This window comes from Neolamprologus brichardi, chromosome 6 (assembly GCF_056152115.1).
Source record: "Neolamprologus brichardi isolate AB-2024 chromosome 6, ASM5615211v1, whole genome shotgun sequence".
NCBI classification, from domain to species: domain Eukaryota; kingdom Metazoa; phylum Chordata; class Actinopteri; order Cichliformes; family Cichlidae; genus Neolamprologus; species Neolamprologus brichardi.
Genome location: NC_142109.1, coordinates 37,795,001 through 37,900,000, shown reverse-complemented (window position 1 = coordinate 37,900,000; position 105,000 = coordinate 37,795,001). Strand labels below are relative to the sequence as shown.

General features: G+C 48.6%; 11 protein-coding genes across 23 annotated transcripts in view; 5 read left to right on the top strand and 6 right to left on the bottom strand.

The window, feature by feature from the left end:
• Positions 1-49, bottom strand: part of tmem178a (transmembrane protein 178a) — an 8,517-nt gene extending 8,468 nt beyond the window's left edge. For all 7 annotated transcript variants that reach the window (XR_015719150.1, XR_015719148.1, XR_015719151.1 and 4 more), the window contains exon 1: positions 1-49. This exon is cut by the window's left edge and continues 532 nt beyond it. The gene's annotated coding sequence lies outside the window, so the exon portion shown is untranslated.
• Positions 50-11,939: 11,890 nt separating this feature from the next.
• Positions 11,940-18,241, bottom strand: soul4 (heme-binding protein soul4). The gene is made up of 6 exons (XM_006806567.3): positions 18,083-18,241; positions 16,379-16,587; positions 14,538-14,623; positions 14,326-14,467; positions 14,037-14,220; positions 11,940-13,091 (listed from the first exon to the last, which is right to left on the bottom strand). Exons 2-6 carry the CDS (start codon positions 16,536-16,538, stop codon positions 12,917-12,919), a joined length of 747 nt encoding a protein of 248 aa, XP_006806630.1. The 5' UTR covers positions 16,539-16,587; positions 18,083-18,241; the 3' UTR covers positions 11,940-12,916.
• Positions 18,242-19,020: 779 nt separating this feature from the next.
• On the bottom strand, positions 19,021-26,114 carry eif4a3 (eukaryotic translation initiation factor 4A3). The gene is made up of 12 exons (XM_006806566.3): positions 25,844-26,114; positions 23,348-23,420; positions 23,169-23,235; positions 23,015-23,077; positions 22,798-22,930; positions 20,508-20,588; positions 20,255-20,396; positions 20,002-20,140; positions 19,811-19,926; positions 19,600-19,707; positions 19,301-19,428; positions 19,021-19,197 (listed from the first exon to the last, which is right to left on the bottom strand). Exons 1-12 carry the CDS (start codon positions 25,995-25,997, stop codon positions 19,181-19,183), a joined length of 1,221 nt encoding a protein of 406 aa, XP_006806629.1. The 5' UTR covers positions 25,998-26,114; the 3' UTR covers positions 19,021-19,180.
• A 5,280-nt stretch (positions 26,115-31,394) lies between these two features.
• LOC102775964 (serum response factor-like) lies at positions 31,395-35,116 on the bottom strand. Of its 5 annotated transcripts, XM_006806564.3 has the most exons (8): positions 34,032-35,096; positions 33,266-33,535; positions 32,997-33,186; positions 32,684-32,848; positions 32,476-32,583; positions 32,219-32,401; positions 32,068-32,147; positions 31,395-31,847 (listed from the first exon to the last, which is right to left on the bottom strand). In XM_006806564.3, the coding sequence occupies exons 1-8, from the start codon at positions 34,467-34,469 to the stop codon at positions 31,764-31,766; spliced, it is 1,518 nt and encodes a 505-aa protein (XP_006806627.2). In that variant the 5' UTR covers positions 34,470-35,096; the 3' UTR covers positions 31,395-31,763. The 5 variants fall into 5 exon arrangements, with proteins under 5 accessions (XP_006806627.2, XP_006806626.2, XP_087698478.1 ...); XM_006806563.3 differs by having other exon boundaries at positions 32,068-32,401; positions 34,032-35,105; XM_087842352.1 differs by lacking the exon at positions 32,684-32,848 and having other exon boundaries at positions 34,032-35,101.
• Positions 35,117-35,462: 346 nt separating this feature from the next.
• Positions 35,463-38,306, top strand: LOC102776451 (opsin-5-like). The gene is made up of 6 exons (XM_006806565.3): positions 35,463-36,030; positions 36,551-36,756; positions 36,830-36,929; positions 37,013-37,117; positions 37,374-37,597; positions 37,675-38,306. The coding sequence occupies exons 1-6, from the start codon at positions 35,730-35,732 to the stop codon at positions 38,152-38,154; spliced, it is 1,416 nt and encodes a 471-aa protein (XP_006806628.3). The 5' UTR covers positions 35,463-35,729; the 3' UTR covers positions 38,155-38,306.
• Positions 38,307-39,019: 713 nt separating this feature from the next.
• Positions 39,020-49,405, top strand: LOC102800037 (actin-binding protein WASF3-like). Of its 2 annotated transcripts, none has more exons than XM_006806562.3 (11): positions 39,020-39,168; positions 42,019-42,158; positions 42,878-43,012; positions 43,101-43,254; positions 43,358-43,475; positions 47,252-47,296; positions 47,403-47,527; positions 47,602-47,862; positions 47,956-48,095; positions 48,185-48,400; positions 48,575-49,405. In XM_006806562.3, the coding sequence occupies exons 2-11, from the start codon at positions 42,026-42,028 to the stop codon at positions 48,736-48,738; spliced, it is 1,491 nt and encodes a 496-aa protein (XP_006806625.2). In that variant the 5' UTR covers positions 39,020-39,168; positions 42,019-42,025; the 3' UTR covers positions 48,739-49,405. The 2 variants fall into 2 exon arrangements, with proteins under 2 accessions (XP_006806625.2, XP_006806623.2); XM_006806560.3 differs by having other exon boundaries at positions 47,602-47,871.
• A 1,724-nt stretch (positions 49,406-51,129) lies between these two features.
• Positions 51,130-53,020, top strand: zgc:110222 (protein EOLA1). Of its 2 annotated transcripts, none has more exons than XM_006806559.3 (3): positions 51,130-51,290; positions 51,982-52,242; positions 52,308-53,020. In XM_006806559.3, the coding sequence occupies exons 2-3, from the start codon at positions 51,984-51,986 to the stop codon at positions 52,514-52,516; spliced, it is 468 nt and encodes a 155-aa protein (XP_006806622.2). In that variant the 5' UTR covers positions 51,130-51,290; positions 51,982-51,983; the 3' UTR covers positions 52,517-53,020. The 2 variants fall into 2 exon arrangements, with proteins under 2 accessions (XP_006806622.2, XP_087698475.1); XM_087842349.1 differs by lacking the exon at positions 51,130-51,290 and adding an exon at positions 51,341-51,540.
• A 1,061-nt stretch (positions 53,021-54,081) lies between these two features.
• On the bottom strand, positions 54,082-68,694 carry alg13 (ALG13 UDP-N-acetylglucosaminyltransferase subunit). The gene is made up of 25 exons (XM_006806600.2): positions 68,575-68,694; positions 67,895-67,978; positions 67,772-67,822; positions 67,652-67,698; positions 63,778-63,850; positions 63,624-63,705; positions 63,349-63,514; positions 63,129-63,192; positions 62,452-62,566; positions 62,282-62,346; positions 61,427-61,527; positions 61,266-61,351; positions 60,909-61,170; positions 60,544-60,651; positions 60,139-60,286; positions 59,488-59,659; positions 59,336-59,371; positions 59,205-59,260; positions 58,976-59,044; positions 56,567-56,693; positions 56,225-56,344; positions 56,096-56,136; positions 55,510-55,627; positions 55,143-55,250; positions 54,082-54,752 (listed from the first exon to the last, which is right to left on the bottom strand). Exons 1-25 carry the CDS (start codon positions 68,692-68,694, stop codon positions 54,379-54,381), a joined length of 2,793 nt encoding a protein of 930 aa, XP_006806663.2. The 3' UTR covers positions 54,082-54,378.
• A 399-nt stretch (positions 68,695-69,093) lies between these two features.
• Positions 69,094-81,324, top strand: aars2 (alanyl-tRNA synthetase 2, mitochondrial (putative)). Its single transcript, XM_087842346.1, has 22 exons — positions 69,094-69,522; positions 69,825-70,013; positions 70,090-70,235; positions 70,305-70,496; positions 74,779-74,923; positions 75,008-75,153; positions 75,230-75,338; positions 75,432-75,470; positions 75,584-75,698; positions 75,855-75,982; positions 76,126-76,264; positions 76,337-76,506; positions 76,585-76,698; positions 76,864-77,004; positions 77,087-77,224; positions 77,368-77,471; positions 79,160-79,268; positions 79,338-79,463; positions 79,574-79,684; positions 79,831-79,914; positions 80,129-80,242; positions 80,526-81,324. Exons 1-22 carry the CDS (start codon positions 69,094-69,096, stop codon positions 80,688-80,690), a joined length of 3,153 nt encoding a protein of 1,050 aa, XP_087698472.1. The 3' UTR covers positions 80,691-81,324.
• Positions 81,325-81,399: 75 nt separating this feature from the next.
• On the bottom strand, positions 81,400-81,840 carry LOC148102671 (calpain-1 catalytic subunit-like). The gene is made up of 3 exons (XM_087842347.1): positions 81,795-81,840; positions 81,593-81,709; positions 81,400-81,515 (listed from the first exon to the last, which is right to left on the bottom strand). The coding sequence occupies exons 1-3, from the start codon at positions 81,832-81,834 to the stop codon at positions 81,415-81,417; spliced, it is 258 nt and encodes an 85-aa protein (XP_087698473.1). The 5' UTR covers positions 81,835-81,840; the 3' UTR covers positions 81,400-81,414.
• A 16,784-nt stretch (positions 81,841-98,624) lies between these two features.
• LOC102799483 (calpain-2 catalytic subunit-like) overlaps positions 98,625-105,000 on the top strand; it is a 14,135-nt gene continuing 7,759 nt past the window's right edge. The window contains exons 1-7 of the mRNA XM_087842345.1: positions 98,625-98,978; positions 99,476-99,545; positions 102,345-102,463; positions 103,326-103,459; positions 103,880-104,048; positions 104,217-104,300; positions 104,375-104,460. Coding sequence (XP_087698471.1) covers positions 98,742-98,978; positions 99,476-99,545; positions 102,345-102,463; positions 103,326-103,459; positions 103,880-104,048; positions 104,217-104,300; positions 104,375-104,460 — 899 coding nt within the window. The 5' untranslated portion in view covers positions 98,625-98,741. The remainder of the gene's footprint in view (positions 98,979-99,475; positions 99,546-102,344; positions 102,464-103,325; positions 103,460-103,879; positions 104,049-104,216; positions 104,301-104,374; positions 104,461-105,000) is intronic.

Sequence of the window (105,000 nt, the reverse complement as noted above, 5' to 3'; positions counted from 1 at the left end):
CGTTTGCCCTCGAGAGCGCGTTGTCATGCCGACTGACCGTCAGAGATGCGTCAAGGTGGAGGCAGGTAACCCCCTCAGAACCGGAAGTCCCCGGAGAGCGCCTTCAGAATAAAACGTTTGTCTCCGCAGGAGGAGGACAATAATAATAATGACGATGAAAATGTTGAAAATAATAACAACAACAACCAGGCTGAAATGTTAAACAGCGGAAAGCTTTGCCTGAGACGGTGAGCTGCTGCAACATGCAGAAATATTCAAAGCGAGATTCATCTGTGCGTGATGCTGCGCTGCTTCAGCGCGCAGACGTTTAGGAGCTTAACGTCCTGCCTTCAAAAGTTCATTTTGTTCGTTTTAGCAGAATGAAAACAGCCGATTCTCGTATTTGCTCCTGCACTTTACGCCAATCACTCACGTCAAACTGTCACCAAAACTTTATTTTGAAAGTACAAGCCGGAAATGCTTAGAGTTGCGGGTTTTGTTGTCCTGCAGCTCAGCGCACACGAACACATGATGAACACATGATGAACACATGAACCTCCTCCCTGATTGGCTCGTTTCTGCGGCTACACCGGTCTTTGCCGCGGAAACGTTGCCATAGAAACAGCATCAGCAGGTTTATGTTTTAGGACGGAGTGAAAAACGATCCGAGCAGAGTTTTACATTGAAATCAGACAGGAAGCATCGTGTGACGTCACGGCAGGGGCCCTGACTGCTGAGCTGGGTGCGGACTGATCAGAGGTATTGATCAGGATGTTTCTCCTGAGGCGTTCACTGACCTCAACTCTGTTGCTGGGCTCCATGCTGCGTTCAGAGTCCGCTCACAGCGTCAGACCGCTCTGAAAGGACGCGAGGTCACATGTACCAGAGATAGCTTCTGTGAACGGTGCTCGGTGACAGTGAGGAGGAAGAACGACCTCTAAACAGGAAGACATGCCCAGCACGACCAGGGAGGAGAGAGAGATGCAAACAAACTCCAGCAGCTTTGTCCTCTTTTTTTTTCTTGCAAATATTTTTATTAAAAAAAGAAAACAACACAATACTTGCACTTACCAAAATACAATTAACCTTTCTTCATTTTCCTGAGTAAATATACTTATATATGAAAAAACAACAAAAACACTCTAAAACAAAGAAGATTCTCAGCATACAGAGAGGTCTCCAAAGTTCATCTGGACGTTTTCAGAGGGAGAAACGTTTCATCATCATCAGGTGACGTCTTCAGTCTCAGCTGACTGCAGGTTTCAACCTTATCAACAGGACATTTGCATAATGACTGAAACCAGCCCACTGAAGGAACAATGGGCTGTGAGTTCAGGTCCTTAATCTTAATTATGCAAATTCTCATGACCATTGATCAGTAACCACTGATCAATAACCATTAGTCCCATTCACAGAGAGTTGGGGAATGGCTGCAATCACAGCATTGTAAGATGGTGACAGATGTACCCTTAGACCCCCTCCTCGATTCAGAGATGGTCTTGACTCCGCCCTCAAACCAGCGCTCCTCCCTGTCCAGGATGTTACATCATCACTGAAAGATGAGGATGTTCAGTGGGCTGGTTTCAGTCTTTGTGCAAATGTCCTGTTGATAAGATTGAAACCTGCAGTCAGCTGAGACTGAAGACGTCACCTGATGATGACGAAACGTTTCTACGTCCAGATGAACAGAATCAACTGTTGGAGATTTACTTACCTGGATGTTGAGCATCCAGACGTTTACAGACAGGGTTTTATGGGTAAAGAGGACTAGAGCAAAGCTGGTATAGAAGTCCCCTTACATGATGATAGCTCCAGTTTACACCACAAGGAACCAGAAGATTTTAGCCAGTAGCAAAGTTCATGGATGCGGGTCCTCTGCCTCTTTAACCACCTGAGTGACGTTCCTTCGCTTGCCTTTGATTGGGAGATTTTCTCCCAGCTCCTCGTAGATCTTCAGGGTTCTCCTCTGGCTTTCTTGTGAGATTTGAGAGCTCCTCGTGGTTTTCCACCATCACGCCTGCTGCCAGCTTCATTCATTGATTATTATTCCACCTGTGATTAGAATACACTTTGAGCGCTCCTTGGCTGCAGTGTGTGATGGTGTCTGCTGATGGGCGTGGCTTCATGGTGTGAAAGTCTGCTCTGACGTATTGATTATAAATGTGATTGATCTTTAAGGCCCAGCCTGTCAGACTCCGAGCAAAGGCAACTTTGAATGTCCTGACTCGTCATTATCAGTGGGCCGGGAGGAGAGCTGGCGTGTCTCCTTGGCGACCTGGTGACTGAGACCTCATGGGAAATCTCAGGTGACTGCGGCTCTCGTCCTCACAGAGTCAAAACGTGACGTGATGCAGAAAAAATGAAAACTTGTCCATTAAGGTGATCAATAATTCATCAGCGTCCCTGCTGGGCTCTGCTGTTTCCTGTAACACGACCCCGCCTCCCACTGAAGCCCCCCCACCTTGCTGTGACATCAGTGATTGGCTGTCACTGACTGTATGTAAGAGACGAACGCTGTCGCCACGACATCACTCGTGCCCTAACCTTAATCAGAATCAGAAACCTTTATCAAGCCCGGAGGAAATGATGTCGTTACAGTTCCTGTTGGAACAGTAACAAAGTAGCAATATTAAAGAACACAAAGTAGCACATCGTGTTGTTCTGACTGCAGAGGCTGGAAACAGCAGGTGTGTCGTGGGCACAGCGATGGGCGTGTTCAGAGTGTTTCCTCAAGTCACATGTGGCGAGGACATGAGGGGAAGGTTCAAATCCTGCAGATGTGTACCTGCTCACAGGCTCCTGGGCAACAGCTCTCTGACAGAGCGAGAACACTCACTGATCAATACCTGCCATTTCCCACGATCCCCAGCTCCGCCCAGCACTCTGTGTGAGTGTGTGGCTCATTAGCATTGTTAGCATCAGTCTTTCCCCCCACCTCCACCGGCCTGCTCCCCGCCATCAGAAGTTATTGATCGAGACGTCTTGAAGCTCCATCAGCTCGTATCGACTGACCGGACGAGCGCTGCCTGCCTCACCTTCAGGGGGGAGGGGGGAGTGAGAGTGGAGGGTTTGCTGGGGGATGTCACGTGGGAGGATTATTGTGAGCAGAAGTTTAATTAACACTCAGGTGGAGCAGCGGTGGCGGTGGTTCACTCTCTGAGGTGTGAATGTCATCGCTGAGGGGAAGTGCTGAAGCTGCGGCATGATGGAGGTCACGGGGAGGGGGGGTGATCGATCGGTATCAGCCCGTCCTCCGTCAGGTCCTCAGATCCTGCAGTTCACTGTCACCTTCCACCCTGCAAACTGACAAAACCACGAGCAGAGAGTCTGACTTCCTGCTTTTCTGTCACAATAAAAGTCTGTATTGATCGTCTTCATTCAAACTGAGTGTTTCAGTAGTTAATCCATGCATCCAGGTCATGGTTGTGGGATGGGGACAGCACCCTGCTCGCGCTGTCATCAGAGGTGGGAAGTATCCAAGTACAAATACTTTGTTACTGTACTTAAGTAGAATTTTCAGACATCTGCACTTGAGTAGTTTGTTTTTCTGACAGCATCTCTGACTTTCACTGCTTCAGATATATGTAAACAAATATCTGAACTTCCTCCTCCTGACGTTTTCAAAACAGCTCATTACTTTTGGTTTAACATGTTTGAGGGGAATTCAATTTTAATTTTATTTATACAGCACCAAATCACAACAGTTGCCTCAAGGTAGACCACACCCCCCCTATGAGCAGCACTTTGGCGACAGCGGGAAGGAAAAACTCCCTTTTAACAGGAAGAAACCTCCAGCAGACTCAGGGAGGGGCGGGGCCATCTGCTGCTACGGGTTGGGGTGATAATATTTACATTTTGTGTTATAAACCTAATGTTTAATAATCCACATTTCACTGTTTTACTCTTTGGTTCAGATGTGGATACTGTATTGTTCTTTCTTTGTAAATGTTTAAGTTGTTTGTTGCTGGTTTTTAGTTTGTTTTTGTTTGTTTGGAAGCTGACACAGTCTCTATGGAGATGGGTTTTTGGGGGGGTAGCAGGAGGAGAGAAGCTGCAGAGAGGCGTGTAAGACTGCAACTCTGCTTCCTGGTCCCAACTCTGGATAGTCATGTTTTGAGGGGTTTAATAAATTTGTCGATATTCCTAGAAATGAGAGCTGCTCCATCCAAAGTGGGATGGATGCCATCTCTCCTAACAAGACCAGGTTTCCTCCAGAAGGTTTGCCAATTATCTATGAAGCCCACATCGTTTCTGGAACACCACTCAGACAGACAGCAGTTTAAGGAGTCTGTCTGTCCTGGTCGTTGTGTCCTTGGGCGAGACACTTCACCTGCCGCCTACTGGTGATGGCCAGAGGGGCCGATGGCGATATATGGCAGCCTCGCTTCTGTCAGTCTGCCCCAGGGCAGCTGCGGGCTCTGTGCTTCCACAGGCCCCGCTGGTTTAGAAACGTATTCTCGTTAACGACAAGCAAGGACACAAGACGATCAGCGATCGATCTGTCGCCCCGGTCAGTGTCTCAGAAAGCCGTCTGAATCAACCGCAGAATGACCCCGGCTGAGGCGCCTTTTATTGAAAACAGTTACACACAAGCAACCACCATTGTAAACCCCCTATGGTTACAAAAGACAAGGCAGTGTGTGTGTATGTGCGTATAAGCACGTGTATGCGTGTGCGATAATGTGTGCGTGTGTTTGGGGGTGCGTTTGTGTGTCATCTCCCCTCCTATGGCTCAACTTTAATGGTTCACCATATGCGAGCACAGGCGAGCCCCCAAATGGCCGGGAGTGACCTCAGAAGATAAAGACGCCAGGATCTCACAGGTGCCTGCAGTTAAACAGCCACAGCTAGTTACTCCCCCCAGCATCAATGATGTGTAGGGGAGGAACAGAAGAACTAACCATGCAGTTTAAGGCACGGTTTACAGATGTAAGTAACACAATGACAACATTTAACAATTTGACTCCAACAGCAGCTGTGGCTACACCTGTAGCTGCCTCCACCAGCGTGTGGATGTGAGAGTGAATGAATAGTGGAATTGTAAAGCGCTTTATAAATGCAATCTGTTATTATTATTATTATCATTATTATCATTATTCGGCTAAACATGTGACTGCTGGTCTGATTGGGGAGGGACCAGAGAAAACTCCAGTCCCACATTGTTTTGGTTGCACACCGATTCAATATTGATTTTAGTGACCTCCGATTGGCGTAACCGGGCGTCATTACTGGAGAGCAGGCGGCACTGAGGGAAATTTAAAACTGCTGGCTAAAGGTAAACGTATCAATCGTTGTCATGGTGATGCTGGGCGGGCACAGCGGACACTGAGGTTGTGAATGCGATCACTTGAGAACGAGGTGATGTAGGAGCTTCACATTGATACCACAGGTGTGTCTACTGGGGGGTGGAGGTGGGGGTGCACTGGCTGCCACCAGCATTTATTCTGGCTCAGAGTGCAGATGTTCATACGATGTGGTCTTGGTGGCTCTTCGTCTAGCTAGCACTACAGAAGAGGAGCGAAGATGAAGGCAGCAACGCTCTGTGAGTGTCAGATCATTTCTTTGAAACCAACATCACAAACACACAAACTGTTGTGTCACAGCGTGTAGCTGCTACAGGTCCAGCTGCTGTCTTTCACAGAGAAAAGCTAACGTCGTTTGCTGTGGCTTCATGCTCACAGCTCACATCAGAGACTCATGCACTGAACTTCATACCAACTTTATATAAAGACAGCATAAACAGTGCTGTCAGTGTGGAGGATGAAATCAACTCAGGAAACATCGCACATCTGGCTGAATCCAGGTGTGCACGTCCACAGAGACGGTACCTTTCCCTCTTTGAATCAGTACTTCAACTTTTACTGCAGTATTTTCAACACTAGTAAGTGTACTTGTACTGCAGTACACAGGATCTGTACTTTTCCCACATCCAGCTGTCACATGGTGAGGAGGGGTCTGCAGGTGAGCAGCCTATGGGCAGGCCAACAGATGATGTCATCTTTGTGCTGAAAACATGATTGTAATTGTTACATTAATGCTCTCTTCTCTTAATGACATTAATGATGCTCTGTTGGACGCGTTTCCCAGTTTAAAGGGAGTCCTGCTCTCCGTCCAGGTGGTCGGTTTTCCGTCTGTAGCTGTGGAGTCGTTACAGCGCTGCGAGGACATGTTTGCTTTCTGTCTCTTTGCTGTTTCACGCTGCCTAACTCTGTGTTACTGTGGTTTTTGACTTCCTGCGAGTCTTTTGTGTGCACAGTGTGCAGGGACACCGCGATGCCTCGGCTGAGCTGTTGTTGTTCCTCGGATGCGTTCGGAGCATCGTCCACTCACAGCGGCGCGTCCATTTTAATGAGACGTTACATAAAGTCTCCATTTTTATTCCGATCAGCAGACTGGAGGCATTAATGAGGCAGGAGCGCTCTTTGTTCTCCATCATGAACATGTTTCAGCGTGCACAGAAAAACAGAGACCCGTACGCCGTCTGCATGCTGAGCAGCTGTCGATGCCGTCGGGCCTCAACCCCAAACGGCGGCAGTGACATCAGTGCAGCCGCTGCTTCACCGAATTCAGAGTCTGCGGGTTCAGGCGGGAGAATCCGGGCCTTTGTGTTGGTATCGGACCTGCAGACCGAGCCGGCCCGTCTGCTCATGCTCAGTAAGGCCGTAATCAGCCAGTCTGAGCAGGTGCCGCTCTCTTTGAAGGTGCGTCGTCTTTATCTGAGCTTAGAGGGGGATGAAGGGGCGGGGCCAGCAGAATCATGATGCCTGACTGAAGACACACAACAGACAGACACACAACAGACACACAACAGACACACAGACACACAACAGACACACACAGACACACAACAGACAGACACACAACAGACACACACACACACAGACACACAACAGACAGACACACAGACACACACACACACACAGACACACAACAGACAGACACACACACACACACAGACACACACACAACAGACACACACACACACACAGACACACACACAACAGACACACACAGACACACAACAGACAGACACACAACAGACACACACACACACACAGACACACACACAACAGACACACACAGACACACAACAGACACACACACACACACACAGACACACAACAGACACAGACACACAACAGACAGACACACACACACAAGGACACACAACAGACAGACACACACACAACAGACACACACAGACACACAACAGACACACAACAGACAGACACACACACAGACACACAACAGACAGACACACACACAGACACACAACAGACAGACACACAACAGACACACAACAGACAGACACACACACACACACAGACACACACACAACAGACACACAACAGACACACACACACACAGACACACAACAGACACACACACACAGACACACAACAGACACAGACACAGACACACAACAGACACACACACAACAGACACACACAGACACACAACAGACACATACACAACAGACACACAGACACACAACAGACAGACACACAACAGACACACACACACAGACACACAACAGACACATACACAACAGACACACAACAGACAGACACACAACAGACACAACAGACACACACACACACACACACAACAGACACATACACAACAGACACACAACAGACAGACACACAACAGACACACACACACACACACAGACACACAACAGACAGACACACACACAACAGACACACACAGACACACAACAGACACATACACAACAGACACACAGACACACAACAGACAGACACACAACAGACACAACAGACACACACACACAGACACACAACAGACAAACACACACACACAGACACAACAGACACACACACACACACACACACACCAGACAAACACACACACACACAGACACAACAGACAGACACACACAGACACACAACAGACACACACACAGACACACAACAGACACACACACAGACACACAACAGACACACACACACAGACACAACAGACAGACACACACACACAGACACACAACAGACAGACACACAACAGACACACACAGACACACAACAGACACACACACACACACACACACACAGACACACAACAAACACACAACAGACAGACACACAACAGACACACACAGACACACACACAGACACACAACAGACAGACACACACACAGACTCAACAGACACACAGACACACACACACAGACACACACACACAGACACACAACAGACAGACACAACAGACACACACACACACACACAGACAGACACACAACAGACAGACACACAAATGTCCAAATGATGCCTCTGTAACGGGGAGTACTCGAGTACTTTTGTAAACTCATGTTTGTTTCCTCTAAACTTTGCTCTTCATCTAAATCGTCGTTGTTCTGCAGAACGAACACGTGCTCGCGCCTGCTCACGCCTGCTCGCGCCTGCTCACGCCGCGCCGCTGCAGACGCAGGCTCGACCTGACGTGCTGCCATTTTCTTTATGGACGGATATTCTGAACGCCCCCGCTCCTGACGGCGTTTCGGTGAAGACGAGTGAAGCTCAGTTTGGTGTCAAAGAGCTAATCGCTCAAACATCACTCAGATCAGCTGCTCGATCGGACGCACGCTCAGCCTGCGGCGCCGGAGCCCGGCCCACGCTTCCTCAGGTGATGCTTGTTGGTCATGTGACCATGCGGAGCCTGTTAGTTACAGCTCATCGGCGTCTTTGACCTCGGCTCAGTAACGAGACTCCATCTCCATCCTCAGCCGTCCCTGTTGCCGTGACAACACCCACGCGCCTTCATGTTCTCCTCGTTAAGGTCGGTTTGTTCTGCCGCTTTAATGAGGCCGGCTGAAACCGGTGCTCGGCTGTCGGCCTCATTAAACCTCAGCGGCGGCCCTCGGGGTGACCTGAGGCCCCTCCACCCCCGTGCCGCCGCCTGCCGGGCCGCCATAACGCTGCCTCCTCCCCACCACCTCCACATAGAGCCGAGTTCAGACTCCCTGCAGGCAGATAACGATGTAAACCGCTTTAAACTGCAGGGTGACTGCACGCCTCTGGTCAGGAAGGAGGGGGCGGGGCACAGTCGCGTGAGCAGCAGGAAGTGGGCCTGCGTGCGTCAGACTGTCCCTTTAATGTGATGAAACTCTGATGAAACGCAGGGAAAGATGCAACGCGGCGGCGTTTAACCCTTTCTCCTTGAGATGCTTCGTGTTTCTGTTTTTAACGTCTTCGCCCGCTGAAGGAGGTCGTTTCAGGTGTCAGCGCCGCTGTGAACACGAGGCCGTCAGTCAGCGCTTCTGCTCACCTTCGACGCTTTGATTGGAGCGCTAAAGGTTGTTCCAGAGGTCACCGACGTGTTTCATCGCTTTCAGGGTGACAAAGACGACCACTTCCTGATGCATCATGGGTAACTAAACCTGCACTTTGCTGGTTACGTAGCGTCACACTGACGATCCTAGAACCGAAAAATGACCTTTGTTTTAATCTTTGACTAATAATCAGCTGACCAATCAGAGCGAGGCATAGACTCTGGACGCCAGGGGAATGAAAACACGCCGAGTGTCTGAACTCTTCGACAGGATGATGAAGATGAGCTGTCTGAGGTGACCTTCAGGTAGATCTTCCTCTGCAGCTGTCGCTTCATGTTTGTCTACCCGAGGCGCTCGGCAACACCTCCACACAAGCAGCAGCCAATAAAAACGCGGCTCTAAACCCGCCACCTCAGACAGACAGCTGACGCTCCGAACGTGGAACCTGGGTGAGGCCGACCAGACGGTTTGTTTACACGGAGCGACATCAGGGATTCAACCACATGTAAATGTGCAGGTGTGTAACATCTCTGAGCAGCAGCTGACTCAGCATCAGCCGACCAATCAGCAGCCTCCGCAGCTGCTGATGAAACCTCGTGCAGCTCACCAACTGAAGGAATCATGTGACACCCCCCCCACACACACACCTCCATCACCTGCTTGAACAGGAGCAGGTGGAGGCTGAACACGCTTCAGGCCCAGGATGAAGACGAGGACGAGGAGGAAGCTGCAGCGCTTCAGGAAGTGAGGTCACAGTGGGTCGTTTGATCCCGGAGGCGAGCTGTGATGATGAAGGTCCAGATGGAGCCGGTTTGAGGGAGTTTTCTGCAGCGTCTCCTCTGCGAGAGTGTCGACCTCAGCGCTGCCTGAATAATTGATCACGCCGCTCGGGCGGGCGGGCGGGGCGCTGATGAAAATTTAAAGACTGTGCGCTTTGCTAACGGTGAAAAAGGTGCAGGCAGCGCTTTAAATGGACACTGACATTTCCTCTGAGTGTCCCGCGCTCAGGTCACATTTCTTCTGCTGACCTCTGACCCCTGCCTGCCTCGGAGGGGGCGGCGGTCATATGACCTCCATCTTAGACTGCAGACATCAAGTTTAGATCAATTTCACTCTGATTGTTACACACACACAGACACACACACAGACACACACACACACACACACACACACACACACACACACACACACAGGTAGGCTCTGCCTGCACAGCAGCAGCTTCGAGCGCCGCACCGGCGGCTGCAGCTTCTCGAGCTCGTGAACAAAGGTGACGACGTCACAGCTACAAACATCACAACATTAGCACAAAGCTAACGCTGTTTATGAAACTGCTGAATCGCATCATAAGTGTGCTGCTCTCAGCAATCCCTGTGTCTGTGAAATTATTATGATACGAGCAGAAAATCTTCACGTTCACTCTGAGCAGCTGCACACGTGTGTTCGGCGCATGAAGATAAACAGCAGCTGGTTACAAAGTTGACAGAGATGTAAATCTGTGCTGCTGAGACTCACTTCCACCTTTTATTTCAATGCAATGAATTAAAAAGTGTTACATCCTGTCATATCACTCTTTACGTAGTGGACACAAATGCAGAACGCAGTCATTTGACCATGAAGTGTGAGAATGTGTATTAAAGCAGAACGGCGGCATGTCGGCGGCTTACGTCTCTGTAAGCAGGTCCTTGTCTGTGGTTGGTTGGAGCTGAAGGTGCAGTATTGGAGGGTGTGGGCGGTGGTAATGTGACGATGCAGCAGCTTTTTGGCATGAAGCGTATTCTTAGGGACTGGAAACGACTCCATCAAACACTCCACCTTTGCTCAGGTGGGTGACGCCCTGTCACCAAGCAACAACCCATCATGATCTCCTCTTTAAACTGAGCGCGCAGCGATGAGTCAAACCCAATAATCTTTAGTGGCCCAAAATGCAACAATATTGGAAAGCTGTAACTGGGGAGCGCACACACCTTGGACATTAATGGAAACCCAGTTGTTGTCATTCCTCAGCATCTGGGGTGGGGGCACGTTTTAAGGGAATCCAGGCTCCGTCCATGCAGCCTGTGGCTCCTCCCATATTCATGTGGTGGGTTGCAGCATCAAACTCAAGTGGCCGTGCACACTCTGGGAACGACGTTCCACACTGTTGCTCACTGACCCCACATTAGTCCCCAATTTCTCAGTTATGTAAAGTTCTGAGCAGCTGAAGACTTACAGGAACGGGTCGCCTGCATTCAAGAACGACCTCAAGAACTGATGTCGTCGAAAATCGCAGCGGGTCACTTCTGTCAACTTCTTACCTGGCTTATCGAGTGACAACAGACAACCAAACAAATCTAACCTGCTGCTCAGGAGCTCCGCCTGGACTCCAAACATCGGCAAAGCCAGCAGCAAGACTCCGCCCCTCAGCCCCTCCCACACACCACAGGATTGAAACTAGAAAAAAAGAAACGATATCTGTAAAAGAAGCTGGTGGCGATAAAGTTTATCCAAAAGAGAAAACACAGGAAAGCGTTTTACTCGGCGTTGCCATCGTTCAGTATCAAAGTGAGCGTTGCTGTTGGGCCCACACAGCGCCCCCTGCAGGCCAATGGGAAACTGAAACATCAAAGCGTAAGAAGCAGAGGTGCCAGCGAGAACTAATCAGAGCTGCCGAGTCAGAGAACAAGTCAAACTTTTTTGAAATCAAACATTTTATTTCAAGATTTTTACACAAAGCAGGAAAAACAACAACACAAAATCTACACAACATTCAAAACCTTTGACATCACAGTGACATCACAGGCCTGCGAGGAACCACATGCGAGACGGCAGGATGTCTGAAGGAGTCATGTGACGCGTGATGTGCTTGAATGATTAGAGCAGGGGTCCTCAATCCCAGGCCTGGAGGGCCGGCGTCCTGCAGGTTTAGACGTGTCCTTGATCATCACAGCTGATGTAAACGTCTAAACGACCTCATCAACATGTCTGAAGTTCTCCTGGTAACGAGCTAATCATGTGACTCAGGCGTGCTGACCCAGGGTGGATCTAACACCTACAGGACGCCGGCCCTCGAGGACTGGGATTGGGGACCCCTGATTTAGAGGAATCATCTGGACGCACTGGTGATGTCAGCGCACAAAAAACATACTGACCCGTGACCCCTCCCCCCTCTGGCGATGACATGTATGAGACCTTCGGGCTCGCCGCACTCGACCACATGTGTTAAGGTTTCAGGCTGCCGCTGATCATGTGATCAATGCCTCAGTCTTTAGACCGGACCGGGGGGAGGGGTTCCTTTTCAGCTGATTGGTTGCTACAATCAGACTAAACTAAGTGCTGGTACCGACACCATGTCACTTCCTGTTTTGCACGCCATGGCAGCGGTCACGATTACATCACCGATGATGATTGCACTACTGGAAAAGATGTGGGCGGAGCCTCCTTTTTGTCTTTGTAAATAAATGTTACATGATGTCAGTAAACCAACAAACCAATCACAATCAGCCGTTATGGCATCATCACCTTGCTCAGCCAATCAGAACAGACCTGTGAAGTGTGAGCTAATAGAAAGGGTGGGGCTTAGTGTCCTCATAACAGATGACTGCTCTGATGTCAGTTTGACAGGAAGCTGTGAGTGGACGTGCTGAAATAGAGCATGATGGGAGGAGCCTAAAGATCACGCCTGATGAACCAGAGCTCGTTCCGGCGTCGCGGCACACCCGGGTTCTCGTACACGGCCACGGCGTACCGATCGCTGTGCAGCTCATCAGTGGCGCCGAGAATCTCCCACAGCAGCAGGATCTGGCGGCCTACCGTCTCCTCCGTGGTCGTCCCGAAGAATGGCCTGCAGCCAATCAGAAAGCAGAGTCGTTAATTTGACGCACACCCACCAGCTGATGACTCGGGACCTGTCTCAATATTCGTACTGGTGACACGTCATTAGTCGGAGACCAGCTACCGTTCCAATTCAAAGCATCAAGCCGAGAAAAAGTGTTCTCGCTCCGCCCGTTTCATCGAACACGCATCGGCGGTGACTTCTGTGTATTTGATACAGCTAAATATCCCAGAATGCATTTCGTCCAAAACTCAAACGCGGCTAAAAAGACCGTCGCTTTCTGGGTCACAAAGTAAACTAGAATGTAGCTGAACTTCAAATATCTGCTCGATTTATCAAGATGTGCATTTGTCCAAACGAGCTCCGACGTTTTCGGAGACGTCTGTGACCCGCCAGCTCCACAGCAGACCGGGAGGTCGAGGGTCACTGTAGCCGGCGAGAACAGCGGACTCGCGGCACATCGTTTTCAACCCCCCGCGGTCTTTCGCTACTCAGGTTAGACATGATATATGAGTCTCTTGGATCAGTGTTTTATTTGTTCCTAAACCGGTTTGCTGAGATTAAAGTTAAGCTTCTTAACATATTACTCACAGTTAAATTAAGGACGGCAGTAAAAATGCCGGACCGGTGACATCATCAAGTACGCTGGCGTTCCAATTGCACGAATCGCGAGTCCGTGCTCGAGTCCTGCTCGCGTCCTCAGCAAGTCTGGACTTGCGTACTTGAGAACTGAGAAAGGGCTTCAGCGTTCGACCATCTGACGGGTCACTTCCTGTCACCTCTTCATGTCTGCTGATGGTTGACCACAACAGCCAATCAGTGCTGAGCTCGCTGCTGCACTTTAACCTCTGCAGCTTCAATCATTTCATTGTCATCATTGTCTGATGTCACATTTCCTGTTCAGGTTGTCTTCTGTGACCCCGCCCACATCACAAACCACAATGAGCTTCTCACCTGGTGACCACTCTGATTGGCTGTCTGTAGACGATGCTGATGTCAGGGTCGCAGGATTGCGGCGGGCTGTGCTGGAGCGCCGCGGGAAGGAAAAACGCCGTCTCCACTTCCTTCTCAAATGTCTTGCCGTCCTTCGCCATACGGATGTAACTGATGACGGGTACGGTCATCCCCAGGTATCTACCTGTACATGAGCAACAACACAATCACGTGACCTGCAGGCATCGATCGCAGCTGAACGGTCCAGCAAGCGTGCGGTGCGGCTGGCGGGTGGCGGGCGTAGCCTGACCTGCAGAATTCTCCTTGCAGATGAAGCGCATCAGCTTCATGAAGGCCGTGGAGATGCTCTGCTCGTACAGGTCGTCTCCTTGTGTCACGGACGCCCAGTGACCCGCCGGGTACAGCCGCTCCTCGTACTGCACCTCACCCATCTGTGGGTGGTACCACACGTCAGCACTGACGGAGAGGGGGCGGGGTTAGGGGTAGGGTCAGGGCATTTACCTTCTCGTGGCTTGAGATGGTTGTGAAGGGGAGGGGCTCCCTCTGCTGGCTGTTGCGTGTCATTTCCTGTATGGGTCCTCTCATTTCTGGAAAACAGAACAGGAAGTTTTCTGTGCAGTAATTAATTACACAGCAGTGAAGAGAAGATGTCATCACAGTAGACGTCTTTCTGAAAGTGCGGTAACTGACTTTAAGGATGTAATCATTTAACCACCTTCTTCACTCACTATGTGTTAACAGACCTCTCTGCATTGAATCATATCTGTTATTAATAGGGATGGGTACCGGTGTCCGGTGCCATGATGGCACCGGTTCTGACATAAACGGTAGTAACCAGACCGAAATGCAGCGCACATTTCGGTGCTTTATTTCGGTGCTTTTTTTTCCTGAGCTGTGACACACTTTAGATTCTAGCCAATCATTTTACGTTTCCGAGGATAGTAGGCGGGTCCAGGTACGTACGTTCTTTTAGAGCAGAGCTACAGATTAAAAATGACCAAGGCGAAGCGGTCAAAGTCTGGCTGTACTTCACAGCAAAAGATGCAAACTCAGCAGCTGCAACAAGTGCTTTAAGCTGATACTGTGATACTGTCAAAGGAGGTAACACCTCGAATCTGATGAAACACCTGGCGACGCATAGCGTTTTTTTTTTAGCCGAGAAATGCGCCGTATTTGATAGCTTGCTGCGAGACCTCACACCGAGCACATCTACTGCGGGTGTGGTGCCTGTTATCGACCCGGAGTTAGCAACATCCCCCAAGAACCCGAAGAGGAGAGTCCTGGCCCCTAGCCCTGCCAGTGTAGCAGAAATGATGATGATGATGATGCAGCAGCAGCCGTTCTTCTCTGCGTGAGTAGCTTAATGTTGTTCGTGTGTAATTTACGTTGAGTAGGCTAACCACGTTATTACATTAATGCATGTAAGGTGAACTAGCAAACATCATCATAGCTACATGCAGCTGTCTTCTTGTTTGATGGCAGATACTCCCTTCACCCTGGACAAAAAGGCTAAAATGACCAAAGAAAAAGAGGGAAACAGTTAAACATGAGAGGTTTTTGGACAAAGTTTGTGTTTTTTCCATTGTTTAAGCTGCTTCCAGCCAAGAATGATACCATATATGCCCCATAGCTGCGGAAAAGGCTAACATTGTTATCTTTTTACAAAAAAACAGCTGAACATGAGAGGTTTTTGGACCAATTTTGTGTTCTCCATTCTTTAAGCACCGGTTTGAGCACCGGCACCATTTCAAAAGTACCGGTTTGGCACCGGTATCGGATAAAACCTAAACGATACCCATCCCTAGTTATTAACCTCTGTCTCTCGTCCACAGCATGTCTTTATCCTGTCTTCCTTCTCTCACCCCAACCAATCACAGCAGATGGCCCCGCCCCTCCCTGAGCCTGGTTCTGCTGGAGGTTTCTTCCTGTTAAAAGGGAGTTTTTCCTTCCCACTGTCACCAAAGTGCTGCTCACAGGGGGTCATATGATTGTTGGGTTTTTCTCTGTATGTATTATTGTAGGGTCGACCTTACAGTATAAAGCACCTTGAGGCGACTGTTGTTGTGATTTGGCGCTGTGTAAATAAAACCAGCTGAGGAGAGGTGGCAGTGGCTACCACGAAGCCTCCATCATGGATCAGAGCACTACGGTGGGGCGGAGCCACTCAGACAGGTAAGTTTTCATTCTGAGTGGCTCCGCCCCTTTTTGGGGCGAAATATGACAGGTGAAAAAAACCACCTGAACATCTCCATGCTGAGCATCAATCAGAGAAATAAGCACATAAACAATCAACCTGATCAATCAGTGCCTGCATCACACAGAAACTGGCCCCACCCCCTGACCTTGAGGAACTGACACCTGGTGTGTGCTGGCGACGGCCTGCCAGTGACTCATCAGGCGCTCCGACTCATCTTCATCCATCGGCTCGGGGTTGTCTGTGATGTCATCGTCCAGCTGCTCGTCATCCAATCCATCGAGATCCTCCAAAGAGATCAGTGCCATGACCTTCGACCTGCAGAAAATCCGCTGAGAGGAGGTGGGGATGCGACTCCTGCAGAAAGATGAGGAATTTGTCAGAAACATGTGACCCGGAAAAGCCTACTGCAGCCAATCAGAGCTAGCCATGATTGGCTCGTGTAATAACCATGTTGTGCACGCACTCAGAACACAATTATGCTATAACAGGAACCCTGTTTTACCCTAAACCATAACCTTTAACCTAAACTCTTTCCGGTGAAGTACCCATCCTTCACATCATCGTGGCCTGACCTGAGGCGGAGCTCCAGGTTAACTGGTTAGAGTTGTTTACATATTCCACACTCCGGGTACCACATGTTGCATCATCGTGATGCGTGCTCAGTCACCCAGGTAAGTAAATCTCCAAAGGTTGATTCTGTTCATCTGGACGTTTTCAGTGGGAGAAACGTTTCGTCATCATCAGGTGACGTCTTCAGTCTCAGCTGACTGCAGGTTTCAACCTTATAAACTTACATTTGCATAATGACTGAAACCAGCCACTGAAGGAACAATGGGCTGGGAGGTCAGTTCCTTAATCTTAATTATGCAAATTCTCATGACCACTGATCAATAACCATGAGTCCCATTCACAGAGAGTTGGGGAATGGCTGCAATCACAGCATGTAAGATGGTGACAGATGTACCCTTAGGCCCCTCCTCGATTCAGAGATGGTCTTTCCCAAAGAGGCCATTTGGAAAGGGAAAGACCATCTCTGAATTATCCAAATGTTCTGTTTATAAGATTGAAACCTGCTGAGACTGAAGAAGTCACCTGATGAGTGACGAAACGTTTCTCCCACTGAAAACGTCCAGATGAACAGAATCAACCTTTGGACACATGTTGGATCCACAGATTCGTCTTTTTCACCGAGCAGCCCTCTCTGTCTGTCAGTCAGTGTGTCCGTCATGCAGTAAGATTAAAGACCTGCCAAACACAGCTCTACGTCTCCAGCTCGTACGTTAAATTATAATAATAATTCAGAACAACAACCTCAGACTTCCTTCCGCCTGGTCTCCCGGTCATCCTTACCGCGGATCCAACAGGTGAACACAGAGATCTAAACAACACACTGCCCGGGTGCCGTTAGCACGGTGCTAAGGCCAGCGCGGAGCCACTATTAGCACAGCTAGTTTAATTAGCAAAAGCTAAGCGCGATGATCAGCTCCCGGTCATCCTTACCGCGGATCCAACAGGTGAACACGGAGATCTAAACAACTGTAACACTGGCCCGGGTGCCGTTAGCACGGTGCTAAAGCTAGCGCGGAGCCACTATTAGCACAGCTAGTTTAATTAGCAAAAGCTAAGCGCGATGATCAGCTCCCGGTCATCCTTACCGCGGATCCAACAGGTGAACACGGAGATCTAAACAACTGTAACACTGGCCCGGGTGCCGTTAGCACGGTGCTAAAGCTAGCGCGGAGCCACTATTAGCACAGCTAGTTTAATTAGCAAAAGCTAAGCGCGATGATCAGCTCCCGGTCAGAGCGCTTAGCTCGATCCGGTTCGTATTACCAGGTTCTGCACTCACCTGTCCGCCAGGTGAGACCACAGATATCGACGCGTCTGTGAAACAGAACAACAAACTGTTTCTTCTTCTCCGCTTTCAGCAGCCTAGCTGCTTCACGACGACGGCACCGGAAATACGTCACCGTCACACTAGGACCAACTACAAAAGAAGAAGAGAACTCCTGATTAGCCAATCAGAGAGCAGCGCAGTGAACGTTTGATACTGCAGCTGCATCGTCATCAATGATTCATGTGAATACACCTGATCAGGTGATCTGTCCTGCTGCTGTAAATAAAAGGTAATAGTTTTATGTTCTACAGCAGCGGTCCGTTTTCTGCGCAATGGACCGGTTTACGACAATATTTTCACAAACCGGCCTTTAAGGTATCGCGGATAAATATAACAAAATAAAACCAGTACCAACAAATCAAGTTAACGATAAATTTAAAAAAAAAAAGAAAAAAGATTACCCTGAAAACCAATAAAAACCCTGAAAACCATAAATTTCACACCCAGGCCTCAACTCTTGCGTCCCAGTGCCAAACGACTCACATACCAGTCCGTGGCTGTGGTTGGGGACCACTACTCTACAGTTGTGACAGTCAGGTAACACCTGTCCACTGTACAAGTGATCAGACATGTTACTGAAGCACAAGGTCAGAAAGAGAACACCTAAATCCTGCAGTTTTTATTTGTGGTTGCTGCTCACAGCAAATACACTCAGGTTTCCCCACATGTACACAGGCTGTGGTGGGAGTGGTAATAACACAGGTGTGTTCAGCAGCACCGATCCTGTGTGGGCGTTTCTCCGCACTGCTGAAGGAGCACTCGTCTGGTTCACCTCCAAAGACAAACCTGAGGTTACCTCGAGGGGTGGAGCCAGCCTGACATAGGCTGTGACTACTTTTAGGAGTTTTGACTGGTCGCTGCAGATGAGCTCATAGTAACGACACGCCACCTTAACATCTGGAACCAAAACTTTATTTACAAAAACAAACCTGCCGTCTTACAGTCATTTAACCTCAACATTAAAAAAAAAAAATTCTAAAACTATTAAAAAACAAACAGGAAGAAAAGAATGAATTGAAGGGGCGGGGCTCTGGTGTGATGTCATCCAGGTTAGATCAAATCAGCAACTGCAGAGAGAAAAACAGTGAACCAATCAGTGAACAGAATCAGACCGACAACAACAACATGCGAACAGTGACATCAGCAGGCCCCTGATTGGCTGCCTCGTACCGTTCATGGGCATCTCATCGATCTGGGTGGAGTAATACTGCTCGATGTCTCGCAGGATGCGGATGTCGTCATTCTTCACAAAGTTGATGGCCACACCCTTACGCCCATAACGCCCCGACCGGCCAATCCTGAAGAAGGTCAGAGGTCATAGCATTAGTCACGAAAAAACACTCCCTGCTCTCCTCAAAGGACCACCGGACCCAAACCTGTCTAAGCCCCTCCCCCAAAGCACTCTGCTCAAGTCTCCTCCTTGACTGGTGCGGAAGGACACGTGGGGACTAGTTTGTGTGGAGGGATACCTGTGGATGTAGAGCTCTCTGTTGTTGGGCAGGTCATAGTTGATGATGAGCGAAACCTGAGGAACATCCAGGCCTCGAGCCCAGACATCGGTGGAGATCAGCACACGACTGAAACACAAAAACCCAGAAGGTCAGTCTCTGGATCAGAGTCTGGTCCTGGCTCTGGCTCTGGTCCTGGACCTGGTCCTGGTCCTGGTCCTGGGCCGCTCACCTGGCTCCTGATCTGAACTCCTTCATGATGGACTCCCTCTCCTTCTGCGGCATGTCTCCGTGCATCGATGACACCGTGAAGTTGGCCTCCCTCATCTTCTCTGTCAGCCAGTCCACCTGAAACACAAACACACTACGTTTCCCATGATGCTCTGATGATGCACCTGCTCACACAGGAGGACGTGCACAGACCTTCCTCTTGGTGTTGCAGAAGATGACGGCCTGCGTGATGGTCAGCGTGTCGTAAAGGTCGCACAGCGTGTCGAACTTCCACTCCTCCCTCTCCACGGCAACAAAGAACTGCTTTATCCCCTCCAAGGTCAGCTCATCACTGCGGCCGAGAGACAACATACAGAGAGAGAGACGTGGTGAGAGTAATGTGGGATCAGGTTTCACTCTGAATAATCTCAGCTCCACGTTTCTGCCAGAAACCCGATCAACTGACCGTTTGACGAGGATGCGGATCGGGTCGGTCATGAACTTGTTGGTCATCTCCAGGATCTCGTGCGGCAGCGTGGCGCTGATCAGGACCACCTGCGTGGCGGGGGGCAGGTAGCGGTACACGTCGTAGATCTGCTCCTTGAAACCTGGACACAGAAAGCCGACAGGAAGTTAGACGCTGGACGGGTGTTTCAGTCTGGTGGTTACGGTGTGACATCACAGAGGGTGCGTTCCTGCTCCAGGTGACACGCGCTCACCTTTGTTGAGCATCTCGTCTGCCTCGTCCAGCACCAGCATCTTGATGGCTCTCGTTCTCAGGCTGCGGCGCCGAATCATGTCTGAAGTAAACAAACAAAGGTGAGCTCCTATTGGCTATTGCAGTCAGAGGCTGGCCAATCAGGAGCCAGCAGCTGAACAACACATGGTGTCCAGACATTTCCTCCAGACACACAGGGGTGATTAATAAAACTCCATACAGCGTAATGTTGTGATGTTTAGTCTGGCAATATCGAGATTTTATCATAAACAAGAGTAATAAAAGCAGTTGCTTTTTCAGGCCAGCAGATGGCGCCATTTGTCACTAGCGTGTCAGCACCTGGGATAAAGTCGGTAAAACAAAGATGGACGAAGAGAAAGAAAACGCTTCAACGCGGCGTCAGAGCCAACGCTGCCTTTCCCGTCTACAGAATCTTAAAAATTTACAGTGACCATCAAAACCATGAACAAATGTTGCCGCAAAGTTTATTTTGCGACACCGTGGAACAAACGATAGCACAATATGAAACGATAAATGTTTTTATTTCGTCATCCGAGATATATCGAACAGCCTTACTTCAATGTAACATCGTCTGTGTGTGTGAGATTATGCGTGCAGGGAACACCCGGAGCAACCGACTGCGTTCTCCTCTCCAGCTCGAGACCTCAGAGCACAAACAGAACGTGTTTCACATCCTGTTTCCAGCAGCGGTATTTCATGGGCTCAAATTGTGCTCATAAATATTTTGAACTTGTAAATCATCAAAAAAAAGAATTTGTGTGGACTTAGTCAAAAAATACGTGTGAAGCTCTTCACTCAAGTTTCAAGTTACAAATTTTGACCCTATTTTTCTTCCTTTCAGCTGATTGGTCAATGTCATGTCAATCACAAATTTAACTATCCAATCAGAGTTTGGCTGTTGGAGCGGTGCTTTATGGAGCTTCAGGTCCTGAGGGAATAAATGCCTTTTACATGCCAGCCCAGCGTTTTCCTTTGTTTGGTGATTTTGGTGTCACAGGTCTACGTGCTTAGACAGAGACCTCCAGAACCTTTCTCTGTGGACCCTGTGGGGCAGTGTTGTGGAAATGACAGTCTTCACTAGTGGGGATGGTTACAAAGCTTTCTGGTTATGAATTAACGATTCATGTTTTTATTAAACATTTGAAAACAACATAAAGTCAGAGACAGAAACGACAGGTGCATCTAGTGCAGGTAGAGCTGCTGCACACAGAGCTCAGCAGCCAGCAACACATTCTGCATCCTTGGCTTTTAGTTAGCAGTTAGCATTAGCAGCACATGCTGCGACTTTTATGCTGCGCACTGTGACTCACAGCCATGGTCCCGGGTCAGCCCTGACTTTGTGTTAAACTAATCCTAAAGTAATGATGTGTTTCTAACCACTGATATAACTTTATCCTTTCAACAGCTGCTCAAAGTTAGGGGACCTCGCTGCTATCAGATATTTACACAGAGATCCTCCAGCTTCAAACTGTATTAGCACCCCTCCGACAGCCAAACCCATCTGTTCTCTGATTGGATAGTTAAATTTGTGATTGACATGACATTGGCCAATCAGCTGACAGGAAGAAAAATCAGGTCAAAATTCTTGTAACTTGAAACTTGAGTGCAGACTTTCACACACAAATTCTTTTTACTCATACAAAACTGATTTACAAGCACAAAATATTGATGACCACATTTTGAGCCCATAGTCTTTCACACTGTTCATGTTTTGTGTGTGATCGTGGAGCAGAGCCGCGGCTGCGTCCAGCGCTGACAGGTGAACAGACAGGTGTGAGTCTGGTGGGTTTGTTCCAGCGTCAGCGTACAGAGACACGTTGGACAATTTCCCGGTCCCAGCCTGTGGGAACAGTTTGGAAAAGCCCCTTCCTGGTGTGGAAGTCCTGACCTCAGCCCCACAGAACAGCACCGGGCTGTGAGCCTCCAACATCGACCTCACGGACGTGCGTCCAGCTGCATCCTGTTAAAGTCTGTGGATTAAGACGGAGGTCGATCGAGTTCACGCGAGCCTGAAGGCAGACGTAGTGAACGACATCACGCCTCTTTCACACCGCCAGGCCACCAGCAGATAATTGTTTTCACTTCCTGTTTCAAGGTGGCGTTGTTAATGGGCTTCTCGCCATCCTGAGTGCCGAGATCATGACCTGGAAACAGGTTTCGTCTGACTGGATCTCGTTTCATCAAATTATGATGTGGGAGCGTCTCCCACCTCGACCGATCGGACGCGACGATGACAGCAGGTGCGGGTCACATGACCTACTCAAACTCACCGAACACTCGTCCTGGCGTGCCCGCCACGACGTGCTGGCCGTAGTCAAGCTTGCGTATGTCCTCGCCCACGTTGGTGCCCCCGATGCAGGCGTGACACTGCACGTTCATGTAGTCTCCCAGAGCGAGCAGCACCTGCGCACACGTGCAAACAGCCAATCAGAAAACAGCACATACGATCACAGGTGATCAGCCAGCTGTGGCGAGGGGCGGGCGTACCTTTTGAATCTGTCCAGCGAGCTCTCGCGTCGGAGCGAGGATCAGAGCCTGCGTCTCCCTCACCTGCAGACAGGAAACGCATCACAGCGTAACAATAACAGTTTAACCCATCTGCTCGAAAAGGCCACGCCCACCGAGGCTGCAACAGACTCACCTGGATGTCGAGACACTGCAGCACAGACACGCAGAAGGTGGCGGTCTTTCCCGTTCCAGACTGAGACCTGCAGACAGCAGCTGTTAGAACATCTGGAGGCACGAGAGCTGCACGGCAACAAGAACAGCGAGGGAAGAGGAAAGGAGGGAAGGACGAGGAAAGAGGAGGGAAACGCTTACTGAGCGATGACATCACGGCCTTTGATGATCTGCTTGATGGCTCGCTGCTGGATCGCTGACGGCTTCTCAAATCCTGCAACACGAACAGAAAACTTTATTTACAACAAGCAAAGCGCACAAAACATCTGTCCTCCAAACAACTTTATTTTAACCCGGCGACAGGTTTCTGAAATCCTCCAGGGTTCCTGAAAGCAGCGAGACGACGCCTCTCAGTGACATCAGGGTCATTACAGTAACCTGACGCACGCAGCAGCCCTGGGAAGGTGACGGCGGCCCCAATTAAAGCTTCCTCCTTTTTTCCACAGATCTGTGCCGTGCGATATGACCCGGTTATCTCCCGATTATCAGTCACTAAATGTGCTTTTTCTCTAACTCGACCTGTGTGCGGCGTTTTCAGCGGCGTGTTCTGACCGATGCGTGAAACCATCTATTTTTAGACAGAAGTTGTAACGGCCGCCATTTTCTTTGTGAGTCTTTCTGCACGGCGTGCTGCGGGGAAACGTCTGAGGTTGGTTTGGAGCAGCTGACGGCTCTTTGTTGCTTCTCTCTGTCACCTGAGAAGAGCTCTGTGCTGTTTCAGTCTGAGGTGGGCGCCGGTTTGTGCCAGAACTTACATTGTGCAGTTTTCCGTGTCAGACGTTTCATAACCAAACCGTGTTGGCAACAGAGGCGGCCCTCGTTTAGGAATGAGGTCCGGACTTGTGTGGACTGGTCCGCCTGTTTGTAGCTACCTGGTTCTGCCTCGTCTAAACTGGTCGTGCTGGGATTCTCTGTCCCATAATCAGTGGATTTTGCGTCACCACAAAACAACCGATAGCATGTCGCACAGCCTGGGCCGGATGTATCCTTTGTACCCCACCCTATCCCAGGATTCATTGCGAGGCGATGGCGGTGATGTTCAAGCGGGTAGAGAGTAAACGCCACATTTATTTGTGTAGAAATGTTCCAACAGTGACCTTGACTTCCTCTTCCTCTGCTCAGAGTCTGCTTTAAGCTCACAGACACCGTGACGATACTTCAAGGTGCAGACAGGCTGCTGCAACCTTCACTCTGACCAACATCGGCCACACTCAGGCCCGCTCAGTGTCTCTGCTCGTTCTGTTCGGAGGCTTTAACGTTTGTTTTCACTAAAAGAAACTAATGCCTGTCGATATTTTTGATTTAGTTGTGCTCTAAGTGCGGATGTAAAACAAACATTTTATTGAAGAATGAGACGGTTATTTCATAGATGCTCTTAAATAAATCAGACGGTCTCACGGCCAATTCGTTTGGAAAGATCTAAGAAGCTTCGAGCTCACAGCAGGTATGTAACCAGGACTAATTACTGCAACTCCTAAACCTGCAGAAGAACATGAACACAGCCGGTTTGCCCAGCACTGGCCTCACACACATCACACCACATTATTAAAACCATGGTGATTCAGGTGACTTTGGATGGAATAGGTTCCCCATCAACAGGTTCTTCTCTACTGGGTTCATAAACACGATTTAGACCAGTAAAAACATCGTTTCATGAAAGCGGTGCTGGTGATGCTGTTGTTTAAACTTCACGAGGTTATAATCAGCTGATAACAGCAATGCTAGTCCCTCTAACATCTACGGTTAGAGAAGATCGCGGCTCTACCACACCACCACCACTTTGAAAATACTGAATTTAGTGACAGAAAAACCTAAAAAGTATTTTAATTATCTTACTGAAAGCATTTTTTTCTAATCAGGTTAAAAGGAAACACATCCTTAAAGACTTTTAACTGGATCAAATGACCAAAATATCAGAAAAATATACATTTCATATCCAATCCTTCCTAAAATAAGAGCTCAGTTTTAACATTTTATATGAGTTTTACCCAACTAATGATTTTATTACACTGAGATTTTAAAGTGGATGTTTTCTGTGATAGGCAGAGAATTTGTAATGCCTGCAGGCCGGTTATCAGCTCACTCAGTGCTAAAGTGGAATTTAATTAACAGTTTAATGGAAAATATTTTATTGACAAATGGGGAGAATTCAGAGCTGATCTCGAGCTGTTTGATGAGGCTCTGAAGGTTGTTCGGATCAGCCCATAAATCACTTATCACTTAAATAATTTGATTGAACATGATCAACAGATGAATGCTTCTTTGTTTGTACACATTTCAAAGTGTTTGTTTCCTACATCACACTGAGCCACTGGACCAAGCCGGGTCACACACCGGTTCAGCAGCCCCAGAGTCCGGTCTAAAGTCAGGTCTATCAGAACATCTGTTTCTCCGCCACTGAAAGTGCGCAGACACGTTAGCAGGTCGGGCTAATGCTAATTGGAGAGCTTCTGGAAAGAACTAAAAGCCGGATAGTCAGTCTAACGGCACCCCTCCGGATACGATGCCCCCGGGGTCGAACCGGGGACAGTGAAATATCTTTAATTCGCCTACTCAAACACACTGCGCCGACATTAGCTTTACAGATGACTAGCTGAGCTAGCTTTCCCCCGGAGGCCGCGCCGAACCCCGGCCTACCGTAGGCGTAGATCCCGCGGAGAAGGTCCTCCCGGAGGCCCATGGTGTCGAAGGTAGGGGTGACGTCCACCTCCTCGCTGGTCTCAAACTCCACCTTGGTCATATCTTCCTCCTTCAGGATCCTCTTCCTACCCTGAGCCCCGGTAGCAGCCATGTTCCTCGGAGCTTTTAATCCTACTGAATGTCGCAGAAGTCCGGATTCACCAGTTCGCGCTTCGCCGCGCTGCTAAGCTAACTGCTAACGAGAGAAAGAAGCACGTGTCGCTACGCCGATGACGTCAGCAGCGGGCGACGAGGATTTTACGTCACAGCAGAAAAAAATAACAAACTTCCGGGTTCTTTATCAGCGTACTCGGAGGCCGACACAGAATAAAATGTAAACCTGATCGAATGATGACAAACTGATCAATACATGAATAAGAAAGTGTCTCAGTGATCGATCAACCCGGAGCAGACGGACTTCTGAAAACAAGGAATAACAGCCTATAACTATATATACAAAACACACTATTTATTTACATATTTGCTTCTTACACCGGATTGTATATTTGTGCATTTGTTTCCTTTCCCCCGTTTTTTCTGGTAATACTGTTCGTATAAATATAGTGCTGCAGAACTGTGCACCCTCCCACACACACGTTTCCACTGAGTTGGAGATGCTCTGTATCTCATTGTACAACTGTAAACACACTAGAGATGGCACGATACCACTTTTTATGTTCGATACCGATATCATAAATTTGGATATCTGCCGATACCGATATGAATCCGATATAGTGTTTTTTAATCAATAAAATGTTTTTTTAATATCTTGCTGCATTTTGTATAAGTTCATACTCAAGTTTAAATAAACAACAACACTAAAACTATTCTGTTATACTTGTATGTAAAAAAAAAAACACTGCACCCAAAATAATTCATAGTTCAGCAAAACTGATCAATCTATTAAACTTAAACCTGCTCCATCCTCCCTATTCTGATATTTTAAAGAGTACTTAGCAGAAATATTAAGCAACCTAACTAAATAGGGTTGCAAGCTCCCAGCAAAAAAAAAAAAAAAAAAAAGGGAACCATCCTCCACCTCATGATGCTTAATCGATGTAATCAACTTTAATTTAATGCACATGTAAAAAAAAAAAAAAATGCACAGAAATAAATTATTTTTCAAGAAAATTAAATAGATTCAACATCTTTCTTCAACAGAACTGCAGACTGCACAGATGGTTCCCAAAGGAAAAAGTACTATAGCTTACTAGGGTATATTAGACTTAACAGTTACTATACACAGTAATGGACTTCTATACATTTTACATCAAATTAAAACTTTGGTTGTAAGATTCAGATAATTATTTATTAAAAGCTCGACATTTTAAATGAGCATAAGAAAGAAAAGTATGTCTTTGTGCCCCCTTTTCCCTGTTCATGCCCTATCGGCCCCCCTGGCTAAACTTTGCTAGATCCGCCCCTGCACAGTTACGTCAGCTGTAGAAAAAGATCCTGGTGTAGAAAGTAATATGAAATAAATTCTAACAGAAAAGCCGATCAGCTGATCATTGATCAGTTTCATGATTGAAGTAGCAGCAGGGGAGAGAGAGAGAGAGGCAGTCGCTCCATATATCTGTTGTTAAGCTTAACGTGGGAATGCTTTACAAACATTCAGAGATGAACTTACACACTTGCTTTACTTCTCTCTGGGAAAACGTCCTCGGAGATGAAATGCTGGTTTGGTAGCGATGCTACAAATACACACAGCCACTCTATCACGTGATATGCACACACACACACACACACACACACACACACACACACACTTTTTACAACAAAATAACTGCAAAGTGGGGTGTGTGTAATTATTCAGCCCCCTGAGTCAATACTTTGTAGAACCAGCTTTTGCTGCAGTTCCAGCTACCAGTCTTTTAGGGTCTGTCTCTACCAGCTTTGCACATCTACAGACTGAAATCTTTGCCCATTCTTCTTTGAAACAGCTCCAGCTCAGTCAGATTAGATGGACAGCGTTTGTGAACAGCAGTTTTCAGATCTTGCCACAGATTCTCGATTGGATTTAGATCTGGACTTTGACTGGGCCGTTCTAACACATGGATATGTTTTGTTTTAAACCATTGTTGCCCTGGCTTTATGTTCAGGGTCGTTGTCCTGCTGGAAGCTGAACCTCCGCCCCAGTCTCAAGTCTTCTGCAGACTCCAAGAGGTTTTCTTCCAACATTGTCCTGTATTTGGCTCCATCCATCTTCCCATCAACTCTGACCAGCTTCCCTGTCCCTGCTGAAGAGAAGCCCCCCCAGAGCACGATGCTGCCACCACCATATCTGACAGTGGGGATGGTGTGTTCAGAGTGATGTGCAGTGTTAGTTTTCCACACAGAGCGTTTTGCATTTTGGTCTCATCTGACCAGAGCAGCTTCTTCCACATGTTTGCTGTGTCCCCCACATGTTTGCTGCGTCCCCCACATGTTTGCTGCGTCCCCCACATGTTTGCTGCGTCCCCCACATGGTTTGTGGCAAACTGCAAACGGGACTTCTTATGGTTTTCTGTTAACAATGGCTTTCTTCTTGCCACTCTTCCATAAAGCCCAACTTTGTGCAGTGCACGACTAATAGTCGTCCTATGGACAGATTCCCCCACCTGAGCTGTAGATCTCTGCAGCTCGTCCAGAGTCACCATGGGCCTGTTGGCTGCATTTCTGATCAGCGCTCTCCTTGTTCGGCCTGTGAGTTTAGGTGGACGGCCTTGTCTTGGTAGGTTTACAGTTGTGCCATACTCCTTCCATTTCTGAATGATGGCTTGAACAGAGCTCCGTGGATGTTCAAGACTTGGGAAATCTTTTTGTAGCCTAAGCCTGCTTTAAATGTCTCAATAACTTTATCCCTGACCTGTCTGCTGTGTTCTTTGGACTTCATGGTGTTGTTGCTCCCAATATTCTCTTAGACAACCTCTGAGGCGTCACAGAGCAGCTGTATTTGTACTGACATTAGATTACACACAGGTGCTCTCTATTTAGTCATTAGCACTCATCAGGCAACGTCTATGTGCAACTGACTGCACTCAGACCAAAGGGGGCTGAATAATTACGCAAACCCCACTTTGCAGTTATTCATTTGTAACAAATGTTTGGAGTCATGTCTGATTTTTGTTCCACGTCTCACGTGTGCACCACTTTGTGTTGGTCTTTCACGTGGAATTACAATAACATTGATTCATGTTTGTGGCTGTAATGTGACAAAATGTGGGAAAGTTCAAGGGGGCCGAATACTTTTGCATCCACTGTATTTTAGCTTCCACCCTTCACTTTGTTGACAGCGCTGCAACCCCTCGGCCTTCTCTCAGTGAGCTTCCTGATGTAACCTGAAATGGTTTCACCTCACAGGTGAGCCTGTCAGGGTTTACTGGGACCATCAGTTGTGTTGTGCAGCAGTCAGGTTGGGACACAGCTCACAGCCTGTTTGACAACTGTTAGAATAAATATTACAACCAATCAGCTAAGTACAGAGAAACAACAGTCCAGCATTACTTTAAGAACTGAAGGTCAGTCAGTCTGGAAAATTGCAAGTGCAGCCACAGAAACCATCAAGACTACGATGAAACTCACATGAGGAGGACAGGAAGACCCAGAGTCCCTCTGCTGCTGAGGAGACATTCATCCCAGTCACCAGCCTCAGAAAGCACAAGTTAGCAGCAGCTGAGATCAGAGCCCAGATAGATGCCACACAGAGCTCCAGCAGCAGACACATCTCTGCATGTTCAGAGCAGACTGTGTGAATCAGGCCTTTATGGTCAAAGAGCCGCTGAGAAACCACGACTAAGGAAAAGCAACAAGAACAGATTTGTTTGGACCAAAACACACGAGGAGTGGACGTTAGACCATCTGTGCTTTGGGCTGATGAGTCCACATCTGAGATCTCTGGTTCCACTGCTGCATGTGATGGTCTCTACATGCATGGTTCCCACTGTGAAGCACGGAGGAGGAGGTGTGATGAGGGCGACATGCCATCCCATCATTTGTTTTTCACCAGGACAATGAGCCCAAACTCACCTCCAGGCTGAGCCAAGGCTGTTTGACCAAGGAGAGTGATGGAGTGCACCAGGCCTGCACAGACACCTGACCCGAGTTATTTCAACGTCTTTGTTTACTACATAATTCCATTTGTGCTCACTCTCATATCTCACAGTGACTGAACAGGTATTCAGGTGTGTGCAGGAGTGTGAAAGAGATGACGGTGCAGGTTCAGTCTGAGCTGCTGGAGACGAGTGTGAGGAAACACTCGAGCTGCAGACTCACTGCTGGAGTCAAACCTGGGGTCCGTTCTTCGTACCTCGCTAAGTAAGTTAGCTGGATTTGATTGTTGACGATTTCGCGTGATCTTGGATCGTTCGGTTCTCCCAAGCTCATCCGGGACTTGCTGTCATAGCAACAGATCCGTAAGCGTGAACCTGCTTGGGAGCAGGCTTACTTTATGCAAACAGGATTAGATCGCGGCCACTCAGGTATGTCCTGTTGTGGCTCTAATGTGAAAGAGGATATAATGTAATATAATATAATATGATATAATGTAATTAATATAATATAATAAATTACTTACGAGTTTGTCAGCAACTTCCTGCCAGCCCTCTCTCCTTGCTTCTGCAGCCTTTGCAGTGTTCCCTTGCGTTTTAATTAAACTCTGAAACTCCTGAAATCCCTCGATCAAGAGTTCTTGCTCTGCTGCCGAAAAATACTGAGCGCGCTCCTTCGACATTTTCGCCGACCAATCAAAGGGTTGCCGATCAATGTTTCTATCTATCGATGCGTAGCCCCTTTTAAGCCACCCAGTGATCTCACATTACTTCATCCAGCTGTACTAATCGTCAACAACAGGTGTGTTCGGAGAACCGGAATAGCGAGCTCAAAGTTGGCGTGATGATTTGATCTTGGATGTAGTGAGCGAGGTACAAAGAACGGACCCCTGGGCTCAGTCTGTGCAGCAGATGTTCGTGCGCATAGAACAACAACACTGCTGCAAACCTGTGTGCTGCCAGTAAAGCTGTTATAATCGATGCTGCTCATCAGGGAAACAGACCTCAAGGTCTAACCTGTTCACATCAGGGGTTACCATGGCAACTTACCTCGGTGAGAAGGGCAGCACCTTTGTGGTACAGAGTGGAGGGTAGCTGGATACTTGGGAGTGCAGGCCGCTGCTCCTGATGATGATGTCAGACAATCCTGGCTTTGCAGGTTCCAGGTCAGCTGACAGTCGTCCACCAATCACTGCTAAATGCAAACTAGCTTACAAATACTGGCGGCATCCTGGATGCACCTGTGGTAAGAACTCCCACATCGCTTCTTTCACAGACTTCAAGGTCCACCCCGCCCCCGTGTGACCTCATCCTTTCACCGCTGACGCGTGAATATGATTGGTTGTTTGTGTAAAAACTATAAATTTGAGCAGAAGCACTTTCTTAACTGCTCTCACTCTTACCCGCCCGTCATTGCTTCTTCTTCGTGTGTCGTATTGGAGCGTCAGCTCGCCATAGAACGAAATGATTATTAATCCTCAGGCGTTCACATGAAACATTTTAATAACAACTGAAATCATTTCCACATTTCTGCAAATCAAAGATGAACGTTCAGAGAATACACATCCAGGTTTTACTTTGAAAAGGTCCATACAGGAAGTGATGCTCCTGGTGTTCCTGCTGTCCGTGTGTCACCGCGCGCGCCACACAAACGAGCGTCCACACACTTTTGGCACTTTCTTCATCTCAAATGAAAGACGCCTGGCAGAGTGACATCATCACTACATTGACCTGGACGTCGGCAACGGATCGGCGTTCCAGGAAGTACCAACTGACGACATGTTTTTGTTTACATGATCAACACAAACACGTAAACAGGAAGTCCATCAAACGAATCATCTGCGTTGATCTCAGTCGTCTTTTGATTGGTGGACGTCCAGACTGACGACCTGCAGCTCGGTCAGGTTGTTGCTGCTCTGTTGACTGATGACCATCTAAACAAACAAACAAACAAAGTGTGACTGCAGCGCCGCCATGTTTACAAACACATACGTGTGTGTATAGAAACGTCTCCCCGTTCAGCTGCCGACACTCGATGTCTTTTAAACGTTCTTTACAAGTAAAACTGACTCGATGTTAACGGCCGCCTGCAGGGCGTGAACGTGTCATTAATGTGTCATGTGCAGTTGGCGTGCAGTTAGCGTGTTGTGGTACCGGGTGCAGCTGGACTGCAGAAACTGGGATCTGAGTGGCGCCTGGAGGAAGAGAGGTGAGGAAGACCTGCGGCACGGCGGCTGAAAGAAGAGAAGAGTTTGTGGTTTTTCTGGAAACGTTTTCATGTCAGCAAATATTAACAGTCGGTCACCTGGGTCATGTGACTGGGTGTGGCCTGCTGGAGAGAAGGTGTTGAGGACCGTGAGGCTGCCGTCGCCCAGCGAGGGCGTTGGTGCTGCATACATCACCGTGTGACCGCCTGGGTACATCATGTGACCTGCTACCGAGGAAGAGGAGGAGGAAGGGGAGGAGACGATGGAGACGGGAAGACTGGCTGCAGAGAGAGGAAGATGGTCAGGTTGGCGGTGCTACGCTAACCCGTTATGGAACGTGTCATTGTGTTCATACCTGTGGAGGAGGCGGGGCTCTGCATGTCAGAGCTGCTGTGATTGGCGGTTGCCTGCTGGCTGCTGGTCTGTACTTGGATTGTCTGCAGCTGCTGAGAGACTCCAGGTCCTGATGACACAAAGAGGGCGGAGCTAACATTCACCTGTTGGTAGGCAAGTTAAGGAAAACGCATCGATTGACAGGAGGACGGGCGTAGCAGTGTGCTGACCTGACAGCGACACGGTGGCAGGAAGCCGCAGCAACGTAGCTGGCTGTGTGGGTGGAGCATGCAGCGTGGGGGTGGGGCCTGGGGCCACGGGGCCCTGGATGGCCAAAGACTGGCCCTGCAGCTGGCTGAGGGGGATGGTGTGTGCGCCCGGAGGCAGCGAGCCACCTGCAGACAGGTGAAGGCGTCCAGAGACAGATCAGCTGAATAAAAGCAGCAGGAAAGCCAAAAGTGTGTGGACAGGTGAAAGACCAGCAGGTGCTCAATATCTACTTTTACCTGTCAGCTGTGTCAGCAGTTGACTCCGCCCACCTACCTGACATCAAGGTAAAGCCTCCAGGAAGCACCACCCCAGCTGATGTCTTCAGCAGCGTCCCGTTGGCAGTCGAGGACGGCGGCTGCCAGGAGGGGGCGCTGGTCTGCACCTGCAGGGATGCTGAGGATGAAGAGGAGCAGGATGTGGAGGAGGAGGAGCTGGCCAGGCTGAAGGCCGGTTTGATCAGATCCTGCAGAGACACGACGTATTTAAGGGGCGGGGCTACAAGCGCTGATCCCGACATTTAAGTAACAGCACCTGGACGCTACCTTGGCGGCCTCGGAGCAGCCGTCAGCTTCTGACACCTGATAGCTGAGGTCGGTCTCCTCGAAGCCCGTGGCGCTCATCCTCTGGTCGGAGGAGGGGTCGGAGCGCGGCGGCGAGTCTGGCGAGTTCAGGCAGGTCTGGATCAGAGCTTTCCCCGTCTCTGACGTGATCATCGGCTGCAGCTTCCTCGTGGCGAAGGTGTACACGTGGCCCGTCTCGCTGGCAACAAGCAGCAACACCTGCGTACCTGTGAGCGTGGACAGCTCGTACGCCTGGGGGGGGGGGGAGCAGGTACAACAGGTGAACACGCGATCAGACTGAACACACCCGAACAGCTGACTGATGCTGTACCAATAACCTCACCTGTCAGGTCAACTGAGCTGAAAGCAGAGACAGTGGCTCATCTGTATTTATTGAGTTTTACTCACTGAGCTCTACTGTATTCTACTGTGATTTTTATTGACTGTTTCTAGCTGCTGCACCCTGCTGGCTCCAGCCAAACTTCACCTGTCTACAGGTGAGACGCTCCTAAAGAACCTCACTGAACGCTCAGACACACCTGCAGACCTGAGCTGATACGTCACCCTTTTTAGCCTCCACCTGCTCCCGAGCCTCCAGGTGAAGCTCTGCAGGTGAGAGCAGGGTGATGACACACCTGTGCTCTGTGGCAGGTGAAGCTTTCATATACTTTTGGATTTTAGAAGCTTAGATTGAGACAAAACGTGAAAATAAACCCACAGCTGACCTCTGACCCCTGCTGCCTCTCACCTTCTTCATGATGCCGGTCTTCCTCTTGCTGAAGGTGGTGTACCTCCGCAGCTTGTTGTCTATGAACTCCATCTTGATCTTCACCCTGCCTCGGGTCTTCTTGCCGGGCTTCACCCCCGCCGCCCCGGGCCTCAGACCACTGTACGCCCCGCTGAGGCCTCCGGAGCTCTGCGCCGCCTGATGCCCGACCTCCCGCTCGCTCCTCTCCCGCTTCACGCCCCTCCGGTCCCCACCCGGGCCCCCCGTGTCATCGTCCTCCGCGGAGTCCGAGTCCTGGTCGGAGCCGCTGAACGCCCCCTCGGCGCTGTAGTCCCGGTCCTCCGGCGCCCCCTCGCCAGTCTCACGGGCCGTGTCCGGTTCCGGTCCGGCTGTGTCTGTGCTGCTCACGCGTCCAGGTAAGGTTCTGGAGCCCATCTCGGCCCCGCTGCCCGCCAGCATCCTTATCAGCGTCCCTCCCACCGGGCCCGGAAGATGGATCCTCCCGGTGCGCCGGAGAGACCCTCGGCGGGGCTCGGAGCTCCGCGCCGGGTCGGGGTCGACTAGCCGCACCGCTAGCTGCGTGGCTAACGGGGCTAGGCTAAGCGCTCAGCGGCTCTTCAGCGACAGGTCGCTCGGTGAGTCCGTTAGGAAGCTCCGGGAGCCCGCGGGCCGTGAGGGGGAGCCGCCGGGCACACTTTCCGCAGGAAATCGATCCGGATCGATCAGAAATTAGAAAAAGTTGTGAAGTTGTTTTCAGAGAGCAGCGAGGCCCGGCCCCCCACGGATCACTCCGCTCCACATAAGGAAATGACGGGCAGCTTCCGCAGATATCCGTCCGCTGTGACAGGTAGTCCGGCACTTCACAGCCACTGCAGCCACCCCGCGGCTCGGAATCGCCGTACCTCTCACCGGAAGTGTCGGGGTAGGGAGTCTTTATGGTCTGGTGCGGACAGGTGCGAACTTACCGAAGCTTGTGCGCAATGATACGCAGTTCTGGGCTGTACGACCGGGACACCTTCCTCCATATAAAGAACGCGTTTCCTTTTATGGCCCCGCCTCTCCTTATATGGTCATCCTTCTTCCTGCACACCTCTAGCCTGAACAGCTGCAGCACGTGGAGATAGGATGACCACTGTGGAAGCCCAGCTGTGCCAATATGACAATAATCAATAAGACAAATAAAAAGTGAAAAGATTTCATAGATTAGATTCGAGTGTCGGGTCGCAGCGTTACACCTGCTGTTATATATGACACGAGGAACATGGAGGGATGACTGCTCCACGGCAGGAAACACTGAAACAACATGCTCAGCAACCTAAACCAAACATCCCGAAAACCTGCAACGCCCCGTGAGAGTGCTCAGGTCCTCATGATGGTGCTCTCTATTCAGACTGAACTTTGACCTTTGACTGTGGGGTCAAACCGTGACCTCAGCAACATGAAATCTGAATGATGTTCTAGAGTAAAATGAAAAGTTATAAAGAAAAAACACAAACTTGGGAAATAATAAAAGATGAAAAAGAACAAATAAAAAGCATCAGATTTCATCAGACTGTTCATGGCTCCGCCCCCGTCACCGGTGAGGGTTTTCACGCAGCGTCCAGATTTCTCAGTGCTAAAGTGAAAGTACCTCAAAGGAGTACTTCACAGTACTAAACGTACTGAGTTACTTTCCAGACTGAAGTCAATACATCAGCAGAGATCAGTCTGAATCCTTTAATGAGTTTATTACATCATCACTCCTTCAGCCAATCAGTGAGCTGGGGTCTGCTGGGTGCTGCTTCGGAGTCACAAGTGCTGAACCAGGATCAGCCTCTAATCTCACCTCAGATTAGCTGCAGAGTCCGGCGGTACCTGCAGAACACACGCCATTTACACGCCACACACGACATGTCGCTCAGCGGCGCTGCAGCCGGCGGCCCCCCCTGGAGGAACCACAGCTTCATCCTGGGAGGGGGGCGAGACCCCCCCCTGACCGACCAGGGGGAGACCATCATAGGAGTCTACCTACTGCTGCTGGGTGAGCGCGCGCACACACACACACACACACACACAGACAAAAACAAACAGACACACACACACACACACACACACAGACAAAAACAAACAGACACACACACACACACACACACACACACAGACAAAAACAAACAGACACTCACAGACACACACACACAGACACACACACAGACACACACACACACACACACACACACACAGACACACACACGAGCTGTGTGATCGTTGTGTCCTGAATCTGTGTGATGTTATTTGGCTTCAGTCTGTCAGCGATCAGCGATCAATACTCTGATGGGCACAGCCTCTCACACGCCGCAGCAGCTTTGATGAGCAGGTGTCACTCTCACCTGTCTGCTGGACCTCAGCTGCACTTTAAGTGTTCTTAGTTGTGACCTGCTGGATTACCCTCAGCTGCTCCCGTGTAGTACTGTGTGTACACTGTGTACTTACTGTACACACTGAAGTACCTGTATGCACCTGTATGCACCTGTATGCACCTGTATGCACCTGTGTGTTTCCAGGATGGATGTCCTGGTTCGGGAACAGCATCGTCCTCTTCGTCCTCTACAGGCAGAGAGCCTCGCTGCTGCCCACCGACTACCTGACCTATAACCTCGCCGTCTCAGACGCCAGCATCTCCGTGTTCGGATACTCCAGAGGAATCATCGAGATCTTCAACGTCTTCCAGGACAGCGGCTACCTCATCTCCTCCATCTGGACCTGCCAGGTACTGACGTGCCAGCTCAGGCTCGGCCTGTGGCGGGACGTGACGGGCTCACCTGTGACGTGTTCTCACGCAGGTGGACGGGTTCTTCACGCTGGTGTTCGGTCTGAGCAGCATCTACACGCTGACCGTGATCAGCATCACACGCTACATCAAAGGATGCCACCCAGGCCGAGGTCAGAGGTCCGCCCATCAGGTGTTCACCATCATAGTGTCAACATGTTATTACCATGTTACCATGTTACCATGTGTGTTTCAGCGCATTACATCACCAGGACCAGTGTGTTCGTGTGTCTGTTGCTCATCTGGATCGCAGCTGGATTCTGGTCCGGGGCGCCGCTGCTCGGCTGGGGCAGCTACACAGGCAAGAATACCCTGACCTCTGACCCCTGGCCCCCTCACAGTACAGGAAGTGGCTGCAGGTGCGTTAGAGTGAATGAGGCTCAGATAAAGCAGGGACCATAAAACACCAGTGTCCTGCTGCCGCGTGCTGATTGGTCTGTCAGGGGTCTGCTGCTCCACAGAGCCTCATTCACTCTGGACGAGGTGAAGAGCGCCCTTATAGGACAGGAAGTGATCAGAAGGCCTTCCTGTAGTGACGGCGTCTGTCGTCTGTGCAGATCGCGGCTATGGGACCTGTGAGATCGACTGGGCCAAGGCGAACTACTCGAGCGTCTACAAGTCCTACATCGTCTCCATCTTTGTGTGCTGCTTCTTCATCCCCGTGCTCGTCATGCTGTTCTGCTACGTGTCCATCATCAACACGGTGAAGCGAGGCAACGCGCTGTCGGCCGAGGGCGACCTGACCGACCGCCAGCGGAAGATCGAGAGAGACGTGACCGTCGTGAGTGTTTGTCGCTGTCGTCTCCTGCCCCCCAGAGTGCTGTTCGATCACTTCGATCACTTTCTCTGTCTCTGCAGGTTTCCATAGTGATCTGCACAGCCTTTATCCTGGCCTGGTCGCCGTACGCCGTGGTGTCCATGTGGTCCGCCTGGGGTTTCCACGTGCCCAACCTCACCAGCATCTTCACCCGCCTCTTTGCCAAATCTGCCAGTTTCTACAACCCGCTCATCTACTTTGGTCTCAGCTCCAAATTCCGCAAAGACGTGGCGGTCCTGCTGCCGTGCACGCGTGACGCCAAAGACACCGTCAAGCTGAAGCGTTTCAAACCCAAGGCTGACGGTCGTCTCGCCACAGGAGGCGGAGCCAGATTCAAGGTTCATCTGAGCCGGCCTGAAAAGAAGTACTCGTTAGTGAACCGTCCCCACGAGGCCCTGACCCAGGACCCGGGGGCAGGGAGTCCGCCATCCACGCCGCCACCCGTCAACAAGGAGGTGTTCTACATCGACATGCCCCGCCCCTCTGAGACAGGTTCTGGCTTTGAATGCGAGAGACTCTGATGGACGACTGAAATGGTCAATCGATCCTCGTTAAGTCTGGTCTATAGAGACTCCGCCCCATCGAGTGCTCACACCGTTCTGTTTGGCGAGCGAGGAGTGGAGGTTAGTGTTAGACGCCCGTGTGCGACCACGAGGAGAGGAAGCGCCCATAAAACCCGATGATGTTTTATATAAAGTCAGTTTTGATAACCACTCAGTGTGAATTTGATTGAGTCACATGTTTCAATAAAGTTTTTTTAGGAGCAAACAAAAGTGTCGTTTTTTGAATGTTGGCCGTTCTCGGTCCAGGCACTGGACAGGAAGTCGTAGAGGACACGCAGGAAATGATTTGAGGCTTGAGTCCTGTGGAGCGTGGGTCTCCAGCTGGAGTCGTCTAACGCTAAAAACACTCAGTGGGGTGGAGTGGTGTGATGACGGGAGCAGAAAGCTGCTCTCACAGAGGCTGAGAGGTCAGCTCAGAGACCCTCCACAGGTGAGAGTCAGTGATGCGATCATCTCCTCTGATGAAGACTCACAGGAGCAGCTGCACACCTGCTGGATGATGGCAGGCAGGTGGGTGTGGGTGGGTGTGGGTCTGCTTCCTGTGGAGTCAAAGAGCACTCAGAGTTTGGACACACGTCTCCCTAAACCGACTGCTGGTCAGAATGAATCGACCAATTAAGGCTGTGTGGGAGGGGGCGAGATGAGGCTGTCACATGATCAGCCTCAGTCTGACCGCTAATCACAGCCCAGCGCTTCAGTGTGAGTCTGCAGCAAAAATCAAACACACACACACAAGCTCGTTACCTCCGTGCGCAGGTGTGCACGTTCACGCGGACTTGTGGTAAACGTGTCACAGCGCTCAGTCAGCAGGCGGCGCTGCAGCTCCGTGACTGCGGACAGAAGCCGGGTCCAGCCCCGCCCCCGCCTCTCCAGCCTTCATCCCGGTCGGAGGAGGATGAGGAGTCCGCCGCGCGCTGCTCTGTGACGAGGCAGCTTCAGTGGAACGAACCGGAGTGGAACCGCCAGAGCCCGGTGAGTCTGATCGATATCCTATCGGTTTGAAAGCGTTACTATGATCGATCCGCGTGGGTGAGGGTCTCTCTGACACACACACTATCCACGCTACTGACGATAGGAGCCAATCAAACACTGTCTGTTTTTGAGGAAGATGATGGTGATAATATCCGACCCTGACGTCATCGGCTATTGATCAGCACACACACGCACCGCGTTTGGTCACGCACTCATTTCTGCAAGTGCACCTGTGAGACATGACGTCATAAGTCTTGAGATATCTGCAGGCAGCAGGGGGTTCTGTGGGTCACGTGGTTCTCCACCAGGAGTTCTGGAGTAGATCAGCTGATGATGAAATTGACATCACTCTCACCTGAGTGGACTCCTGGGAAGTGTAGTCCAGACTGGAGGAACCGCGCGCACACACACGCACACACACGCACACGCACACGAGGATGTTTTTATAACTCAACTGTTAAAATTAAAGCTTCAAGTTTGCATCATTAGGGGCGTGGCCTCTCTGACTGACAGGTGTAGGTGCCAGCTGTCTGATAGCTTCACCTGAACTGGACCTCTGGGCTGTGTCTGTGCTGCTGGAGCAGTGAAATGACGTCAGTCTGTAGTAACAGACGATCCAGGAAGGACTCTGATTGGCTGTCACTGATCAACAGGTATCTATCGTACAGCTTTAGAAACAGCAGATGGTAGTTACAGTAATCTGATTACATTCTATTCATGGCTGTGTGAATGGATGCACGACCTCCCACTGTCTCCTAGCAACAGTAACCATGGTGCTGTCTGTGGGCAGCAGAGCATAATGTGCTGTTTCCATGGCGCTGCCTCTGAGATAGCATTCACACACACACACACAGATTCCTCTGCACCACTGAGGACCGACAGCCAATCAAACACTCTCTGTTACTGAGGAGGATGATGAGGGTGATGAAGGTGTAATCTGAGCAGTTTCCCGGTGAGAACTCAGCACAGCTGGGGGTCAGAGGTCAGGCAGTGATGTCATGCTGCTGTATGACGCTGGGCTCACACGATTTTTGGCTCATTTTGAGCCGATTTTTCAGTCGTGCGACCGTTTTGGTGATCGGCCCGAGTTTGGCCTTCATCGTGCATCGTGTCGTATACGTGGGGTAACGAGAAGCGATCATCACCTCACGACCGTCGTGAGGTTGTCACCGCAGCTTCTCACACTGCGCACACACAAACACACAAACACGTAAACGTCGGTGAAAAAGACGGAGCAGCAGTGCGGCGTGTGATCTGGACACAAGCGATGGAGGCACGTGTAGAACTTTGGCTCATCAGAGCCTTTTCCATGTGGCCTCACAAAATCATCACGACCACAACAACCGTGAAAATAGTTGGATTTACGTTGCTGCTCAATCACAGCTGATCATGTTTTTCATTAGCAATTTAGCAAAGTTGATGGTGGTGTGTGTCTGTGTGAGGAAAGTGTTATGGACGCACAGTGTGAGCACTCAGGTCGCATCAGAGCATTGTGACCTATGAACTTCTAACCCCCGCGAGTCAATCGTGCAGTTTGAGCAGAAGCTGAATAACGCGACTGTTCTCCCAGCTTTAGTAGGAACTCACTGATTTGATCTGATCTCATCGTTTTGATCAGTATTTATCAGCAGAGTCTGAAGTTGATTGAATTCATTTTATTTATGGAGCATTAAATCACCTCAAGCTGCTTCACACTGTAAAGACTCATAGTAAAACCCCACAATCGTACGGCGCCCTGTGTTTGTTACCTTATATGTGTTTTGTGTTATTTTGGTTGGATCAAGCGGTTTTTGAGGCTGCGCTGTTGTGATTTATCTTAAAGGATGTTGGATCCTAAGAGGAACTGTTAAAGTTTATTGTCATTCCAACCATGTGCAGTGGTACAAGAGTGAAACGAGACCCTGGTGTTACATATGACATATAACTGATGAACACAGGACTACTTAAAGACGAGACAGATACAAGACAAGAAATGTGCAAAATACTGATCATTGTGCAAAAAGCAACTTGGTGTCTATAGACGTGTGTGTGAGATACTGCAGATAAGTGCTTGGTAGTAACATGTGCGAAGGTGTGTGTGTCATTCCAGTCACTGAGTGTTCAGGAGTCTGACGACCTGTAAACATGCGATTGGTTGGGGTGAGAGAAGGAAGACAGGATAAAGACATGCTGTGGAAGAGAGACAGAGGTTAATAACAGATATGATTCAATGCAGAGAGGTCTGTTAACACATAGTGAGTGAAGAAGAAACACCCAATGCATCATGGGAATCCCCGGCAGCCTACACCTGTTGCAGCATAACTAAGGGAGGATTCAGGGTCACCTGGTCCAGCCCTAACTATATGCTTTAGCAAAAAGGAAAGTTTGAAGCCTAATCTTGAAAGTAGAGATAGTGTCTGTCTCCTGAATCCAAACTGGAAGCTGGTTCCACAGAAGAGGGGCCTGAAAACTGAAGGCTCTGCCTCCCATTCTACTTTTAAATACTCTAGGAACAACAAGTAGGCCTGCAGTGTGAGAGCGAAGTGCTCTAATAGGGTGATATGGTACTACAAGGTCATTAAGATAAGATGGGGCCTGATTATTTAAGACCTTGTATGTGAGGAGCAGGATTTTGAATTCTGGATTTAACAGGAAGCCAAAACAGGAGAAATCTGCTCTCTCTTTCTAGTCCCTGTCAGGACTCTTGCTGCAGCATTTTGGATTAACTGAAGGCTTTTCAGGGAGTTTTTAGGACTTCCTGATAATAATGAATTACAGTCGTCCAGCCTGGAAGTAATAAATGCATGAACTAGTTTTTCAAAGCGTTTAAATGAGAGAGAAACAGGAAGTGATCCGTCTCTCTGTCTCCAGGTGAGCCATGCCGCTGGTGAAGCGAATCATCGAGCCTCGGTACCTGTGCCGCGGCTCTCTGCCTGATGGGGTCGCCAGTGAGCTGGAGTGCGTCACCAACAGCACGCTGGCTGCTGTCATCAAACAGCTGGGAGGACTCAGTAAGTTTCGGTTATCGATGCTTCAGCTAACCTCCATGCACTCTGCATTTACAGTTTAATAAAGTTTATTCAATGCAAATCATGTGATGAGATCATTCCTGCAGTGAGACTTTCTGTTCATTCTGCTTCTGTTAGTAGCCTAAGCCACAGCTAACCAATCAGCTTAGTGCAGCCAGGTAAAAACAGAGCCCAGTATCACAGACTGTAAATAAAGATGGAAGTAGATCTCTGAGACCCAGTAGGAGAGGACTCCTCTGGTCTCAGTCTGACTGAATAAAACAGGAAGTTTATTTTTGTGGTCATACTGAAGCAGGAATCGCTCTCATCACATGCTAAAAACACGTGGAGTGAAGCTCCGCCTACAGCCCAGGTGTGGGAGTCCAAACACACACAAACACCTCCTCTCAAAAGCTTGACTGTCAGTTGTGTGTGAGCGTTACCTGCGTGCAGGTGTACACATTCATCCTGTCACTGACAGAAGCTCGTGGTGAATGTTTGTGTTCCCAGCAGATTAAAATCAAAGCCGTGATCGTTATGAGTGGCTTAACGGGAGCACGGGTGCAGGAACAGCTCCTGCTCGTTAGAGTTGACCTTTAGGGTCGTTTTCTGTGGACGGAAGCATTTGATCTCATCCACACTGAAGCTCAGTGAGTCTGTGTGAGCTCACTCAGTCCACGGCGTAGTAATAACATGTCTTACTTCCTGATGATGGCATGCAGGTCGCCATGCGGAGGACATTTTTGGCGAGCTGTTCACGGAGGCTAACAGCTTCTACCTGAGAATGAACAGCCTGCAGGAGAGAGTGGACCTGCTGGCTGTGAAGGTCACTCAGCTGGATTCCACCGTGGAGGAAGGTTGGCGAGAATCACTGCCCTCAGATCATGTGACCATCCAGCGCCTCCACCTGTTTATAGACTCTGTATCTCTTCTGTGTGCTTCCAGTCTCGCTGCAGGACATCAATATGCGGAAAGCTTTTAGAAGCAGTACCATTCAGGACCAGCAGGTGGTGTCACGGAGCTCCATCCCTAATCCAGCGCTGGAGATGTACCAACGCTGTGACAAGCCACCACCCCTCAACATCCTGACAGCCTACAGGTTAGTTTAAACTCCGCCCACAATGTCCTGCAGGTTGTAGGCGGAAGAGTTTAAATTACTTGCAGGTAATTTAAACTCAGAGGTTTTGTTGTTGTGTCTGCAGGGACGACAAGAAGGCTGGTCTGAAGTTCTACACCGACCCATCGTACTTCTTCAGCCTGTGGAAGGAAAAGATGCTGCAGGCCACCGAGAACAAACGCAAGGAGAAGAGACGGCAGAAGGTTCATCCATCCATCTGTCCATGCATCCATCCACGCATCCAACCACGATCATCCATCCATCCATCTATTATCTATTATTATCCATCTAATTGAATTCAAAATCCTGCTCCTCACATACAAGGTCTTAAATAATCAGGCCCCATCTTATCTTAATGACCTTGTAGTACCATATCACCCTATTAGAGCACTTCGCTCTCGCTCTGCAGGCCTACTTGTTGTTCCTAGAGTATTTAAAAGTAGAATGGGAGGCAGAGCCTTCAGTTTTCAGGCCCCTCTTCTGTGGAACCAGCTTCCAGTTTGGATTCAGGAGACAGACACTATCTCTACTTTCAAGATTAGGCTTCAAACTTTCCTTTTTGCTAAAGCATATAGTTAGGGCTGGACCAGGTGACCCTGAATCCTCCCTTAGTTATGCTGCAATAGATGTAGGCTGCCGGGGGATTCCCATGATGCATTGAGTTTTTCCTTTCCAGTCACCTTTCTCACTCACTATGTGTTAACAGACCTCTCTGTATTGAATCATATCTGTTATTAATCTCTGTCTCTCTTCCACAGCATGTCTTTTATCCTGTCTTCCTTCTCTCACCCCAACCGGTCGCAGCAGATGGCCGCCCCTCCCTGAGCCTGGTTCTGCCGGAGGTTTCTTCCTGTTAAAAGGGAGTTTTTCCTTCCCACTGTCGCCAAAGTGCTTGCTCATAGGGGGTCATATGATTGTTGGGCTTTTCTCTGTATCTATGAAGCGCCTTGAGGCGACATTTGTTGTGATTTGGCGCTACATAAATAAAATTGAATTGAATTGAATTGAATTGAATGATCGTGGTTGGATGCGTGGATAGATTCAATTCAATTCAATTCAATTTTATTTATGTAGCGCCAAATCACAACAAATGTCGCCTCAAGGCGCTTCATAGATACAGAGAAAAACCCAACAATCATATGACCCCTTATGAGCAAGCACTTTGGCGACAGTGGGAAGGAAAAACTCCCTTTTAACAGGAAGAAACCTGAGGTCTGTTAATACATAGTGAGTGAGAAAGGTGACTGGAAAGGAAAAACTCAATGCATCATGGGAATCCCCCGGCAGCCTACGTCTATTGCAGCATAACTAAGGGAGGATTCAGGGTCACCTGGTCCAGCCCTAACTATATGCTTTAGCAAAAAGGAAAGTTTGAAGCCTAATCTTAAAAGTAGAGATAGTGTCTGTCTCCTGAATCCAAACTGGAAGCTGGTTCCACAGAAGAGGGGCCTGAAAACTGAAGGCTCTGCCTCCCATTCTACTTTTAAATACTCTAGGAACAACAAGTAGGCCTGCAGAGTGGGAGCGAAGTGCTCTAATAGGGTGATATGGTACTACAAGGTCATTAAGATAAGATGGGGCCTGATTATTTAAGACCTTGTATGTGAGGAGCAGGATTTTGAATTCAATTCTGGATTTAACAGGAAGCCAATGAAGGGAAGCCAAAACAGGAGAAATCTGCTCTCTCTTTCTAGTCCCTGTCAGGACTCTTGCTGCAGCATTTTGGATTAGCTGAAGGCTTTTCAGGGAGTTTTTAGGACATCCTGATAATAATGAATTGCAGTCGTCCAGCCTGGAAGTAATAAATGCATGAACTAGTTTTTCAGCGTCACTCTGAGACAGGATATTTCTAACTTTAGAGATGTTGCGCAAATGGAAGAACGCAGTCTTACATATTTGTTTAATATGTGCGTTGAAGGACATGTCCTGGTCAAAAATGACTCCAAGGTTCCTCACAGTGTTACTGGAGGCCAAGGTAATGCCATCCAGAGTAAGAATCTGGTTAGATACCATATTTCTAAGATTTTCAGGGCCGAGTACAATAACCTCAGTTTGATCTGAGTTAAGAAGCAGAAAGTTAGTGGCCATCCAGGTCTTTATGTCTTTAAGACATTCCTGCAGTTTAACTCATTGGTGTGTGTTATCTGGCTTCATGGACAGATAGAGCTGGGTGTCATCTGCATAGCAGTGTAAATGTATGCTATGTCTTCTAATGATGCTGCCTAAGGGAAGCATGTATAATGTAAACAGAATTGGTCCTAGCACTGAACCCTGTGGAACTCCATAATTAACCTCAGTGTGTGAAGAGGACTCTCCATTTACATGCACAAACTGGAGTCTATTAGATAGATATGATACAAACCACTGCAGCACAGTACCTGTAACACCTACAGCATGTTCTAATCGCTCTAATAGGATATTATGGTCGACAGTATCGAACGCTGCACTGAGGTCTAGCAGGACAAGCACAGAGATGAGACCACTGTCAGAGGCCATAAGAAGATCATTTGTAACCTTCACTAAAGCTGTTTCTGTGCTGTGATGAACTCTGAAACCTGACTGAAACTCTTCAAATAAACCATTCCTCTGCAGATGATCTGTTAGCTGTTTGACAACTACTCTTTCAAGGATGTTTGATATAAAGGAAGGTTGGAGATTGGCCTATAATTAGCTAAGACTGCTGGGTCTAGAGATGCTTTTTGAGTAAAGGTTTAACTGCAGCCAGCTTGAAGGCCTGTGGATCATCCATCCATCCATCCATGCATCCAACCACGATCATCCATCCATCTATCCACGCATCCAACCACAATCATCCATCTATCCACGCATCCAACCACGATCATCCATCCATATTCATCCAACCATATTCATCCACGCATCCATGCATCCAACCACGATCATCCATCCATCTATCCACGCATCCAACCACAATCATCCATCTATCCACGCATCCAACCACGATCATCCATCCATATTCATCCAACCATATTCATCCACGCATCCAGGCATCCAACCACGATCATCCATCTATCCATGCATCCAACCACGATCATCCATCCATCATCCACACATCCAACCACGATCATCCATCTATCCACGCATCCAACCACGATCATCCATCCATCTATCCACGCATCCAACCACGATCATCCATCCATCATCCACACATCCAACCACGATCATCCATCCATCTATCCACACATCCAACCACGATCATCCATCTATCCACGCATCCAACCACGATCATCCATCCATCTATCCATGCATCCAACCACGATCATCCATCCATCCATGCATCCAACCACGATCATCCATGCATCCAACCACGATCATCCATGCATCCAACCACGATCATCCATCCATCTATCCACGCATCCAACCACGATCATCCATCCATCATCCACACATCCAACCACGATCATCCATCTATCCATGCATCCAACCACGATCATCCATCCATCATCCACACATCCAACCACGATCATCCATCTATCCATGCATCCAACCACGATCATCCATCCATCTATCCACGCATCCAACCACGATCATCCATCTATCCATGCATCCAACCACGATCATCCATCCATCTATCCACGCATCCAACCACGATCATCCATCCATCATCCACACATCCAACCACGATCATCCATCTATCCACGCATCCAACCACGATCATCCATCCATCTATCCACGCATCCAACCACGATCATCCATCCATCATCCACGCATCCAACCACGATCATCCATCCATCTATCCACGCATCCAACCACGATCATCCATCTATCCATGCATCCAACCACAATCATCCATCTATCCACGCATCCAACCACAATCATCCATCCATCATCCATGCATCCAACCATGGTCATCCATCCATCCATGCATCCAACCATGATCATCCATCCATCCAACCATGATCATCCATCCATCCATGTATGTGAAGATAAGGTGCTGCTTTAACTGCTCATTTATTTCTAGGAGCAGAGACATGTGGAGGAGTCCTCAGGGCGGGAGGTGAAGAAGGTGAAATCATTTGTGTTTGGTTAAAACTTGTTAAGTCGCATGTTTTGATAAGTTTGTGAACTTTCATTAAATCTCATTACTTGTCATTACTGTTTCTCTTGGGAAGGTCCGGAAAGCGCGAAACAGGCGGCAGGAGTGGAACCTGATGGCTTATGACAAGGAGCTCCGCCCAGATGCTCGAGTCACGCCATCACCTCACCATACATCTGACGGCTCAGTGTCACCCGACAGGTAAACACCTACATGTTCACACCTACTTCCCAGTCCAATAAGCTGACATCAGAACTTTAACTCCTCCCCCAAAGGTCAGGGATGTCAGATGACCTCTCCTTCCCGGCCAGTCCTCACAACGATGGGCGTGATAGAAAAGATCATGCTGACATGGCGACCAGTGGGTCTGGGCAAACTCAGTCATTGGACCGTGCCCTCAGACCCACCTCCGCAGTATCCGCGGCAACTGCTCGGCAGCACTCACTGGGCCGCAACCAGCCGCATCAGCATCACCATCGCCCACAGCCGCTCACTGGCCCAGCCAATCAGAACGGAGCACGTTCCAACATGGCAAAGCAAGCCAAGTACACACACACATACGTTCAAATTATAATCGCTATCATTATGCACATATACATGTTTGACCTTTGACCTCCATCCCTCCCCAGTGATCATCAAATCCCTCCGGCCCCTCCACCGCCTCCCCCTCTCATGCCATCAGCAGGACAGGTGGTGTTTCCAAACAGCTCCATCCACACTGCTGCTATGGCAACACCATTGCACCCTGCAGCTGTGCCTGGTAACCAAGGTAACAAGCACCCAGCTATTTTTTGGTTTCTGATGGCGCTTTTGCGTGTCCACGTGAAATCAGGAGCTCCTGCTCTTTTCTATCCACAGGTGGCACTGCTGCCCAGCCCCACCCCTATAGCCCCTCCCCTCCACCACCACCCCCAGCTAACTACATCCCCTCCCCCTCCCGTCCTAGCGGCCAAGCTCCCTCCTCTGCTGCTGCGCCCCCGGTGCCCCCGGCAGCAGATGGCAGGAAGCCAGCCGCTGGACTGAACGTGCCAATGAATGATGCCCGCAGTGACCTCCTCGCCGCTATCCGCAGAGGTCAGTCAGGACGCAGACAGTTCACAGATTATAGAGGTGGTCACTGGGTGATGCTCGTCTGGTGTGGGTGGGTGTGGCCAGGGTGACCTGGTGGGTGTGGTCCGACAGATGTGTGTGTGATCTGGTGTGGATTGGTGTGGTCCTGCGTGTTGATGCAGTGTCTCGTGTCTGCAGGGATCCAGCTGAGGAAGGTTCAGGAGCAGCGCGAGCAGGAAGAGGCCAAGAAACGAGAGCCGACAGGAAACGACGTTGCCACCATCTTGTCACGACGTATTGCCGTGGAATACAGCGAATCAGAGGAGGAGTCTGAGCCTGAGGACCAGGAGTGGTCCGACTAAGGAGGAGGACGAGTGCGCCTGACAGGAAGTGATTCGTCAGAGAGCCGAAGCTTCTTTCTTGTTTTCCTGTTTGATGTTAATGAGTCAGCGTGGCATCCAATGGTGTTTTCTGAACCTGCTGATGGTGACACGCAGAAACTTTATTGACAGCAGCAGGTTTAACAGACGGTCCTCAGAAAATGAACCCTTGGCACAGCGCCCCCCTCAGGACGCCGACCATCTGTGTTCGTGATGAAAGTTTATTTATGTATCACTTTGCTGCTTGGACATCAAATGTCATCATTTTCAATTTATCAGAACTTTTAAAAATACATTTTCAGTTTTTAATATTTTTGTTTTTACATTTTATTTTGTTTATATTTTATTCTTCATATTCTTTATATTTGTTGCTTTAGTTTTTATATTTCTTTTATTTCTTCTGTTATGATGGATCTTGTTCTACAGTGTGAGATGCAATGTGATGACATCATAGTAACTACTGACATCATGCATAATCGTCCCTGCTGCTGTGGAGAGGGGGCGTGTCCTCCCTGTCCTGTACCACATGTGATTGGCTGTTCGTGCCGTGCTTCTGTGACCTGCATGTGGGTGAAAAAAACTGAAAATAGAACAAAAGTTGTAGATAAAATCAAGAGTTGATTTTTGTGATTTATTTCAATCATTAAATATTTAAAGTCTCTTTTTAAAACTTGTTTTATTCGTTTTAATCTTTTAACTTTATGCATCAAGGAAAAATTACATTATATGCAACGGTCTTTGACTTGAAATGTGTTTAACATTTAAACCTATTTCCAGCATATAAAATAACAATATTTGTGTTTACGTTCACTCTTTCAAATATGCAAGTAAAATACAGCAGGAACGCGTTACCTCACCATACCTCTGTCTCCTTTCCTCACCTCCTGCTGAGGACTTAGGAAAAGAGAAGTGGACCTCACACTCTCTCTCCTTGGCGGTGTGAGGATGTCCGCCGTGTTGAAACTACAAACGCGCATCGTCTGTCTCAGCGTGTTCTGTTGTTTGGTGGAGGTCATATGAACGAGAACAGCCTGTGTAAATATCCTGCACCACAGAGGCGGGAATTTTAAAGCCGGAGGAACATTTAGGGTCCGATTTACAGCCGTCACAGAGACAAACAGAGTCTGTGCTGACAGCTGTGAGCAGCAGCACTTTGTGCACGTGTTTGTTTCACTGCCTGGAGAGAATTTTAAACGTCGCCTCAAACACACAGTTTACTGCAAACTGCACGAAATCTGCCAGTGCGTCACATTAATGTCTCAATATTGCACTGTGCTATTCAAACTAAGAAGTGCTGCACACATTCATGCGTGTGCCACAGTAACCATAGTAACAGAGTTCAGTTTGTAATGATGCAGCTCTCCTCGGGATAAATCGGAGCTCCACCCGAGTCCTGATCCTGAGACCTTTGCACAGTGCTCAGAGGTATTTCTTCTATCAGCCTGATTCTCCTGAACATAAGCTCACGTTTGGTTAGTAGGCTCTTCTGTGTTTTTGAGTCACGTATTCTCTCTGCTGATTCTTACTGAAGCCAACTGGCTGCATCTCCGTATATAAATTACAACTATAAAATGAAATCCATACCATGTTCTTATATCTTCCTGCTGTGGAGGTCGTTCCCTGTAAAATTCCTCCATCATCACTGATCCCAGCTGACCTGAAGTAAACAGACTGTAACACAACAAAGGTCATTACTAATGAACGCTCTTCATGCAGGAACAACTCAACAGGAAGTAGTTTGTATTCCAGCAGTGTGACGTTCAGGGTTCAGCTGCTGATAAAACTAGAAATACATCAGCAGCTTATGGCTGAAATGGAAAATGGAACGTTATGATGAACGTTTACATGATCTGCTCTGCTTTGGTCGGATGGTCCGTCGCTGTGAATTATGGGATGGCGTTTTCGCCTCTCCTTTCATCAAGGATGCTTTGGTGTATCCTACTCTAAAGGGAGCACTGAAGCTCCTTTCCTTGGAGTTTGGAGAGGTGGAACAGCTCTGATCATGGTCACGTATCTCAGTGAGGAACACGCCCACAGTTTCTGCTGAAGTCATTGTTACAGCGAGCGACGCTGGTTTCAGCCTGATGATGACATCAGGTGTGTTGTTTAAAACGGGTGCAGTGTACACCTTTTCACACTTTTGATTCTGTTCACCTGGAAGCCGAGTTTTCATTGGTGGATCTGCTTCGTCATTTCAGCCTTACCTGGATCATCGGGCATGCATCGAGACAGAGGAATGTTTTTGTACTGTTAAAGTTTTAATACAAAGCTTTGATAATGAGGAAGAGTCAAATTTACATACATTTATGTACTCGTCTCAGTTCTTCCTGTGGGGGCAGGAGAGTCCAGCACTGCAGTTATTTCCCACAGAGAAAAAGAGCAGCCGCCAGAGCGGAAGTGAGAAAAATCAGCGGGAGCGGAGCGGCATTTCTGTTTGAGTACCGCCGGGTTAAAGGTCACGCCGTCACCGACAAACACACACACAGCCGAGAAGAAGCGACCAACTCTCTGCTAACCAGCGGCTTCCTGCTCGAGTGAGTCTCTGCTGCTGTACGGAGAGACCTTTGTGGTGAAGGCGGAACCAGCGGCTCAGCTCCAGTTACCGCCCGGAACCGCCTCACGTTGCACTGCAGCCCCTTTCCCATTTGTACCTGCTCGGCTTTCAGAGTTTTACATTCGGTCACAGTTCCTGGTACTGTTTTAGTACCTGCTCGGACGGAATCCAGGCGATCCGAGCAGGTATTAAACTATGGCGTCATCGGACTGCATGCCACTGATTGGCTGGTCAGTGGCGTCACTCGATAGGTCATGAGAACATCTACTTCACAAAAAACGAGAGAAATGTGTTCTGGGAATCCATCCGACTTCACAAACCATCCTACCTGTTGTTTCTGCGCATGTGCACAACACAAAATTAAGTGGCGACCCGTCCTTTCTATTTAAATTTATGCTGGAACTATTGTGTGACGGCAGGAATGTACGCTAGGACGGTTTGCTCCAAGAAACAACGCCCCCGCATTCGTGACACATTTTAATTAAGATTACACGTTGCTATAACAACGAGCACCTATATTAGATGGTACTGGTTATAGTGGAAACCCAGTGGAGTCGAGTTGTGGCGAGTCGAGCAGGCACTAATGCAAAAGGGGCTAAAAAAAAAAAAAAACCTGAAAATGTTTCATACGTATTAAAAGTGCGTCCTGTTTGGGTGCGCTTGTGTTGCAGACATGGCGGTGCAGGTGCCGTGCCTGTCGTTCCGGCAGCCGTATGCCGGCCTGGTTCTGGACGGGGTGAAGACGGTGGAGAGCCGCTGGAGGCCGCTGCTCGCTCCACTGGAGAACCAGACGCTGGCGATCCACGTGGCTCAGCGTGACTGGGAGGGGTCGGAGTGGAGGGCGGTGCTAAGCGGCCTGCTGGGGATGGACGGAGCTCAGATCGAGGCGCTTCTGGAGTCCGGGGAGCGGTTCGGCCGCGGCGTGGTGGCAGGTTAGAATCACTACTTACTCTGCCACATTTACACATCTCCGAACGAACCCTGTGGTCTCTTTTAGGATTGGTGGATGTGGGCCGGACCTGGCTTTGCCCCGCCTCCCTCCAGGGGAAGGACCTACAGTGCCTGGAGCAGTCTGCCGTGCTGATTGGTCTGCAGGAGAAGCACCTGACTAACCTGTCCAACCCTCGCTGGCTGAAGGCCCCACTGAGAGCTCCGGGAGGTCGCGACCTCTGGACCATAGAGATCCCAGCAAAACTGTTACCGTGACAACACATACGTAACCTACCCGATGCTGGAGCGACTTCTCTGTCATAGTACTTTGGTTTTTACAGCTGATCATTGGTCTGTGAACAGAGTGATGGCGCTGACCTCAGATCAGGTCACTGTGATGTCATCAGCACACCTGATTTTTGGGGTCAAAGCGAGGTCTTCCATCTCGGGGGTGGGGTGGGGGTCAGACCAATGATCTGAGCTCCTGGGGCCGTCGTCCCAGAGCACCAGAGGCTTCACAGCAGCTCGATGAAAGTCCAACCTGTCCAGTTCTTTGTTTCTTTGAAATGATGGAACCCGTCTAATCCCAGATTCTTCGCTGCAAAATAAGCGAATGCATTTCACTCCTTAGACTCGTCCTACTCACTGTATGTTTAATTTTGTTGATGTGTGGGGGTTGAAACGGCAACTGTTGCCGGTGGGTTAATAAGGACACCTTCCAAACTACCTGTGGTGCTGTTATCAGGCGGCTGTATGTTACACTGAAATTAAACGGTAATATTTTGCTATGCTTGCTGTTCTGCTCATTGTTCTCTCGCTGTTTTAGAAAACAATCTGTGCAGAGTTGTTGTAATTCAGTCACACTGGAGGGTTTTAGAGCACGAAGCCGTCAGGAAGGTAAACTGCAGAATTCATGGTTCCATCAACAAAACAAATAAGCACACAGACCGACCTCTAATCCAGGTAACTGCACTTAACTCAGGCTTTTCTGAAGGTGCTTCCTATCAAAGGTTACCATGGTAACTTATCAGCAGGTATGAAACCAGCACCCGTTAACCAATCAGATCTGTAAAAACCACAGTGATCAATACACATACAGTATAATTTAAACATGTATCAGGCTGAGTCAACACGCCATCTGCAGATTTTCATACAACCTGTGGTGCTTTTCTCTGTGAAACAAGCGGCGGTGGATCATCCCGAATGATGATGTCACCATAAGCAAATCCAGGTAAAGTTCCTGGGCTGAGGGACGTCCCTCCATCACCGCGTTTCTGTTCTTGACTGCTCGCTGCCGTTTAACTCTGCTGTGACGCCACTTCCTGTGTCAATAAAGGTTTAAAAATGACGACAGGCGACTCGGGGGGGGTCGTCTCAGGCTTCGCTGCTCATCACAGGTCTGGACAAAGTAGTCGTTCAAACATCCATCAACCTGTGTCTCAGTGTAATCAGATTACTTACTGAACTTCAGTGTCACAGCAGCTGTAATGGAAAAAAATGCCTTTATTGATTTTAGTTTCCATGGAAACAGAAAATCAGAGTCAGCCTCCAAAGCTCTCCAATTTTCTGCTGCTATGAATCACACTCATCCCTGACCTGCACAGGTGAGAGCTCAAACTGACACACTGAGGCGCTGCCCCCTCGCCAGAGACGACGACCTATCATCTCTAACTCCCCTCTGATCCCCGCCTCTCACGCCCTGTGGAGAATCGCACCTTTCTGGCTTTATTATTTTACTTCCTGTTTGCTCAAAGCATAAAAAACAGGAAGTTGATGTTTGGGACCGTTAACTGGACAATAGTCATGTGACCTGATGAAGCAAAAACGCCATCTGCTGGTGAAACAAACTTTATTCACCCAAAACAACAAAACATCAACACAAACAGATCCCTCCACCAATAGGGACTGGTCACACCCACCACCTCATATTGGCTGTCACACCATGAATTTAACCAACAGCAAAAAGGAACGCTCACTATTTAACATCCAGCCAACCTTTAAATCCTAACTTAAATTTTTCTGCTTTATTTTGAAAGTCTTGCTGCAGGAAAAGTGTTCATAACAATGTTACCATAATGTTACCATTATTACCACTAATTCAAAACAAAAGGGGTTTTAGCCTTGAGCTAATATGCACGTTACATAGTGGGTGGGATGTAGTGTGTGGCTGTGTGGTGAGGGGGCGGGGCAGCAATGTACCCAACAACGTGAGAAGGGTTGGGGGCAGGGCAGTAGAGTCGTGGGGCGTGGCCTCCAGTCGATATTGGCCCCCAGTGGACAGAGGAAGGGAGGCACGGGTGGTAGGAAGAGTGGTGAGGGTGGTGGGCAGGATGTGGAAGAGGAGGTGCAGGGGCTGTAGTCAGGTAGGTGCTTGGGGGTGGAGCTTCATATGGCAGGTGGAGCAGTGGGAGAGGAGGAGGGAGGGGCGACTGATCTGGGTAGAGGAGAGCAGAGGAGGGGGCGGAGCCTGGAGGAGTAGGACTGATGGAGGAGGAGCTTTCCATGGAGACACCTGAGGAGACAAACCACATCCTTTATTTTCAAAGTAAATTCGTTTATTTGGGTTTTAATGTGGAGGCACACGAATCATGTGACCTGACCAATGACTAACAGCCTTCATTTACACTGCACCTGACTCCAGAGTTACTGCACCGCACTTCCTGTCTGTTGCCACGCCTGTTTGCTATGTTCATCAATAATAACAATACAGTAGTCATTCGGTACAGGAATGTGACAGCTGGATGGTGTAGGGTTTGCCCCACCCTTCCCTCCCTTATGCAGCTGTAAAGCTTCACCAACAGACCTGCTGACCTCCGGCACTTCTACACTGTTTTATTGACAAACACTTCCTGTTTTAGCAGCGTGTGCACTCCAAAGGTAAAGGTGTGTCACTAGTACTGACCGCCGTTGTGTCCCTCTGTCTGTCCATCTGCAGACCTGGAGGATTCTGGGTAGGAGCTGGCGGGCTGATGGGAGATCCGCCCGGTCTCAGAGAACGGCTGGGAGGCAGCTGGGGACGGAATATGGGAGGTCACAGTAAAGGGGGTGGAGCTTAAATGAAAACACCCGAGGGACCATCCGTGCTGTAATGACTGCACACATCTTCCTGTTAGTCATGTGTTCCCCACAGCTGCCTCCTACCTGATCGCACTGTTTTATTGTGAAAGGCTTCACTACGGAAGTGAGGCTCAGCTAAAAGATGAAACTTGCATCTTTTGTATACAGGTGGAGGAAGTGCAGCACCACCTGCTGGAACCGATCGCTCTTACCGTGCAGAGGGGGCTCCTGGCCCAGGTAGGGCGTGTAGGGCTGGTAGGGGTAGGCAGTCTCAGGTGAGGAGGCGGGATACACCTGCTGCTGTTGCTGCCAGCAGCTCTGATGGTACCACTGAGGAGACAGATGGTCACATGACAGTCACATGACTCACAGCATCATGTCATCACCTGAAACACCTGCAGAATCATCTATAAACATTCAAAGAACCTGAAGGAAACGTGTGTCTCTTTGAAACGGCAGCCGCAGGTTAAAGGAGAGGAACGCCAGTCACATGACCTCCACAGGACCCAGGTGATCAGAAAGACGTTTACCACACCTGCAAGTGACTCAGGTGCACTCAGACTTCTGCTAAAACAGATCTGCCAGTGGAGGAGCTGAGCTAGTTTCAGTCATCATATCCTGTTTATAGGAAACCTGCAGTCAGAGACTGAAGGATCACCTGGATGATAACGAACGGTTTCTCCCACTGAAACTGTCAGAATCAACATCCTGTGATGCTCCGCGAGGTCATTCAGGCGTCTCACCTTCACCTGTCAGCGCCGCTTCAAAGACTGCGTTTACTGTTCAGGTGTCTCTTACCTGGACACCCAAGTTGAAGTAATACTGGAGGACTCTGCAGTCTACACGCACACACACACACACACACACACATAAGTCAAACTGATCCATATGGATACAAACTGTAAACACAAGCTTTTGACCTCTGACCTCTTGGTAAATCACTTCCATTAGGGTCATATGAATAAGGGGGCGGGGCTACCACAGTGCAGAGAGGCTCACCCAACTCATTAACCAACCAGGAAGAAGCAGCTGGGATCGTCATGGCAACTGGAACCAGAAAGCGTGTTAGTGTATGGCAACCTACTGAGAACCAATGAGACTGTCAGACTTCGTGTCAGCTAAAGCTCTCAGAGGTGACAAGTCCCTCCCCCTGATATTCAGACTTCCTGTTTTAGAGGTGCAGCCAATCAGAGCCAATTAAAGCAGGTTCGGGCCTTAAACAGGGCAGAGCTCTGAGAGAGGTAACTGAGGTGGGCAGTGTTTGCTTACCTGAGCGTGTCTGCACATGTGTGGCTGACGGCAGGTGAGCAGCTGCTGGTAGCCGTGATGAGGAAGAGGAGGGTGAGGAGGAAGAGGAAGATGGAGACGAGCAGATGACTGACAGCGGCTTCACTACCTGAAACACACACAGCAGTGAGCGAACACCTGCAGCTCTGCAGGCAGCCACAGGGGGCAGCACATCAGGATTCTGTGATCAAAAGATCTCAATTTGTTTTCAGTCACAGCGATTCTGCTCGTACACACAGAACCCGCCAAGCGTTTACGTTTTTCCCCTTTTTTTATTTTTATAGAGTATTTATGGATATAGTTTACAAAGAAAGAAAAGACGGACAACAAACTCTTTACAATGAATACAAAACAGAACTTCTCATGTTAGAACATCGTTTTCCTCTCTTATTTACCAAACAAGCAACGAAAAGAAAACAAAATAACCAAAGCCAGAGGGATTATGATATTAACTAAGCCTGTCCACAAGAACCACACAGAAGTTAGCTGCAACATCACTGAGCTTTCCCGTTAACACAGACAGACATCAGATCCGTTAGTCAGCTGGAACATCCTTAAGTTGAAGTTTAGAGACCCAAATTTTATCGAATGTGCCCTTTTGGTTCTGGATGGAGCAGTGGATCTTTGAAACGACATGAGCTCAGCAAGCCACCGAACATGGGAGGGCGGGGCAGCAGCCTTCCACCTCATCAAAATGGCACGCCTAGCCAAGAGGGAACCAAAGGACAGCAGCCTGCGCTTTGCTCTGGGAATATACTAATCACCCTCTCCCGCTGTACCAAAGAGAGCATGTAGGAGGTTGAGAGCTAGTTTCAGGCCGGTAGCCTTGTTCGAAGTGCAGGAAACCTCCTCCCAAAAATTTGCCAGGGCAGGTCCAAAACATGTGGGTTAGATTGGCATCATCAGACCCGCACCTGTTGCAGCGAGGGTCTAAACTGGGATAAAGCTTAGCTAGTTTGGATTTAGATAAGTGGGCCCTGTGGACTACTTTGAATTGTAACAGGGAATGACGGGCGCGGCGTGAGTCCCAGACGGCGCGAGTCCCAGATACACCCAACTCCTTCTCCCATGTGGACTTGAGGCCCACAACGGGAGCTGGGGTTACACTGCACAGTTTATTACAGCTTTGCCTGATAGTTGCAAATTAAGGAGCTCGTCCAGTAAGTTTGCAGCTGGAGCTTCTGGAAAATTTGAGAGGTGGGATTGCAAAAAATGTCTGCTTTGTAAATATCTAAAAGAGTTTTGGGAAGATGTATTTTCCTGCCAGCTGATCGAATGATGATAGTTTGTGTATAAAGAGATCTTTAAAGTAAATAATACCTGCTCTGAACCAGACCTGGAACTAGTTGTCCAAAGCTGGGGGAGGAATAGGTGGTTTGAAAGGATGGGGCTTTGAAGGGAAAATAATTAAGATTGAAATGTCTCCTGAACTGCACCCAAACCCTGAGGGAGTGCCGAATTATCGGATTAGATGTAAAGTTGTCAATGGATGAAGGAAGAGAAGAACCCAGAAAGGAGGCAAGAGAAATTCCCTGAGTTGAGCCTGACTCCACTGCCAGCCAGCTTGTGGGGCCACACCCTCCCCAGACTGAACCAGTAGGTCAGGGAGCGAATGTTGGCAGCCCAAGAGTAAAAACGGAAGTTGGGGAGTCAGACCCCCTTCAATCTTAGGTTTCTGTAAATGCACCTCAGCTACTCCAGGTCGTTTACCCTTCCAAATACAAGAGGAGATTATCGAGTCTAGAGTTGTAAAGAAAGACTTGGGGATGAAGATGGGTAAAGATGGAAATATAAGAATTTAGGAAGGATCTTCATTTTAACTGAATTAATTGGTCCGACCACAGTTCAGGGGTGACCACTGTTGAAGGCTTTGTTTGACATTCTTCAGTGTAAAAAAGTCGGCTTTGAGAAGTTGTTTATACTTTCTTGTAATTGTAATACCAGGTAGGTGAACGGCTCCTTGACCACTTTGAAGGGGAAACCCGACAAATCTATTGGAAACGCTTCTTCATTTGTTCGCTCTTGGACAGATTTAATTTATAACCACAGACTTGACTGAAACGTGTGAGTAGAGACAATATGGACGGTGCATGTGCATTTGAGATAAAAAGCAATAAATCGTCAGCATAGAGAGAGACTGTGTTCAGTTTGACCTCTTTGTGTGCCCTGGACAAGTTTACTGCTTTGAAAAAGCTAAAGGTTCAGTAGCTAGATCAAATAACAATGGGCTAAGGGGACGGTCCTGACGTGTGCCACGTTTGAGTTGGAATGGTTTGAAGTTGAACTTCCCCGGGTCTGAAACGAGACGCTCAGACTGCGAGGCAGCAGCGCCAACCACTCCGCTGTCACACACGCGATGATGTCACCTTCAAGCTACGCTGCGGGACGTACCTGCTGGCTGTAGCTGAAGTTCACGTCTGATCTTGTGGGAGAGTCAGCCACGCCTCCTTCCTGCTCATCCTTTCAAAATAAAATAAAAACAGACTGATTACAGCTTCGTGGGGTCACATGACCTCTTCACACGTGCGAATTTCAAACCACAGGCGGAGTTTTCATGTTTTCATGTGCAACATTATGCTGACCTGCATCACACTAACAGCAGACAGAGGTCAGCTCTTACCTGATTGGTGGAGGTCTCAGTGGCGCTGTAAACTCCAGATGTCTGGAAACTCTGATCTGAAATAGTGTGAGACAGAGTCACCAACATGGCTGCTGCAGGGACGCGTGTCACGGCGGCATCACGTTACTCACCCTGTGAACTGTAGATGAAGTCCTCCGTGTACTCGGCTGCACGCACACACACACACACACACACACAGTAAAAACCTCTCATTAGACTTTTACTGTGAAAGGTTACTAAGGGGAAGGAAGTGAAAGTCTGAAGCGAGCAGTGGCGTCCTCACCCTGGTCCTCCACTGTGCTTATGTCCTCCTGCTCCTCCTCTGACGAGCACACGGGAGTGTTTCTAGGTGGGGGGGCAGGGGAGAGGGGCCCAGAGCCTCTCTGAACTCTATAGGAGGAGCCAGAGGGAGGGGCTGGGGCACCAATGGAGGGGGGAGGAGCCACAGTGGGGCCCTGCGTAGGAAACGGTAAAATGTGACCTGAAAATGTTACACCTGACTCTTCATACCTTCAAACATCCACGACAACAAGTCTGTGACCAATCACCAGCCGCCTCACTCAAGGGCCGTTTCTATTGGCTGCCAGCAACAACCAAGAAAAGACTGTATATAAAAGATAGACATGTTTGTAGGAGTTTAAAACTGCGTTCTTGTTAATGGCCTAGAGGAGGCGATAGCTGTGGTCACGTGGAAGTGACCTCTGACCTCAGTCACTCAGCTCAGCTCACACAATAAAATGAGTCTGACGTCTCAGAGGACAAATATCTGGGACACGTGATGTCGCTGCGTACCTCACCTGTCCTCAGTGATCAATAACCATCATTTAAACGTGTTGACCATAAACCACGTGAAGCACATGGCCCCTCCCACCTGCCTCAGCGCTCCGTGCACACGCGCCGCATCATCGGAGCATTTTTCCCAGCACATACTCACTGGCAGCGGAGGGAAGACACCGTCGCTGGCGCCATCGAGCTGGTAGTACGAGATGGCTGCGTCCAGGTCGGCCGGCTCCTCCACCGCCTCGGGGAAACCAAACTGACACTCTTTGTTCAGAGCCGCCGCCAGCTGACGCCGACTGCGCCTGAAAAAAAACCACGGAGGAGAAAATCAAAACCCACCGACTGACATCACATCCTGTTTCAGGCCAGAGTGACTTTGTCTGCGATTACGGCGCCTCATGTCACATGACTCGATTCATTTACAGGAGCTGCTTCAGAGATCAGCTGACCGGTCGTTCCTGGTGGTTACATCAGTGTCGTGCGTGTTGGCGTGTTGACGTGTTGACGTGTTGGCGTGTCGTGCGTGTCGTGCTGGTGTGTTGGCGTGTCGTGCGTTTACCGGGACCTGAAGGTGAAGCTCTCGTAGTCCTGATAATACCTGCGACCAGGATGGTAATAGGTCAGCTGAGTACCAATCAGGTGACGGTTCAGGAAACGGGTGGAGCTTCTGACCAGAAACATTTGCACGCGTGCGCGCGCACACACACGCACACACACACACACACACACACACGCACACACACACACACACACACACACACACACGCACACGCACACGCACACGCACACACACACACACTCCTCATTAACATGATATTTTTCACTGATGGGCGGAGCCACTGACATCGATCAGGTAACTAGGAGGGCGGGTTCCATCTTCAGAAAAGTGCAAACTGCACAGGTGCATCTCAGGTAAAGTCTCACCTTGAGGCTCCGTAGCGTGGTGTTCGGGCTGGGGGGGGATGGTGATGGTGAGGTGGGGCATAGGGGTCATAGGTCATAGCTCCAGGTGATGGAGGAGGGGGTGGGCGGGGGTGGCCCGCCGGTTGGAAGCGAGGCGGCAGACTGGAGGGGGCGGGGCCTCCATAGGAAGGAGGAGGTGGGATTAGCAGCTCTGTTCCCTTCATCCCACGAGATTTCCTGAAGTAGCGATGGCGGTGATGCCGCTGACCACGCGAGTCCGGGTCTGAGGGAGAGACAAGAAGAGACCGTACAGGAAGTCAGGTGAGTAAACAGGAAAAGGATAAAACTAAATGGAGTGGATGGAAAAAAAAAAAGCACCGAGGTCTCCTTTTCTGGAGGGCACAGCCACATTCCAAGCGGGAACCGGATTCACGGGTTTGAGGTCCGTCAGAGGGACCAGGTGTCTGTGAGGAAACACACGAGTGATGTCACAGCGGCACTGATGGATTGATCCTGCCGTGCGTGTGTGCGTGCGTTACTTCTCGCCCAGTTCCTCGATGAACACCGTGACGGCTGATGAGTGCGTTCCCACTTCCTGGATGAAGGCGTTGTAGTACTTGCCCTTTGGCTCCAGACGCACCTGAAACACAAGTTTCATTCCTGATGTCACAAACATGGTGGCTAGGGGGCGGAGCCAAAAATAAAATGCCACCTCTCTTATAGTACCACAAATGTTTTTGGAGCTTCATTCATAGTTACAGCCGGCAACCACAGCCGGCAACCACAGCCGGCAACCACAGCCGGCAACTGTTTCAGTGCTTTCAGTGTCTGAACAGCTGATCAAAGTTTGACCTCTGACCCCTCGCTGTAGTGACCTCACAACACGCATACCGAGACGCCTCAGAGGTCACGCTACCCAGAGTCCCCTTGATGTTTACGTGCTTGATAATTACATTCTCCAAAACTACTTCCTCCAAATGTTTCAGCATAAAAGCCTCTTTAAGAAGTGAAGTTCTCCTGTGTAGTGAAATGCTGAGAGCTTTTAATTTGAAAGGAATACAGGAAGTGTCAAGAGTTTGTAAAGGAGAGTGAGCCTAGAGGCACTGGTGGATTATTTTATTTTTAATTTTAGCTTTGACGTCCGTCTCTGCACATCGATATAAACCAGAATAAAAATAATTCACGCCGTAAACATCACTGGGGTTAAAAGTGACACGATCAAAGAGTTCTTATGTGACCTCTGACCTCAACACTCAGAGGGCACTCTCCCTTTGTATCCTGTAGCATCTAGATAACCTGCCGGCTGTGAGGTCAGAGCCTGAGGCGGTTTGGTGTGAACTCTGACCTTTGTGTCTGAACCTTGTTTCAGTAATACAGGGATGCAGTCTTCTTACCTGACACTTGTCTCCCAGGAAGTACTGCCTCCCTGCAAACACCATGTAGTCCGTCTTCTGCATCTCTGTCACAGGAAGTAATCAGATTACACAGCTGTCAGTTGTCCAGCTTCAGTTCACCAGCATTACTTTATCCTGACGCTGGTCTGCATTAGTTAAACCTGCGTTACCTTTGCAGGTGTCCTGCCACACATCGAACTCCAGGTTTCTGTAAACGTCCCCGTCCAGAGACTTCATCACTTTGTAGGGCAGAGACAGTCTGGAGGGGGGCGGAGCTTCTGCAGGCTGAACAACAAAAACATTACATCAGCTGCAGTTCCTCTGATGTCCAGCAGAGGCAGCAGTGAGTCAGTCCCATAAACTTCCATGTTTGCTGTCTGCTAGCTTCACCTGACCAAAAATATGGCTGCTGTGAGGTTACCGTACCAACAGATCATCAAGAAGGCGGAGCTCCAGTTTAATGAGAGAAATTCAACAGTTATGATTGGATGCCACGGACTTGCACGTCACGGATTCTTCTGGCATCATTTGGCTCTTTTTTACCGTTCTTACTTCACCAATAACGAGTTCACGTGTTCAGGCTCCTGCTGATGGCGTCCGACGACTCTTTGAACAAACTCAGGCTGAAACTAGACACTAAAAGCTGCAGAACAGAGGTCGCCACTGCAGAGCCTCAGGCGTGGAACAGGAAGTAGAACGTGTTTCTAAAGACCCTGATGGATTCGGCACTGCGGTTGTTTTTAAAGTTTCATTTTTTCTTTAAGTTTTTGGTACTTTTGTTGCTGTTAGTGTTTAGTGTTGTTATCCACGAATGCTCGGGCGATCGGGGATCTATCAGCGTTCCTACCTTTGAGTCGTCCGTCACAGCTCGTGGTTTCTCCTCGATGGGTCCGCCTGGCTCCGCCTCCTCACTGCAGAGCACAAACAAATGGGCTCTCAGTTCTGATGTTTCCATGACGATGGTTGCTTCATCAGTTTCTGATTTTGGCTGTCACCGTTGCCCTGGTTACCACGATTCCAGGTCAGAGCTGCTCTGCCACAACGTCCTCAGGTGTGTATGTGTTTACCTGTGCCCGCGGTCCTCAGGTGTGTCATATCCAAGGTCGACATCACTGCACATGGATGGGCTGTTTCTATAGCGACGACCTCCGACCCTGAAGGCCTCCATGGCCTGGCAAAGCTCTGCCTCCTCAAAGCCAAATACCTGAGTGTAAAGCAGCTCATACAGAAGAGCTACACACACACACACGCACACACACACACACACACACACACACACACACACACTGAGTGCAGACGAGCTATAGACTTTGTGTTCGGCCAATCAGATAGCAGCACTCACACTGACAGAGGGCGGCAGAGGCGGGGTAACTCCTTGGGTAAACAATGTCATAGTGACCATTGATGGAGCAGCACAGCGTCACCTCGGCAACACAGAAGACTGACAGTCAGCACCAGCCAATTACCTCACAGACCTCAGGGTCACGTGACCTTACCTTGTCCACAAAGTCGTCCTCCGAGATGATGGTGGCTGGTTTCCCCGGGTAACGGTAGATCAGGAAGCAGCGCCTGCACACATGGAGTCATGTGACTGAGTCGTACTGAACCAGAGCGATAAGGGACGCCTCATTTATGATGTCATCACGCCACAGACTCAAACTGATACTGACATATTCAGGGTTAGGGTTAGCACATAAGTGCAGGTGCACATTTGCTGTCAAAATAAAAGACGCAGCAGATAAGTTGCAGCGCGCGTTTGCGTCCATATAAAAGGCTGTTTTTGTCCACTCGAGTGGGATTTTCACAGCACATTCTGCACCACATCAATCAATCTTTATAAAGCACTTTTCATACAAAAATGTAGCACAAAGTGCTTTACATGGTGAGCCCCCTCCGAGGAAACACTGGAGATATGACCTAATAAGAGTATATACAGGGTAAAAAGATAAAATAAATAAGAACGGGATCAATATAAATATAAATATAAATAGAGTAAGAAGATAAAAAAATCAATAAGAATAAAATCAATAAATATTAGGTAAAACCTAAATTAATAATAGAATAACAGGATAGAATAAATAAGCATAAAATAAATAAACGTTAAGTAAAAGCTAAATTAAAAAGTTGGTCCTGTTCTTAAAAACATGTACGTTCTCTGAGCTCCTCCGGCAGGCTGTTCCACAGACGAGGACCAGACCACTGAAACGCTGCCTCTCCGTGAGCATGTGTCCTGACTTTAGGGACAATCAAAAGGCCAGTACCAGAGGACCTCAGGGTCCGCGAGGGTTCATATGGTAAAAGCAGATCTGAGAGATAAGAAGGCCCAAGACCATTAAGACATTTAAAGACCAATAAAAGAACTTTAAACTCGATCCTGAAACACACGGGGAGCCAGTGCAGCGATTCTAAAACCGGTGTAATGTGGGCCCGCCCTCTCGTCTTCGTCAGCACACGAGCTGCAGAGTTTTGTAAAAGTTGTAAAGGTGAAATATTCTTTTTAGGGAGACCAGAGAGCAGGGCAGTAATCAATGCGACTGGTAATAAAAGCATCAACATCTCCGTGTTGGCCTGAGAGAGAATAGGGCGGACTCTGGCTATATTCTTTAGATGATAAAATCCAAGTTTGGTTACATGTTTAACATGTGGAGTAAAACCAAGCTCAGAGTCAAAAACAACACCCAGGTTTTTCACTTGTAGTGAAGGGCATAGTGAAGATGCCTGTAATTTAGACAAGAGTTTCTCTCTCTGAGCCTCAGGACCGACGATTAAAACTTCAGTTTTGTCCTGGTTAAGCTGTAAAACGTTTTCTGCCATCCAAGATCTTATATCTAAAATACAGTTAAAAAGGCATCCATTGGTCTGGTGTCATCAGGAGACATGGAAATGTACAGCTGAGTGTCATCAGCGTAACTGTGGACGTTCACTCCTCCTGATGACACCGCAGAGAGGGAGCATATACAAATTTAAAAGTACAGGGCCTCAAACCGACCCTTGAGGCACACCACATGTCATTTTATTGATCTTAGAGGAGCATGTATCCATACTCACCATAAAAGTTCTGTCTGAGACAGGAAGTGAACCTCTGACACCTCACACCTCCTCTCCTCACCCTGCTCACTCCTCCCCACCCCCAACAACAGCATCCAACACACACTCAACACAAGGCTCCAGCCTGTCTCTCTCAACCACCCAGGTTAGGAGGGAACTGAGGAGCCAAGAAGGCAGCAGATCCAGATGGCATCAGCTCGAGGGTCGTCAGGTCCTGCGGGGATCAACTGTGTGGGGTGATGGAGCACCTCTTCAACCTGAGCCTGGGGAGAGTCCCACAGCTCTGGAAAACCTCCTGTGTGGTACCAGTGCCAAAGACTTTATGCCCCAAGGACCTCAACAGCTACAGGCCGGTGGCTCTGACATCCCCCCTGATGAAGACCCTGGAGCGGCTGGTCCTGGCTCAGCTTCGGCGCCTGGTGAGCTCATCACTGGACCCACTTCAGTTTGCCTACCAGCCTGGCATTGAAGCGGATGATGCTGTCATTCACCTTATGCATCGTTCCCTCGCTCACCTGGAGACGCTGGGAGCACTGTGAGAATCATGTTCTTTGATTTCTCCAGTGCCTTCAACACCATTCTTCCTTCGGTTCTGAAGGACAAGCTGGAGAACTCAGGAGTGGACCATCACCTCACTACCTGGATCCTGGACTACCTCACCGACCGACCACAGTATGTGAGGACTCAGGGCTGTGTGTCGGACAGGGTCGTCTGCAGTACGGGGCCCCACAGGGAACAGTTCTGGCTCCGTTCCTCTTCACCATCTACACTGCAGACTTCTCCCACAACTCCACCCAGTGCTTCCTGCAGAAGTTCTCTGATGACTCTGCAATAGTCGGCCTCATCACTGATGGGGACGACAGGGAGTACAGAGAACTGACTCAGAACTTTGTGGACTGGTGCAGCTGAACTACCTCCAGATCAACACCAGTCAAACCAAGGAGCTGGTGGTAGACTTCCACAGGCACAAACAGCCTCCACTGCAACCACTGAACATCCAAGGTATGGACATCGAGGCTGTGGACAGCTACAGGTAGCTTGGTGTTCATCTGAACAACAAACTGGACTCATAACTCAGACGCCCTCTACAGGAAGGGGCAGAGCAGGCTGTACCTGCTGCAGAGACTCAGGTCGTTTGGAGTGGAGGGCCCACTCCTGAAGACCTTCTATGACTCTGTGGTGGCCTCAGCCATCTTTTAAGGTGTGGTCTGCTGGGGCAGCAGCATCTGTGCTGGGGACAGGAAGAGACTGAACAGGCTGATCAGGGCCAGCTCTGTTCTGCCCTCTGGACCCAGTGGAGGTGGTGAGTGACAGGAGAACGGCGGCTAAGCTGTCGTCCCTGTTGGACAACATCTCCCACCATGCAGGAGACTCTGACAGCACTGAGCAGCTCCTTCAGTGGCTGCAGCACCCACGGTGTGGGACAGAGAGATTTCACAGCTCTTTCCTCCCCACTGCTGTCAGACTCACAACAAAGACTTTTGCAGCTGATCAAACACATCCACACATGTGCAATAACACTAAGTGCAAAACTCTTTCTGGCATCGTTGTATTTTTACTCATATTGTATATATTATTTTATCTTATTCTATTCCAGTGTTCTCTAATTTTTGCTATATAACTTTGCACTGTCCACTTTCTGCTGTAACAAAACATATTAGTCCCACATGTGGGAAATTAAGGTTATCTTATCTTAAAAGTAGAATGGGAGGCAGAGCCTTCAGTTCTCAGGCCCCTCTTCTGTGGAACCAGCTTCCAGTTTGGATTCAGGAGACAGACACTATCTCTACTTTCAAGATTAGGCTTCAAACTTTCCTTTTTGCTAAAGCATATAGTTAGGGCTGGACCAGGTGACCCTGAATCCTCCCTTAGTTATGCTGCAATAGACGTAGGCTGCCGGGGATTCCCATGATGCATTGGGTGTTTCTTCTTCACTCACTATGTGTTAACAGACCTCTCTGCATTGAATCATATCTGTTATTAATCTCTGTCTCTCTTCCACAGCATGTCTTTATCCTGTCTTCCTTCTCTCACCCCAACCAATCACAGCAGATGGCCCCGCCCCTCTCTGAGCCTGGTTCTGCTGGAGGTTTCTTCCTGTTCAAAGGGAGTTTTTCCTTCCCACTGTCGCCAAAGTGCTTGCTTGTTGTGATTTGGTGTTATATAAATAAAATTGTATTGTGATTTATGATGGTATAAAACAAAAAAAGAAAAAAGAAAATTCTGGTTTGGTAGCCACACCCCTCAGGTCAGCTGGTTTCGAAACACGCTGTGACTGCTTTGAGGTCATCGAAGAAAACACAGCATACCTGCATCACTCACCTGTACAGCTGAGACAGAGCCTTGATCTCCACCTGACCCACCGTCTCCTGAAAACACACACAGGTTAACACACTGCCTGCAGGTGAACAGCTGACTGAAGGTCAAAGGTCAGATCTTCACCTTTGGATCCTCCAGACGTTCCAGGTATTTCTCAAACGAGCCTTCAACGAACTGCAGAGGACAGAAAACACAGCACACTAAAGTAACTGAGTATTTCTCATACTCAGAATACTCTGAACTCACCGGCTCAAAGTTGCATCTATTGGCTCTCATGAAGTTAGCGCAGTCCTGACGGATCTTCTGATGGTAGTTCTGAGAGAAGTACAGCTACACACACACACACACACACACACACACACACGAGAACAGTTTTCTGAGGTTAGCCTCGCCGGTCGCCATCACGCCGACGCACACACCCAGAAACCGCTCAGAGATGACAAACAGCCGTCACTAACAGTCAGGGGGAGGAGTTAGAGACAACCTCAGACTGCTGAGCAGCAAAGCTCAGGTGAGCTCAGGTGTGTCCTCCTGGGGAACCTGCCAAACACCTCAGCGGGAAGGAAACAGGAAGTTGCACCTCTAACCAAACACAAGAGTGACAATCACTTCCTGCAGGAGAAAAGTAATCCACTACACTCCCAACGAGGTAAGAGTCACAGGTAATGGATTACTCAGAGTAACAAGCGAAGCTGATGGGAGGAGCTTCACACAGACACCTGAGGACAGGTCACTGACACGTGTTGCTGTCCCTCCTGGTTCTGGTTCGGTCCACACTCTCCGCAGACCTGCTTTGTGCGGCGGAATGAAACTGTGTGCACTGACGTCTGTGACCTTTGACCTCGCCCAGTTTGACCCAGAGTTTAAACAAAGTCCCTCACACCGTAACTGTACTCGGTGCGCCTCCCTCCCGCCACCCAGCTCACCTGCTCGGACACGGCCCGGAACAGGCTGGACGCATCGCGTGCCACCATCTTCCGGTACAGGCCGAGGCTGCACAGGTACTCGTCCATGTTCACGAAGTACTTCTTCAGGCCTTTCTGCATCGCGCCGCCGCTCCGTCACCTGCACACGGACTGAACCGCGAGCCCGCGAGCTCAGGTGGGATTAATCAGGTCTGATGGGCGCGCGGAGCCTCGCGGTGCTGCTGAGGCCTTCGCGGACCGGCCCGGGCTCGGAAATACCAGCGCTGCTTTTTGTTTAACGTCATGTTTGTGTTATTATGTGACTGGTTGGTGATGTTTTACTTGTGTTTATAACACGGAGCGACGTGTCAGCAGCTTCTCCCCAGGCCGAGGACAAGAGGCGTAAACAGTGAAACAGCAGAAACGCGCTGCTGCGTGACTTTAAAGACAGCTGTGCTCTCAGTCTGCAGCACGAGTTCTTAGTTACTCTCCGACGGGCACCCGTGACGTCACCTTTCTCTCTGGTTCCGTGATCAGCTGATGTTCTGCAGGAGAACCTGCGCTCAGCTGTGCATGACGTCACGCTGCGGTTCCACCGTGACACCAGCAGGTGGCGGCGCAGCTCTGACGGTTTTACACCCTCACGAGAAGAAGAAACGGCTGGTTGTGCGCATGCGTCTCTTGGCAGCTTGCAGACCTTGCGGTACCGGTTCGGCTCGGCTCGCCGTGATCTGGACGATGAGGCTGCTCCTGCGGAGGCTCCGGCCGCTCAGCGGGACGCCGGGCTTCCTCTCCGCCGCCTCGGAGCGCTCCTTCAGCGGCTCACCGCCGCCGCTGCCCGCCGCCCGGGTCCGGAGCGCCTTCGTGGAGTTTTTCCGGGACAAACACGGACACCTGCCGGTCCCGTCCTCCCCGGTCCGGCCCAGAGGAGACCCGAGCCTGCTGTTCGTCAACGCCGGCATGAACCAGGTCAGTACAGACCCGACCCGGTCTGGGGGTACCGGGAGATTTCAAAATAAGAGCCTGTCAGAGGCTGACTGCGGATCGATTAGACTTTATTGATGTTTCGTTTTATTGAATATTTTAGTCCAGATTAACAACAGTTGTCACACCTGTGCAGGTAAACACAGATGGCGGGGGAGGAAGTGGGTCTGCGTGTATGTGCTTCTGTGTGTATGATGTTTTATTGTGTGCGCCTGTGAGAAACACTTTTTAAAAACCTTGTGATTTAACCAATCAGAGGCTTCTCTCCATCCTTGTGTGGCTCACAGTTCAAGCCCATCTTCCTGGGCACAGCGGACCCTCGCAGCGACATGGCGTCGTACCGCCGCGTGGTCAACAGCCAGAAATGCGTCCGAGCCGGCGGCAAACACAACGACCTGGATGACGTGGGCCGGGACGGCTACCACCACACCTTCTTTGAGATGCTGGGAAACTGGTCGTTTGGAGACTATTTCAAGGTGGGTCCACTTCCTGTTTTCTGTGGGAGTTTACTTCCTGTTTAAAAGAGGCTCACTCTGCTCTGTGTGCACTCAGGAGGAAGCGTGTCAGATGGCGTGGAGCCTCCTCACACAGCATTACGGGATACCTGCTGACAGGCTGTATGTCTCTTATTTTGGCGGTGATGCAGCAGCAGGGTTGCCAGCGGATGAGGATACACGGAACATCTGGCTGGAGATCGGGTAGGTGCACATCTGTCTGCAGCCGGGGCCGCGCTGCTACAGGTCAGCTGACCCTTGCTGTCCCTTCAGGGTCCCCGCCCACCGTCTGCTGCCGTTCGGACTCAAGGACAACTTTTGGGAGATGGGGGACACGGGGCCCTGTGGTCCCTGCACCGAGATCCACTACGACCACGTCGGTGGGCGAGAGGCGGCGGCGCTCGTCAACGCTGACAGCCCAGAGGTGGTGGAGATCTGGAACCTGGTCTTCATGCAGTACAACAGGTACATGACTCACCTGGACCTTTTAATCTGCCTGAGACCACTTTAGTCCACATGAGACTACCTTAGTCGTAAGATAGTTTCAAAGTTTAAAAAGGGAACAAATTGTTTCTACAAGAAACGCAATATCAAACAAAGAACAACATCCATGTCCATGTTTAGTTACTTTAGTCCATGCGTAGTTACTTTAGTCCATGTTAATAAAAGTGCCCGTGTGACATCTGGGACACAGCTGTGACTAAGAACTCTTCTTTGTTCTCACTTTATGGCTTTAAAACATATCGAGATATGAATTTTGGGTCATATCGCCCAGCCCTATGTGTAAATATGTGAACATATGTGTGTGTTAGTTTCTCTTGCCCTCTTTAGTTCTGTATGTAAAATAAGATGAAAATCAATAAACAGAAAGTATATAAAAAAAAGAGACTACCTTAGTCTACATTTAGTTCACTTCAGTCCAGACCTTCCAGAGTGTGGGGCCCGCAGAGCCATGGCAGGGGGGGCGCGCCATGAAAAGGGGGGAAAAAACAAAAAAAACAACGCTTGGACACTGCTAGCACGGCGCCTACAGAAACACAAAGCAGGAGATGAAGCATCGCTGAATATGTTTCCAAACCAACTTCATTCTGAGACAAAGACTAGAAAACATGCTGAAGCAAATCTTCCCTTTGGCTTCACCTGCACAGGTGCAGAGGTAGGTCTCCCTGCAGGATTGGTTTCCCTGCATCGGGAGCAGCGCTGGGCTGTTCAAATCACGGACAAACAGGATCCCACATTCTTGATTTTTAGTTCACAAACACTTGTTGTAATGACTAACTACTCCTGACATGTTGGAGATATACATGAGTGCATGCGTGTGTGTATGTAAGCCTGTAAAACCTGCAGACAGTCAGATTAACAGTATTTTGTCTCTACCTGCCATTCTGCAGTTCCTCTCATGTAAACAATAACGTGCACACAGCGTGACGTGAAAAAGGCACATACCTTCGACGCTGCGTGACCAACTCTGTATTCCTCGTCCACACGTAAACACAAAAAATGAGTTTAAAAAAACCTCTGTTTTCAGTGATTCGAAACGCCGTTTACGTGGACGAAACAGCTGCGTTTTCAAAAACACCCGTGTAGGTGCGGACGTAGCGTAGTCCATGCGTAGTTACTTTGGTCCATGCGTAGTTACTTTGGTCCATGCTTAGTTACTTTGGTCCATGCTTAGTTACTTTGGTCCATGCTTAGTTACTTTGGTCCATGCGTTGTTACTTTAGTCCATGCTTAGTTACTTTGGTCCATGCTTAGTTACTTTGGTCCATGCTTAGTTACTTTGGTCCATGCGTTGTTACTTTGGTCCATGCTTAGTTACTTTGGTCCATGCTTAGTTACTTTGGTCCATGCGTTGTTACTTTAGTCCATGCTTAGTTACTTTGGTCCATGCTTAGTTACTTTGGTCCATGCTTAGTTACTTTGGTCCATGCTTAGTTACTTTGGTCCATGCGTTGTTACTTTGGTCCATGCTTAGTTACTTTGGTCCATGCGTTGTTACTTTGGTCCATGCTTAGTTACTTTGGTCCATGCTTAGTTACTTTGGTCCATGCTTAGTTACTTTGGTCCATGCTTAGTTACTTTGGTCCATGCGTTGTTACTTTAGTCCATGCTTAGTTACTTTGGTCCATGCTTAGTTACTTTGGTCCATGCTTAGTTACTTTGGTCCATGCGTTGTTACTTTGGTCCATGCTTAGTTACTTTGGTCCATGCTTAGTTACTTTGGTCCATGCGTAGTTACTTTGGTCCATGCGTTGTTACTTTGGTCCATGCTTAGTTACTTGAGTCCATGCGTAGTTACTTTAGTCCATGCGTAGTTACTTTGGTCCATGCGTAGTTACTTTGGTCCTTGCTTAGTTACTTTCGTCCATGCGTTGTTATTTTGGTCCTTGCGTAGTTACTTTGGTCCATGCATTGTTACTTTGGTCCTTGCTTAGTTACTTTAGTCCTTGCTTAGTTACTTTGGTCCTTGCTTAGTTACTTTGGTCCATGCGTTGTTACTTTGGTCCATGCGTAGTTACTTTGGTCCATGCGTAGTTACTTTGGTCCATGCGTAGTTACTTTGGTCCACGCGTAGGTACTTTACTCCACGCGTAGTTACTTTGGTCCATGCGTTGTTACTTTAGTCCATGCGTAGTTACTTTGGTCCATGCGTAGTTACTTTAGTCCATGCGTAGTTACTTTGGTCCATGCGTAGTTACTTTGGTCCATGCGTAGTTACTTTAGTCTATGCGTCGTTACTTTAGTCTATGCGTAGTTACTTTGGTCCATGCTTAGTTACTTTGGTCCATGCTTAGTTACTTTGGTCCATGCGTTGTTACTTTGGTCCATGCTTAGTTACTTTGGTCCATGCTTAGTTACTTTGGTCCATGCGTTGTTACTTTAGTCCATGCTTAGTTACTTTGGTCCATGCTTAGTTACTTTGGTCCATGCTTAGTTACTTTGGTCCATGCTTAGTTACTTTGGTCCATGCGTTGTTACTTTGGTCCATGCTTAGTTACTTTGGTCCATGCGTTGTTACTTTGGTCCATGCTTAGTTACTTTGGTCCATGCTTAGTTACTTTGGTCCATGCTTAGTTACTTTGGTCCATGCTTAGTTACTTTGGTCCATGCGTTGTTACTTTAGTCCATGCTTAGTTACTTTGGTCCATGCTTAGTTACTTTGGTCCATGCTTAGTTACTTTGGTCCATGCGTTGTTACTTTGGTCCATGCTTAGTTACTTTGGTCCATGCTTAGTTACTTTGGTCCATGCGTAGTTACTTTGGTCCATGCGTTGTTACTTTGGTCCATGCTTAGTTACTTGAGTCCATGCGTAGTTACTTTAGTCCATGCGTAGTTACTTTGGTCCATGCGTAGTTACTTTGGTCCTTGCTTAGTTACTTTCGTCCATGCGTTGTTATTTTGGTCCTTGCGTAGTTACTTTGGTCCATGCATTGTTACTTTGGTCCTTGCTTAGTTACTTTAGTCCTTGCTTAGTTACTTTGGTCCTTGCTTAGTTACTTTGGTCCATGCGTTGTTACTTTGGTCCATGCGTAGTTACTTTGGTCCATGCGTAGTTACTTTGGTCCATGCGTAGTTACTTTGGTCCACGCGTAGGTACTTTACTCCACGCGTAGTTACTTTAGTCCATGTTTAGTTACTTTACTCCACGCGTAGTTACTTTAGTCCACGTGTAGTTATTTTGGTCCACGCGTAGGTACTTTACTCCACGCGTAGTTACTTTACTCCATGCGTAGTTACTTTAGTCCATGTTTAGTTACTTTAGTCCATGTTTAGTTACTTTACTCCACGCGTAGTTACTTTGGTCCATGCGTAGGTACTTTGGTCCACGTGTAGTTATTTTGGTCCACGCGTAGGTACTTTACTCCACGCGTAGTTACTTTACTCCATGTTTAGTTACTTTACTCCATGCGTAGTTACTTTGGTCCACGCGTAGTTACTTTGGTCCATGCTTAGTTACTTTGGTCCATGCTTAGTTACTTTGGTCCATGCTTAGTTACTTTGGTCCATGCGTAGGTACTTTACTCCATGCGTAGTTACTTTGGTCCATGCGTTGTTACTTTAGTCCATGCGTAGTTACTTTGGTCCATTCGTAGTTACTTTAGTCCATGCGTAGTTACTTTGGTCCATGCGTAGTTACTTTGGTCCATGCGTAATTACTTTGGTCCATGCGTAATTATTTTGGTCCATGCGTAGTTACTTTAGTCCATGCGTAGTTACTTTGGTCCATGCGTAATTACTTTGGTCCATGCTTAGTTACTTTGGTCCATGCTTAGTTACTTTGGTCCATGCTTAGTTACTTTGGTCCATGCGTAGGTACTTTACTCCATGCGTAGTTACTTTGGTCCATGCGTAGGTACTTTACTCCATGCGTAGTTACTTTGGTCCATGCGTAGTTACTTTGGTCCACGTGTAGTTATTTTGGTCCATGCGTAATTACTTTAGTCCATGCGTAGTTACTTTGGTCCATGCGTAGGTACTTTACTCCACGCGTAGTTACTTTGGTCCATGCGTTGTTACTTTAGTCCATGCGTAGTTACTTTGGTCCATGCGTAGTTACTTTAGTCCATGCGTAGTTACTTTGGTCCATGCGTAGTTACTTTGGTCCATGCGTAGTTACTTTAGTCCATGCGTCGTTACTTTAGTCTATGCGTAGTTACTTTGGTCCATGCGTAGTTACTTTGGTCCATGCGTAGTTACTTTGGTCCATGCGTAGTTACTTTGAATCTTGGTCCCATCCCGCCTCAGGGAGGTGGACCACAGTCTGCGGCTGCTGCCCCAGCTCAGCGTGGATACTGGGATGGGTCTGGAGAGACTGGTGAGCGTCCTGCAGGGCAAAACCTCCAACTATGACACGGATCTGTTCACACCGCTGCTGCACGCCATCCACCAGGTATGCCGGCACACACGAGAGCACACACAGGTTACACTGCGTCCTGCACAGGTTGTCATGGTGACACGTGCGCCATGTCCTCAGAGGTCGGGGGTGGAGCCGTATAGGGGCAGGATGGGGGTGGTGGATGTCGGTCAGGTGGATCTGGCCTACAGAGTCGTAGCTGACCACGTCCGGACATTATCGGTGTGCATCGCTGACGGCGTTTACCCGGGCATGTCAGGAGCCGAGTGAGTCACCTGCCAATCAGCTGTCGGCATGACGCCAGAGGCGGGCATCTTATGTTTACCTGTGTGTGGGTGTCAGGTTGGTGCTGAGGAGGATTTTACGGCGGGCGGTTCGGTTCTGTGTTGAGGTCCTTCGTGCTCCCCAGGGAACGCTCGCCAGCCTAGTTCCCACCGTCGCCGACCTGCTGGTAAAACGCCATCCCATAATGCCTCTGAACTGACATTATTTTGCGTTTTACAGTAAGTTGAAGTTTTATTGATTACCTGGTTTCTGTTGCCAGGGTAACGTTTATCCAGAGCTGCACCAGGAGACAGACCGGGTGAGTTTGCATTATGACCTCTGACCTCATCGGTCCTGACTTTCAGAGTCAGATCATGAAAGTTGGGTCACGTGATATAGCAGGAAATTGTCATCATGGTGTTTGTCTTCCAGATTGTGGACATCATCAACGAGAACGAGGCTCACTTCCTGTCGTCTCTGCAGCAGGGCAGCAGGCTGATCGAGCGCACGCTTAGCAGGAAGGACTACAAACATGGAGTCTTCCCCGGTCAGTCCAGACTCTGACCACGTGAACACACCTGAGTTAATCAGGATGTTAATGAAGCCTTTAATTAACAGTCTGAGGTTGACGATGGCCTGAGCCGAGCCCACCTGTTGGCCTCAGGTGTTCATACCTGGCTCATTATTTGCTTTCTTCCGGCAGCCTCGGTGGCTTGGTCTCTCCACCGGGACCTGGGCTTCCCTCTGGACCTGGTGGACCTGATCCTGGAGGAGAGGGGGGTCCGTGTAGACCGCCAGGAGCTGGACCGCCTGATTGCCGAGAACCAGAAGGTGGGGCTTAATTCACGCGTCTTAATCTGCAAGCAGTGAGGGCTTTTACTGTGAAGGACAGAGAAGGCTGCTTTTATTCTGAAAAGACAAAGGTTGTCATTGCCTGCTGGAATGAGATCCACACAGCTGTCTGTGTGTCTCAGGTGGCTTTAGAGCTGCAGGCAGGTGACCGTGCCCAGGTGACGCTGGACGTCCTCAGTCTGACGGAGCTGCAGCGTCTTGGCGTTCCTCACACCGACGACAGTCTCAAATATGACTACCGCCTGGCCGAGGGTCGATACGGTACGTTCCACCTGCACAGGTAACACACCTGAGCCTCAGGTCGGCTAATGATGTCCACATCCTTCCTCCCAGTGTTCCCACCGTGCCGTGCGACAGTTCTCGCACTCTACGACGGGCAGGCTTTGGTGTCGGAGGTCTCCGAGGGTCAGCGCTGCAGCGTCATACTGGACCGTACCTGCTTCTACGCCGAGCAGGGGGGCCAGTCACATGACCAGGGCTACTTTACCCTGGACGAGCTGCAGGTCAGCAGGCCCCTCCCCCAGTGCATCGTGAGAAACATTTTTGTGTCCCTATGACTCCACCTCTTTCCTGTCTCTCAGGACGTGCTCTTTCCTGTGGAGGCGGTGGTCCGGGCGGGGGGCTACGTGGTCCATCGGGTCACCGCGGCCGACAACCTGAAGACCGGCGACCAGCTCCAGCTGCACCTGGATCAGGTAAACAGCTGGTTCAGTTGAGATGTAAAGGGAGTGTTAATTCGGTCTGAAGGTGAAACAACAATCCACAGTTTGATATCAGTGACATCACTGCGGCGACGTGTGGTGCCGCAGTGATGTGACTGTATTATTGGGTCGACTTCCTGTTTCCTGTTGGGGTTCCAGGGTCACAGGCTGTCCTGCATGGTTAAGCACACGGCCACGCACATCCTGAACTTCGCCCTGAGGAAGGTTCTGGGCGCTTCGGTGCAGCAGCGAGGCTCGCACGTGTCGGCCGATCGCCTTCGCTTCGATTTCAGCGTAAAGGTCAGGCCGCCATCCGTGAGCCCGACAATGGCGGCGTGGTGCAGGCCGCGCAGGTTCTGATGCGTCTGTGTGTTGTCCTCAGGGCTCTCTGAGCGTGTCACAGCTGCAGCAAGTGGAAAGGTGCGTTAATGACATCATCTCAGCCAATCAGATCGTTCACAGTCAGGAGCTTCCCCTCCAGAGAGCTCGCGGCATCAGCGGCCTGAGGACGGTGGACGAGGTGAGCTCAGACTTCACATTTTGTGCAGTCTCACCTCCTGTCTCACCTGCGGTCTCCCCTGCGGTCTCCCCTGCTGTCTCCCCTGCTGTCTCCCCTGCGGTCTCACCTGCTGTCTCACCTGCCACCGTCACCTGTTTCTGCAGGTGTATCCTGATCCTGTTCGGGTCGTGTCAGTGGAGGTGCCGGTCACCGAGCTGCTGGACAAACGGTCAGACAGACAAACGTCTGTGGAGCTCTGCTGTGGAACGTGAGTCTGTGCTCACCTGGACACAGACACACACACAGACAGACACACACACAGACAGACACACACACACACACACACACACACACACACAGACAGACAGACACACACAGACACACACACACACACACAGACAGACAGACACACACAGACACACACACACACACACACACACACACACACACACAGACAGACAGACACACACAGACAGACAGACACACACAGACACACACACACACACACACAGACACACACACACACACAGACACACACACACAGACAGACACACACAGACACAGACAGACAGACACACACAGACACACACACACACACAGACACACACAGACACACACACACACACAGACACACACACACACACAGACACACACACAGACACACACACAGACACACACACACACACAGACACACACACAGACAGACACACAGACACACACACACACACAGACACACACACACACACAGACACACACACACACACAGACACACACACAGACACACACACACAGACACACACACACAGACACACACACACAGACACACACACACAGACACACACACACGTCCCTCGGGTTAAAAGGAGGTGAACGTGCTTTAACCCTTTAAAGCCGGTCAGAGCAGCACGCTCTGTTTTGCGTAACTATTTTTAAATCCTTGTAGCTCTGCAACCACGTGAGCTAGCACAATAATTGTTTTTGCATATGAAACCGGAGGAGTTGTACTTACATCTTATGCCATCAGCTTGTCCTCGGTCACAGTTTCCTTCCACATATAGCTTTGCAAAAACTGCATAAAAAGCGCTTGCAGCAACAAAAACATAATATTCCAGAAACACGCTTTGCCGATCCGATCAGCTGTTCATAACACTTCCTACGTCCATCAGCGCGAACTATCGCATGTCCTCCATTTCCTGCCCGAAACCGGAAGTGACGTCATTTTCGCGGAAATGTAGTTTTTTACCATCAGGGCCTCATGAGCCTATACTGGTGTTTTTAAAAGTTATCTTTGACTTTATGACTTTCTGTGTGGTTTCTGGGATGCTTAGGACTCATATTGCACTGCTGGAAATAGTTTATTTTGATGCACATGCTGCTTTTTTGCAAATTTGCATCATAATATTTATTTTCGTTTTTCCTGCAGTGTATAAAAATTGGTGTATTTCAAAAATAAAACTATGAAGACACTCAAAATAAATTTCCTGTGGTGGGAAACTATTTTGTGCAACTTTTTTGTATTTACAGTTTTGAGGGATAAGCCTCTTAAATTTCTCTAACTAGAAATATATGTTAAAAAACAAAAACGATTTTCAATTTTTTTGTAGTTTATTGCACTTTTTTGCAATTTATGTAATTACTATGCACTTAATGCAGACATATTATTAAAATCTGGGCTGTAATGGTTGTATTGATGTATAGCAACTTGAAATGCTCCCAAAAATGGCTCCACAGCATGTAAACATATAATATAAGCTCTGGCGGACTTGGCTCTATGGTAGGTCTTAAAGGGTTAAATAAGAAACCAGGGATGACATCACAGCAGCCATTCCATCGTTTATTTACAGTTATATTATCAGCTGCCTGATGTCATGTGACCTGTCATTGTTTGAGAGGTTACGTTTAACTAGCAGGTGTAAACGTGTCACCTGGTGCTCTGCCGGCCGTCTCTGTGTTCAGTCACCTGCTGCAGACCGGCGCCATCGAGGACCTGGTGATCGTCTCTGAGAGGCAGCTGGTGAAAGGAATCAGTCGCATCGTTGCCGTGACGGGACAGGACGCGGCACGGGTCAGTGAAGTCATGACATAATGATTAGGTGGAATAAAATGAGGCTCTTTTAACACTCTGTGCTCTCAGGCTCGGGAGGCGGGGCACGTTTTATCTCAGGACGTCGACTCGCTGTCAGCCAGACTTGGACGCTCCGCCCCCTCCTGCCTGGACACTGCCCAGTGCTTTTCCAAGGAGGTGGGCGTCCTCTCAGATGTAAGTATGATGAGTTTGTGTGTGAGGCTGTGGACTGACCCAGGAACAGCGCACGTCCCAGCTTCCCGTGTGAGCCTGTGTGCACTTTGACCCTGTGCTGTGTCTCCCAGGCTGTGGATAACACCCCCATCCCACAGTGGCAGCGCAGAGAGCTGCAGAGTCGACTCCGCGCTCTGCAGAGGACGAGCAACACCGCCGTCAGGAAACTGGAGACCAGAGAGGTGAGCACGCCCTGAGACGCACGCAGGGCTCATCAATCAGAGCTGATTACACCCCCACCCATTGGTGCTCTGCTGATGATGTCATAAAACCCAGGTGATTTACGTGTGATCCACCTGACACTCTTTTCCCATCATGCTTTTCTCAGGCAGCAGTGCAAGCTCAGGCCCTGCAGGAGAAACACGGAGGGGCGGAGCTGCTGGTGGACTTGGTGGAGACCAACTCTCTGTCAGTACGTAGCGTCAGACAATAACACGTACAGAGAGAAACCCAACAATCATATGACCCCCTATGACCAAGAACTTTGGCGACAGTGGGAAGGAAAAACTCCCTTTTAACAGGAAGAAACCTCCGGCAGAACCAGGCTCAGGGAGGGGCGGGGCCGTCCTGAGCCTGGTTCTGTCGGGTCACTGAGGTTCTGCTCTGACGTGGTTCTAATGTTTCAGGTTCTGATGAAGACGGTGAACCAGCTGAGCTCCACTGCTCCTCTCAGTCATGTGATGCTGCTCGCTCACCAGAGGCATTCTGGCAAGGTTTTGTGTGCCTGTCAGGTTCCCAAGGTAACTACCATTAAGCAGCCAGGCTCCGCCCACTGTGATGTTTGTCTTAAATGTGAGGCTTAACAGGATGTGACATCAAAAAAAACGTTCTTATTTACAAACAAAGGTGTAAGTGAAACTCTGAGATCAAAATTAACTTTTCTGCTTCCAGACAGTTAAATGCTCAGTTACCGTGGTAACAGTAGCTTTCTATCACTAAAACACGGTGAACATTCTCAGAGCTGATTGGACAATGTCTGATCAGGAAAAGGAAGCGTCTAATTGACCGCCCCTTCCTCTGCAGGTCTCGCCGTCCTTCGTCGCTTCTGATTGGGCAGTGGCTGTGTGTTGCCACCTCAACGGGAGCGCTGGTGGCTCAGAGGTGGTTGCCAAGGGAACAGGAAACAGCAATGACATCACCGAGGCTCTGAGGTGGGCCAAGGAGTTCGCCTCCCAGAGAATGCAGTGATGATGTCATAAAGAGACCCTCTTCTCATTGGACGATAGGCTGAGGCGAACTTTCTGAACACATGACGTTTGATTTCAGACAGCCATGCTCTCGTTATTCTCTTTATTGTGAAAGGTTACATCATGAAACACTCAGCTAATCACAGCACAGGGAGGATTAACCAATCAGAAACCAGCACCCAGCAGGTTCATCACCTGGCGTTTCAAGGACCTCAGAGCAGCGACACGTTGAGCCGCTGCAAAGACACAGACACAGGTGTTAAATCATGTGACCAAACACACCTAAATCTTTTCAAAGGTTATCCCTCACCAAGTCTGGGCTTTCAAAATAAAAGCCTGCCAGGGGTGACAACTCAGCTTAAAACCAAACTTTGTTTTTCAGAATAAAGTTTCATTTCCTGAATAAAGCTACACCCCGTCCAACGCATAGACTGGTTATAAATGAGAAACCAGCAGCTTCACATTCACCTGAACGTCCTGTTGTGAACAGGAAGTAAACATGTAGACTTTCTAAATAAGAGTCTCAGCCGCTTTAAAGGTGTCCTGCAGAGATGCTGTTTCTTTGTTTTGGGTTTGAATATTAATAAAAACTTTGTTCACTGTTTTGTCATTTCATTACACTCAGAGCTCCGCCTCCTTACAGGTGAGGAACCCTTCAGGGGTCATGAAAAGGTCAACTCTTAATTGCTTAGAGGCACCAGTAGGAGGAGCCTGCTTCAGCGTCGTCAGCGCTGAGTGAGGATCACTGTGTGGTTAATAATGAAGATGGTACCTCCGTCAGGTTGAGCTCGATGGTTCCCGTCTTTCTCCAGAGCGCTGAAAGCGTCTGCAGAGAGGAAATGGACAGGATGAAGAGGAGGATGAAGATGGAAACATCTGTGACTCAGGGCTGCGACGACTCACCAAACATGGTCTCCAGACGCACCAAGCAGCCCACGAAGTTGTCAAAGTCGATGGTGAGATCGGGTTCGCTGTAGCGAGCCACCAGGACCTGATGGAGCGGATTGTTCAGGGAGAAACCTGCAGCGCACAGAGGTCAGAGGTCACACACGTGAGCACATACAGGTAAGCACTCAAGCAAGCAAACAGGCCTGACGAAGCTCACCTGCGTCTTCCACCGCCGACCTCATGTCCGTGGAGCTCATGGTCCCTGAATTGTCCACGTCACGGTAGACTATCTGACAACAGAAACGCATCACAGCGGCGTCAGATCAGCAGCCAATGCCCGGTGGAATGACCTCTGGCTCCAGGATGGGTTCGCTGTCCGGCCTCACTGAAGCAGCAGGTGTGCGATCACATGATCAGGCACACGTCTGGGATTCATTACTCTAGCTACGAGCGAGATCACATGAAAGAGGCGGAGTTTGATTGCAGCAAACCCCGCCTCTTTTGTGGTTGGGCACAAAGCAGGTGTGTATCTTAGGGTAAAGGCAGCACAGCGGATGGAGGGTGAAGGAGCGCTAGGACCAAACTAATCGATGCTATCAATATCACAGCGGATCAATAAAGCTTCGAGCAGCTGCCACAAACATTCTTGTACTTGTTTAGCTTGAGTCAAACGGGCCGCGAAGCGCTACAGTATGGCAAGCCATTAGTGCCAAAAATCGCCACTTTTCTAACCCGTTTGGCTAAGAAATGGCGTAAAAAACGCCGTTTAATTATTCAAAACTATGGCAAGCCATTAGTGCCAAAAATCGCTACAGGCGAATTACCCACCGAGCGCCGCTCTTAAAGCACTTTATAAACGAGGACGGAAGGAGAGCCTGAGTCACCAGACCAACAAGCTCCAACACCAGCTGTTCCTCACCAGGCCAGCTGTGCGATCAGCTGTGCGATCAGCTGTGCGATCAGCTGCACAAAGATCTGACAGTGACGCGATCTGGTTTCACCTGGGATTTTAATGCGGTTGCCAGGCAACATGATCATATACAGTCCTGAACAGATTTAAAGCGCCTGTCAAAAACACGTTTTTTTTACAGTGTGGGCGTCTCTGCGCAGTCACTAATTAATAAATCACAACGTCAAACCACCAAAATTTGCTTCTGTTCAGGAATGAACTAACTAATAATTTATCTTAACAACACTAATAATAATAAAACATTATTATTATTATCATCCCACTGGGTTTGAATCTGGGACTCTCCACCATTTGACCCCAGAACTGAAGAAGCTTCTCTGCTGAAAGGTGAAATGTCTTAAAGCAACTTATACTCCAGACGCTTTTCTTTCCAAGCTCCTTGGACTACGATGACTGAGAACCTTCACAGACAATAATGTGCTTTATTATTTTTTAAGTAAAAAAGTACATTTGAGTCCATGGTAACAGCAGTAATTATCTATTTTAGTTAAAAACTTAATTTAGATTAAAGTGTTTGTGCACACTGGTGCATTAACTATTGATACTGGTAATTTGGGGCAGCTGTGGCAAAAACCCAACACTAGGTGGTGCTCTAATGCATTATTTAAGCTCTGCATGAGCTAATGTTAAACCTTTGTGGCTACAAATGAGACGTTATCGCCATGAAAGAGCGCCAACCTGCTGCTAGGTGTCATAACACCTGATTAGTGAGAATGCGTGTCAGGTTTGGTGAGCGCGCAGAGGAGCCGGTGTACTAATCGTTCTACCACCCTCGCCTTCATCACGCTCTCCCGGCCTGTACTCACCAGATAGTTCTCGAGATATATATATATATATATATATACACATATATATATATATATATATACACATATATGTGTATACACATATATATATACACATAGATATAGATATATATCTATGTGTATACATGTGTATACATGTATATGTATATATATGTATATGTATATATATGTATATATATATGTGTATATGTATATATATGTATATGTATATATACATATATATACATATAGATATAGATATATATCTATATGTATATATATGTATATGTATATATATGTATATATATATATATGTGTATATGTATATACAGTGGGGCAAAAAAGTATTTAGTCAGCCACCGATTGTGCAAGTTCCCCCACTTAAAATGATGACAGAGGTCAGTAATTTGCACCAGAGGTACACTTCAACTGTGAGAGACAGAATGTGAAAAAAAAATCCATGAATTCACATGGTAGGATTTGTAAAGAATTTATTCATAAATCAGGGTGGAAAATAAGTATTTGGTCAATAACAAAAATACAACTCAATACTTTGTAACATAACCTTTGTTGGCAATAACAGAGGTCAAACGTTTACTATAGGTCTTTACCAGGTTTGCACACACAGTAGCTGGTATTTTGGCCCATTCCTCCATGCAGATCTTCTCAAGAGCAGTGATGTTTTGGGGCTGTCGCCGAGCAACACGGACTTTCAACTCCCGCCACAGATTTTCTATGGGGTTGAGGTCTGGAGACTGGCTAGGCCACTCCAGGACTTTCAAATGCTTCTTACGGAGCCACTCCTTTGTTGCCCGGGCGGTGTGTTTTGGATCATTGTCATGTTGGAAGACCCAGCCTCGTTTCATCTTCAAAGTTCTCACTGATGGAAGGAGGTTTTGGCTCAAAAGCTCACGATACTTGGCCCCATTCATTCTGTCCTTAACACGGATCAGTCGTCCTGTCCCCTTGGCAGAAAAACAGCCCCATAGCATGATGTTTCCACCCCCATGCTTCACAGTAGGTATGGTGTTCTTGGGATGCAACTCAGTATTCTTCTTCCTCCAAACACGACGAGTTGAGTTTATACCAAAAAGTTCTACTTTGGTTTCATCTGACCACATGACATTCTCCCAATCCTCTGCTGTATCATCCATGTGCTCTCTGGCAAACTTCAGACGGGCCTGGACATGCACTGGCTTCAGCAGCGGAACACGTCTGGCACTGCGGGATTTGATTCCCTGCCGTTGTAGTGTGTTACTGATGGTGACCTTTGTTACTTTGGTCCCAGCTCTCTGCAGGTCATTCACCAGGTCCCCCCGTGTGGTTCTGGGATCTTTGCTCACCGTTCTCATGATCATTTTGACCCCACGGGATGAGATCTTGCGTGGAGCCCCAGATCGAGGGAGATTATCAGTGGTCTTGTATGTCTTCCATTTTCTGATGATTGCTCCCACAGTTGATTTTTTCACACCAAGCTGCTTGCCTATTGTAGATTCACTCTTCCCAGTCTGGTGCAGGTCTACAATTCTTTTCCTGGTGTCCTTCGAAAGCTCTTTGGTCTTGGCCATGGCGGAGTTTGGAGTCTGACTGGTTGAGGCTGTGGACAGGTGTCTTTTATACAGATGATGAGGTCAAACAGGTGCCATTCATACAGGTAACGAGTGGGGGACAGAAAAGCTTCTTACAGAAGACGTTACAGGTCTGTGAGAGCCAGGGATTTTCCTTGTTTGAGGTGACCAAATACTTATTTTCCACCCTGATTTACGAATAAATTCTTTACAAATCCTACCATGTGAATTCATGGATTTTTTTTTCACATTCTGTCTCTCACAGTTGAAGTGTACCTCTGGTGCAAATTACTGACCTCTGTCATCATTTTAAGTGGGGGAACTTGCACAATCGGTGGCTGACTAAATACTTTTTTGCCCCACTGTATATATATACACATATATGTGTATACACATATATATATACACATAGATATAGATATATATCTATGTGTATACATGTGTATACATGTATATGTATATATATGTATATGTATATATATGTATATATATATGTGTATATGTATATATATGTATATGTATATATACATATATATACATATAGATATAGATATATATCTATATGTATATATATGTATATGTATATATATGTATATATATATATGTGTATATGTATATATATGTATATGTATATATACATATATATACACATAGATATAGATATATATCTATGTGTATATGTATATCTATCTATCTATATATATATGTATATATATACACATATATGTGTATATATATATATCTATATATAGATATATATATATACACATATATGTGTATATATATATATCTATATATACATATATATGTGTATATATATGTATATATAGATATATATACATATATGTGTATATATATATATATATATATACATATATATATGTATATATATATATATATATATATATATATATATATATATATATATATATATATATATATATATATATGTGTATATATATATGTATATATATATATATATATATATATATATATATATATGTATATATATATATATATATATATACCTGCCAGCAGGGAGGGGCAGACTCACGGACACCTGATCAGGTGACTCATTCTGTCAAAACAGCTTTGAGAGCAGCTCATGCTGTGCTCATGTTCTGCTCACAGCCACACAGACATGTCGCGGAGCACACGTGACGCCCACAGGGCGTGGTTAACGGGTTATTCTGGTTCCTTGTATCCGCAGGTGTGCCGTCTAAAGCAGCTGATCTGAGAGCAGAGCACACCTGACGAGGCCTGAAATCACTCACTCATAGCTCCACGCTCCGGTCCACTCCACCTGACCCCAGGGGTTCCTGATCCGGATCAGCTTCACCTTGTCCCCCTGGTACTCCACCTGCACCAGTCACACACAGTTTATATGACTGCAGCTTACGAGCTAAGCTAAGCTAGCGAAACAGTACAGACACAGTGAGTGAATACTTTGGCTATAAGTTAGGTAGTGAGTACACAGAGTGTGCTTCGGATGAAGCAGGTGAAGATTAGACTATGAAAAAGAATGTATCTAACAGTTTTTAATTAGATTGCTAAGCAGATAAGCTACTCAGAAACACCACCGTGTGTTGGAACTGGAACAGGAAGTGATACTCTACCACAGAGAGAGCGAACACCAAGTGACAACACCAAGAATAACCTGGACCAGAAGCTTCTACAGCTCCTCAGTGGAGAGCGAGCTCTCCTGGTGTTTGGTACGACTGAGAACAGGAAGTCTGCACAGAGGGTCATTAACACCACCCAAAAAAATCATTGGCTGACCCCTGCCACCCCTGGAGCCCATCGCCAGATCCTCCTGTCTCAGGTAAACCATCACAGGTAAGCCCTCGCACCCCGCCCACCAACTGTGGTCGGTGCCTCAGGTGAGTCAGGTCCCACACCTCCGGACTCACCAACAGCTTCTTCCCCCGGGTCATTCACACTGCTCACTATGTGTTAACAGACCTCTCTGTATTGAATCATATCTGTTATTAACCTCTGTCTCTCTTCCACAGCATGTCTTTATCCTGTCTTCCTTCTCTCACCCCAACCAATCACAGCAGATGGCCCCGCCCCTCCCTGAGCCTGGTTCTGCTGGAGGTTTCTTCCTGTTAAAAGGGAGTTTTTCCTTCCCACTGTCGCCAAAGTGCTGCTCATAGGGGGTCATATGATTGTTGGGTTTTTCTCTGTATGTATTATTGTATGATATAAAGCGCCTCGATGTGCTTTATAAATAAAACTGAATTGAATTCCTGCACAGTCGGGTGGAGCACCCATAAAGGACTACTCGACTCTATTCTATTCTAGAGTGACCAGAGACGTGTTAGCGAGTGCAAAGCCGCCGCCACGGCGTGCAGGTGTCAGTGGGGCGATTTCTGAAAGTCTACCTGGGAGTGGAAGATGCCGGCGTACTCTCCATCTCTGAAGCTCTGCCCCTGCGGGACCACTCGAGCCAGGATCTCTTCATTCAGGGTCAGAGAGGCAATGGCGGCGAGCAGCCAGCAGTCACCTGGACGACGACAGACAGGGGGCGGGACTTAAGTCAAATAAACAAAATGCACACACAGAATATGAAGTCGGCGAGGGGAAACTGCTGATGGACATCAAAGCCAAATCTGATTGGTCCTTTAACCTGCCGATGGGCCTGTGATGCCACGCAGTCAGCTGATACTCTGATTACTCTACAGGCTGTAAGAGTAAACAACATGTTTGACAGGTGGATGACACACCTGCCTCAGGTGTTTTCATACCCGTTTCCTTGTTTAGAGTCAGACACCTTTACAGGGGAAGCTGCCGTCTGATTGGCTGCACTCTGCTGGGCGTCTCCCTCTGTTACTATAGAAACTATAGCTGCCACCCACTCACCTGTCAGCATGTTTATAGTTTGTTGATAAGATGACACTCGCCACACACACGCACACACACACACAGACACACACAGACAGACACACACAGACACACACACACAGACACACACACAGACACACACAGACACACAGACAGACACACACACAGACACACACACACACACACACACACACACAGACACACACACACACAGACACACACACACACACACAGACACACACAGACACACACAGACACACAGACAGACACACACACAGACACACACACACACACAGACACACACAGACACACACAGACACACAGACAGACACACACACAGACACACACACACACACAGACACACACAGACACACACAGACACACAGACAGACACACACACAGACACACACACACACACACACAGACACACACACACACAGACACACACAGACACACAGACAGACACACACACACACAGACACACACACACAGACACACACACAGACACACAGACAGACACACACACACACAGACACACACACACAGACAGACACACACACACAGACACACACACAGACACACAGACAGACACACACACACACAGACACACACACACAGACAGACACACACACACACAGACACACACACAGACACACACAGACACACACACAGACAGACACACACAGACACACAGACAGACACACACACACACACACACAGACACACACACACACACACACACACAGACACACACACAGACACACACACACACACAGACACACAGACACACACACACACACACACACACAGACAGACACACACAGACACACAGACAGACACACACACACAGACACACACACAGACACACACAGACAGACACACACACACACAGACACACACAGACAGACACACACACACACAGACACACACACAGACACACACAGACAGACACACACACACACACACAGACACACACAGACAGACACACACACACACAGACACACACAGACACACAGACAGACACACACACACACAGACACACACACAGACACACACAGACAGACACACACACACACACACACACAGACAGACACACACAGACACACAGACAGACACACACACACAGACACACAGACAGACACACACACACACAGACACACACAGACAGACACACACACACACACACACACACACACACACACAGACACACACAGACACACACACAGACAGACACACACACAGACACACACACAGACAGACACACACACACACAGACACACACACACAGACACACACACACAGACAGACACACACACACACAGACACACACACAGACAGACACACACACACACAGACACACACACACACACAGACACACACACAGACACACACACACAGACACACACACACACAGACAGACACACACACACACAGACACACACACAGACACACACACACAGACAGACACACACACAGACACACACAGACAGACACACACACAGACACACACAGACACACACACACACAGACACACACACAGACACACACACACAGACACACACACACACACAGACACACACACACACACACACACACACACACAGACACACACACACAGACACACACACACACAGACACACACACACACAGACACACACACACACACACACACACACACAGACACACACACACAGACACACACACACAGACACACACAGACACACACACACACACACACAGACACACACAGACACACACACACACACAGACACACACAGACACACACACAGACACACACAGACACACACACACACCCAGCTGAGGGGAATTTTCCAGCTCAGGTGTGTCTGCTGTGGCTGTGAAACACAAACAGACCGTCTCAGGTGTCCCCCGCACATGGGGGCGTTTTCTAACGACTGACATCATCGATTGATCGACTCAGATACGATTAAAATAATTTACTTTTATCTACTTTAATATGAACCACTAACGTTATCAGATGTGGGCGGGGCAGACTCTGCAGAAGTGGGGTACAGAACCCTGAAAGGTGCCGCTTCTGGCGTGCAGACGTTATTTTAACGTATAAAAGTCACACAAACGTGCATGATCCACGCCAGAAACGCCACGTTACCATCAGCTCCGCCTTCTGGTGTTCTCAGTCGCCCCCTGCTGGATGTTCAACGTTTCAGACGAGCGCGCTCTGCAATCGTCGCGCAGACAAATAAAATGATTTGAACGCGGCGGTGCGATTGGACTTCCTTCAGTTACAGGAACCGGTCCTTCCGGTCTGACGGGTCACCTGCGTTACCTGCGCAGGTAATCAAAGAACGGCAGTTTCTCACCCAGAGCTCCCTGACAGATGTCGGTCCTCGAGGCCCTGGATACAATGAACTCGGGGTCAGAGGTCAGCTCCTGCACAGAAGCAGCAGTCATCATCAGCTGCCTGACCTGCACCAACACTGCTGTACAAATAAAGACTTGGGTTAGCCGGTGACTCTAACTGGGATCGGCTCAAAGCTGTTTCAGATGATTTCAAATCTTTCTGTGATTCTATCGATCTTACCCAGCTGGTTCAAAAGCCCTGAAAAGTCTACCTTGGTTATCCTGATTCTGACAAATGTTTCTCATAAATTCTCATCCTTGGGGGTCTTGTGACGTAAGTGTCCGCTGTGATGCTGCTGTTAATAGAAACACTGAGGTGCCCAAGTCCCAACAATGACTGGAGGAAAATAGGATTGATCCCTGGTGTAGGAGTAGCGTGGACATTTTTTAGGGATGCAAATTGTGAATGAACATGGTCAAAGGAGCTTGGAAAGAAAAGCGTCTGGACTTCTTTGAGTTGCTTGAAGACGTTTCACCTTCATCCGAGAAGCTTCTTCAGCTCTAAGGTCAAATGGTGGAGAGTCCCAGATTTAAACCTAGTGGGAGTTTCCCCCCACAGAGGGACAAAAGGACCCCCTGATGATCCTCTAATCGCCTGAGCCAAGGTGTGGAACTGGGTGTGGGTCCCAATCAGTCAGAGTTTCGGGTGAGCTCATTGTGAAACCTGGCCCCACCTTATCATGTGATGTCCTGAGGTCAGATGGCCCAGGATGTGAGTGGGCGTTAAGGCGTCTGGGGAGGATCTCAAAACTGGATTATAGATGGCAGAGAGTTGGTGTCGTAAACCACCGCCTCTGTTCAAAGATGGTCGCTCACAGTGGACATAGATGCTTCTTTCACTCCTCTTTCAAACCATCTGTCCTCTCTGTCCAAAATGTGAACATTGGCATCCTCGAAAGAGTGACCTTTGACCTTTAGATGCAGATGGACAGCTGAGTCTTGTCCTGTGGAGGTCGCTCTTCTGTGTTGTGCCATGCGCTTGTGAAGTGGCTGTTTGGTCTCTCCAATGTAGAGGTCTGGGCATTCCTCGCTGCTGTACAGCAAACACCACATTGTTGAGTCTGTGTTTTGGAGTTTTGTCTTTCGGGTGAACCAGTTTTTGTCTGAGTGTGTTGCTGGGTCTGAAGTACACCGGGATGTCATGCTTGGAGAAAACCCTCCTGAGTTTCTCTGATACACCGGCTACATAGGGGATGACAATGTTGTTGCGTCTGTCTTTCTTATCCTCCCTCGCTGGTGTCTGATCTTCTTTTCTGTGCCTCTTTGCTGACTTTAAGAATGCCCATTTAGGATAGCCGCACGTTTTGAGTGCTTCCTTTACATGTGTGTGTTCCTTCTTTTTCCTTCAGGCTTAGAGGGAACATGTTCTGCCCGGTGGTGTAGGGTCCTGATTACTCCAAGTTTGTGCTCCAGAGGGTGATGGGAGTCAAACAGGAGGTACTGGTCCGTGTGTGTGGGCTTCCGGTAAACTTCGATGTTGAGGTTGCCATTCTCTTCAATGTGCACAGCGCAGTCCAGGAAAGGCAAACAGTCGTCCTTTGTGTCTTCCCTGGTGAACTTGATGTTTTTATCCACAGCGTTGATGTGCGCAGTGAAGGATTCCACTTCCTGTGTCTTGATTTTGACCCAGGTGTCGTCTACATATCTGTACCAGTGGCTGGGTACTCTTCCTTTGAAAGAGCCAAGAGCCTTCCTTTCCACTTCCTCCATGTAAAGGTTGGCTACAATAGGTGACACGGGGGAGCCCATGGCACAGCCATGTTTTTGTCTGTAGAAACCTTCGTTGTATTTGAAGTATGTGGTGGTGAGGCAGAGGTCTAACAGTGTGCAGATCTTATTGGGTGTGAAGTTGGTCCTGTCGTGAACAAACATGCTCCATTAAGGAGATTTAGGATAAAATGGCAGGTTGTCCCCAGAGCTGGCAGATATCATTCATGAGCGTAACCTTGGCCAAAGTTAGGAAAACAGGTTCTCCCACTGATTGGCTTCTTTCAGACAACTAAGAAACAAATGTACTTCCTCTATTAAGAAAGCTAAACCAGAACATTTGTCACCACTGAGAACATAAATAACCCACAGCAGTTCTGGAAAATCATTAAGTCTCTTTCAGTGAGCAGAAGCTCCCATGCTCTACCCGCCGATGTTTTTAAGGACTCTGTTCCTGTTTATGATGGAAGGAGATTATGAACTGCTTTAACAAGCACTTTATATCGTCCGTCTCTGTGTTTGACTCAAATCCAGCACAAACCCTCCAGCGTAAAATGGTAAATGGACCGATTCTTATATAGCGCTCTTCTACTCTCTATCATTCACCCACTCACAAACTACATTCATACTCTATCAGAGAGCAAATGGGCTTATTACACTGCCCAAGGATACTTGGTATGCAGGCTGGAGGAGCCGGGGATCAAACCAACAACCTTCCGATTAGTAGGTGACCTGCTGTGCCTCTTGAGCTGCAGCCACCCCATCTTTATTGATGACTCGCTCACCTTTAAACCACATGTAGACAAACAAACTTTGATTTTCACAATAAGTTGTTTTTCTGTTAATACAAAGAAGCGACTTGTTGCTGCAACATTTCTACTGGTGCTGCATTATGGAGATATTCGACATACTTCAGTGTCTTTGAATGGTTGATGCTGTGTGGGTCACAATCAGCCACGGTTTGGGGTGATTGTGACCCACACCTGTTTTCACACCTTACAGACAACTTTGGCTACGTCCGCACTAGCCTGGATAGATCTGAAAACGCCGTTTCCGTCTGAAAAGGCGTCCACACTATCGTTTTCAGTCGTTTTCACAGAGTCTTTCATTCACATTGAAATGGCCCAACACGCTGACGTTCCAGTCCTGTGCATGTGTGAAACGCAAGAAGACTCAACCTGCCTCATTTCTGCCATTTATTTACTTTCCAGCTCTTTGAAACGTGGCGGCAAAATGTCGAGGAAAAGCAGCAAGTTTGTTAAATGGACTCACGATGAGGTGGAGTTGTTGCTGCGAGTAACACAAAAGCACAAAGTTGCAGAAGCGAGTGAGAGTTAAAGAATGTGAAGAAAAGCTCTTTGGAGCGCGTGCAGACTGATGTTAATCTTTAACAGGGCTGTCAGACAAAACAATGCTGTGTAACGCCATCTTAGTTTAATTGGTCACTGCATCACATGACTAACATATCATTGTTTTAGAAAGTCTCCCTTTTCGCTGTCCACACTGCGACGCAAAAGCACCGTTTTCAAAACGCTTCGTTTTCGAAAGCAAAACGCGTCTCCGTGTGGACGGGAGGCCAAAAGAGAGAAAACCACGCGCTTCAAAATGAAAGCGCATCAGTGTGGACGCAGCCTTAAAGAAGTCCAGACGCTTTTCTCTCCACACTCCTTGGTCCATGATGACCTGCACAAACATTTTTCCCATGGAGCACCCTCGGCTTGGAGCGAGCTGCAAGAGCTGTGATTGGTGCTTAGTGACATCAGGCACTGTAACATTAACAGGAAGCCATCATGATCATGACATCATGATTTATATATTGATTTCAGTGCCTCAGCATCTCCATCTTATCTTAATGACCTTGTAGTACCATATCACCCTATTAGAGCACTTCGCTCCCACTCTGCAGGCCTACTTGTTGTTCCTAGAGTATTTAAAAGTAGAATGGGAGGCAGAGCCTTCAGTTTTCAGGCCCCTCTTCTGTGGAACCAGCTTCCAGTTTGGATTCAGGAGACAGACACTATCTCTACTTTCAAGATCAGGCTTATTTCAATTCAATCTATTTGTCACTTGAAGGTGCTTATGTTGTAAAGTAAGAACCCTCCAATAATACAGAGAAACCCCAACAATCACATGATGATCAAGAACGTTGGTGACAGTGGAAAAACTCTGCTTTAACAAGAAGACATCGATCAGTTTATGATGATCAAAGAATCTGATTGGAAGAACAGGTGAGGCTGATTTTACTACGTCTGGACCTCCGTGTGTGTGTGTGTGTGTGTGTGTGTGTGTGTGTACGTCGATCGAGCAGCGATCCAAGCTTCAGGGCTTTCCTGATGATGTGGAACAGGAAGGGCAGGGCTTCCTTCAGGTCGTAACTCTGCGATGCCGCCGGTAAAATCCTCGAAGCCCTCGATGCTCAAGCCGCCGCTCAGGGCCTCGTAAGAGCTGCTCACCCTGCAGACAGAGAGGGCGGAGGTTAAGTATGCAAACACCTGCAAGCTGCACCCGTGTGCTCCAGCTTGGCGGTCTGCGTGGTGGTTTCTGTTTGCAGGGGTCCCAGAAAGATCAAGATGAGTTTCACCTTCCAGCACAACGACAACAGAAGGTTGTGTCCAGCTGAGACGCTGCGAGGAACCAGCAGAGGGCGCTGTCACACTGACTGAGTGCTGCTGAGGGAGAGTCTGACAGGCTCTGACACAAAAACTCTCAAAGCTTCACTTTGAGGGTCCTTCAGAGTTTCTGTTTCACTTCATCTATTTGTTTATCTCATCTACGTGCGCTGCAGACGTTCTACAGTCTAAAGACACAGCCTCTCATCTAATGTTTTTCTTTATTTTCATGATTCTCACTGAAGGCATCAGAACTATGAATGAACACTTTATGTAGGAAATAAAAAGTGTGAAATAACTCCAAACATGTTTTATATTGTTGATGCTGTAGAGTCACCACCCTTTGCTTGGTTGTTGATGCGCGATTATCCAGGTGCAGGTGGATGTTTCAGCATCGTCAGCTGACTGCAGGTTTACAACCTTATAAACAGGAAGTAAAGACTGAAACCCGCCCACTGTGTGAACAATGGGCTGTGAGGTCAGTTTCTTGATCATTAAAATTGCAGATTGTCATTGATCAACAGTCACTGATGGTCAAGACATTTGTCAAAGCTGGGAAAGCTGCAGCTGATCCAGGAGAGAAGGACAACCGCTGCCTAAGAGATCCTGTACGTGTCAGGAGTATCGGAGCAGCAGAGACGTAGTTTTTCTAAACACCAGGTCTCTGTGGCTTTTAAACCCCAAAACACGCTGCGCCAAAAACTGGTCCAGCCCGAGGATCAGGTCCTCCAACACCAGCAGAGTAATGTACGCTGTTAAGTGCAGGATTTATTCACACAGTGATGATGGACTCTTGTTTCTCTTTAATCAGCTGATTGGTTCCTCCCATGAGATGAAGTCTGTTGTCAAACAGGCCGTCAGCCCAACTCCACCAACGAACCCTGACAGGCTCACCTGTGAGCTGAAGCCACGTCAGGTGACGACATCATGAAGCTCACTGAGAGGTTTGCAGTGCTGTGGACAAATCAGAGGGTGGAAGCTGAAATATAAACACATGTATCTATTTTTTCTTTGCTACATGTTGCTTCATATATTTGATGTCTTCAGTATCAACGCTGTCGAATGTCGTAGAAATAAGTGAGAAGCTGTGTCCAGAGCTTTGACTGGTATCTCCACTGTCTCTCTGAATATCAGAACTTATGAATTCAGAGCTTCTGTTCTCCACAGAGGAGGACGAGGAGCTGAGAGCAGGATGAAGGAGCAGAGAAGCTCAGGACCAAATATCATTTATAAACAATGACCAGAGGAACTACAGCAGAGCCTCTAAAATAAGAGCCCAGTTATGAAGCGCTTTGAGTGTGTTGGAGGTCGGCGAGCTTTAGAAATCACTGATTGTGCAGCTCTGTTTGCTTTCCGGGCCGGGCGGCGCTCCGTGTTTACTGAGTAAATGCCTCCACCCACCTCCTGCTGTCAGAGAGATGCAGTCACAATAAACAGCTGCTTAAATACGGCATTAATCACATATGGAGGTCTGGACAGCTGATGAGAAACGACTGATGTGAAATTTTCCTCGTGCAGAAGCCCGAGGAGCGACTCAGACGAGCAGGAACGGCTCCTGTCACCTGTTTTTATTTTACGCGGTATTTTAAATTCGTGCTCAGAACTGACGTCACTGAGAAGGTCACGTCGTTACTCTGCACGCTGTTGAAAGACAGCAGCTGAAGCCCTGTTATCACCTGTGCAGCAGCTCGGCTGCTCGTTATCTCATTAATGTTTGACGGCTGGAGCCGCCCTCTTCCTCCACACAGCAGCTCGTTTGTTTTCTCTCTGATGTCTGAGCCGCTCGGTCTAAACGGCTCTTTGATAAAACGCTTCACGAAACAGAGCGAGGCGGGCCGCTGCGCAGGCCTGCTCGCGCTCTTCATGCTGATCTTGGATCTGTTAGAGGGCTCTTCCTGTTAAAAGGTCGTTCTTCCTTTCCACTGTTGCCAAACTGCTCCAGCGTGAAGCAGCGAGAGCTGTGTAAATGAAGGCGGACTGAATCTGGGTGAAGTGTGTTTACAGGTTTATTGTTGTTGTTAATAACAGGCTCAGCATCTCAGCACTGCTTAAACAAACACATGAGCTCATGAATGATTTCTCAGCTTCAGAGGCTCGGGAACATAAAAACTTCTACGTATTAAAGCTTTTCTCAAATATAAAACAGGAAAGAGACCTGACGCCATGACAACGCAGTAACACACAGACGCACTTCCTGTTTCCTCCACACGATCGCACAGATGTGACCGACAGGGCGCAGGAAGGACGCCCAGCCTGCAGTCTGATTCAGCGTGGAGGCAGGACCGCAGTCCGAGCTCAGTCTTCAGTGAGGCGTACGTTTAACCTGTGTTGAAGCACAGACCAGGGTCAGAGGTCAGGGGTCAGGGTGACCGAGGCGTCAGAGGGTGAAGTCTCTGTCATGGCAGACATTTCTGATGGCTGATCAGAGACCTGCCCAACGGTAATCATTGCACGTTTCACTCAGCCACGGCCGTTTCCACTCAGCGCCACTGGTTTTGGATGAGTAGCGCCGCAGCTGTATCCCAGAGAGTCCCAGTCTGCTGGAAGGGCGGGGTCACAAAACAGCGAGCCAGTCTGCACTCGGATCGCAGCTGCTCAAAGTCCTGCTGGTTAAAGAGGACCGCACTGGCCCGGCTGCCGGCGCCGTCCTCCACCTGGGCCTTCCTCGAGGATGAGCCGCTGCGCTCGCCATCCTGAGGTGTGCAAGACTGGGTCTCAGGTATAAGGTAGAGGGCGGAGCTCAGAGGTGAAGGAGCAGCGTGATATCAGTTAACAGTGAATTATGTTTACACACCTGAACCTGCGACACACAGAGGTTCGGATCCATGGAGAACCGGAAGCTGCTGTCACACCTGTGACTCTCAGGAGCCCCATCGGAGCACAGACCCCCACGCCGTGACATCACCTGTTTTAACCTTGACCAGCTGTTTTAACATGGGAGTGGGTGGGAACGGCTCGCTGCTGCCTCTGCTGGACATCAGAGGAACTGCGGGGTCAGCGGCTTTTTGGCTGAAACATAAATGTGACGTTCTCTCTTTGCTTTTCTTCTCCTGTCGTTTCTTCTTCTCTTTGAAATTCAGACACGTTTTTGTAGTTTTGCTTGACGCCATCTCCATGGCGACACCCTCAAGCCATCAACCTGCTGAACTGCTAAGACATCAGACAGTATGTTGCACAATCACTGGGCACGCTGTACATGTTTATTGATATACGTCTTGTCTCAAAGTGTTACTTCATGTGCGATACTGAGGCGCTCTGAGCTGCAGAGTTTCATTGTGTCGTTTTGATGATACAGGTATGGCGATCTGACGGCGTGCTGATCTGACAGATGTGTCTATGTTACCTGGACACAGCAAATGAAACATGAACTTGAAAGCACAGGTGGCTATCGTCACATGATGATAATGCAATCACACACATTATTACACCAGAGCATCAAAACGTTTGACGAACAGCTGATTGGGAGAAATTGCCATAGAAACAGGAGACCAACAGCACCTGTGACAGGGGTTTGTGTTTTTATGGCTGATTCTGACCAATCACAGCACTTCCACTCTGATCAACACCTGTATAACCTGAGCGGATGGATCAGCGGGGGATGGAGATGCTTTGCTGAACATGATTTGCATCAGATTTGCTGTGGATGGAAATCACTGCAGTAACATGACATTTACTGATTATTAGGATCAATTAAAATGAGTTGTTTGCCTGCAGGGGGCGCTCTTCAGCTGCACTGTTCCAGGGCTGCTCCCGGTCATGCCTCTCTGAGCCTGGTTCTGCTGGAGGTTTCTTCCTGTTCAAAGGGAGTTTTTCCTTCCCACTGTTCAAAGTGCTCATAGGGGGTCACATGATTGTTGGGTTTTCTCTGTATTATTATTATTATTATTATTATTATTATTATTATTATTGTAGGATCTACTGTACAGTATAAAGCGCCTTGAGGCGACTGTTGTTCTGATTGGGTGCTGTGTAAAACTGAAGGTGCTCAGAATGGGCGGGGCAGCAGAGCACTGATGATGATGGTGGTAAGTGTGCGTCTGTGTGTGTGTGTCTCTCTCTGTGTGCGTCTGTGTGTGTGTGTCTCTCTCTGTGTGCGTGAAATGATGTCTTAAATACAGTAAACACGTCACGTGCTGTGCTCAGAGGGAGGTGTACGTCTGAGCGGTTGGAGGTGGGTGGAGGCTGGCAGAGGCTGTGGCTCCTCCTCTGGTTCGGGGCGCGGTCTGCGTGTTGAAAACTTTGAGCAGCAGAAGTTGTTGGAGTTTACAGCCGTGTGATCTTCCTCCTCTCCTCTTCATCATGTCCGGCGTTGCGTCCACTCTGGCCAAGAAGCGCGCTCTGGCCGCGGGCTTTGGCACCAACGCGAACGCGGTCCCGTACCTGAACCAGAACTTCACCGCGCTGCGCGCCCAGTGCCGTTCCTCGGGCAAGCTCTTCTGCGACCCGACGTTCCCCGCCGCGCCCGAGTCTCTGGGCTTCAACGAGCTGGGCCCGAGCTCCTACAAGGTCCGCGGAGTCAGCTGGAAGAGGCCCACGGTGAGAACCGGGACCGGGGGGGGGGGAGGGGTGGTTGTGCCTGATGGAAAAACACACTGTTTGGTACTGAGAGAGATTTTCACAGATGATCTCACAGACCTGTGAGAGGAGCAGGCCTCCGGCAGGGACATGGAGGAGCAGAGAGGAGCTTTGCTGAATCTCTGCTCCGTTTCCTAAAATGCGTCCCTTCAATCTTAAGCATGCGCACTGAGTCACTCCCTGATGAGTCAGTGCTTGCTGCTGTAGGAGGAAGAGGAGCGGTGGGCGTGCACGCAGACAGCGAGTCCGACCAGCTGTTTCAGGTGGAGGAGCCGAGGTTAACCTGAGAGCTTCAAGTGATGGTGTGCGTGCGTGTGTGTGCGTGCGTGTGTGTGTTGGGAGCAGATTCAGTCTGAGGAGCAATCTGACTCTGGACACACACCCCAGCAGCTCTGTGCTCTGAGTGGGCGTGGCCCTGACCACCATCATTAACACGCTGTCTCTGGTTTGTCTTCCAGGAGCTCGTCTCTAAACCGGAGTTCATCGTGGGCGGGGCCACCAGGACTGATATCTGCCAGGGCGCACTGGGTGAGTTTCCTACTGTCTCTGAGCACATCTCACCCGGTCTGTGCTGCTGCCACGCCTCCTGATCTTCAAACTCATTGAACTAAAACCAATCAGAGAGCAGCGCTGGTGTGACATCACTCACAGCTTCAGTCAGCTGAATTCTCATTTTGAATCAGACTGCACAGAGGTCAGAGGTCACAGAGCTTTCAGCCATAAAAGGATCTGTGAAATGGTCAGCTGATCGATTCTGATCGACACCATTTCGTTGTCATGGAGACCTCAGCCCTTTACTCAGTAAAGCGCTGAGCTTTTCATTTCAAACTTTATTTATTCCACAAACAAACCAGAGCGCATCTCCCCGACAGCCGCGCTGTCACGCTCTTTCATGGTTTATGGCGTTTTATTATGATGTGATGATGTCAGGATGTTCTGACGTCATTGTGATGTCACAGGGTGTCACAACGAAAGAATAAAGTGTGTTGTACAGCTCTCGCTATTTATTACTCAATATGGGTTCTTACATGTTAATAACATGCTTATTAACATGTTAATGAACCTTTTTATAAACCTGTTTAATAACATGTTATTAAACAGGTTATTAAACATGTTTATTAACAGGTTATTAAACAGGTTATTAAACATGTTTAATAACATGTTTATTAACATGTTTATTAACCTGTTAATTAACCTGTTAATAAACATGTTAATAACACTTTTAATAACATTTTTAATAACATGTTATTAAACATGTTTTTAAACATGTTTAATAACATGTTTAATAACATGTTTATTAACCTGTTAATTAACCTGTTAATAAACATGTTAATAACACTTTTAATAACATTTTTAATAACATGTTATTAAACATGTTTTTAAACATGTTTAATAACATGTTTAATAACATGTTATTAAACATGTTTTTAAACATGTTATTAAATGTGTTAATAACATGTTTAATAAATAAACATGTTAATAAACATGTTATTAAACAGGTTTATTAACAGGTTAATAAACATGTTATTAAACATGTTAATAACACATTTAATAACATGTCATTGCGCCTCAGACTGTCGTCGCACAGACAGAGGCTGCAGAATCATTTCCACCTTAAAAGGCAGAAAGGAAACAAAGTTGCCATGACAACGCTCTCAGCTGGTTCAGTCTAATCTCCTTCATGCCCTGATGTCATCAGTGTTTTCCTAGTGGCTCTCTAAACATCCTGATTTCAGCAGAGCACACACACACACACACACACACACGAACACACACGTACACACGCACACACACACACACACGTACACGCACACAGACGCACACACACACACACACGTACACGCACACAGACGCACACACACACACACAAAGATCTCTGTGGTCACATGATCACAGGCTTTAAAGTCTCAGGCTCACAGTGGGGTTCTTCAAATTGCTGAAGAACTTTTATTTTAATGAGAAGCAGCTGAGCGGCTCTGCCACGCTGGACCCTGATTGGCTGAACAGGAAGCAGCAGACAGGAAAGGGCTACCAGCCATTGTTAGAGAGAGAGAGACATCAAATATCAGAGAGAGAGCGAGGGGCATGAGCTGTCAGCCAATGAGGACACACCCTCACACACACACTCACACACGCCTGTGTTTGCAACTCTGTGAGGACATCCAGCCGTCACATGACTCACAGCCTGAAGTTGAGTCTGGTTCCATGTGGACCCTGATCCAGATGTGGACCTGATCCAGATGTGGACCTGATCCAGGTGTGAGCGTGCCTGCAGCCCGGCGGTCCTCACAGGGACACAAACCCAGTGCCTGTGTGGTGGTGGATGAGTCATGTTCGTGCCTCGGTGAAACCCCAGAGCACTGTTGTGTAACGCTGAGCTGCGATTAGAGGCGGAGCTCTGTCTCTGGATGTTTGTGGTCACAGGCTGCTTTCGCTGCACTCACTTCCTGCGGCGCTGTCTGAGTTCCTCCTGAGGCGTCACGGCGGTCGAGCGAATAATTAAAGTGTGAGCTGAGGTTTTTCTTGCTTTTGCATGACAGGAAGCAGAGCGTCTGTCTGAACATGTGATGATGATGATGATGAATACCTGTGGCAGCGTGTTTTTTCTCCGGGCTCTGTTAGAGAAATGTGACCTGTAACGGTATGCACCAATCAGAGCTGGGCATATTTGCAGGGTTAAACTGCACGCTAATCTCATTAGCGTCTGTGCAGCCTGTAGGGGGCAGCACTAACCAGACCTGCAGTTCCTCTGACGTCCAGCGGAGGCAGCAGTGAGTCAGTACCCATAGACTCCCATGTTAAAACAAACATGTTTACAACCTGATACTCAAACTGATCTCTGTAGGTCATTTCATCCTTCATAGCAAGTTTCAGATTTTCTTGTCATCTGCAGATAAACAGCAACATTTACCTGTAATGAAATTTGTTGGCTCGTGCTCCTCAGCTTTACATGAACATATAGAAGTGTGCAGTTATATTAAAGAAGAAAATAACAATAATAATAAAAATAACAAAGAACTAAATACTAAAGTATTAAATATTAGAGAAGACGGCTGTTTTGTATTTACAGTTGTGTAAAAACTGTGCAATGAGGATTTAAAGTTTAAATTCCCATTCATTTCCTGTGGTCACCTTTGACCTCGAGCGCCACAGATGTAACAATGAAAGAGGCGATCGTGGCTTTAGTGTGGAGGATGTCATAAGGGCCAATCAGGTGTAAAACATATTTATGAGTGTTTTAGTTGTAAATCGGGGTGACAGGAAGTAAGGCCTGCAGGGGGCAGTGCTGAGGAGTGGGCGCTGACTGAGTGTTTCCTGTCTGTCCAGGTGACTGCTGGCTGCTGGCGGCCATCGCCTCTCTGACCCTGAATGAATTTGTGATGGCCAGAGTTGTTCCCACGGACCAGGACTTTGGGGACAGCTACGCCGGCATCTTCCACTTCCAGGTAACTGTGTGATTGTGTGAAACACCTGTACAGGTTGATGTTGTCGGGCCTCGCTGAGGTAAAGCTGGACTCTGTGGAGCTGCGTCAGCCGCCGGCGGCGATCAGCAGAAAGCTGCGGCTCTCACAACAACGCCAGCAGCCATGTTTGTCACGCCTCACGCCCCACCAAGCTTTCCACTCACGTGGGAGTTTGTGTCAGTGCTTCATGCCGGGCACGGCGCCAGGATTCTGGTCGCAGCGAGCTGGGCGGGGCCTTGTAATTACTGAGAGTTATGCTTTTGTTCCTGAAGCTTCTGTCTATGACGGGGGCACGCCCTGCAGAAACAATGCTGCGTGAGTGTTGTTGCTGCTGTGTGCGACTCACTGAGTGTGGGTCGTTAAACCCCGAGAGAGGATCCAGCAGAAACACAAGCGACCAATGACCTCGCAGATACAGAGCGACCTCTGAAGGAGGACTCACCTGTGTGAGGTGTTTTCAGTGTTCTGACCAATGCATGAAACCATCTGTTTTTCACGCCTTTCTCTCTACACGGCGTGCTGCGGGGAAACGCCCGTTCTAGCGTTTGGTTTGGAGCACCTGACCATCGCACAGCCCTACTCTGAAGCATCACGCCGCTCGGGTCTCACTGTTACTGGTCCGTGAGAAATGGGCTGCTGTGATTGGTCAGAATTCACCTGCGATGATTCATAAATGTTATTTCAGCCTTTTGTTTGCTTAAAAAATGAAACCTAAAAATATTCTCACAGCTGTTACTGAAGTGGGCGGGCCCTGGCCATTAGACCCGCCCACAATGCAGTGATAGGTTGCAAATTCACAGAGACTTTCAAAGTAAAAGCCTGACATTCTGCTGTCCCTCCGCAGTTCTGGCAGTTCGGTGAGTGGGTGGACGTGGTGATCGACGACCGGCTGCCGGTCAAAGACGGCGAGCTGATGTTCGTGCACTCGGCCGAGGGGAGGGAGTTTTGGAGCGCCTTGTTGGAGAAAGCCTACGCCAAGTAAGACCCGCCTCAACCAAAGGGGGAGGAGCAGGACCAGGGCAAAGGCTTCTGGGAATCAGGAGGGGTTCTGAGATGTTTATCAACCCTTTTGACAAAACCCACAAACGTTTTTTGACTATATGTTGTGAATAATATGTTTTTATATTTATTTATTATATATTTTTGTATCGCATTTGATACTTTTGGCAACAATTTTGGACAAAAACATAGTTTAGTCTGTAACATGTTGAAATTCTGTCAAGTATTGATCGTGTTGATGGGATGGAGGTCTGATATGACATAACGGGCTTTACAGGGTAAACCTCACATTCACGCCCGGGGTTAGTGCATGGGAGCTTCTGAGCCCCGCCGTGGAAGCTCGTGGTCTTCTGCTGCTCTGAAAGCGCTCTACCTCCATCCTGTGCTCTTTGTGTGCAGAGTGAACGGCTGCTACGAGGCGCTGTCTGGCGGGTCCACCACCGAGGGCTTCGAGGACTTCACCGGCGGCATCGCAGAGAACTACGACCTCAAAAAGCCCCCCTCCAACTTGTTCCAGATCATCAAGAAGGCGCTGGAAGCGGGCTCGCTGCTGGGTTGCTCCATCGATGTGAGTGTGGAGAGAAACCATCTTTTTCCTGCAGCTAGTGAGGTTCTCTCAGATTCTCCGAGCGTGTTTCGGGATTATTCGATGGAGGCGGCGAAAGCCGGGGTCAGAGTTGGGTTGTTGCCTTGGACTCGGGGTCAGTGGTGATGAGCTGTGCTTGTCTCTCTGCAGATCACGAGCGCCGCAGACTCTGAAGCTGTGACTCATCAGAAGCTGGTGAAAGGCCACGCCTACTCGCTGACGGGCGCCGTGGAGGTAACGTCAAAAGAGAAGCAGTGAGGATGAGGATGAAGGAGGAGGAAGTGACATGTAACTGTTTTCATTCCCAGGTGAACTACCGAGGGCGTCAGGAGAAGCTGGTGAGGATGAGGAACCCGTGGGGCCAGGTGGAGTGGACGGGACCGTGGAGTGACGGGTAACCACGCCGCCTGAGAGCTGCTCCAGCTGCTCCAGCTGCTCCAGCTGCTCCAGCTCATTTTGTTTCTGCTAAGTCAGGCTAGGACGACAGATCAGCTGACAGTAGACCTGCTGCTGTCACCCTGGTTACTAGCAGGTGGCCTCTGATTGGCTGTGCAGAGTTTAGTGAGTGGTGTTTTCACTCGAGTGCACCGATGACAGTAACAGCGTGTGGAGGTCACCGCACCCGCCCCACCTGCAGGGCAACCTAACCGGTTACAACAAACCTGTCCTGCAGGGTGCCTTCAGTGCTGAAGCCTGATTGGTCGATCCAGTTACCTGTTCTAAGAAAGCAGGATGTGGAACGACAATCAGACGTGCTGAGTCACTCAAGTGCTGCCTCCTCACAGCAACACCTGAGCTTCATGTAGACACAGCCTGTCAGAGCAGGTGACCTCAGAGCGCCGCTCAGGTGAGCCGACCTCAGAGCGCCGCTCAGGTGAGCCGACCTCAGAGCGCCGCTCAGGTGAGCCGACCTCAGAGCGCCGCTCAGGTGAGC

Excerpts from the sequence above, each read along its gene's own strand:
- soul4 (XM_006806567.3), bottom strand. The coding sequence starts at position 16,538 with ATGGCACTGATCTCTTTGGAGGATCTCGATGGATTGGATGACGAGCAG. Across the intron at positions 14,624-16,378 it reads CCAGGTGTCAGTTCCTCAAG|AAATGAGAGGACCCATACAG; the intron begins GTCAGGGGGTGG and ends TCTGTTTTCCAG. Across the intron at positions 13,092-14,036 it reads CCAATCAGAGTGGTCACCAG|GCCATTCTTCGGGACGACCA; the intron begins GTGAGAAGCTCA and ends GATTGGCTGCAG.
- eif4a3 (XM_006806566.3), bottom strand. The coding sequence starts at position 25,997 with ATGGCTGCTACCGGGGCTCAGGGTAGGAAGAGGATCCTGAAGGAGGAA. Across the intron at positions 23,078-23,168 it reads TGCAGTGTCTCGACATCCAG|GTGAGGGAGACGCAGGCTCT; the intron begins GTGAGTCTGTTG and ends TCCTGTCTGCAG. Across the intron at positions 20,589-22,797 it reads CACGCCAGGACGAGTGTTCG|ACATGATTCGGCGCCGCAGC; the intron begins GTGAGTTTGAGT and ends TGTTTACTTCAG.
- LOC102775964 (XM_087842350.1), bottom strand. The coding sequence starts at position 34,469 with ATGCTGGCGGGCAGCGGGGCCGAGATGGGCTCCAGAACCTTACCTGGA. Across the intron at positions 33,536-34,031 it reads AGACCGGCATCATGAAGAAG|GCGTACGAGCTGTCCACGCT; the intron begins GTGAGAGGCAGC and ends CCCCCCCCCCAG. Across the intron at positions 33,187-33,265 it reads GCTGCTCCGAGGCCGCCAAG|GATCTGATCAAACCGGCCTT; the intron begins GTAGCGTCCAGG and ends GTGTCTCTGCAG.
- LOC102776451 (XM_006806565.3), top strand. The coding sequence starts at position 35,730 with ATGAGTTTATTACATCATCACTCCTTCAGCCAATCAGTGAGCTGGGGT. Across the intron at positions 36,757-36,829 it reads CCTCCATCTGGACCTGCCAG|GTGGACGGGTTCTTCACGCT; the intron begins GTACTGACGTGC and ends GTTCTCACGCAG. Across the intron at positions 37,118-37,373 it reads CGGCTGGGGCAGCTACACAG|ATCGCGGCTATGGGACCTGT; the intron begins GCAAGAATACCC and ends TCGTCTGTGCAG.
- LOC102800037 (XM_006806560.3), top strand. The coding sequence starts at position 42,026 with ATGCCGCTGGTGAAGCGAATCATCGAGCCTCGGTACCTGTGCCGCGGC. Across the intron at positions 43,013-43,100 it reads GGATTCCACCGTGGAGGAAG|TCTCGCTGCAGGACATCAAT; the intron begins GTTGGCGAGAAT and ends GTGTGCTTCCAG. Across the intron at positions 48,096-48,184 it reads AGCTGTGCCTGGTAACCAAG|GTGGCACTGCTGCCCAGCCC; the intron begins GTAACAAGCACC and ends TTCTATCCACAG.
- zgc:110222 (XM_006806559.3), top strand. The coding sequence starts at position 51,984 with ATGGCGGTGCAGGTGCCGTGCCTGTCGTTCCGGCAGCCGTATGCCGGC. Across the intron at positions 52,243-52,307 it reads CGGCCGCGGCGTGGTGGCAG|GATTGGTGGATGTGGGCCGG; the intron begins GTTAGAATCACT and ends GGTCTCTTTTAG.
- alg13 (XM_006806600.2), bottom strand. The coding sequence starts at position 68,694 with ATGCAGAAAGGCCTGAAGAAGTACTTCGTGAACATGGACGAGTACCTG. Across the intron at positions 67,823-67,894 it reads ATAGATGCAACTTTGAGCCG|TTCGTTGAAGGCTCGTTTGA; the intron begins GTGAGTTCAGAG and ends TGTCCTCTGCAG. Across the intron at positions 56,137-56,224 it reads TGGAAGTGATTTACCAAGAG|ACTGCAGAGTCCTCCAGTAT; the intron begins GTCAGAGGTCAA and ends GTGTGCGTGTAG.
- aars2 (XM_087842346.1), top strand. The coding sequence starts at position 69,094 with ATGTTCTGCAGGAGAACCTGCGCTCAGCTGTGCATGACGTCACGCTGC. Across the intron at positions 77,005-77,086 it reads GCTTCGATTTCAGCGTAAAG|GGCTCTCTGAGCGTGTCACA; the intron begins GTCAGGCCGCCA and ends TGTTGTCCTCAG. Across the intron at positions 79,915-80,128 it reads TGGAGACCAACTCTCTGTCA|GTTCTGATGAAGACGGTGAA; the intron begins GTACGTAGCGTC and ends CTAATGTTTCAG.
- LOC148102671 (XM_087842347.1), bottom strand. The coding sequence starts at position 81,834 with ATGAGCTCCACGGACATGAGGTCGGCGGTGGAAGACGCAG. Across the intron at positions 81,710-81,794 it reads GTCGGCGGTGGAAGACGCAG|GTTTCTCCCTGAACAATCCG; the intron begins GTGAGCTTCGTC and ends TGTGCGCTGCAG. Across the intron at positions 81,516-81,592 it reads GCGTCTGGAGACCATGTTTG|ACGCTTTCAGCGCTCTGGAG; the intron begins GTGAGTCGTCGC and ends TCCTCTCTGCAG.